Raw genomic sequence first — 139,638 nt, 5'->3', positions numbered from 1 at the left:
CAGTCCCAGCCCAGCCCCAGCCCAGCCCCAGTCCCAGTCCCAGTCCCAGTCCCAGCCCAGCCCCAGCCCAGCCCCAGCCCAGCCCCAGTCCCAGTCCCAGCCCCAGCCCCAGCCCAGCCCCAGCCCAGCCCCAGTCCCAGTCCCAGCCCAGCCCCAGCCCAGCCCCAGTCCCAGTCCCAGTCCCAGTCCCAGCCCAGCCCCAGCCCAGCCCCAGCCCAGCCCCAGTCCCAGTCCCAGCCCCAGCCCCAGCCCAGCCCCAGCCCAGCCCCAGCCCAGCCCCAGTCCCAGTCCCAGTCCCAGTCCCAGCCCAGCCCCAGCCCAGCCCCAGTCCCAGTCCCAGCCCCAGCCCCAGCCCAGCCCCAGCCCAGCCCCAGTCCCAGTCCCAGTCCCAGTCCCAGCCCAGCCCAGCCCCAGCCCCAGTCCCAGTCCCAGTCCCAGCCCCAGCCCAGCCCCAGCCCCAGCCCAGCCCCAGCCCAGCCCCAGCCCCAGCCCAGCCCCAGCCCAGCCCCAGCCCAGCCCCAGTCCCAGTCCCAGCCCCAGCCCAGCCCCAGTCCCAGTCCCAGCCCAGCCCAGCCCCAGCCCCAGTCCCAGTCCCAGTCCCAGCCCAGCCCCAGCCCCAGTCCCAGTCCCAGTCCCAGCCCAGCCCAGCCCAGCCCAGCCCAGCCCAGCCCAGCCCAGCCCAGCCGAGCCCAGCCCAGCCGCGGCTCTCGGCGCTGGCCGCACGGAGCTCGGAGGAGGCTCCTGCTCAATTATTGATGGCCAGGTCTGGCTGATGGAGCTGGGGCTCTCTGAGCCGCTCCCTAATGGAGCCTGCGGCCGTGCCTGCCCAGCGAGCACTCCTGGGCTGCGCAATTCCCACTCCTGCCATCCCCGTGCCACGAAAGTGCCACCTCCTGCCGCTGACGATGCATGACGCAGCCTTTGCCGGGGCTCGGAGCCTTCTGCCACCCTGCAGAGAGCAGAGCTGGGCTGGCGGAGGGCAGTGGCACACGCCAGGATGGTGATGGAGCAGCCACAGCCCAACTGAGATCAGCCCAGGAGGAGCAGGGCACAGCTGGGGCACAGCTGGGGCCCAGCTGTGGGCAGAGGGAGGGCAGGAGGTGGCAGGGCACGCGTGGGGATGTGCCAGCCCCAGCGCAGGGAGCGGGGTGCGCTCTCTGCCTGCAGGGAGGGTCCCTGGCCGCGCAGCCACGGCAGGGCCATTAGCTGAGATCTGTGCGCACAGCCCCGGCCTTCCCCAGCTGCAGGAGAGCCCTGGCTGCCTCCCCGCACTCGCATTAGGCAGTAATTGGCAATAATCGACAGGCAATAATTGCCCTAATGGGCTCTTGGGTCACCTGGCCCTGCAGCCACTGGTCGAGGCCCCGGGTGACCCCTGGCTGCTGCTGAGCAGAGCCTGGCCACTGGGCAGGGGACAGCGCTCCAGTGTCACCTGCGAGACGTGTGCCAGCCCCTTCCAGCCTGGGAAGGGGAGAGGGGAGCAGGGCTGGGCCGGGTCAGCACGGAGGGGACTCTGGTGGGAGCCGCAGGGTGGGCTGGGGGCCAAGGGGACGTTTGGGGTGCAGCACCAGGGACACAGAGGCACGGTGAGCCAGGGCCCCCAGGGCAGCCGGGATGTGGCCAGGAATCCCCAGCAGCTCCAGGGGAAAGCCCAAGCAGAGCTGGGTGCTGGGAGCCTGGGCCAGGTGCTGCACAGCAGCAGGGATCACTCAGATATCAGGATGAAATCCTTCCCTGGCAGGGTGGGCAGGCCCTGGTACAGGGTGCCCAGAGCAGCTGGGGCTGCCCATGGATCCCTGGCAGTGCCCCAGGCCAGGCTGGACAGGGCTGGGAGCACTGGGACAGTGGGAGGTGTCCCAGGGGTGGCACTGGGTGGGGTTCAAGGTCCCTCCCAACCCAACCCATTTTAGGATTATTCCATGAAATCCCAGTCTCAGAGCTGCAGGCCTGAGCTGTCCTTGTGATTTCAGGTCCCCATGGCAAGCCAGGCACTGAGACCCGCAGCACTGAGCTGGAAATGGCCCCAGAAGCCTCTGGAGGGCCCAGAGGAGGAGCTGGGCAGCACTGGGGGCCGTGGTTTGCTGCAGAGCCAAACATCTCCTCGGGGACATCAGCAGCACAGGGCTGAGAACGGCCCGGCTCGGCTCTGACAGCTCCAGCAGGGGCAGGGCAGCTCTGCCATCTGCACAGGAAGGATCTGGGGCAGCTTTGTCAGATCCAGATTCCAGCCTCAAACAGCAGGCACCTTCCCTGTGGAGCACTGACCGTGAGCCACGGGGCCTGGGCTGGGGACAGCAGGGACATGGGGACAGCAGGGACATGGGGACAGCAGGGACATGGGGACAGCGAGGACATGGGGACAGCAGGGACATGGGGACAGTGAGGACATGGGGACAGCAGGGACATGGGGACAGTGAGGACATGGGGACAGCGAGGACATGGGGACAGCAGGGACATGGGGACAGCGAGGACATGGGGACAGCAGGGACATGGGCACAGTGAGGACATGGGGACAGTGAGGACATGGAGACAGCAGGGACATGGGGACAGTGAGGACATGGGGACAGTGAGGACATGGAGACAGCAGGGACATGGGGACAGTGAGGACATGGGGACAGCAGGGACAGGGGGACAAAAGGGATGTGGGGACAGTGAGGACATGGGGACAGCGAGGACATGGGGACAGCGAGGACATGGGGACAGCAGGGACATGGGGACAGTGAGGACATGGGGACAGCAGGGACAGGGGGACAAAAGGGATGTGGGGACAGTGAGGACATGGGGACAGCAGGGACGTGGGGACAGCAGGGACATGGGGACAAAAGGGATGTGGGGACAGTGAGGACATGGGGACAGCAGGCACATGGGGACAGTGAGGACATGGGGACAGCAGGGATGTGAGGACAGTGAGGACATGGGGACAGTGAGGACATGGGGACAGTGAGGACATGGAGACAGCAGGGATGTGAGGACAGTGAGGACATGGGGACAGTGAGGACATGGGGACAGCAGGGACATGGGGACAGCAGGACAGCAGGGACATGGGGACAGCGAGGACATGGGGACAGCGAGGACGTGGGGACAGCAAGGACATGGGGACAGTGGCCCTGGGCACCAGGCACAACTGTGCAGCACAGGAGCTGCCACGGGCACAGGAGATGCCATCCCTGGATGCCCGGCACAGCATTTCCCGGGCTGTCCCCAGCTCTGTTCCCTCGCCCGCCCAGGGCAGGGGCTGGGGGCTCTGGGCTGCCCCTGCCAGCCCTGCCCGCCATCCCCATCCCTGGCCGAGCAGTGCCACCGTGTGGAAAACACCCTCGTGTCCTCCGTGGATGTCCCCCTGCCCTGTGCCCGGCCCTGGCACAGCACAAGGCACCCCCAGCCCCTCCCAGTGCTGCCACTGCAGCGCTCCCCTGTCCCCAGGGCCTTCCCAAATATCTCCAGGGCTGCAGCCGCCCTGTGCCCCCTCCCACATCGGGGCTGCTGCCCTGGCACCCTGCTCTGATTGCCCAGACAGGTAATAATAGGGTTTATTATTAAACAATGGGGCGGGGACGCGCCATGACCGGGTCACCATTTATTCCTTATGAAACAGAGTTTCCATTCCAGTGCGGTGTCTCAGGCACTTCTCACACGGGGTCGGGGTCATGGCACCCCAGGTTTGGGTGGGGACACTGGGACAGGGCTGGGGGAGTGCAGGAACATCACAGGGAGCAGCAGGCCAGCAGGGCAGTGTCCCCAGCTGTGACCCCAGGCATGGCAGGGGACACCACAGCTCCCCTGCCCCACACTGCTCCCGCTCCCCAGCCCCACGTTGTCCTGATTTGGTGCCATGAAAAGTCCTGTCCGGTCCCAAAGCCACGCTGGTGGCGCTGCTGGCCGTGTTTGTCCCTCCCTCAGGAGATGGGAACCCTGGGCCAGCCCTGTGCCCCACTGCCACCTCCGGTGGGGGACAGTGAGGGACGTCCTGCTCACCCTGGGGTGACAGTGAGGGACGTCCTGCTCACCCTGGGGTGACAGTGAGGGACATCCTGCTCACCCTGGGGTGACAGTGGGGGACGTCCTGCTCACCCTGGGGTGACAGTAGGGGACGTCCTGCTCACCCTGGGGTGCCCATGAAGTGACACATTCCCAGGTGGCAGAGTGAGAGCAGCACCTACGGGGCCAGGGACTGGGTCAGGAGGACAAAGGTGATGAAGGTGCAGACTGGCCTGGGGACAAGTGCCCTGAGTGGCCCCAGCACCAGCAGGGGTGTCCAGCAAGCCCTTTCCCCCTCCCCTGAGGGCAGGCTCGCAGCTTCCCAAACCCCAGCTGTGCCTCCCTGCTGCCCACTGCCCTCCCTGGGCTGGGGGCTGTCACTGGGGTCCCCTCAGGTGGCACCAGTCCCAAAGAGGGCAAAGCCAGGAGGTTTGGGGGGCTGAGCAGTGCCCAGCCTGTTTGGCACAGGTGAAATGAGCCCCTGGCTGTGAGACCTCAGCAGTGGGATACAGGGACAAGGAAATGTCACTCTGCCACAGGGCTCTAGCAAGGACAGCAGGGTGGGATCCCAAATCTGCCCCCCTGTGATGGCCAGAACTTGGGTTTAGCCCCAACCCCTGTCCCTGGGTACCCTGGCAGGAGGGACACTGTGACAACAGGAGGATGGCCACGACCCTGGGGAGCTCAGCGAGGGAGGGCACGGCTGGCACTGCCTGTGGGGTGAGCTGGGCTCCCCTCCCAGCCCATGGCACTGCAGGCAGGCTGGCAGAGGGGAAGGGGAGCTCAGCAGGGCCAGCATCGCCCTTTCCATCCTCTGGTCTCCTTGCCCTCGTGCCCGGCAGCTGCAGGCTCCGGTTTCCCCATCCCGGGATGGAAGCCGTGAGTTTCTGCTCCAGGCTGGCTGCATCGCCATGATCCCGATGCCCTGGGAGCTTGGGGACCTCCAGAGCCCCAGAGCCCGGCAGCCTGGCCCCCCAGAGCCCTTGGCTGTGCCCGGTGCCACCCAGAGCTGGCAGGAGCAGCCCGGCCCCCTCGGCCCTGCGGGTGCTGTCACAGGGTGCAGGAGGATCCTCTCCACAGCCACCCTGCAGGAAGCCACCAGCAGGCTCTGGCCTGCCATATCTTAACCAAAAGGGACAGAAAATGCCACCAGTGACCCTGCGAGCAGCTGGAGATCTGCAGGAACGTCTGAGAGTCCACTCAGTCCCGGGCCAGATGAGAGAGCTTCACCCGGAGCTGCTTCTGGGCTTTCTCCAGGAGCCCTCAGAGAGAAGCTCCAGCCCAGCTGTGTCCCAGCAGCAGCGACACCACCCCGGTGTTTTCAGAATCCAGAGAAATCCCAGTGGACTGGCAGTTGGATGATATTGCCCTGATTTTCAAGAAGGGCAAGAGGGAGGACCCTGGAAGTTACTGCCCTGTCAGTCTCATTTCAGTGCCCGGTAAAATCATGGAAAAAACCGTTCTGGAAGATACCGAAAAATACCTGGAGGACAATGCAGCCATCAGTCCCAGCCAGCAGAGCTTCATGACAGGGAAGTCCTGCTTGTCAAATCTGATTTCCTTTATTTCAGCTTCCTTCTGGGAATGAAGATGACACATTCAACAGATCCTGTGCGTGTGAAATGTCCGAGTACAATTCTCCGTTAGGATTAACTCCTTTTTTACTTTTGATGATTCGCCAGTTCTCTCTGCCACCCGGGCTACAAGTCCCTCCTGACCAGCAGTAGCCACGGGAGCACGGCCGCCAGCATGGCCACGGTCAGGACGAGCAGCACGGCCAGGGCCATGGGCGACTGGCAGCACTGCAGCCCCAGCGCCGCGCTGGACGACACCGAGCTGGCCGTGTCCGCGCCGCTCCGCCCGGCCAGCGAGCCGCAGTCCGCGGCCACCAGCGGCATGCCGCGCTCGCTGATGACAAAGATGTGGGCTTGCCGTGCCAGCACCCCCGGGAGCCCCTGCGGGCCCGCCGGGCACCGCTCCAGGCTCTGCACCGGCATCACGAAGTGGCTGGGCACCACCAGCGTGTTGCTGGCCTCGCTTTTGGCCAGCTGGGACAGGGAGGATGGCGACAGAGGCACCTCCAGCGCGCGGGGGTCGGTGCCCTTGGGCGGCCACAGAGCCTTCTTCTTGCTGAGGAAGGTGACGAAGCGGCACACGGGGCACACGATGCTGCTCTGGACGTGCCCGTCCAGCTTGGCCGACAGCAGGCACTTCACCAGGCAGTCGTGGCAGAAGCTGTGGCCGCAGCTGAGCCGCCGGTGCGTGGCCTCCAGGGGCTGGAACTTCTCGTAGCACACGGGGCACTCGGCCGCGGCAGCCTCCTTGCTGGGGGAGGTCTCGGACATCGCTGCTGTGCTGGCCGGGGAGAGGCACGAGGGGTTAATCAGGCTCTGGTGGCAGCGATTAGCACCGTCCCTCTCTTCGGCTCTGCTCCCTGCTCTCTCGGCACTGCCCTTCACCCCTCACAGCGTGCGATGGGTGCCTGGCACGGCCTGGCCGCTCTCGGCAGGGTTCGACCTCCCCGTGCTGCCCCTGGGCAGGGATGGTGCGAGGAGAGCCCTGCAGGGCAAAAATTCCCTGGCTGCCAAAGCACAGGGGCAGGGGGCTGAGCCCCTGGGCAGAGCCGTGCCTGCTGCATTCCTGGCACAGAAATTCCAGGCTCAGACTGTGCCATTCCTGGTACAAACTGTGCCATTCCTGGTACAGAAATTCCAGGCTCACTGTGCCATTCCAGGCTCAGACTGTGCCATTCCTGGTACAGAAATTCCAGGCTCAGACTGTGCCATTCCTGATACAAACTGTGCCATTCCTGGCACAGAAATTCCAGGCTCAGACTGTGCCATTCCTGGCACAGAAATTCCAGGCTCAGACTGTGCCATTCCTGGTACAAACTGTGCCATTCCTGGCACAGAAATTCCAGGCTCAGACTGTGCCATTCCTGATACAAACTGTGCCATTCCTGGCACAGAAATTCCAGGCTCAGACTGTGCCATTCCTGGCACAGAAATTCCAGGCTCAGACTGTGCCATTCCTGGTACAAACTGTGCCATTCCTGGTACAGAAATTCCAGGCTCAGACTGTGCCATTCCAGGCTCAGAGTGTGCCATTCCTGGTACAAACTGTGCCATTCCTGGTACAGAAATTCCAGGCTCACTGTGCCATTCCAAACTCAGACTGTGCCATTCCTGGCACAGAAATTCCAGGCTCAGACTGTGCCATTCCTGGTACAAACTGTGCCATTCCTGGTACAGAAATTCCAGGCTCAGACTGTGCCATTCCTGGTACAAACTGTGCCATTCCTGGCACAGAAATTCCAGGCTCAGAGTGTGCCATTCCTGGTACAAACTGTGCCATTCCTGGTACAGAAATTCCAGGCTCAGACTGTGCCATTCCTGGTACAAACTGTGCCATTCCTGGCACAGAAATTCCAGGCTCAGAGTGTGCCATTCCTGGTACAAACTGTGCCATTCCTGGCACAGAAATTCCAGGCTCAGAGTGTGCCATTCCTGGTACAAACTGTGCCATTCCTGGCACAGAAATTCCAGGCTCACTGTGCCATTCCAGGCTCAGACTGTGTCTCCAGTGCCTCTGAGCTCAGCTGCTGGGAGCTGGGCATTGCCATCCCACGATGGAACCTGCCAAGGACAGGGAGCTGCTCCCATCCCAGAGACCTCTCCCGGGGGAGCCTGGAGCAGCCAGGCTGGTGGAGCAGGGAGGTGACACGGCCAGGGAGGTGACACAGCCGGGGCAGGCAGCAGACACCCTCACTGGGCTCCTTCCAGGCTGCTGGGGGATGGCCCGGGCTGGTGGCCAGGCCGTGCTGGTGGCCAGGCCGTGGCACCTCCAGGCCGTGGGCACGCTCAGGCTGGAGCTGGGTGCAGCAAGCCCGTGCCGGGCTTAGCCAGAGAGGAGGGAAGGCAGAGCCAGCCCAGCCCAGCCCCGAGCAGTGTGGGGTGCCCCCAGCCCCAGACAGGGCTGAAGCTCTGCCCTGCATCTCCCCAGGCACGAAGGGAGAGGGCAGAGAAGAGAAGGGAGAGGGAGGATGTTCGGCTTCGCCCTCCCAGACCGGCTCAGGAGCCAGACCTGCATGAAGCTGCAGGTTTTTCCAGACCTGGTGGCGTTTCCAGACCCCGCCCAGCCTGCACCCCTTTTCTCACACAGCACTGTGCCACGGACACCCTCCCGTGTCTGAGGTCCTGCCCTCCCCCTGCAGGGCTGTCACCCTGCCCCGGACGCCAGGAGCCCCCTCCCCAGGCAGGGAACAGATCCAGGCTCCTGCCCTGCTTCAGGAGGGACCAGGGATGGCTTCTCCCTCCCTCACCCCGCGCTCCCCCGTGCCCCAAAGTCCCCTTACCTGCTGTGGCGCCCCGGGGCAGCGGCCCCTCCATGCACGGCTGTCCCCAGACACGGGGCTGGCCCGGGAGAGCTCCGGGACACCCTGGGGACGCCGCGACACCCCTGGGACACCAGGAGCCGGCTGCGTCTGAGGAGGGCGCGTTGCGCAAAGGCTGCAGCGGGGCCAGGGCAGGGCCAGGGCAGGGACAGAGCAGGGACAGCTCCGGCGGAGTGAATGCGGAGGAACCCGTTCGCCTTTAAAGGGCTCCCGCTGGCCCGCTTGGCCAGGGAGTGGGCGAGCAGCTGGCGTCAGGCGTGGAGGGCAGGGACACGGGGCACGGTCCTGCCTGCCGCGGTGTCCCCGCTGCGACGCTGCGGGGCCACTCCAAGGAATCCGGCACTGAAGGGGTGCCGGGAGCCTCTGGGGCGGCAGCGCGGGGTGAGCTGCACATCCTGCAGCGAGTCCTGCAGCGGGGCTGGGCTCCTCACCCCCGCTGCCCGTCCCTCACCCTGCCCTCATCTTCCTCACACCCGCTGCCCGTCCCTCACCCTGCCCTCATCTTCCTCACCCCATCACTGCCCGTCCCTCACCCTGCCCTCATCCTCCTCACCCCCATCACTGCCCGTCCCTCACCCTGCCCTCATCTTCCTCACCCCCATCACTGCCCGTCCCTCACCCTGCCCTCATCCTCCTCCCCTCCATCACTGCCTGTCCCTCACCCTGCCCTCATCCTCCTCCCCTCCTCACCCCTGCTGCCCGTCCCTCACCCTGCCCTCATCTTCCTCCCCTCCATCACTGCCCGTCCCTCACCCTGCCCTCATCTTCCTCCCCTCCATCACTGCCCGTCCCTCACCCTGCCCTCATCCTCCTCCCCTCCATCACTGCCCGTCCCTCACCCTGCCCTCATCTTCCTCACCCCCATCACTGCCCGTCCCTCACCCTGCCCTCATCTTCCTCCTCTCCTCATCCTGCCCTCATCCTCCTCACCCCCATCACTGCCCCCCGCCCTGCAGTCCCACCAGAGCCCCGGGTGACACTGAAGGGCCCAGCAAAGACCCCCGAGCAGCCACGGGGGGCTCTGCTCTTGTGTCCCTGCCCTGGGGGCTTCCAGCACCTCCCCAAGCCGTGCCCCAGGTGCAGCAGGAGCTCCACGGCCTCAGGGCGGGCAGGAGCCCCGTCCTTGGCCAGCTCAGCACCTTCAGGTGGCCCGTGAGCCACCACTGGCCACGTGCAGGTGAAAACCTCCCCAGAGAAGGTTCCCTGTCACCTCACCTGTCCCAGAGTGCCACCTGTGCCTCAGCTGGCCCTCGGGCCAGGAGCCAAGAGGGCTCTTCCCTGCACATCCTCGTGAAAGCTGCCAGCAGGCTGGACCACTCCTGCCCCAGCCCAGCTCTTTGAAGCCCCCCTGGCACCCCCAGCCTGAAGGGCCAGCCCACGTTGCACCTTGCAGGTGGCTCCACAGGGATCTGGGCGCTGTTTGCCACACCCGAGGAGGTCCTGGAGTGCACACAGTGGCCCCAGGGCGCTTCAGGAAGGTGCCCAGGGCTCTGTGGGACCCCTGGCACCCAAAGCCCAGCGAGAAAGGCCCTGCAGTGCCTGCGTGGGCCGGGCAGGCTCGGGCAGGGCTGGGCGTGGGCAGCAGTATCAGTCACTGTGGGCGCAGTGCTTACAGCACAGGGCTGCCACAGGACAGAGCAGTGTGGGTGCAGCCCCACCAGGGCACCCCGGTGCCCTCAGGGTGCCCTCTCCAGCCCTGAGCCCCTGTCCCTGCCTGCCGGGGCACCCTGGGCACGCCAGCACCTTCCTCAGCTCCCAGGCTCGGGGTCGGGCTGCTCCACTCCTTATCCCAGCTCTGCCGAGAGGATCAGAAAGTGAAGGTGAAACCTCTCCAGGGAGGCTGTGCCAGCGCTGGGCTCGCAGCTTCCCTCCTGGCACAGACAGACAGACAGACAGACAGAGGGAAAGACAGACATCCCCATCCCTGCTCCCTCCTGGCACAGACAGACATCCCCATCCTCTGCTCTCTCTTGGCACAGACAGACAGACAGACAGACAGACATCCCCATCCCTGCTCCCTCTGGCAGCTGCTCGCACACACACAGATTTGGGGTAGATTTGGGGCAGATTTGGGGCAGGTTTGGGGCAGGTTTGGGGCAGATTTGGGGCAGGTTTGGGGCAGATTTGGGGCAGGTTTGGGGCAGGTTTGGGGCAGGTTTGGGGCAGCTTTGGGGCAGGTTTGGGGCGGGTTTGGGGCAGATTTTGGGCAGGTTTGGGGCAGGTTTGGGGCAGGTTTGGGGCATGTTTGGGGCAGGTTTGGGTCAGATTTGGGGCAGATTTGGGTCAGATTTGGGGCAGATTTGGGGCAGATTTGGGTCAGATTTGGGGCAGTTTTCTGTCAGTTTTGGGGCAGGTTTGGGGCGGGTTTGGGGCAGATTTTGGGGCGGGTTTGGGGCAGGTTTGGGGCAGCGAGCATTCCCCAGCCCCAGTTTGCTCCCTGCTGGCCCGGGCATTCCCCAGCCCCAGTTTTCCCTGCCGGCCCGGGTGGGTGGCAATTCCCGTTTCCCACACTTGGGATGCTCCCTGCAGTTGGAAGGATGAGCTCATGGCTCTATACATAGGCACTGGAAAAACGAGTCTGCCTCCCTCGGCTGCCCGGACCAGGCCAAAATCCAAGGGCTTTGGGCACATCAGAGCCCTGCCAGCAGCCTCCCTCGTTCCCAGGCCTGGCTCTCCTCTCCGCCCCACTCCAGCAGCAGAACACTTCCTGAGGGACAGGGCTGAGCCTGGCGGTGCCTGAAGGACAAGAAACCGAGTGCAGAGAAGTCCCTGATCACTGTCTGTGCGTCCTTTGCCCGGGTTTTCACAAGCCCAGCTCATGGCCAGGGGTTCAGCCCCCCAGAGCAAGGCTCCAGGCTCAGCTCCTCTCCACACACCACAGATGAGACTTTCCCTGTGCTGAGGTCGTGGCTGCCAGGGACCAAAGGACATTTCTGACCCGGAGGAGGACACAGGCCTGGCTGAAGGGCGGCCAAGGTCCCTTCCCTGCAGCCCCAGCAGCATCTGGGAAGAGCTTTGCAGCCTTTGGCAAGGGCAGGAGGATGCAGAGGCAGCCCTGGAGCTCCACAGCAGCACCCAAACTTTCCCCTGGCCGGGTGTGGAGGAGGGACAGTGAGTTATGGAAAGTGTTTATTTTCAAAGCACATTTAAAGCCACAAGATTGCTCCAGGTCTGAGCCTGGAGACACGGCAGGGCTCAATATCTCCATGCCAAATCCACGCTGCAATTCCCTGGGTCCTGAGTGAGGAGCCAGGGCCACTTCAGTGTCCCACATCCCTGCACTCAGCTGGGGCTGGGGTCCTGGGGAGAAAACCCCAGGTGGAATTCTGCTGGCTGCAGGCACAACGCCCAGCGTGGCTGGGCTGGGCTGGGTGAAATCTCTGCCTTGGGAATCGTGTCAATGAGTGATCCCCAAAAGCTGCTGAGGGCTCCCCATGCCCCTGCCCGTGTCCTCCTGTCCCAGAGCCACAAATGCTCCATGGAAGGGTGGCGTGGTGTCCCTGCCCCAGCGTGTCCCAGTGCAGGGCAGGGCTGGCTGCAGCGGCAAGGGGAGGCTGCCCCTCCTCTCTCTCCTCCATCCTTCCCCCCCCTGGATCCATCACACCTTTCCCCATCCCTCTGGGGGTGCCTGCTGCCTGCCCCATCCCTCCCAGCTCACAGCCAGCCCTCCCAAACCCCCTCAGCTTTTCCCCTGGCCGTGTTCAACCTGCAGACCTGAGGTTTTACAGGAGTTTCTGCTCTACTCATTCTCCTCCCACCCGTCCCAGCCCCAGCTCAAACACAGCATTGCTGGGAATGAAGTGAAGGCAGGAAGGAGTAAATCCATGTTTGATCCCAGCCCAGGGGGAAATTCCCAGCTGAAGAAGAAGTTCTGTGAAGCAAAATTATTTTTCCAGGGCTGCACTGTGCTGGTGGAAGGTCCAAGAGTCCTGGGCCCTGGGTTCTCTCCACTTCCATGCTGTCAAAATAAACTCAAACCGCTGGAGAAGTTGGACAACTTCAAGGGAATCCAAGCTTTTAAAAAGGAGCACAAGCTTATCCATCTTCCCCCACTCTTGCTTTGCTTGAGTTAGAGTGGGAAAATCAGCGTTTTTTCCTTCTGGGGGTGTCCACTGTGCTCCTCAGGCACCTGGAAGGATTGACCCCACCACGAGGACACCGCTTCAGCCAAGGCAGCCCAAAATGTGTAATGCAAGCTCCTGGTTCAGCTTCTCCTCCGTGGTTTCCGTGGTGCCCAGGAGATGGTGCTCTCGGATGTGCTTTGGCACCAGGAAAACAGCGCAGGGAGCTCGGAAGGCAAGGCCAGGGTGCCGGGGTGAGGGGCGACAGTCCCCACCAGCTGGGCTGCTGCCCCTTCCCACCGGGATCGAGGGGATCTGCCCTTCCTCCACGGGGTGAACGCCTGTCCCACACAAGGAACAGCTGGATGTGACCCCAAACCCTGCTCTGAAGTCAGGGTCCCCCTGTCAGAGGCTGCAGGGGGACCTGTGTGGTGGCACAGCCCTGCCCTGGCCCTGCCTCCCTGCTGCTGCCACCAAATCCCCTCGGGAATGACCCCGAGCTTTATTCTGGCACCAAATGTGGGGGATTTGTCCCATCCCGCCCGTGCAGAGCCACCCAGCCCCTCTCTCCCATGCCTGGGAGGGCAGCTCCAGGCTCCAGGGGCTCCTTCACCAGTTACTCCCCACCAGAGGTGTTCCCTCACCAGAGGTGTTCCATCACCAGAGGTGTTCTCTCACCAAAGGTGTGTTCCATCACCAGAGGTGTTCCATCACCAGAGGTGTTCTCTCACCAAAGGTGTGTTCCATCACCAAAGGTGTGTTCCATCACCAGAGGTGTTCCATCACCAGAGGTGTTCCATCACCAGAGGTGTTCTCTCACCAAAGGTGTGTTCCATCACCAGAGGTGTTCTCTCACCAAAGGTGTGTTCCATCACCAAAGGTGTGTTCCATCACCAGAGGTGTGTTCCCTCACCAGAGGTGTTCCATCACCAGAGGTGCTTTCCATTACCAGAGGTGTTCTCTCACCAAAGGTGTTTTCTCTCACCAAAGCTGTGTTCCATCACCAGAGGTGTGTTATCTCACCACAGGTGTGTTCCCTCACCAGAGGTGTGTTCCCTCACCAGAGGTGTTCTCTCACCACAGGTGTGTTCCCTCACCAGAGGTGTTCTCTCACCAAAGGTGTTTTCTCTCACCAAAGCTGTGTTCCATCACCAGAGCTGTGTTCTCTCACCAGAGGTGTTCCATCACCAGACGTGTTCTCTCACCAAAGGTGTGTTCCATCACCACAGGTGTTTTCCCTCACCAGAGGTGTGTTCTCTCACCAGAGGTGTGTTCTCTCACCACAGGTGTGTTCTCTCACCAGAGGTGTTCTCTTACCAAAGCTGTGTTCCATCACCAAAGCTGTGTTCCATCACCAGACGTGTTCTCTCACCAAAGATGTGTTCTCTCACCAGAGGTGTGTTCCATCACCAGAGGTGTGTTCCATCACCAGAGGTGTTCTCTCACCAAAGCTGTGTTCCATCACCAAAGCTGTGTTCTCTCACCAGAGGTTTTCCATCACCAGAGCTGTGTTCTCTCACCACAGGTGTGTTCCCTCACCAGAGGTGTTCTCTCACCACAGGTGTGTTCTCTCACCACAGGTGTGTTCTCTCACCACAGGTGTGTTCCCTCACCAGAGGTGTTCTCTCACCACAGGTGTGTTCTCTCACCAGAAGTGTGTTCTCTCACCAGAGGTGTTCCATCACCAGAGGTTTTCTCTCACCAGAGGTGTTCTCTCACCAAAGTCACCCCGGCGCTGCCAGAGTGAGTCTGGGGGCAGCCCAGTCGCAGCCCCCTGAGGGGCTGAGGGGCTCCACGGCCCCCTGGATGTGGCAGTGCCAGGCTGTGGCCCGTGTCCCCCTGCCCTGGCCCCGGGCTGCCCCCCGGGCGCTGCCCCGGCTCTCCAGCTCCCATCCCCCGGGAATGCTGTGGCCGCAGTGGGAATCCCGCGTGCCTAATGGGGAAACAATGCGGCTTTGAGCGCCGCGGGCAGATGCTCGGGGACAAGAAGGGAGTGTTCAGCAGCGGCAGCTGGGCTGGCAACCCCCCCTCCCCGCACGGAGCCCTGCCCGGCCGGGCTGGGCTCCCGCGGGGCTCGGCCTGGGGGTCCTGCCCGGCCCCAAACCCTGCAGCCCCTTCCCAGGGCCGGGATGGGGGGCAGCAGATCTAATGTTTTGTCTATTCGAGCCAGTTCTTATAAGCTCTCAGAGACAAGTATTAGACCTTTGATTGCTCAGCTATCTTAGGTGGCATATAAGTAGCAGGATGGCTGCTGTGACAGTATTGGAAACAAAGAAGTTTTAATAAAAGGCAAAATAAAAAAGCTCTTTACAGAGAAAAACCGGGCCAGGGAAAGAGGTTCTTGCTCCTGCTAAAACACTTCACAAAAGCGATTTACTTCTTTTGTTCTCTTCTTTTTCTAGGGAATTGCTCAGGCGGGACTTTTTGGCTTCTGTGCCATTGGCTATCCTTAAGTTTGAGGTGAAGTCCCCAAGGCCCTATGAGGTGTCTTTTAACCAAATTGAGGAGAGAAACTTCTGGGCTTTTTTCCTTTTTAAGGAGACAAAGGGTAACTTGTTTACTCCGTAAACAGGGGGCACATCCCTACAGGGACCCAGCACCGAACACGGCCAGATTGTCCCCTTGCTTGTCACCGTGCCCGGTGCCCACCCAGCCCCTGTGGCAGTCTCACCAGCCCGAGGTGAACCTGGCACTGTGCCTGTGACCCTGCCATGCCAGAGCCCCGTCACCCCAGCCATGCTGTGTCCCCTGTGTCCCTGCACAGGGGCATTGCCTGACTCCCTTCCACCATCCCCTCTGGCTGCCCTCTCACCAGGCAGCTGCCTCCAGCCTTATTGCAGGAGGGAAGGTGTGGAAACCCCACCATTCCAATAGAAAAGCTAGTGGAATTGGGGTTTGGAGCCTTTTACCCAAATGGGATGCTCCCCGTGGCTTAGGCTGCCCAGTGGTGTCATGGTTTGGGTTTTTCCTTCCAGCCTGGCTCCTGCAGGGCTGGGATTGCAGAGGGGTTGCTGCCTCTAATGGGAACATGGCACCTTCTCACCCTACAGCAGCTCTGCAGCAGCACAGAAAGAACAGGCTCAGAAATACCAAACACTCAACTTGGGTTCATTTAATGACATTTCCAATCTAACCACACAGTGCTGTGAGTGGAGAGTGTGCAGGCAGAGCTGCTCCAGCCCCTCCAGGATCACTCAGCTGCCAGCCAGAGCCCCAGGTGGGCTCTGGAGAGGAGGATGCTCAGCACAAGGTGCAGCTGCCCAGCCCCGGGGGCAGAGGGCAGGAGGGGTCTGTCCCACAGGCTCTGCTCTGCATTTGGCTGCCTGCAGGCCAAATTAGGGGAGGATAACCCGCTGGACATCAGGAAGGATTTCTGCGCTGAAAGGGTGGTCAGGGGTTGGAACAGAAGGCTCAGGGAAGCGGTGGGACCACCACCCCTGCAGGTGTCCAAGGAACACCTGGAGGTGGCACGCAGTGCTCTGGGCTGGTGACCAGGTGGGGCTCGGGCACAGCTTGGATTCCACGGCCTTGGACAACCCTCCAAGACAGGGATTAGTGAGCAAATCCCCACTCTTCACAGAATCACAGGATAATGAGGTTGGAAGAGATCTCTAAGATCATCAAGTCCAACCCATGCCCCAACACCTCACCTAGACTATAGCACCGAGTGCCACGTCCAGTCTTTTTTTAAACACATCCAGAGATGGTGATTCCACCACCTCCCTGGGAAGACAATTCCAGTGCTTTATTATTCTTTCAGTGAAAATTTTTTTCCTAATATCTAACTCTTCTCCAAACGCCAGCCCCAGTGGTCATTTCTCCCTGCCGAACCTTCCCCGCTGCCTCTCCAAGGTCATTCCCGGGTGTACCCGCACCCTGAAGGGCCCCGGGTGTGGATCCACAATTCCCAGCCCATAACCGATCCCCCAGGGCCCCTCACCCGCCCTTGGGTGTCTCTGCACCAGGACAAAGCCCCCTGCCCGCAAGCCCCCCCTCGCACGCACGGACTGTGGGACGCCCCCAGCTCATTCTGCCGCAGTCCCGCGTCTCTCCGCGGCCGTTCCGGCAGGGTTCCGGTGGGGCAGCCGGCGGCGGGTGCAGCAGGAGCCGCATTGTGCGGCCGCTAATGCTGAGTGACTGCTCCTTTGTGCTGCCCGCAGCGCCCGGCCCGCGGCGGCCGCCTGGGAACAGCGCCGCGCACAATGGGCGCCCACCTCGGAGCAAACATCCCCTAAAGCCGCTGTTAACCAGGCACCCCTGGGAAACGCAGCCCCCGCCAGCGCCGCGCCTTTGTCACCGGCCGGCTCCGAAAGGTGGCTTTGGTGGCACAGCTGGCATCCGTGCCTGGTCCTGGGAAAAGAGGCACGAGCAGCACAGGTTGGGGTTTAAAGGATCCCGCTGGAGAGAAAAGAAACCAGGGGTGTGCTGCTCCCTGGGTCGGTGGTGGATTAATTCCTTGGGGAATTCATTTAGGATTGAATAGACACAGCCTTGGTTTCTCTATAAAGGAGAGCCCCTCGTTCACAGAGCTCGTTTCCAGCTGCCTCCCAGGTGAGGATCTGCGTTCTGAGTGCAGATCTGGCATGGGGCATTATCCAGCAGAGCGAGGCACCCCAAAGCTCCTGGTGTGGAGCAGCACTGACCCCTCGTTCCCACGGACAAATGGCCAGAGGTGCAGACAGATGTGCAGAGAGAGCCCTCTCACCCCCACACCTCAGCCTGGCTCATTCCCTCGCAGGGACACTCCTGTCCCCTCGGAGGGGCTGCTCTGCCATTGAAAAAGCTGCACCAGGACCGTGTGAGACACTCCAAGCAAACAGTGCACGACATTTCCTTCTGGCTTCTGAAGTGCGGTGGGAAAACCGGGCGGCCAGCCTGCCCCAGGCTGCAGTGTGGCCACCTCAGAGCACCAGGATGGGTGCCCAGCCTGCCCCAGAGCTCAGCACCTCCAGCTCTGGCTCTTCCCACCTCGGAGCAAGTCAGGATGCTGGGAAAGGTGATATTCTCCCCGACAGGCCTCCAGATTCTGCACAGCCACCTCGATGTCCCTCCGTGCCCTCCAGAGAGGGTGTCAGCGAGCCAAGGGGATGCTCGGTGGAAGGGATAAGGTGACTTCGGCTCCAGGCTGTGGCACCAGCACCAGCATCAGCCTCTGGGAGCAGAGAGCACAGGGAAGGTGCCCTGGGAACAAGGCTCAGCTCCCAGGAGGGACGAGGCGGCTCCAAGGGCAGTTTGTCACCAAGGGATGGCTGCTCCCAGGACACTGTGGCTTCCCCTCCTGCCACAGCCTCTGCTTCGGGTGTCTCGGGGCCGTGCTGTGCTGCACGTCCTGGCCCGCTGCTCTGACGCGGCTCAGCAGCATTTGTGGCCTTGTGCAACACCCAGGTCACACAGGGTGACCCAGAAAGGCCCGTGCGGGGCTCAGGGGACAGCCAGGCTGGCTGGACTCGTGGCTGGGGAGAGGTGTGTGCTCCTCATCCTCGGGCTGTCTGCAGCAATCCACGGGAAGGGCAGGAACGGCATGGATAACGCCATGTACGAATGGATGGGACGCGGCTGCGGGGACAGAGGTGGCCGTGGTGGCAGCGTGCCCACGGAGGGCTCCGGCTGTCCCAGATGCGGTTTGGGACCCGGCAGCAGCGGCCCGCGGCAAGGGAAGCACGCCCGCCGCTAATGACAGCCCGGGCAGCTAATTACAGGGCAGGAAATTAAACACGCAAAGCCAGCTGGAGTATCGGGGCAGTGCCAGGGAGCCCTGCAGAGGAACCCGAGCAGCCCGGGCACGGCGGGGACACGCCGGGCACCGGGACAGCCATGGGGCAGCGGGGCAGCCCCGCCGGAGGGGCACGCTGTGCCGAGAAAACGGGATGGGAAAGGCACGATGGACCGGGACGGCCGTGGAGGCTGTCAGCTCTGCTAAGCTCAGCTCGGAGGTCCCTGTGGGAGTTCCAAAAACCTCTGTTCAAAGAGTTCCCTGCTCCGGGGTGCGGGGAGCGAGGCAGCGGGCGCAGGATGCGGAGGAAGGAGGCGGAGCTGCCCCTGCCCGCTCCAGCGCTCGCCCGGAGGGATGGATGGATGTCCTGGGAGCCCGAGGGATGGATGTCCTGAACCCCGAGGGATAGATGTGGGGTGATGGATGTGCAGCACCCCGAGGGATGGATGTCCTGAACCCTGAGGGATGGATGTGCAGCACCCCGAGGGATGGATGTCCTGAACCCTGAGGGATGGATGTGCAGCACCCCGAGGGATGGATGTCCTGAGCCCCGAGGGATGGATGTCCTGGGCCCCCAGGGATGGATGTCCTGGGCCCCGAGGGATGGATGTGGGGTGATGGATGTGCAGCACCCCGAGGGATGGATGTGCAGTGGTCCCGAGGCAGGGACGGTGTCCATGCCCGTGCCTGGGTGTGCCCCTGCCGGGGTCACCGGGGACAGAGCGGCGGAGGACGGGCAGGGGGCAGTTCCCGAAGGCCGCAAAGGGAGGAGGGCGGGACCACCTCACCCCGGGGGCGGCCGGTGGGATGGGGGCGAGCAGGGGGGGATCCCCTCGCCGTGCGGAACGGGCACCGGGCACCAGGACCGGCACCGGTCACCGGCACTGGCACTGGCACTAGGCACCGGCGCCAAGCACTGGCACCGGCCCCAAGCACCGGGCACCGGGCACCAGGACCGGGCACCGGCACCAAGCACCGGCCCCAAGCACCGGGCACCGGCACCAAGCACCGACACCAGGACCGGGCACCGACACCAAGCACCGGCACCGGGTACCAAGCACTGGGCACCGGCACCGGGACCGGGCACCAAGCGCCGGGCACCGGCACCAAGCACCGACACCAGCACCGGGCACCAAGCACCGGGCACCGACACCAGGACCGGGCACCGACACCAGGACCGGGCACCGGCACCGGGCACCGACACCAGGACCGGGCACCGGCACCAAGCACCGACACCAGGACCGGGCACCGGCACCGGGCACCGACACCAGGACCGGGCACCGGCACCAAGCACCGACACCAGGACCGGGCACCGGCACCGGGCACCGACACCAGGACCGGGCACCGGCACCAAGCACCGACACCAGGACCGGGCACCAAGCACCGGGCACCGACACCAGGACCGGGCACCAAGCACCGGGCACCAAGCACCGGGCACCGACACCAGGACCGGGCACCGGCACCGGGACCGCCCAGGCCCCGCCCCTCGCCCCGCCCCTCGCGTGACGACAGCGCCCCGCCCCGCCGGGTCTTGCGTCACGCGCCGGCCTCGCCCCCCAGTCCCCGGATGAGGCGGCCCCGGCGGGCGCGCGCTGCGGCGGCTGTGGCAGGGGATGCGCTCCGGTGAGCGGCGGGGCCGGGGCCGGCGCGGGGGTCCCCGGGTGGCCCCAGCGAGCCGGGCCCGGCGCGGCGGGCGGGGGGCGCGGGGCGGGCGCGGACGGGGCCGGGGGCGCTGCGGGCCCCGCTCCGCGCCGCCATTGGCTGGAAATTGACAACGGGGCAGGGCCCGCCCCCGAGCCGCGCCATTGGCTGCGGGCGCGGCGCCGCCGCCTCCCATTGGCCGCGGGCGCTGTCGGTCACGGCGCGGCCCCGCTCGGCCGCCGCCCTGGCCGGTCCCCGCCGCCCTCAGCGGGGCCGCGCCGGGGCTCGGCGCTGCCCGGGCCCTGCCCGCCGCTCCGCCGGCCTCGGCCGCCAGCGCGGGCGTTTTCCCGTCACTGGCAGGGAGCTGGGCGCGTGGCCCGCGTGTGTTGTCGTAAAATCCCCGGTCGGTGCTCTGCCCGGGGCGCAGCGTCTTTTTTTTCAGGAGGAAATTCCTCCCGGAATTGGTGCTTGGGTGCTGGAGGGAGGAGGCGGTGGAGTCATCACCCCTGGGGGAGTTGAGGGACAGGCCGGTGGAGCTCGGTGCCCTGCTGGGTGACGAGGGCTGTTTGCTCCCAGCTTGGGCTCGCTGCTCTCAGGTCCTGTCCTGCGCTGTCCCTCTGCGGTCCCGCTGGGCTTTGTCAGTAATTCCCTCGGTAATTCCCTCGGTAATTCCGCCAGGGTTTCTCTCCGGGGCGGTTGCCCTCCCTGAGAGCCCTGTGCGCTGTGTCTGGACGTGCCCAGCCCGAGCAGCCCGTGCCCTCGCGGGTGATGAGCGTGACCCGAATTGCAGCAGACGTGCGGGAAGGATGCGCTGGGAGGAGAGCAGCGACACTGCCTAGCCAGCCCAGCGATCCCAGCGGCACATCCCTGTCCTTCCCGGGAGGAGCAGGGCTGTGGAGCTGTGCTCTCCCTCCCACATCCCTGTCCTTTCCAGGAGGAGCAGGGCTGTGGAGCTGTGCTTTCCCAGCAGCACATCCCTGTCCTTTCCAGGAGGAGCAGGGCTGTGGAGCTGTGCTCTCCCACCAGTACATCCCTGTCCTTCCCGGGAGGAGCAGGGCTGTGGAGCTGTGCTCTCCTTCCCACATCCCTGTCCTTCCTGGAGGAGCAGGGCTGTGGAGCTGTGCTTTCCCAGCGGCACACCCCTCTCCTTCCCGGCTGTGCTCTCCCTCCCACAGCCTGCTCTGCGCTGGGAGTGACTCAGGGCTTCTCTCTCCCCCCTGCCTTGACTTGCTCACAAGTGCAGGGGAGGAGGGCATGTTTGGATGCCTGTGGCATTTCTTGCCTGAGAGGTGGTTCAATACCCGAAACTGCTGTAGAAGAGTTCCTTGGATACTTCAGAAATTTTTTTTTCTTCCTTTACATTTTTTTTTCCAACTCCCACCCAAGAAACAATTCCTTGTTGAGGAAGGAACTGTTCCTGCTGAGACCTGGTGGCCTTTCCAAGGTCAGTGTTTTGTTAGAGATGTCAGTAACTGTAAGAGGAAGAAGCTGTCCCAAGGCAGAAAAGAGACTGGGAAGCTTTTAGGTATTTTGGAAGGGGCTGCCCAGGAAGGTGGTGGAGTCCCCTTCCATCCCTGGAGGTGTTCAAGGAGCTCCTGGATGTGGCACTCAGTGCCCTGGTCTGCTTGACAAGGTGGTGATTAGTCAGAGGTTGACTTGATGATCTCAGAGGTCTTTTCCAACCTGAATGATTCTGTGCTTCTATATTTATTTATTTAAATGCCAGTTTGATGTGTTTGCAGTGTGACTGCACAGACAGGCTGGTTGATGGTGCCAGTTCACTGTGGCTGCACAGGCTGTGGCAGAGGTGGGTAAAGAGTGTGGATCTGGGATTAGTAGTGTTAGGTCTGCCCTAGAAGAGATCCCCTGTCCTGTTTCCTGGCTGGGCTCTGCATTTCTGTATTGTTGTATATGTGGAGGCAGAGCCCTGGTGGGAAGGTTTAATAATTTAATTAAAGTTGTCACTGGGAGTGCCAGAAGTGAAGGAAGTGTTCAGGGGCAGTGTTTGAGTCGCTTTCCTTCCTCTTCAGGGGAAAACCCTCCCTTTTTTCCCCCTGATTCTTCAGAGTTTGCAGATACGCAAGATAATTCCGTGTTTGCTGGAGAAGGACAGAGAAGAGAAAGGAAAATAGGAAAGTGGAGAGAAAGCACGAGACTGATGATGTCTGTGACCTTGGTGTCACAAGGAATCTTGTCTCTGGAGATGCTGCTGGCAGCAGACTGCCAAGAAGCACAGCAACAAAGCACAGTTTATGCCCTCAGTCCATTAAAGTTGTTTTTTTCAGGTGCCAGGAAAGTCTGACTGCAGAAGGGAAATGGTATTTTTGCAGCCCTTGATGTTTGTGACACCACAAACAGAATCAAGATAAAGTGGGGAGTGTGTTCACAAAGTGCCTGCTCTGCTGTGCTGCCCTGACCCCCAGGGCAAAGCCAGACCCATCAGAGCAGATTTTTCATGATGTGCTTGTGCCCCTCAAGGGCTCTTCTGTGCCCAGAGCTCAGTGGAAGGTTGTGCTGGTTCCTTCTCCTGATCAACACAGAGATTGGGGGGTTTCTGTTAATATTCTGTTAATATTCTGTTAATATTCTGTTAATATTCTGTTAATATTCTGTTAATATTCTGTTAATATTCTGTTAATATTCTGTTAATATTCTGTTCAGAGCCCCTCTCTGCTGGGAGCTGCTCTGTGATCCATTTTGGGGGATATTTTTCAAATCCATTTAACCCCCCCCCCCCCCCCAGCACTGGTAGAACTTCAGAGCTGTAGAAGCAACAGAATTCAGTCCTTTTGGCAGAAATCCGTGCTGAGTGCTTTCCCCTTGGAATTCCTTGGACACTGGGTGGTGTCCAGAAGCATGTCACCCTCTGGCCACTGCCCTCCCAGGAGATGTTGCCATCGGGATGGTTTGGGCTGCTGGGGTGTCCCAGGGGACCTGGAGCTGTCCCTGGTGCAGGCTGTGTGCCACAGCCTCCCGGGTGAACCACTGCTGCTGCCTGGGATGCCCTGGCATTCCTCACGGTTTAAAGGGAAAGCAGCAGAGCTGGAGCAGGTGGAGGTGGCTGGGTGAGCCCCAGAGGGGTTCAGGTCCTGGCAGCCTGCTGTGGGTGAGGATCAGAGCTCCTGCTGCCCGCCACGCCTCGCCAGCCTGCCGAGGAGGGAGCAGAGACTGAGGCAGGGACAAGCCTCCTTTCCACAGGCTGAATTGCCTTCTCAGTTTGCTGTTTGCTCCTGCCTGTGTGGATTCATCCCTCTGCAGTTCCTGGGTATGGAGCTGGGAGTAAATTGCTGTTTGCTCCTGCCTGTGTGGATTCATCCCTCTGCAGTTCCTGGGTATGGAGCTGGGAGTAAATTGTCCCCGTGCCCAGGCCAGGGTGTTCTGGGACATGCACACCCCCAGGAGCCTTTCCTTCACCTCTGCAGGTACTGAACCTGCAGCAGGAGCTCTGCTTTTTTACTCCCTTCAGTGAGGTTACTTGGGAAGGAACAGCAGTCAAATAAATGCCTGAAGCTTCCCGTGTTTGTGAAAGCAATAAATGTTTTTTATTACAAAATTCTGATATTTTTTGTAGTCACAGGTTGATTTCTGAGAAGAAGCTTTTTTTGCATCAGTGCATTTCTTCTGGTTTCAAGGCTTCTAACCCAGTGCTGGCTCACTCTTCAAGGGTTTTCCTGTGACTGGATATCAAATATTCACCAGACAGATGAGTCTTGGCCATGTGGTGTAGAGCAGACATGTTATATTTGATTAATGAGGCTGTTGAGATAACAAGGCTTTGCTGCGTGGTGCTTGGTTTATCTTAAAGGCTTTTCTGAATTTGGCACCAAGTTCCTGCAGGTAGGGTTGGTTATCTCCTGCCTCCTGTGCTGCCCAAATTGGAAATGCAGGATTTATTATTGCAGCAGAGCAAGGAGCGTTGTGCTGACGCTGTGCTCGGTGACTTTCTCCTCTTCCTGAAAGCTCCCGTGCTGCTGTTGTAAGAGAGAAGGAGGCATTTGTTGTGGTTCACTCGAGAACATTCAGTTCAAAAATAGAACTGCAGGAGAGGGTTCACTTCCCAGAGGTTCAGTTTCATCGCAGCGATGGATGCAGGCACGCGTCCAGGCGCGTATGGAAATCCGGCAGCTCCCATTCCAGCACGGGCAAAACAAGCCCAGATTGATTGGTGACATCTGATCTGTGCCTCCTGCTTGTTTGTTTTCCATCTTCCAATAAGGCAGTGCACGTTTGCTCTGAGTTTTGGCTGAAGTGCTCCAGTCACCTTGCTTTGGTTGGGTTTGCGGGGAGAAATTAAAGAGCTTCAGGAGCTGGAGGTTACCCGTTGGTCCTCGTGGTTTGAGAAGGTGAAGAATGACAAAACCAGGATTTCTTCTGCTTTTCTGCCCGTGAATCAGCAAAAAGGGGGAAGAGGAAGAAGAAGAGCTGGTTGTGGACAGTCCTTGCTGCTGTGCGTGGCAGCTCTGGATGGTGCCAGCACTCTGTGACGGCGTCATTGCCTCCGAGAAGGGGGGGCTGGCAGCCAACAGGCACTGGGACATTCTGTGATAGCCAGAGTGGGTTGTTATCTCGAGACCTGAAGGCCACATGTGAGCTTGGCAGAACTTCTTGATCAAGTCCTACGTGAGCTGGTTGCTTGTTTAATTCCAAAGGTCAGTGGACATTTGTGGTGCCTTGAAGGGAGGGGGGACCAGCCAAGCGTGGCTGGGGGAGTTCAGCCCTGTGGTTGGTCCTGTTTGAGTGGCCTTGCTTTGCTTCTGCTCAATTTTTCATCTTTAGTGTCTGAAAATATTGGGCAAAGGGGGTTGTGAGGAAGAAAGCAGAAAAATGTGCAGAAAAATGTTCATGAAGATCAAATAATATTAATTCTCTTCATATGGCAGGATTTATGAGCTGTTTTTAAATGGGAGAGTGTGAGGCAATTAAAATCAGGAGGAATTCTTTCTGCAGCCACTTGAGATGCTGCAGGTACATCTGGGGTGAATTGCAGTGCTCAAAGCCATCCCTGCCGTGACGTGTGAGGGGCTGAGTGACTTGGAGAGCAGGGAGGAGTGGATTCCCCGCTGTGGGAAGGGGTGGGTCCCAGCTGAGAGTCGTGTTGGATTTCAGGCTGAGTGTTTTGGTCTTAGATTTCATCCCAAGCTTCGCTGCAGTCTCCTGTCACATGGAGAGCCTGGGAAGCTTGTTTAAGGTACTGTGTTACACTTCAAGCTGTGTTTGTGCTTTCGTGGCTTAGCTGGAAGGTGGCTCCAGAGAGGTTTGGGGTTGGCCTTGTGTGCAAGATTCCTTAAATCACTTGAAAAGTCCTGTCTGCATGTTAGCTTGGTTACTTCTGGTGCATTCTTGAGCCTCTGGCTCTCGTGCTATCCGGAGGATGCTGCTCCTCTCGTTTTAAAGATGCTTTCGAGGTGGGAAAACAGATTGTCCTGTACAAACCCCTCTGGATTTAGACAAGTTCTTAACCTCCACACTGTGGTTTTTTTAGAGTCATTGCAGCGTGGAGAAGTTCTTTCCTTTTCACAGTGGAGAGTTGCTGGGTCCTGCTAACTTTGTCGGGGGGGCTTGAAAGGAGCCCCGGTGTTTTGAAGGTAGTTCTTGTCTGGGAGCAGCTTTGGAGCTGGAGCTGTGCCCACCGAGCTGTGTTTTCCCAGGGCACTGTGTGAATGCTAAGCTGTGTTGGAATGAATTTGAGTGGGCAGCAGCATAAGCCTGCTCTCATTTTCCCTGGAAGACGCCGCTGCATTGTCTTGTCTGCTCCCTGAAAGCCTCAGTGTTGTTTGTCAAAGGCTGGATTCTGCAAGTGCCACGTAAGCAAAGAAGCCCTGAATAGGAAGGACTGGCCGTGCTGGTTCTCAGCTCCTGACAGAATTCCCAGGGCCAGGACAACAGGCAGCAGGCTGAGGCAAAGCAGTTTTTGTTAAACTCTTGGTATTCCGTGGGCATCCGCTCTCCCACACATGAGATGTGTGGAGCTGTCTGGTTGTGTTCTGATAACTCCTGGGATTTGCTCTCTGCTTGCACAATCCATGTTTTTGTGCCGTCATTCTGAGGGAATGGGCAGAGGCTGGCGGAGTGAAGGATTTTCTCATGGCCACGTGCGTGCTGGGAGCAGGTTGGAAGTGTCAGCATCTCCCAGCTCCCAGGTTGATATTTTGGCTGTGAAGCAGTGTGTTTGCAGGGTCTCTGTGTGCCCTAATCCCTTTGTCCTGCCCCTCATGGGAATACAAGTGACAAAAAGAGGGATGTGGGTGCTGGAGCTCAGCAGTGCACGCTGGCGTTGGCATCTGCAGCAGGGCTTTATGCAGAGCAGTCAGCAGATCCCAAACCCCTGCTGATGGCATTAGGGATGGTGGGACACGTGGAGCAGGGGCAATCATCACCTACCACCCCCTTCACCAAGCAGGATGAGAGAGTTGGAGAAGATCTGGGTGGGTTGGGAAGGAAGAATCCCTGCCCAGGGCCTGCGGCAGCGCTGGGCTGAATCTCCTCCCTCCAGTGTGTGGAAGGAAAAGGTGCTGGACAAGGAGCGGGGGGCAAACACACACCTCCTGTCCTTGGGAGCCCCAGGCAGCCCTTCCTGGACTTGCTCAGGCTGCTGTGCTTGCAGGGATCCCTCAGATGTTGATTTCCAAGGGTGTGCCCCGTGTGAGCAGACAGGAAGGAGTCTTGTGCCTTATCTCAGCTCCTTCTAGGAAATGATGTAAGACGCTTCCTCCTACGAGGTTTTTTCTAGCCACATCCTGAGTTTTACTGACAGCCCGCTTGGCTGCTCACCTTTTGAGCCCAGCTCCTCTGGGGCTGTGGGAGCTGAGCCTCTGTTGTGCTTTATCTGCTTTATTCTGGGATGAATTGCTCCCTGCTGGTCTGAGCCTCTCCGGTGTGCCGGTTTAGAGCCGGTCAGGGAAAGGTTGGAGGATTTGTGGAAGGGGTGGATCAGTGCTTGACAGGTGCTATGGATGGCACCCAGCAGTGCCTGGTCCTGGCAGTGGGAATCACTGTCCAGGAGCTGCTGGACACACCTGAGCTGTGTCAGGTGTCTGCTCCCATCATGGAACTGCAGCAGTTGGGGCAGGAATGCAGAGCTCCACATCCACAGGTTCTGCACAGGACTTGGGATTTGTCCCTGTGGAGTGGCTGAGCTGCCTTGGTAACAGCTGATGCAAGTACTCCCAAAGACAATCCAGTCTGAAATTTGTGATGGGAATGGCTCCACAGGTACTTCTCATTTTCTCAGTGCAGGAAAGGAAACACCATCCGTTCTCCTGAGCCATGACACGTTTGCTCCTGCAGTAAAGCTGTGCAGTTAAATAAACACAGTGTGAGATCTGAGGTGGTTTTGAGGTGCTTGGCCCTCTCTGGATCAATTTGCTCTTGGCTTGTGGCAGCTGCAGGCTCAGCTGGAGAGCCAATGTGCCAGCTCTGCCTCGCTGTGTTTGGCCTGGCTGCCCTCTGATGAAAGCATGGGATTGTTCTGGCCCACTTTTAGGTGACAAAAATGTGGGTCACTGAGATACAGAACACATTAGTGTGACAATTTTAGCCTGAAGGGACACAGTTGGCTGGGAAGTGATGGCTGTTAGAGTCAGGACTTGTAGGTCAGCTCTTCTGATCAATGGGCTCGGTGCAGGCGTTGTTCACAGCCTCTGCTTGGAGCACAGGGGAGCTTGGCTTCACCCCGTTCTTTTTCAGGGTGCTAAGGACACAATTTGAGGCTTTATGAGGGAAAAAAAAAAAAAGCCTTAAAGAGCTGTGGGATTGCTGGGGGAGGGCTCAGCAGTGGTGCATCTCCTCACTGGGGTCTGAGCATTCTCCTGGTCCTGCTCTGTATTTTATCTCCTTCATCACCCCTGAGACCTGGTGTGTGCTGATGTCTTGTGTCCCCTAGACCATATAAAACCATACCAAAGGTATGTTGGGTTCTGTTTCTTGTGCTGGGGATTTTTCCTCCAAGAAAGCAGGATCCTCACAGAGAGGGGATCTGCAGTGCCTTGGTGTGGGAAACTGCTGTGAGCACCTCCAGGCTGGGAACACTCCTCTGTGACGTGAGCATGTCATTTATGGGACAGGCTCATCTTCCTTGTGGCTGTCTAGGGCAGCAGAACTACGTGGGTAATTCCTGTCCCCTGCATGTGACACAAGTAGGAATTAGCCAGGACTTGCTGCAGGAAGAATAAGTTGAGTTTTGATCTCCACACGGAGCTGTTTGTGCTTACCTCGCTTGGAGTGTTCATCCCCTTCACTGCTCTCCTTTGCAGCTCTAAAAGCAGCTGTAGTGCAGTCACTGTGTGGTGGCAGGAGGCAAAATCTCTTCAAAGCATTTAATGAAGTAAAGTGGGAAGTGGGAGCTGTAAATTTGAGTGTATTACCAGCTGTGGGCCTGAGTGGGCTTGTGGCACCCCTGGAGTTTTGGTGGCAGCTACAAAACACAACCAGAACGTCTGCTCTCGTTTCAGGCTGCTCCACAAGCCCTTGCAGAGGCTGGGTAAGATCCTGGGGCTCCTTGGGGCAGGTCTGGGTGCTGGGTGAGCCCTGCGAGGGACTCTTGACATCCTGGCTGTGGGTGCCAAGTCCTGGTGCCGTGGCACACCCAGGATTGAGCAGAGGTTTTGGGGTGCTGTGCCCAGGTTTATCCTGAGGGAATCCCTGTGTTTGTGTCCTGCAGGTCGTGTTGATCATGGACAGTGAAGAAATCCCTACTTTTTCGAGTCCAAAGGAGGAAACTGCATATTGGAAAGAGCTTTCCTTGAAGTACAAGCAAAGGTATTGTGGATTTGCAAGCTGAATTTGGTTCTTAATGATCAGAATTTGGATCTTAATGATGGCTGTTTAATTTATTCCTCTGCAAGGCCACACCAAGATGCTTATTAGACACTTAGAGAAAACCTGTGAGAAGAGAATTCTCTGGAAAGGATTTCCAGCTTTAAAATTTCCATCTCTGTGGGAGCTGAGTGTTTCTTGCCCAGTGTCACCATGCCAAGAACTGCAGGCTATGTTTTGAGCATGTTTGAGCAAGAGCAGAGCCTTTTTATGATCGTGTGCACCTTTGTGTAATTAAAGTGCTGCCTTGAGTGGTATCTTGATGTTTTATCATAAGAAGGCGCCTTTGGGCTTGCCTTGTATCTTTCCTGTTCCCTCAAGCTTCTTGTAGTGGAATTACTGGTATGAAAAGTGCCTGATTTGGTGTCTGCTGCATTTTATTCCAGTGTTTCATAGCTCCTGGTCCTGCCTGTACCTGTGGTTTGCATCTCCAAGGGGACACAGGGCTTTGTTACCAAAAGTGCCAGGAGAAGCTGCTCTCTGCAGCAGTGCTCTGCAGCTGGAGGGACTGGGGGCTGGGCTGAGGTTTTTTTGGGAATTAAATCCCTGTCAAGGCCAAAGAGCCCAAGGTCCAAGTGGTTGTTTTTGTTTGGTGTGGGGTTTTTTGGGAGGGACGTGTTGGGAATGTGGAGGGGCCTGTCCCTGTGGAGAGCCCTAAGCTGCTCTTGTGTGTCAGAAATTCCATCTGAGGCACCACGGGATGTGTTGTTGCCCAAAGCCTCGGTGGTTTTCTCTGCTGCTTGCTCAGGGCTGAGCTATTACGTGTGGTAAAGATGCAAATTTAATAAGCAAAGTATGTGGGGTGGCTACTTCTGGTATTGAATAACTCGCAGTGGTATGAGGTAGGGATGTCCTGCCCTCCTGACTCTGCATGATTTTTACAAACTTTAATTTTCCAGCTAGTGCAGAGATGCAGAAACTGTTGTTCTCTCTTCAATTGCTGACCAAAATCTGGTTAAATGTTTGCTTAATTCATTGTCTGTTCCATAAAGTCTGCCAGCACTGAAAGCTAATGGAGCACAAAGTGCTTCTCAGGCTCCCTTGAATCCTGTAAATAGCTTTGATTCCACACAGGCATTCAAGGTGGCTGCTGGGTTTGTTGTAAGGGAATTAATTTCCTTCAATAGCTTCGTTTAATGTAATTTCTCTATTTTCCCATTCTCCTTTTCCCCCTTAGAGGTCTATGGATGACACTTAAGTGCTTTAAAACTCCTGGTTTTCAGCTTTTTATTTTCGAAGAGCTGCAGGTTTTGTTTTAACGTGGGAGATGCTGGCTTTCCCACTGATGCAATCCTCTCCTTGCAGCTTCCAGGAGGCCCGTGAAGAGCTGGCTGAGTTCCAGGAGGGAAGCAGGGAGTTAGAGGCTGAGTTGGAGGCACAGCTAGTGCAAGCTGAGCAGAGGAACAGAGATTTGCAAGCAGATAACCAAAGACTGAAATATGAAGTGGAAACATTAAAGGTAGGTTTTCTCTGTGGTGGTGTTGCTTTTCCTTTCAGCCACGTCTTGGATCTCTTTTTGGGTCTTCAGGGCTGATCTTGGGCACTGAATATCCAAATAAAAAAGGAGTTGTCTGGTTAAGATCCACACTGAAGCATCCAAATAAAGCCAGGGACATTTCTGGCAGAATTTTTCTTGTTGACATCATGAAACTTCATCCTGGAGTTTGTGCTGCTTTGAATTCCCCAGGCTGTGCCAAGGAGGAGCTTTATTTGTTCCACAGGGAACGTCAGCATAGCAACAGGGCACAACACAAGGGGTTTTGTCAGGCCACTGCCTTGTCACCTTTCTTTGCAAACCAGTCTTGTTGCCCTCAGGGTCTCCTTGGTTTTATGAGACCCCAAAGAAAGCAGAAAATGGGTGATTTGTGCACATCTTTCAGGGAGCCTCCACGTCCATTCACAGCCGTATCTGCGGAGCCAGGAATTGCTGGAGGTAGCTCTCACTTGATGCCTCTGCATTAACAAGTTCTTGCCTCTCTTGGAATCTTGCAAAAGCATATTTTTGGGTAGTCTTGGCTTAGTTAGTGAAGACAGAGGTTAGAAATTCACTCAGTGGAAGGAGGGTTTGTGGGATTGCTTTGTGTCTCCAGTCCCAGCTGTACTTGCAGGGTCGGGATGTGTTTTATGAGCTCAGTAGTTTCTCCGTAGGACCTCAGAGGATTTTTGGCAGTGAATTCTTCAGTCTGTTGAGGATGAGTCTGTGGGCCTGGAGGTTTTGTGACAGATTTCAGTGGCCCATTTTTGCCAATGGACACATCAGAGAATTTTTGCTGTCGGGGTGGGTGCTGCCAGGGCAGAAGCACGGAGGGGTGTGGCAAGCACATTTCTCTCTCAGGATTTTTCATAGAGGTGCACAGAGAGAAGAAAGAAAATTTCTATTTCTGCTCCTTGTTTTTCCCATGTGGAATGTGCTTGGAGAATTGTTTACCTGGGGTGATTGCTTGGTTGGATTCTGGTGAGGATTGTTTGAGCCTGGTGGCCAATCCAATCCAATCCAATCCAATCCAATCCAACCCACCTGTGGCTGGACTCAAGAGAGGGGCACGAGTTGTGAGTTAGAGATGGGAGTTAGAAAAATAGGTTTGTAGTGTTAGTATCTCCTTTAAATAGTATATTAATGTATTCTAGCATAGTTATAATAAAGAAATCATTCAGCCTTCTGAGCTGGAGTCACACATCAGCATTCCTTCCCACCGGGTTCACCTGCATTTACAATAGAGGGGGAGGCACTGCAGTTGGATTTCTCCCTGCCTTCCTGGAGCAGCTGTCAGTGCAGGCTGAGGGGAGCAGATGCAGGGATGGATCCCTGAGAGGCAGCTGTGCCACGGGGAGCTGGCTGCCATTCTGAACTGCAGCCAGCTCTGATGCTCACTGCGTGTTCCTTCTCTCCAGTTTCTGCTGTGAATTGCCAGCAGTCCCAAACCAGCATTCTGCACACAGAGTGACACTTTTTGTCCCCTTTTCGTGCTGATGGCTTGGCCAGTGCCAGGAGCTGATGTTTATCTGCCTGTTCTTTGTTTCAGGAGAAACTGGAGCACCAGTACGCCCAGAGTTACAAGCAGGTGTCGTTGTTGGAGGATGACCTGAGCCAGACAAGGGCCATCAAAGATCAGCTGCACAAATATGTGAGGGAGCTGGAGCAGGCCAACGATGACCTGGAACGTGCCAAGAGGTGAAGGCTGCAACCCTCCTCTTCCCTCCAAGTTTGCACCACAAAGAGCTTTTCTTTGCTACTCAGCTCGAGCATTTCGTTGTTCCTTAAAGGGAAAGCAACAATCAGAAAAACCCCAAACACCCCCAAGACTTTGGGCTCTTTGGGCAGTGCAGTTGCCCCTCATCATCAGCTGGTTCCTGTTGCAGCAGGAAGGGCAGTGGGGCAGTGTGGCTGGTGCTCCTGTGAGGAGCAAGGCCAGAGCCAGCCAGGCCACTGCCCTGCCCTTGGTGCCCCCAGCTAAGTGACTGATAGCTGTGGTCCTGCTGCCTCAGAGCCCCTTTGAAGTCAGAGTCTCCTGCTTTCCATAGTCCCTGTTAGATCAGCCAGGCCAGAGGAGTCTCCTGGTGCCTTGCAGAGCAGCTGGAGGGAGCAGTCCTGCCCTTTCCAAGGGCTGGAATGAGCAGGCTGCTGCTGGGAACACCCAGACTGGGAGGAGGTCCTGCTTCCCTTCTGCTGGGTGGGAATTCTGCCATTGATTCAGGGAGAGCAGAATGAGCCTCTGGCCATCTGGAAAAAAGATCTGAGAGCTGAGCCCTGTTTGCACAAGGCTCTTAAGCTCATGGCTAACATTTGACACTGGTCTGGGGAGGAATTGGGTCTTAGGTAATGGCTCTGCTGCCCACCTTGCTGGGCTGTGCCTGTGCAGAGCCCTGAGAGCACAGCCCCACCTGAGCTGGGGCACTGATTACTGCATGGCCTGGGGGAAAAGGAGCTCTGGGCTGGCTCTTTTCCCACATCCTTGGTACATCTCTGAGAGCCAGATGCTATCGTGTTCTTCTCATCTTTTTCTCCTGTTTCTTTGATTACTCCTTTCTAAGAAGCATTTCCGTGGCTTTCAAATGCTTACCTTGAACATAGCCCTGCTAACATTTTCCTTCTGTTATGCTTTTGAATAAGCTTTTATGCTGGCTGAGCTGAAGAACCTAATATTCTGGATTTTGTTTCTAGGGCAACAATAGTTTCATTGGAAGACTTTGAGCAAAGGCTGAACCAAGCTATTGAGAGAAATGCATTTTTAGAAAGTGAACTGGATGACAAAGAGTCATTGCTGGTCTCTGTACAGAGATTAAAGGATGAAGCAAGAGGTATGGCTGGTCTGGTTGGTTCTGGCTCTTGCTGCAGGGTTGGTTTGCTAAAAGAGATGTGCAGCCAGCAAAGCTCATGTTTCTAGAAAGCCTCACATGATGAGACTTGAACTGGTTTTGGTTTTACTAACAGTGTGTTCTTTGTATGTCCAGCGTAGCCAAAAAGAAAAATATCCTCATTTAGGGCAGAATTAATAATTGATGAATTCAGGATTTTTAACACAAAAATACTCTGTGCCACAGATATAAGAGAATTGAGGAAGTTGCTTCAGAAGTTCCTCTTGCTGTGTGTTTATAGGAAGGGAAAGCAGAGGAAATGACAGGGAAATACAAGATAAATGATCAAGTAACTCTTAAAAAAAAAATCTCTCCTGTGTTCCTTCTAAGCCCCTTGGAAATTGCCTTAAATATATAATTGAAGATGTTCTGGTAAAGGCTGTGTTTAGACCTGTGGGAGATGTTTGGGATGGTGTTCTGGGATGAGATCAGGAGTTGGGGATTCCCCAGTGGGTTTCACACTGAGGATGCTGGGGAAGCATTTTTAATGGTGCTATTAAGTGATTTCTCTAACAGTGGAGGTGATCTGCTCCTAAGCCTGTTCCAGCCAGTAATGGCTTTAGAGGTTGGTGGTTTGCAACTTTGTTCCCTAAATGAAGCTTTCTAAAATATTTCCTCATTTAAGGCCTGGAGCTGAGTGCAAGATCACACCTGACAGCAGGCTGGGATTTTTTTGTTGCTGTTTTCCTTTGTGAACCTTTTTGAAGCAAGTTTGTGCCCCAGAAATTAAGAGCTTTATTGGAAGCACTGGGATTCTGAAATAAATATGAAGAAAGAAATTTTCTGAGGAAGTATATGTATTGTAATTTGAGATTAGGGCAAGAAAACTGGAAAAACCAGCAAAACCCAGGGGACTGTTTTCTAGAACACTGGAACAATCAGCAAAACAGACATCTTGTTTCTTAGATGAGTCATTTGGACATTTTTAGCATTTGTGAGTTATTCCCCCTGGCAGCAAGCAGGAACAGTAGCCTCTAAAAGAACTGGTACTGTCAAACTCAAATATGACATTTCTGATTGAACAGCCTCAGATCCTCTTCTGGGAGGCCAGACAGATTTTCACTTGAGCTCTGCTGTTTTACCTAAAATCAGCTCTGAATATTTGTTACAGCTTAAAAGCTGTGATGTGCAGTTAATTTTGCTTTTGTACCAGATTGAAGCAAGGAATAAGAGGTCTGTGAAAATGAACTTGCTCTGCCCAAAAAGGAACAACTCACTTGTAATGTCCGTGTGCATCTTTCTGAGGATTTGGGAGATCCATTGCTGGGCTGTGCTGGGAGTTCTTTGTAGCAAAAAGCTGTGGAAAGGGAAGGGATAAGCTCCAGTCTGGGGAGGAGGTGAGAGTAAAGCCAGGCTTTTCTAAGGCCCAGTCTTTTCCCCGTCCTTTGGACTGCCCTGCAATCTGCTCTTTTACTTGTCAGGGCATCAAGAAACTGGATGCAACCCTTGGACTGCCTTTGGCTTGTGTGGATTATTAACTGGGAGGAGAATGTGGGGAATGGGAAACACAGGAACAGGTCACTGCTCTGTTTTTCCAAGCTGTGTTTGAGCAGGAGCTGGGCTCAGCAGCAGCAGCTCTTTGTGTCCAGCTGCAGTTTTGGTGACACTGCAAATGGGGAGAAATCCTGAGGCAAATCAGCTGCCCCCATCCCAGGGACAGGGAGCTGTGTGGGGCAGGCAGGGCTGTTTGCTCTGGGATGGGATGATGGGATACTGGGATGGGATGATGGGATGGGATGATGGGATACTGGGATGGGGCTGCTCTGAGGGCTGTCCCCACTGCTGCAGGAAGCAGCAGCAGGCACTAACCCAGGATTGTTGGCAAGTGTCTGCTGCTGCCCCTCCCAAATGAGCAGAGTGTTTATGAGAGACTCAATCACTAATATGGGATTTTGTGGGTTTTTTTTCCCTTCTCTCAACCCTCAGACCTACGGCAGGAGCTGGCTGTGAGGGAAAGGCAGCAGGAGGTGACCCGGAAATCAGCGCCCAGCTCCCCCACTCTGGACTGTGAGAAGATGGATTCAGCTGTCCAGGCCTCTCTCTCCTTGCCAGCTACACCCGTTGGAAAAGGATCAGAAAATAGTTTTCCTTCCCCAAAAGGTACCATCCATAGGAATGGGGTCTGGTTATGCTCCTTAAGGAGCCCGAGGTGGACGTGGGGCTGTGGATCTCACACTCCTCCATGAGGTGTGTTTGAACCCCAGGGCAGCAGTAGGTGCATTTCAGGAGTGAATAGCATGGCAGAGCACAGGGAAGCTTAGGCACTGCCTAGGGGTTTGCACTCTGCTGTGGAGCCCTGAAGATATTTGGGAATGCAGGGAAGTGCAGGGACTGATAATTCTGCTGAAATATGCAGCAGCAGTGGTGGGTGAGCACGGTCAGGAATTTGGGGTCCATCACCACGCTGACTTCTCGGGGGTCCTGTTTCCTCTGTGGGGCAGTGGGATCTTAGTCCAGCCCCTTTTCCCATCTGGAGGGCTCTGGGCAATGACAGGGATTAATCCTGGATGTTTCAGCTGAGGAAGGGAGCTCTGGCTGATCAGATGGATTGCAGTCAGTAGCCTTGCAGATGGAGAGTGCATGAACTCTGCCTGGGGGGGGAATGGCAACCAGGGCAGGGGGCAGGAATTAAGCTTTATCATTCTCCCTGGCTAGTGATCCTGCAGTTACTGTGGGTAATTGTATGAAATGTCTGCAGCAAGATTGTAGATACGTTTGGGTTTTTTTGTTTTTTTTTTTTTTTTTTTTATGTAGAAGCTGATTTATTTAAATTTTTGGAAAACCTGAACTGTGGAGGAGTGAAGTAATAAGATGTGTCTGTGTTTGCAGCTATACCAAATGGGTTTGGTACCAGCCCACTCACTCCTTCAGCTCGAATATCTGCACTCAACATTGTGGGAGATCTGCTACGCAAAGTGGGGGTGAGTGCTCTGGGCTCTCCCTGGGGCTCCTGTCCTTGTGCTCAGTCACAGCACAGCCTTGGCCCCTGCTGGGTACATTCTGGAGCTGCCAGACCATCCATTCACTGCTTAGTATTTGATAATGTTTTATTTTTTAAAATTATTTTTATTTTTAAAGTCTCATCCTATGGTTCTGAATCCCATTTGGGGTGATGAAATTCATATTTGGAATAAAAATTTTTCAAGTGCTAGGCTAGACACTGCCAGCGTGTTCTTACCTTAACTGGGCCTGCAGCTTCCTCTGTCCAGGCTGCAGAGCTGGAGCTCAGGCTGGGAGAGGAGGAGCTGGGATCACCCTGCCAGGGTGGGACAGCTCCTCACCCACTGAGACCTGCCACAGATACTGAAAGAAAAACCAGCCTGGAAACCTTTGGTAAGAAAGTGAGAAAATAAATGAGGAGAAAGCCAAATGCTCCCGTGTGTGGTTGATGGGGAAGTGAAATGCATGAGCCTTTAAAGGGATTACACTGCCAGCAGAGAAGAACTGCTCTGAACATCTGCTGCAGTGCTCCTCAGGACCCAGGCTCTCCCCTTGGAAGAAGAAATGACTTTTGAGCTGCCAGGAGCTTCTCCCTGAGCCGTGGTTTGTGTGTGAGGGAGCTCAGGGCAGCTGTGGCTGCCTGTGCCTGTGCAAGCACGCTGAGCCTGCCAGGAGCTGCAGGACAGACAGTTGTTGTAGCAGAGCTGGACGTGAAAAATCGCCTGGCTGCTCCCCTCTGAGCTCAGCCCTGCTTGGAAAGGGCAGCAGGACAGCTCGGGGTTAGCAGCCACACGTTTCAAAGGGGATCATTGTGAGTAAGAGTCTGCAGGGGATTTGGGGAGCTTAGTGACAATCCCATGTGATTACTGGCCAGGACAGGAAATGCCAAATAAGCTGCTCTGCCAGCCTGCCCTGAGCCACGCTGGCCCTGAGACAGGGCTCCAGCTCATGCACTGCTCTGGGAGCAATTAGAGGGTGCTCAGGTTCTTCGGGGTTTGGCTGTGCCTCACCCCAAGCTTTACACTGCCTGCCTGCAGGAAGTTTCCCCTCTGCTTTCCTGCCTGCAGCTGAGACAGGGCTCAGGTCACACTGCCTGTGGCCAGGGGACAGTCTGTGACACACCTACAGCTGCCTGTGTAGTCCATAACCCCTAAATAAACTTCCAGGGACTCCCAGGAGCTCACTTACCTGTGGCAGCACGTCAGTGCCCTCGTGATGGAATATTCTGTGCAGAGCAGCACCAAGCCCCACATTTGGGGAGGTGAATTTCAGTCTCCAGTGCAGGCATTTGCCATGTGCTGAAGGCCCCCCCGTGCACAGGGGGCTGTAATGAGTGAGGATTTGCTGCTGCAGCACGTGGATATTCAGGATAAGGTGGGTATTCAGCCTCTGATGGTGGCAGAAGGGGCAGGTGATGTTCTGGACTAAAGGAGAGAATCAGGATGTTGCTCCTCCTTCCAGGAGTCACTGTCATTTTACATGGGGGGGAAAAAAAACCTCACCAGGCCTGGTTGGAAGGGTGGCAATGAAGCTTTAGAAATTGACTTTATTTTGCAAGCCAAGATTAAGGAAGAAATTCGAGGAGGCATTGTCCTGGTGAAAAAAACAACTTTCCATGTGCACAGCCCCTCTCAAAGCTTGAGGATTCTGCTTTAGGCTCTCAGTGTTCTGATTAGCTCAAGGCGGCTGCTGAAGCAAGAAGTTTGGGTAACTTCTGCTAGGATTTGGCTTCCTTATCTTGGGTAATTATTTCAGAGTTCATCTGCTCTAGAGTCTGAGCCCTCGTGGAGCTGAGTAATGTCTGGCAGTCTGCATCAGCATCTGTGTGTTTCCTTTGTGGCTGGGTGACGAGGAAATGACAGCTTTGTTCCCATTTTTTTGCCAAGGGTGATCACACTGAAGTCCTATCATGGCAATCTCGGGCTCATGAGCAGCAAAATAATTCCTCTTAATGGTATCACTTCTTTAATGCTGTTTTTCCCTCCCCTTTCGCAGGCCTTAGAATCCAAATTAGCTGCTTGCAGGAATTTTGCAAAGGACCAGGCATCACGGAAATCCTACATTTCAGGGAACGTCAGCAGCGCCGTGATGAGCAGCAACGGCACAAAGTACCCACACCCGGGGCACACGTCCTTCTTCGACAAGGGGTGAGTCAGGGCACAGCTGTGCCCTCGGGGAGGGGCCTCTGGGGCTCATCCTTAGCCCAGCACAGCTCTCCTCCTGCAGGAGGAACAGCTGTGGAGCAAGGGCTGCAGGGGATTTTTGTGAAGCACGGACAAGAGCAGGTGTGGGGGTGGCAGTGCCAGCCCTGCCCGATCTCCTGGTGGCTGTAAGCAGCCCCAGGCAGTGAGGAACGAGCCCTCTGAGAGCATCTCAGGAGCAGAGCAGTGTCAGGTGTGCTCTGGGGAAGTGCAGAACCACAGCTGGAGATTGCCTTGTGGAGCAGGCAGGGGTGTTCCCTGCGAGGGAGGCAGCCCTGGTGCTCACACCCCCTCCGGGACAGGAGGGATGAACCACTGCTGCTGGAGTTGTGGCTCCTCCCTGCTCTGAGCCAGCCTCGGAGGCAGGGATTGCTGTCCTGGGAGCCAGGACCCGCGTGTCTGGTGTGGCCACAGCTCCCTCTGGGATGCTGGCAGTGCTCCTGCAGGAGGGTTCCCCCAGTTCCTCCCAGCACAGGGCCCTGTGGCTGTGCAGGGGTGGAAAGCACAGAGTCCTCCAGTGCTGCTGAGGGCAAAGAGCCTCCACGCTCCCTGCCTGTCTTCGTGTTAATCCTCAGTGCAAGTTAATGCTGATATTCAGCTCTTCCTCAAGCCTACGTTTATTTTAGAGAATGAAACGAGTTGTTTCCAACCTGAAAGTGCCAGAGCAGCCAGCTGAGCTCCCCACATTCATCCTCAGTGGGGCTGTGTGGGGAGCAGGGCAGGCTGCACCTTAAAAGCTGGCACCGAGGGCTTCTGGAGCCACTGGTGTTTGCTGCTGTTGGAAAGGAAGAATTCCGAGCCTTGAAGTCATGTGCAAATCAGCCTTTTGGGCTGTGTGTGCTGCAGTGCTCCTGCAGTTCCAGAAGTGCTGGGGGGGATGATGGCAGCTCTTAGCAGGCAGCACGGCTCTGTTGAGGTGTGGTGTGACAAATAAGCTGATTGCTCTCCGGGGTGGGGGTCACTTTTAATTATGCAGATTGCTGTCACACTCCTTATCCGGGCTGGAGCCTGGAGGGAGGAGCAGCCTGGGGCTGAGGAAGGCTTAGCAAGCCCGGAAGGAAGTGCTGCAGCAGAGCTGAGGGTGGCAGTGGGCAGGAGCAGGGCTGGAAGTGGTTCACGTGCTTGTGTGCAAGTTGCCAGAGATGCTGCACGGCCCCCCTGTCCTGTCCTTGTCCCCTGTCGGCCGTGTGCTGCTGCCAGGCTGTCCCTTCAGGCACTCTGTGCCCAGGAGGGGCTGGCAGTGCCCGTGCTGTGCTCCAGGGCTGCTGTGGAAAGCCTGGCTTGGCCCTGGCAGGGGGGCCAGCCCAGGGCAGCCCGTGCTGCCTGTGCTGGGGCAGGGGCAGCTGGGAGGGTACCCTGACCCAGGTGTGAGTGTAACCCTAACCCAGGTGTGAGTGTAACCCTGCTCCAGGTGTGACTCTGCTCCAGGTGTGAGTGTAACCCTGCTCCAGGTGTGACTCTGCTCCAGGTGTGAGTGTAACCCTGCTCCAGGTGTGACTCTGCTCCAGGTGTGAGTGTAACCCTAACCCAGGTGTGACTCTGCTCCAGGTGTGAGTGTAACCCTGCTCCAGGTGTGAGTGTAACCCTAACCCAGGTGTGAGTGTAACCCTGCTCCAGGTGTGACTCTGCTCCAGGTGTGAGTGTAACCCTGCTCCAGGTGTGACTCTGCTCCAGGTGTGACTCTGCTCCAGGTGTGACTCTGCTCCAGGTGTGAGTGTAACCCTGCTCCAGGTGTGACTCTGCTCCAGGTGTGAGTGTAACCCTAACCCAGGTGTGACTCTGCTCCAGGTGTGAGTGTAACCCTGCTCCAGGTGTGACTCTGCTCCAGGTGTGAGTGTGACTCTGCTCCAGGTGTGAGTGTAACCCTGCTCCAGGTGTGACTCTGCTCCAGGTGTGAGTGTAACCCTGCTCCAGGTGTGACTCTGCTCCAGGTGTGAGTGTAACCCTAACCCAGGTGTGACCCTGCTCCAGGTGTGAGTGTAACCCTGCTCCAGGTGTGACTCTGCTCCAGGTGTGAGTGTAACCCTGCTCCAGGTGTGAGTGTAACCCTGCTCCAGGTGTGACTCTACTCCAGGTGTGAGTGTAACCCTGCTCCAGGTGTGACTCTGCTCCAGGTGTGACTCTGCTCCAGGTGTGAGTGCAGCCCTGCTCCAGTCTGCAGCCACTGCCCCAGTAGCAGCTGGTGGCTGAGTGCTGGGTTGGGCAGAGGGAACTCAGCCACGCCATTACAGCTCCTTCTGCCATTTCATTGGAATATTTGAGGTGTCCAGCTGTTGTCAAGGCCCTGCTCTCAGAGGGCAGCAGGGCAGCACTGCTTTAGGGGAGGCCTGGAGCACAGCAGGGCTTGCACCAAAGCTTGGCTGCAGAACTGGGGCAGTCAGGGTTTACCTGCTTGTTAAAAACCCAGCAGTGTCTGGTGTAAGATCAGTTTCCTGCAGATCTGTCCCTTCAGGAACATGCAGGTTCTGTCCACATGCCAAGGAACGGCAGAACAGCACCTGAGGATGGTCCTCAGGATGGGTACTCATATTTTGCTGTTGTAATTATTGTTAATTGGTTGTTAATGTCAGTTAAACAAAATTGGTTGTAATGCCAGTTTTGTCCAGGAAACAAAACTGCTCTGGGCTCTGCAGGGCCCTGGCACTGGGACAGCCAGCCTGAGGTGCTTGTTCCCCTTCCTGCAGTCTTGACTGCCAGTGCCCTCCTAGCTGATGCTTATTCTTGGCTGGTTTTATGAACCCCTTGGGCTTTGTTTTAATGAAACGAGGTGCAGTTTGATGTGGGAAGTGCCTGAGCTCACACACAGCAGTCAGAGCTGCCCACAGCCCTGACCAGAATACACCAGGCTGGGAGATCTGGGTGTTTTTTCAGTCCCTGGCCCACGTTACTGAGGGGTTTTCCTGGCAGAGGGGGAGCTGTGGTGGCTCAGGTGTGTGCTGGACTGCCCGTGCAGAGCAGTGTCACTGCAGAGCTCAGGCAGGAGGGCTTTGCTGAGCTCTGGTTGAGCACCTTTGCTTGGCCCAGCTGCTGCCTCAAGGGCTGTGCTCAGGAATGTCGTTTTTGTGTGCATAAACTTTCCCTTTCTCTCCACTAGGCGTGAGAAGGTCATATTCCCCACCTTGGTCATGGGTAAATGAATTCATTTGCACTGATTGGCTGCATGTGGTGTAACCTGGGGCTCGGGGCAGCTCTGGGGCTCTGCTAACTGCACGAGGTAGTTGGGAGTGCCACACTAATGGGCCCTGATCAAAGCCTGAGGCTGCAATTGCTCCTTCTCCTGACTTGAGGTAAACCTCTCTGCTGCTGTGACCTGTTGCCAGCATAAGCCTGAGTGCTGCTTGCTTTCTTCATCTGTTTAACACTTCCCATAAGTGCATGTTTCTGATGGAACTGGTCACAGCAGGGATGCAGGGGAAGCGTGGCTTCATGGGTGGAGTTCATGTGGAGGGTTTGCCCTCTGGTTGTGATTTTTCCCTCAGCATTTTGTGGTTCTTGACCTGCTGATGTGGCGTGGTTGTGGCTGACAGGAAAGCAAACAAGGGCACGGGTGCCTGGGAGGTGGCCAGGGCTAGAGCAGGGAGGGGACAGTGTGGGTAGGGACAGCAGTGTCCCTGCTCCATGTCACTGTCCCTGCCCAGCTGGGGCAGCTCCAGAGCTCCTGTGCAGTTCCAGGTCTCCAGCTGTGCTTTACCAGCTCCTTTTCCCCTTCAGGCCAGGCTGGGCAGCTCCAGAAAAATCTTCCACCGAGGATTTGCTGGATACTTAGAGCTGAGAGAGTCTTGGGCATGAGGTGCTAAGTACAAAGTACAGCTTGAAATGCAGATTAATGAGTCCAAATTAGTAATCAGGGCAGAGAGTGCTTGGACATGGACACAAAGCCTGTGGCACTGCAGGGACCGGCAGTCAGAACCATCCCTGAGGAACCACGGCAGGGACATTTCCAGCAGGGAATGCTGCTCCTGGCTGGCTGGGGCCTGCAGCTCCTCGCAGGAGACGTGTCAGAGCACGGAAAAGCTGCAGGAGCCACAGGCTCCTGTCCCACCCCTCTGGGAAGGCAGGTGCTGCACAGCTCCAGCAGGACACTGGGGATGGAGAGCCTCTGCAGCCTGGGGTTCAGGCACCAGGAACATCCCCTGCAGCCCAGTGGGGACTGGGGGGGCACAGAGCCAGCTCTGCTGGGCTGTGACACTGCTGAGAGTGTGAGAGTGTGTGTGAGTGTGTGTGTGAGTGTGTGAGTGTGTGTGTGTCCCCTCCCGGGCACAGGGACACGGGGCTGTGCCTTGGCTCCGGGCACAGGGCACTGAGTGCCAGGGAAGGCACAGCTGGGGCCAGCCCCCAGGGCTGCCCTGACCCCGCACAGCCCCACGGAGAGCCCCGGAGGGCTCAGGCTCTGTGGCCACTCCTCCTGCTGGGACAGTCACCTCGGCCAGGCCGTGCCAGCTCCGGCCCCGGGGCGGGCACCGCGCTGGCAGCAGAGCTGGGGCCCCTCTGCCCTGCTGCCGGCCGTGGAGGAGAGAGGGAGGAGCAGGGTCAGGGTTCCAGTGCTGTCCTGGCTGCTGCTCCCCTAACGGGCTCTCTCTTGTCCCCAGGGCAGTGAATGGCTTTGACCAGGGGCCCCCCGGCCTGGGGGGCTCCCGACCGTCCTCGGCGCCGGGAATGCTCCCCCTGAGCGTATGAGCCCCCAGGGGCTTGGACTTGGATGCTTTTCTCAGCCCGCCTCGAGAAGAACTGCTCCTGATTCCTCCCCATTCCCACCCCGCTGGAACATGACCCTGAGAGGAGACCCCGAGCCCACGGCCCTCCATGTCCTGTCAATACAGTTTGTTTTCTGCTGTCGCTGTAGTGGACGTTCTCTGCCCCGGCCCCACGAGCTGCCACCCTCTGCTGTGCTTGGGGACAGAGTCCTGCTGTGCTTGGGGACAGAGTCCTGCTGTGCTTGGGGACACCGAGTCCTGCTCTGCCTGGGGGACAGGCCCAGCCTCGCCCCCTTGGCTTTCCCTCTCCTCTCACTTAGGTCTGGCAGAGCCCTGGCCGCTCCTCTCACAGGCTCCCCTGTCCCTGTCCCCTGCCAGGCCCTGCAGCTGCTGCTCTCAGACCTCGTGGAAGTGCCCTGGGCAGGCCAGTGGTGGCCCTGGGGCCATTTGCCCTTGGCAGCCGGCCCCAGGTCCTGTCTCAGGGGCAGTCAGAGCAGCTCCAGCCTGGCCAGGCCATGCCATCCCCACTGGACAGCTGGGCACACCCAGAGCCAGGCTCTGTGACCATCCCTGCCCCCCAGAGGGGCCTGGCATGGCTGAGCTGTTCTGCCTGCCCTGGTGCAGGGGGTGGGCAGGGCTGTGTCCCGGGGCTGTGCCCTCAGCTGTCCCCAGGGCTGCCCCACAGCTCCCTGGCCCTGCTGGACTCGGCCTCCGTCCCTCACCCCACACACAGCGACCCCATGGGAGCTTTAGGAAGCTGCTGCTCCCCCTGGCCCCAAGAGCCCCCACCCCTGTGCTGTAGGACTGGACTGTGCAGCCTCACCTGAGGGCTGCTGTGACAGTTCGGGGCCACTGAACCTTGTGGGTCTTTTGAGCAACACATCTGTGTGGTTTCTCTGTCCATGTGCCTCAGAGTCAGTGGATTTTTAGACTGAACCAGCAAATGGAGCCAGGGCTGGAGTTGAGGGTTCAGCAGTCGTCGTTCAGGGGCTCTGCAGCTCCCAGGTGGTTGAGTTACAAATGCTGAGAAAAAAAACCCCACTGGCCCAGCAGTGGAGGTGGGATTGTCCCTTTGCCATTAGGGTTTGTATGGTCCTTCCTTCCTGTGCATCCTCTGCTGCATTTGACTGTTTACATTTGTTTTATTGTACATAGATTTGTAAACATAATACCTTTGCCTGAGGTCTTTGTACATAACTTGGGCTTTGTAGCTTTATTTATTCAGCCTCTCTCTGGCATGTTTCCATAGGATGTACCGTTCCACCCTGGTGCAACTGACATGATGTGGTTTCAAAAGAATGAAAACAAATGAGAGTAATCTTCCAAAAATAAAGTTCTTTTAATGTGGAATCTGTGGATTTTGCAGAACCAGTGGCCGTGGCTCTTACTTTGTCCCACAGGGGTTTCTGCCGGTGTTCAGGCAGTGCCCCATTATCCCACAGCCCTTCCCTTGGGAATGTTGCTCAGTCTGGGCACAGGGGAACGGGCACTGCTGGGGCCATCCCAGCCTCTGCTGCTGGCCCTGATGGGCAGGGACACGACATTTCAGCTGGGGACGTGTTGGAAGCGTCCAGCTGAGCCTTCCAGGGGATTTTTGCTTCCTTAGAGCAGCTGGAAGGAGTTTCCTGTGCACAGGAGCCGGGCTGGGGCCCTTCCAGGGCTGCTCCATCCCCTCCTGGGCTGCTCCATCCCTTCCCTTCCTGGGGCTGTGCCCGTGTCCTGCCCCTGTCCAGCCCCGGGGCTGTGCCCCTGTCCTGCCCCTGTCCTGGGGGCCCTGGCCCCACACTGACACCCCGGGCAGCCCACCCCGTTCCTCTGGAGCTCCTGCTGGAGCCTCACACCCCCCAGCCCAGCGGGGTCACCCTCCCCATGGCTGTCCCCCCTCCTGCCCCATTCCTGCCCTCCCTTCTTCCCTCCCACCTGTCCGGGGCTCCCCCTGGTCCCAGACCCAGCCAAAAGCTCCCACCCTGGACTCCAGCTCCTGCAGCTCCCTGGCCTTTCCTGCCCAGCTCCAGGGCAGGTTCTGCACGCCAAGACCCCGAAATAGGGGATGTAACTGCTCAGTCAGGGCCCAGCCCCTGTGCCACAGCAGCAGAGCTCAGAGTTTCTTTGTGCTCCAGCTGGATCCTGCCAGTGGCATTGAGAGGCAAAGGCTCAGCTCAGACCAAGCCATTGATGCTGTATTTAGGTCAAAGTAAAAGGAAAAAAAAAATTAAAAAGCAAGCAAACAGAACAGGAAGAAGGGAAAAGGCAGCTTCCAGTCATATCTCGTTTATTAAGGTCTATGCCAGCCTCGGGAGAGCTCTTCCAGTAAGTAAACAGAGCAGGCGGCCGCATCTATAATGAATAAATTTATTGTCTTACAAAAATCATTGTCTAGAAATATGGGTATACAAGAAAACAAGATATTTGCAGTCAGACGCCTGGTGGTCAACAGCCAGTTTGATTAAAAATATCCAAACACACACAACAAAACCTTTGCGACAGATGTTAAAGCTTTTAACCAAAAAGGGAAATCCATGGGTTTTGAGCATGTGGCAGAGGAAGTTTCCTAGTTAACACTGATTCATTGTCACTAATATCAATAATACCACTTGGACTAGAGAGGTACATGATATGAAGCACAGTCAAAATTAATACATTAAATCATTGTTATATAGGCAAATTATATATGTAACGTTGTCTTAGTACTGTAGTGTCTAAGGCACTTTCTGTAATGTCAGTTTTCAGCTATTTAAACAAAAAGAACGCTAACTACTCACTGTAATACTGCTCAAAATAAAAAAAAACCAACAACAAAACAACAACAACAACAACAAAAAAAAAAGGATTCACATCCACTGGCATGTTAACTGTAGGCAGGCAACATCCATCCATCCAGGGCGGGAGCCCCGGCCCCACAGGACCCCGGGGGTCCCGGAGCCTCCCACGGCCTCACGTTAATAAATTAGTTTTGCCTGTGCTGTGTGTTTATTTCCCACTGGTGCTCACATTATCCCAGCCCGGAGCCTGCAGGGCTCTGAGCACTCCGGGCTGCGCAGGGGACGGGGACCCACCTCGGTGTGCCTGGACTGCATGGACACGAACGGATGGAGCGGGCGCTGAGAACACTTCAAATGGGACTGCAGGATAAAAACGGACACTACTCACTCATCCCTACACTTCCCTCTAACACTTCCCAAGGCCGTTTTTCACAGTTCACTCAGGGGTTGTGTGCGGATCACAACAATTGGGAGAAAAGAAAGAAACGGGAGCGGTTTGGTCTTCACTGAGCCGAGAGGCTGCGCCCAGCCCGGAGCCTGAAGGATGCTGCTGGACACAAGGCATGCACAGCCACGGCAAGGGGTCTGTCCTGGCCCCCCACCCGCTGGGAATGACGCTTCTGGATTGATAAAAAAAAGTTTCATCCTTCACATGATGCTTTATAAAATGGCTTTACAATGAGTATCTGGAAAAGAGATGCACTGAACAGAGACGATCCCGGTTGTTTACTATATATAAAAAAGCAGTTGTACCTATATCTGAAGCAGGGTACAGTGTGGTGAGGCTGGAGAGCCTTAAGACATGGTTGACCTATGATAAGGAACCTTGTAGCACATGCCGAGGGTCGTAAGGCAGCTTTCCGGCCACAAGGCAGTTCCGAGGGCAGGGCAGGGCGCTCGCAGCGCTCCCGCCGGGGCTGGAAAGGTCTCTGCATGCAGGCGGGGCCGGGCGCTACTCGGCGGGGGCGGCCGGAGCCTCGTTCACGTCGCTGCCTTTGCTCTCGGCGTCGTCGTCCGAGAGCTCCAGCGAGGCGCCCTCGATGTGCAGCTGCCGCCGCCCCGAGCGGCTCGAGGAGAAGGTGATGGGTCCCCCCCTCCTGCGAACGGAGAGCAGCGCTGGGGGAAGCTCCCGCACCGCCCGGGACCACGGCAGGGGCTGGGCGGATCTTAAAGCTCAGCCCACTCCACCCCAGCCATGGCAGGGACACCTCCCACTGCCCCAGGCTGCTCCCAGCCCTGTCCAGCCTGGCCTTGGGCACTGCCAGGGATCCAGGGGCAGCCCCAGCTGCTCTGGGCACCCTGTGCCAGGGCCTGCCTACCCTGCCAGGGAAGGACTCCTTCCCAATATGCCATCCATCCCTGCAGCTGTCAGGAATATCCCTGTGGAACATCTGGCAGCTTCCGTGTTCTCATCACCAGGCTCCATTTTGAGCCAGCCCCTGATCCCAGCAGCTCCCCAGCTGGATGTTCCCCAGGGATGGTGCCCCACGTGGGCTCGGAAGGGCTCGGGTCAATCCCAGTCCCAGTGTTCCAGGGGCACTGACCTTAGCCTGTTTTTGAGGGTGCTGACCTCCCTGCTCAGCCCCTCGTTGGCCTCCGTGGCGTCGTCCAGCTCGCGCTGCAGCTTGCGCCGCGACGCGTTGGCGCGCGTGGCCTCCTCCTCCGCCTCCTCCAGCTGCCGCTTCAGCTGCTTCATCCTGGCGTTGGCCTTCTCCATCTGCAACCAAGCCAGCACTCGGGGTCACCCCACAGCTGCAGCCCTGACTGGGGATGAGCACAGCCTCGTGCCGGCTCCAGCCTGGAGCCCGGAACGCCGCGGAGCCTGGGAGAGCAGGGTGGGAACAGCCCATCCCAGCAGAGCTCACACACACACACACACAGGGAGAATCCCTGCTGCTTCAATCACCACTCTAGATTCCCTTTCCATTACAGTTCCTCTCCACAAGCCCTTCCCAGCCAAGGAGGTTCCACTGGGCCCCCACCCACCTGCTCCTTGTACTGGTCCGCGTGGCGCCGCTCGTCCTCCACCTGCATGAAGACCTCCTTCAGCTTCTTCTCCGTGCGGCGCACCAGCTTGTTGGCAGCTGCTCTTTCCCTGCAACAGCCCAAAGCCCTCGTTGGTCCCGCTGCCTGAGGGCTGGGAACACGAGATCTGCCCCCCCTGAAGTGTAACTGGAACAGAGCTCTGAACGTGCCAGACACAGCAATGCAACTGATGCATGTGCCAGGGGCTGCCTGGGATGCAGGGATGCAGCTCTCAGAGCACAAAGCCTTAGCCCTGGGGCAATGTGAGCATGAGACAAAGAGGACTCAGAAGGTGCCTTCACAATCTCAGAAGGAGATTGGACAGAGCAGCTTTAAAGCTGCTGCTGAACCAGTAACACAATCCTGCTGCAGAGCCCAGAGCACAGAAAGGACAGAGGTGGTGGTAGGACAAGCGCCACCTGCAAACAGGGGGAGGAACCAGCTAAAAAAGTGATAGGATTGCAAGGACAGATGGATAATTCACTGCAGAAAGACTTCTGGAGAGCACAGGATTCATCTCAAGCTGTCCCACATAAGCTGTTCCTCTAACCAAGCAACCAGGGGACATTTCACCTTGTCCTAGGAAATCCCTGCAGCACCTTGTGGCTCTGGGACACGGACACCTTGCAGAATTCATGCAGCTGGTAGGAAGCAAATCCATTCTGGAATTCCCAGCCCCAGTTACTCTACAGCTGCCTTGTTAAAGTTTATCCCTTGAACAGGAGTCTCCAGACAGTAAACCCAAGGCCCTTCGGAAACGTCCAGCATGGAACTTTCAGCCGTTCAACCCCCACAGGCAATCAGGTCTTTTCCCCTTACTTGGCTTCCTGCTCGAGCTGTTCTTCAAGCTGTGCAATCTTGGCTTCTAGAGTAGAAATGGTTGCCTTGAATTTGGACTTGACAGAGCCCTCCAGTTCCTGCAGCTTGGCCTTGAGCTCCTTGTTCTGCCTCTCCAGCTGCTGCCGCGCGTTCTCGCTCTTCTGGGCCGCGCTGCGCTCGCCGGCCAGCTCCGAGTTGAGCGTGTCCACCTGGAGGGAGGGGACAGGGTCACTCAGTGCCACCAGAGCCTCCGTGCACGTCACACCCAGCAGCAGCTGCCCCGGGGCTCACCCACCTGCAGCGTGGTCTTTCGGAAGCGCTCGTTGAGCAGCTCCATGTTGCTCTGCTCCTCCTCCAGCTCCTCCTCCAGCTGGGCGATCCGAGCCTCCAGCCGGCGCTTCTCGTCCAGCAGCGCTGACCTGCACGGGGAAGGGAAGGGGTCAGGGCGTGTCCAGAGCCAACAGAGCTCCTGGGGAGGCCACTCAGCTCAGGGCATCTCCTGAGCTGGAGGGGACCACAGGGATCCAGCTCCTGTCCCTGCACAGACACCCCAACACTCCCACCCTGGCAGCGCTGTCCAAACGCTCCTGGAGCTCTGGCAGTGCCCATTCCCTGGGGAGCCTGGGCGGTGCCCAGCACCCTCTGGGGAAGGACCTTTCCCTGACCTCCATCCTGCCCCTCCCTGGCCCAGCTCAGGCCGTTCCCTGCCCAGGCACAGCCTGACTCACTTCCCAGAGGCGCTGTTGGCGATCTCGTCTGCCAGCTCGTCGCGCTCCTGCTCCGCGTGCCGCCGGGCGCGCTCCGACGCCGCGAACTCCTGCCAGGGTGGGAAACAGTCAGGGCAGCCCCAGGAGCCCCTGGGAGATGCTGTGAACTGGGATATCCCAGGGGTTTTACGGGTAAGGCAGCAGGACACATCAGCTGGATGTTCCCTCCCTGCCCTGGGACTGCAGTGGAGTTACTTCTCTCTCTCCCTGAAGCCTTCCCCACCCAAAGCAAAGGGGAAAAACCTGTGAAGATCAGTAACCCCCAAGCCCTCAGCAGCAGGAGAAACCACTGTGCCCCATGCTCTGATAGACACAGTCAGTGAAATGTAGGTGCTAAATTAAGCAAATGTTTTAGGTTCTCACAGGGCTCTCAGCATGAAGACAAGAAGAGAATAAAAATTAAAAAGCTTCAGCACAAGAGCACACGCAGCACTGAACCTCAGATTATACATCTGCATTAAGTGGCAGAAACACTCAAGCATCTCCTAAGGACAATGAAATGCTCTACGAGTGCCACACTGAGGTCTGAAGGCCACCCAAGTCCACCTGGAGAAGCCCCAGGCAGTGCCAGGTTATCTGTGAAGGCTCCAAGGGAAGTGTGGTGAGTCTGGCAAGCCTTGCCCTGCAGCTGAAGCAGACAGGAGAGGCACAGGGACACGGCAGTGTCTGACCCTGTGGCAGATGAGAGATGCTGCAAGACTTGGGGCTCTCACACAAATTGCCAACAGTGAGGGCAAACAGGCCCGTTAGAGAAAGGGCTGAGAGGGCAGAGGGGTAAACCTCCACACACACAAAGGGGCCACTGGAGCACCAGAGAGGGAATGGTAAATACATAAACCCTAACAACCCATTTCAGTGCTGCACCTCTCAGAGACCCCAGAACCCCCCAGCACACCCAGCAAAAATGTGTTTCAGCAGCAGTAAAGCTTCCCTGCTATCCAGGAAGTCCAGACTCCTACAAAGCTGTAAGGACTCACTGACGGCCTGGAGCAGGGGATCCAGAGTTCTCCTGGCTCCCATTTCTCTGTTCAACTCACTACATTGCTTTTTACTTTTTTTACCCTCTCATCTTTGCTTTACTCTAAACAAGAGAAACAAATCTCTTGGATTTCCATCTCACCTCTTGCAGCTGGAGTATTTCTGCTTCGAGACTTTTGAGCTTCTTCTCACTCTCTTTGGACTGGGCAAAGATCTCATCCCTGGATGCTCGGGCCTCTTCCAGCTCCCGCTGGTAATCCTTCATCTGAGCCTGCAGGTGGAGAGCAGGGTGAGGAGCAGCCAGGCTGCATCAGGACAATCACAAGACCCATTCCAGCTCTGAAGCATTTCAGCCCCTTTGTTCTCCCAAAGTGGCTTCATTCCACTTAAAGGCATTTCCAGTTCTTTTGTATTGTAAAATTTCATTTCTTCATCTTTCCACCCCTCAATGCCTGGTCAGAAATATCACAATCCCAGACTTGAAGCATTCCACAGAACTATAGAGTGCAATCTTAGAATGACCTGAGCTGGAAGGGCCCTTAATTATCATCAGTGCCACCCCTGCCATGGGCAGGGACACCTTCCACTATCCCAGGTTGCTCCAAGTCCTGTCCAAAGTGGCCTTGGACACTGCCAGCGATGTGGAAAGTGGTTCTGTGGGAGAGGAGTTTGGAACAAGACTAGCTTCAGGGTCCCTTCCAACCCAAACCATTCTGTGATTCTATAAAGTGAGGAGTTTTGCCTAGAGGATAAATCCAGGTTGGACTCTCAGGCCCAGCCTTAAGTCTGACTCTCCTCCTGCCTTCAGCTGCAGCTGCGCTGGATGGAAGCAGCCCCTGGGCAGCTCCCAGCTCCCAGATCAGCTGTGCCTACCTGGAGCTTCCTGAGCTGTTTGATGGCTTCATCCCGAGCCTTGTTTGCAGCCTCTATCTGCCCCTCCAGGTCCTTCAGGTCCATCTCCAGCTTCTTCTTGGCGGCCACGGCCAGCGCGCGCTGCTTGCGCTCGTCCTCCAGCTCGGCCTCCAGCTCCCGCACCTGGGCCAGCAGGGCAGCATCAGGGCCAGGCCTGGCAGGGCAGGGCCAGCCTGGCACCCCAGGGGCCTGCCCGGGCCACGGGCACCTCCCCGTGGCAATGGCAGCTAAGGGGAAGGCACGGGGCAAGGCGGGATCCCAAAGGGAAGCAGAGATCTCTGCACTGAGCACAAGGGAAGCCCCAGGAAAGAGCTCAGCTCCTGGAGCATTTCCATTTCAGCCTCCTGCCCACCACTGCCATCCCCCACAGGGGATGGCTCCAGGGCAGGTGGAGCTAACTCTGATGGAAAATAAGAAGCAGAATCACCTCGTTGTCTCAAGAAAACAATGAAACCATTCCCTTTGAACAGCCCGTTACTGGCACTTACACACCAACAACTTCTTTTTCCAAAATAAAACAACACAAGAGTGTGTGAACAGCCAGGCAACATGCAAAATCAAACTGAGCCAGAAATGCCACAGGTTACCAACATGAAAGGAGATTTTGTTTTGAAGCAAATCTCCCTCCCAGTGCAAGGTCAGCAGCTCTTGTCCAGTTCAGATAACAGCAACTTTGTCCTGCAGTGACCTTCCAAACCCTGCAGGCCAGGTTTACTCCTAAGATATCTCTACACTGGTGATTCTCAGCTTTTGTTTTCTTGGGATAAATCTTGAAATATTGGCTGGTTTGTTCCTGAACACTTAATGTTAATTTAGAACCAAACATGATCCTCTAAAGGCATTTCTTGAGGCTCTTCTGATCTCTGTGCTCCCAGAATTCTCAGGTCTGGCAAACCTGGAAGCTCTGCCATGATTTGCGTTTAGGAAACTGTTCACTTAATTTAGAAGTCTTATCTCAGCACCCATGGATCTGTTCCTGGACATCAAATAGGATGGGTTTGAAAATGCAAGTGAGATATCCCTGTCCTGGGAATGCACCCAGGCAGCAAGAGCCAAACCTCGTGGAGTGGCTTTGGAGGCCACCAGCACCACCTGACACTGCCTGGGGACAGTGGCCAGCCCTCAGCCAGAACGATTTTGTAAAAATGCTATGGTTTGGGGTTTCCATTGGATGGAATCTTTAAGCAAAGGGGTTTATCTTTCTGGTAGCACAGGGGCCCAGAATTCTGGCCAAAGCCCTTCCTCCCCTCCTGACTACACCACAAAGTAAAACACACGTACTTGTTTCACCAGCATCCTCTTCTTCTCCTCGTTCTGTTCATCTCTGGCTTGCAGATCTCTGTCAAACTGGGCCTTCATGGCCTGCATGTTCACCTCCAGACGGAGTTTGGCATCTTCTGTGGCCTGCAGTTCATCTTCCAGCTCCTCCAGCTGAGTCCTCATCTCCTCCACCTGCTGCTCCAGGGTTCTCTTGGACTTCTCCAGCTCGTGGACCTACGGCACAAACTCTGATCAGAGCCTGTCCTCGAGCAGCAGCTCTGAGAGCAGGGCAGGTCAGTGACTGCCCAGAGGCCCCACGGTGCCAGGGCAGACCCACTCCCCTACCCAGGCTGGCAGAAGGGGAGCTCTGGTTCTTGGGTAAAGATGAGGGGCTGGTGACACAGCAAAGACCATCAGGGAAGGGCAGGGGGGCCTTTGCTGCTGCCTCAGCTGGGTGCAGGAGGGAGGACACTGAAGGGTCACACTTCTGCTCTGCCTTTGGTTCAACCATGTCCTGCAGGCCAGCTTGACCAGAGGTAACAGAAATGCTCATTATCCCTCATTTGCACACAATAAATATACCCAGCAACACAGAAATGGGGAAGTGGCTGCCCTGATCTGTCACAGCTGCAGCACATAACCAGCTCTCTCTGACTCCAATCCCACCTCCATTGACCCAAAAGTATAAAAGTGGTATCTGGGATCTCCACGAGGGTGTGAACACAGCTTCTGAAGATGCTAACAATTATTCTGAGCATGAATTCCTCCAGTATTCTGGGTGAACTTCAGAGAGTCCTGTTCTGGTGCACAGACCCTTCTCCAGCCAAGGAGAAGGGAATAACCCTGTCATTCCCAGTCTGTAACAAACAGCCTGTGGAACCATACTCACATTTTTGCCCACATCATCTTTGGAGCTCATCAAGTCCTCCATATCTGCACGCAGCTGCTTGTTCTGCCTCTCAAATTCCTCCTTGGCTTCCAGGGCCTCCTCCAGGGCCCGGGCCAGGGACAGGGCTTTGGTTTCCTTCTCCCTCGCCTCTGCCTCAGCACGGTCTCGCTCCTCTGCATACCTGGCAGAAATGTTCTTTTCTTCTGCCAGCATCTGGACATAAGAAACAATTAATCCATCTCCTAAGCTCCACAAGCAGGTCCTTCCTGCCTCAGGTGTTTTACTCAGGAAGTGGCTCATGCTCTAAGTTTAACTGGCCTTCAGGAGCTGTCTGGTCCCTCAGTTGTGATCAAAGTGCCAGAAGAGAACAGCTACAGCTGCTCTGGGATGAGAGGGGGAAAGCAAGCTACTCAGCAAGACTCAAGCTTCACATGATTCCCATCTTTCACTCTTCAGATCCTTTTTTAGTCTACCTTGAGGGACCACAATAAAACTCTAAGGTTTTTGTTCCAGCATAATTCTCTTTTTCTACGTGAAGAGCTGATCACCTGATCTAACAAGCCTCAGGGGTGGCAGGTGGCTCAGAGAACTGGGAGTGGCAAGTTGCTCCTGACAAAGGCCAGCTACTCACAGATTTATCAATAACCACAGCACACCAGTCAGACCCTTCTCTATCCCAGGCTCAGTAACAATAACAAGATGCCATTTAAAAGTCCTGAAAACCCAGGAAGGTGACAGGAGACTGGAGTACCTGATCAAACTTCTTCTGCTTTTTCTCCAGGTTGGAGACGATCTGGCGCTGGTGATCCAGATCCACCATCAGGTCATCCAGCTCCTGCTGCAAGCGGTTCTTGGTCTTCTCCAGCTTGTCATAGGCCAGAGCCTTCTCCTCCAGGCGCTGGCTTAGGGACTCCATGTCCTTCAACAACTTCTTCTTAGTCTCCTCCAGGCCTTCAATGGTTCCCAAGTCATCGTCCACCTTCTTCTTGGCCTCAGCCAACTGAAATTCAGCAAGAGGGAGTGAAGTCCCTGAGAGCATCAGTGGAGGGAGGAAAGGCACGGGGGCACAGGGGCACGGGGGCACAGGGGCACGGGGGCACAGGGGCACAGGGCAGAAGCAGTTACTGCAGGCTAAGGGAACACACAAGCTGGCAGTTCTCAGGCTCTCTGCCCACCACAGTTCAGGGAACACAGCATTACTGTGTGGAAACTCGATTCCAAAACCTGCTCCAGCACCCGCGGAAGTTCCACCGTGTGTTCCCCCAAGCTCTGGGACCCCACTTTGGGACAGCTCCTCACACCAAGTGCTGCCACTCACAGCACCCTACCTGGGCCTGCAAGGCCAGCATCTGCTTCTCCAGGTTCTTCCTGGCCTCCTCCTCCTCCTCCTGCTGCTCTTGCAGGTTGTTCTTCTCCTCTTCCAGCTGCCTTATCCTGCTGCTGAGGTTGAGCTTCTGGCGGGTTTCCTCCTGGAGCAGCTCCTGGGACACAGGCATGGGCAGGGCTGAGTGTGCTCTGAAACCCCCACAGCTCCACATGGGGACTTCCAGGTTTACTTTTCCCTCAGGTTTTGGGACAAGGACATGCTTGATGAAGACATCTGTTATTTGGGTTTTCAAAAAGCCCCTGACCATTCATTTTGGGCATGCTTAAACCTTCATAAAGCAGATTTCTGGTCAGAATCTGTTCTAGAAATTAAGGGATGACACTTTCCCATCTTTCAAGGGACTAGCACAGAACTCACCTTCAAAATGTATTTTTTTCTTTTTTCAGACAAGCACAGTGCACCTATTTAAAACCACCTGGGAAGAACATGGAGCAGCAAATCCTGCAATGGCTGCATGCTTCCAGGTTTTCTGCTTTGTTTAAATATAAAGGTCACTTTAAAGGTGGAAACTTCTGTCATAACAAAGTAATGGAAGGTGTAACCCCCATCCTGCTCCCTACAAACCCCTCCAGATGTTGTTAACGTTATTCAGAGTTAAGTGGTCACCATTAGAACTTTAATACAGGCAAGATAAAATATATTGAAGTGATGAATATCTGCAGAAAGCTGCATTTTCTTAATTAAGAACCAAGACCTGACAGTTTGAACTTCAGCTGTAAGAATTTGAAGCTGTCAGTAGAAGACTGTTGTTCCTCATATATCCCAAGGATGTTGACATTAAACTCTGCCTGGAAAGGGTTTTTTTTTTTTTTTTTGATTTTTACCTCCCTCAGAGACAAAGACATAAAACAGAACTACCAACTATCAGGTAGTGAAGCTCAGATAATGAAAATCTTGGGTCCCCATGTAGCTGAGCCATCCCAATCCATCCCATTTCACTGGGCTGAACAGGAAATCCAGCTTCTACCCAGGGGCTTTCCCCAGGCATGAATGAAAATGTGTTTTCTGTTAGCAGTCAGCATTTCCCTGAGGAGCAGAGCTCAGCTCTGCTGCACACACACCTGTGTATCCTGAAGCTGGGATTCCAAACTGGCTGCATCCTTGGCAAACTTGATGCCTTTCTTCTCTGCCTCCTCCAGCAGACTGGAGACATTGTCCAGCTCATTCTGCAAAGCAAGCAGCCCAAAGGTGAGAGCACAGCCCAAATCCCACTGGGGCTGGAACTGCACAGCCCAGAACCTCAGCAAATTCCAGGTACAGAGCCCAACAGAGACAGACAGCAAGCTAAAACCACTGAGGTTTGGCTACAAAATGGAAGCTGAATGTCAGTCCTGAAGTGCATAACAAAACCAGAGCTAGGCTATTGAGCTCTGATATTTAGCACTTTGCTCTGATCCCTGCATTCACACTTCAATGCTGTTTTTAATTCTAGGACCATATATTTCATGCAAGCATTAATTCAGGGATCACCAGGGTGGCAGCTAAAGCATCACTGCAAGAGAAAAGGTTACTGCTAGGTGCCAGCTTATTATTTTGGGCTACAGTACTTTTCCATCCAGTGAGAGACAGCCTGAGAGCCTCCCCACAGAGAGCTGGGCCATTCCCTTTTGGAAGTGCTGGGTTTGCCATGCTGTGGTTCACAAGTCAGCCACGGCTGTGTTTTGCCTGTTTGCTGCATTTCCCTGTGCTTGCAACCCCTCCCTGCCAGGCTCCCAGCTTGGAGCACCAAAGCAAACCTGTGGCCACCATCAATTTTTGCTCATCCCTATGGAAAAGCTCAGCCCGGTGTACTCAATTCCACAGCCAAGCCAAAACCTGCATCCAGCTGGCCTGTGCAGAGCTCCCTGCAGGATCTGCTCTCCAGGATGGAAGGCACATGCTCCAAAGCCACTGGAACTCTCACACAGCCCAGGACGTTCAGGATTGATGCCACAGCACCACTCTGAGGCCTCCCAGGTCCATGAGAGCCCTTGCTGAGGTCACCTCCCACATCAGCCACAGGCCATTTCTGCACATGGTTACAACTTGGAGTTCCTTGCCCGTTTTCCAGGATTTTAGGACTTCCAGAGCCTTACCTGCAGCTTGTTTGCCTTCTCAGCCAGCTCCACCCTCAGCCTCTCCCCTTCTGACACCTTTGCAGTCAGCTCCTGCACCTGAGCATCGAGTTTCTTCCTCTTGTGCTCAGACTCTGCCTTGACCTGCTGCAGCACCTTCACCTCACAGGCCAGCTCCTTGTTGTCAGACTCCAAGCCTTGCTTGTTCTTTTCAAGGTTGGCTTTGAACTAGGGAAGACAAAGGGCAAGAAGTTCAAGTCTCTGTTGCAGGTGGATGTTTTCTGCAGGTTTCCATGCTCAGAGAGAAGCCGCGTGCTGAGCAGGATGTGAGCAGGCAGAGTTTGGGATGCTGCTGTGGAACATCCTGTGTGTGTGTCAGGTAAGGACTGGGGGAATCACGGGGTTCTCTCCCCCAGGCAGGAGTGGGGAGCAGCAGGGGCAGGATCTGGGATGGCAGCACTGGAAATGACTGCTTTGGTGGCACGGCAAGGAGGAAGGAATGTGCCCATTAAGAGGTCAGCATGGCTCATCTCACAGAAATAAAAGGGAAGATATGAACCAAAGCTGCCCTGATTTGAGCAGGCAGAGCAGCCTGAAGTGCAGAACAAAGCAATTCTCAGCACTGACATTTGTCAGAAACCTTTCACAAAGCAATCACTGGCATCAGGGATGTTTAAGTGTCATTTTTGCTTTACCACCAGAGCTGACGGCATCTTGTCACAGGAGCTTTGTTTCAGATTGCAGGGTATTTTTCCATCTTTTCATGCTCTTATTGAGAGTATTTATTGAATAAAGAGCAGAAGACATGCAGAAGATTTCCAGGTGAATAAAGCTGGTGAAAAGCATAGCTTAACTACCACATCTCTCACTTAATTTATAATACTGAGGAAGCTTGTGCAGTGTTCACAACACATAAAAACATCACCAGAGGAGAGGTGAATTCCCACACATTTGTGAATGACCCCAGCTGTAATTTCAAAACCTAGACACTTCTTTTTTTTGGAATAATTCTCCTGAACAAGACCAGGAGCCATGTGATCCACCTGTGCCTCCTGCTGCTGGTGACCAGAGGACAGATGTGCTGCTGAAAAGCTGCAGCACTGTCAAACCACCATGATAAATCTCAACAACTGGGATGGATTTTTAGGAACCACGCTGCCTATGGTACTTAGAAAAAGGCCTGAAGCAGAAAGTTCATTTTCTTCTCACCCTTTTGGCCTGTTCAAGCTGTTCAGAGAGCTCCTCCAGGGCAGTAGCATGCCTCTGCCTGATCTCCTGGATCTGGGCTTCATGGTTTTTGGTTTCCTCCTCAATTGCTTTCTTCAGTTCAGCCACCTCCTGCTCTCGCTTTGTCCTGGAGGAAGCATGAAGGGTCATCAAAAAAAAATCAACACTTCATTTTTTTAAAATCACAGCTGAATTTCAGTGGTGCTTTCTTACACAGACCACGATCCTACCTCAGCTCTTGCTGTGCTGCAGTGGTATCCAAAGTATCTTCCAGTTCGGTTTTCAAAGCCTCCAGCTCCTCACTCAGATCCCTTTTCTGCTTTTCTGCCTTGTTCCTTGATGCCTTCTCAGACTCCAGATCCTCCTGGAGCTCTGCAATCTGAGCCTGCAGCTCCCTGATCACCTTCAGTGCGTTGTTCTTCTGAACTGCTTCCTCATCCCCTCTGCCAAACAGGCACCACAGTTACTGGCACTGCCCCTCCCCTCAAAACCCTCTGCTTCAACTAGCTGCAAACACAGCTTAACTTTCCACAGAATAAATAGAAACATTTACAGAATGCTTGGGTTGGAAGGGACTTTCAACATGATCAAATTCCCACCCCTTCCATGGGCAGGGACACCTTCCACTAGCCCAGGTTGCTCCAAGCCCTGTCCAACTTGGACACCTCCAGGGAGGGATGAAAGATACCACAGATAAAACCAAGGTGCACTGTCAGAATTATCAAGCTTTAGTTCACAGTCAAGTATTCCAATTTTGCAGATCTCAGCACTGCCCCAGAAATGTTCCATCTGTAGAATTTTCTCTTCCTGCAAAATTATACTTTAAAATTGCAGGTGGTGTTCAGCATAACATGGGACTGCAGGAGCATCACACAAACCCAGATAAAAGTCTGTCCTGCCCAGCACTTTGTTAAGACCCGCTGAGAAATACACATTTTTCCCTCCTGAGGCCGAATTTTGGGAGATTAAAAAAGCCTCCAGAGCCCAAACACTGTTATACCACGTGAAACTTCTTCTTTTTGCAGGTTTGTAGAGCCAGGATGCCGAGGGATCCCTGAATTCCTGCAGATTTGCCTTGTCTGTGCACAGAGCTGGCTGCAGCTGCAGCATCCCAGCTCTGACTGCAGCCAGGTGGAATCAGCTTGGGGGAGTTTGTGCCACACTGACCTGGCCACAGCAGCCTGCAGCTCCTCCTCCTTCTTGGCCAGCTGGATCTTCAGCTCCTCAATCTGGGCTTGCAGCTCAGCTATTTGGTCCTGCAGGTCTGTTGTTTCCCCATCCAGTTTTCTTTTAGCTTTTTCTAACTCTTGACGGGTCTTCTCCTCCTTTTTCAGGCGTTCTAAAGGAAGCAAAGAATTAAATTCCTATGGAATTGTTCCTCTTGTCACCCTCAGGGACTCTGGGGTGGCAGGAAGGGTGGGAAGTTTAATTTATGCTGCCCCAATTCTTTCTCCAGCCTGCAGAAAAAATGAAATAGCAAAGGAGAACTGCATGACTTAGCTAGAAAGTCAGGGGAAAGTCTCTGACAACTGGGAATGGTTTGAGCTGAGGCAGCAGAAACATCCTGGTAGAAAATAAGGAGTGGGATCTGACAGAGCAGCTTGAGCTGTTAGGCCAGATAATCAGAGACATCAACACCCAAAAAAGAAGATAAACTGTGGACTGGAACAATTGCATGGCTTTGGAAGGCCAGACTCCAAAAAGTCTACAAAGGCATAGCTTAAAGTAAACTTGAATAAACCATTTTACAAGGATCTGTGCTGTTTAATCCCATCCCACCAATATTTAGCAAAACTCTGCAAGGCTGAGAGCTCCCTCCAGTCACTTCCCTGTGCAGCTGGGCTAGCCAGCCCCCATGAGCAGGGCCAAGCAATCACAGCCACTGCTCTGAGCTGCCTGGGGCACAAGCAAGGCAGAGCCTCAGCCCAGTTCTAGGGGCACTGGCACAAATGGAGAATTCTAAGTGTCAGCAGGAGTTATTGTTCAATGCTCTGTGGCTCCTCAGTGCAGAGATTTCCCTCACTCCCTTTCCAAACCTCCTTGTGGACTAGACAGAAAGGGAGCCATGGTCAGGAACCAGCTCAGAGCCACCCTGGGCTATTTGGGATTTTCCAGACAACCCAAGGTAACACTGCTTTTCTCCAAGCAGTTTCACATTCCAAAAGAATTGTACTTTTCCCTCTGTTTTTACGTGAAGTTCCTGGTGAGTGACAGTTACAGCAGTGACACAAGGCCCAATTTTGTAATTGAGAGAGTTCACAGCAAACTGAATTAATTTTTTTCCCCAAATATCAGTGCCAAGCAGTGCCAAGACTCTAGCAGAGAGACCTGAATGGCTTCTTGATTCATCTCCAAGAGTAAATATCATTTTACTCTGCTTTCCTAGCCAAGAAATTGCATGCCTTAAATATAAGCTTTAATTTCCACTTCTAAGAACATCAGTCTTGGAATGGCTCTGTAACCAAACACATCTGTCAAGTTCCTAGTCCTGATTTAAGCACAGAGCTACTCCAGCCTTATTTTCCAGTGAGTAAAGCTTACTTAGACCCATCTTAAAGTCTCTGAATGCAACTGCTGAAGACAAGGTTCATCAATCACTGCTACCCCTGTTAGTTCAACACCTGCCTACACAGATAAGGTAAAACTCTGATATCCTTCCAGAAGCACACATCAGCATTAAAATATGTACCAAGACAGGCCCCAACACACCAAGTGCAAGAACCATTCCCAAATTAGGGCACAGAGAACAACTTTCTCTATTATTTTGCAACTTTGATTTGGCAGCTCATTAATGTTGCACAGTATCTATAGTAATTAAAAAAAAAAAAACTCAACACAAAATCAAGAAGAGCTGCATATGGGGCAGCTTTAACTTGTGACAACACTGGCAAAACAATCAGAAATAAATGGCTAAAGGAGTGGAACCATTTTAGATGGAATCATGGAATGGTTTGGGTTGGAAGAGACCTTAAAGCTCAGCTCATTCCAGCCCCTGCCTTGGGCAGGACACCTTCCACTAGAGCAGGCTGCTCAATAAAAACAGCACTGTAAAATAAAATGCATCTATAATGAAGATAAATATTAAGAAAAGAAAAAAAAAAAAAAAAAAGGAGATATTTGCTTATTGAACAACAATCCTGGAAGCCTAAAGAGTGCCTGCTGCCATTTCTGCAGGAACACAGTGCTCTGGTGTCAGGCAAAAGTGGGAGAAGCTTCCCAGGAGCCAGGATGCTTTCCCTTGGTGCTAACGGAGGCAGGCAAGAGCAGGGATTTCTGAGTGTGTCTATACAGGACATGGATTCTCACAAATGAAAACCTGACAAGTTCAACAGGAGACAGACTGAGCAGCCAGATGCAACAAGCCTTGCAAGAGACAGAGATTTCCTGCAGGAACTGGCTGGAGCAGCAGCTCTGGGTCTGCACAGCTCAGGTTACTCTGCCAGGCTGAGCAGACCCTGCAGCCCTGCCCCAAGGGATCCATCCCCCCTGGAGCAGGACCAGGCTGCTCCCAGGCCACTCCAGGCACTACAAACCTTCCAAATCAGTGATCATCATTTCCTGCTTGTTCTTCAGTTTGGCCAAGTTCTTGGCTTTTTCTTCTTCTTCAGCCAGCTGAGAAGAGCATTCAGCAATCCGATCCTCCATCAGCTTCTTCTCCTGGGGAGGAGAAAGGGGAGGAAAAACAACTTCAGCACAAGTTCAAATACAGGAATGCACAAAAGCCACAGAGGGCTGTCAGAGAGCACAAGACTCTGTTACAGATTTTGTTTCTAACACAGATTTCACTTCAAGTGATTGTCAGTATCAGGGATCAACTGGAATCGTTTGGAACCATGAACACTTATTTTCCAAGAGAGGCCTGGAATTCAGTACACAGCAGGCCTGGCTTTAGGGCAGCACTGGAAATCTGTTTGCAGAGAACAATGGCAGCTATAAACCATATTTCCAGCTCTAAGGTTTGGGAGGGTCATGAAACTGGGAAGAGTGCATGATAAACTCCCTCTGGAATGTCAGCCCAAACTCATCTCCAGTGTCTCAGCTTTGCCCTGGTCACAGCCCAAAGTGCTCAGGTGTCCCTGATCCTGTGACAGCAGCTTTGGGAGCTGTCCCTTGGCACCTGCACCCTGCACACTGCTCCCACCTTCAGAAATTTGGAATTTTGGTCCTCCAACAGCAGGATCTCCTCCTCCATCTTCTTGATCTTTGCTTCAGCTGTCACTTTTTCAAGCTGCAGCTTCTGCCGAGCTCCCTCCTCCTCATCAAGCTGTTCCTCCAGGTCCTGGGAAGAGAGACAAGAGCATCTGTGCATTTCCCAGGTTATGCAGGTGGTGACATTTAGGCTTTTTTAACTTAGTGACAAAGATGTGCTCTTTTGGAAAGCCTCTTGCCCCAACACACACTGACCCCACGTTTGCTTTGTTAGATTCATTTACAGGATCAATGATCTGGTAAGGAATTAAGGGCCATGGGACACACGTGGGATTTTTGATGCTCTCAATTCCAGCTTTGGCTGAAATGTGCTCTCTAGGAAACACACACTCACTGCCACAATTCCAACTGCAAGATAAAAAAATCTGTAATTAATGACAACCAACCAGATCAGGCTTTATGTCAGAGACTTCCCAGCACAGTGCACCTGAATGGGGCACGGGGTGGAGAAAAGCCAGGATCTGGGAAGAGATTACAGAGGAGACAGCTCTCCTTATTTCAATATCACAGCTGAGCCAGTTCAGTTACTGACACAAAGAGTTAAAAAGCAATAATGCCCTGCACTTCTGGGGCTTTAAATATAATTCTTTTAAATATGATTAACAGACATTTTTAAATTGCATCAAAAGCTGTGAGAAGTGGAGTTTATTTCCTCTCCAACTACTTTTAATATTTTTAAAGACAGGCAAGTTCTCAGCTACTCCCTTTTTCATTATTTAAAAGGAAGCATCTAAATAACCTGATTGTCAAAGAAACCTCAGTCAAGTAACTTGGAGGAAATGACATTGCTTAGTGAAGTCCAATGAGTAAAATCCTTCATGATGCTCCCTGGATTTCAGTCCAGAAGGAACATTTCTCTCCCAAGTGACACCATGCCATCAGTCTGTCCCTCAGCCCTGTGCAGCCCTGCCTGGCTGCTGCCCTCTCAGAGCCCTTTGCTGCCTTTAGTGATCCCTCAGCACACACTGACAGGGCATCCTGGCTTTCCTTTCTCTCCTCACCTGCCTGAGACCACACAGAGCTCATCACACTCAACACAGGCAGAGGAGAGAAAAAAAAATATCATCTTATTCCACTCAGGAGCCAAATTCCTCTGTCCTGTAGAGATGCTGAGGGAGCTTCCCCATCCTACTTCTCCAGCCCCAGTCACTGAGCACCATACCTGGATATGGCCCTGCATTTTCTTCTTCTCATTCTGCAATATTTGGTTTCTTTCCTCCTCCTCCTCAACCCTGGACTCCAGATCATGGAGAATTTCTTCCAACTCTTGCTTTTTGGCAGCCAAGCGAGCCCTCATCTCCTCAGCCTCTGCAAAGAGCTCTGTCTCAGCCTGGAGCTGCTCTGCAAGGATGTTCTTCTCCTCCAGAACCTGAAATACAAAAGGCAGTAAAGCTTTAAAAATGACACTTCAGAGACTCTCATGAGAGAGTGACAGCCACAAAGGCACTTAAAGGCCACGTTCTGCTGCACTTCCTGCCTCCCATGCCCACATCCCAAACCAGGGACTTCCAGAAGAGGCTTCAGCAGCAGTCCAGAGGACACCAGAGGACATGTGCTCCCTGCAGAGTGGCAGAGCAGTGCCATGGGCTGATCCTGGCACTTCTGGCCAGTCCCAGTGCCCATCCCTGAGGATGCCACTTGTCACTGGACGTGGAGGCTCTGACTGCCACCCCTGGAGTGCCCCACCCATGAAGTCCACGTCTCTCCAGGATGCCCACGGGACACAGCCAAAGGCACAAGTGCAGGGAGGTGACACTGAAACTGCTCTTCCTTCATTCACCACATTTCTGCCATCACAGAAAGCCACCAGATCTGCAGAGCTGTCCCAGGTGCTTGCCCAGCCCAGGCACAGAATGAAGCTGCCACTGAATTTCTCCTGTAAACCAGGAGAGGCCACACAATCAGGTTGTGTTTTGTTAACGTGCTTCTGCCTCCCTGCAGGAGCAGCTCTTGCTGTGTCTTCCTATTCCACATTCCAGCAGAGGGGGAATCAGCTCACCTGATCCTCTTTTGCTCCCTCACACGGGACAGAGCACAATCCATGTCCTGCATACCAAAAGCTGATCTTGGACACAAACCTGTTGATGTTTCCTTTCCATTTCCTCAAGTTCTGCCTCCACTTTTGTCTGTTTTTCTTTCACCTTCATCAGCTCCTCGTCCTTGGCTTGAAGCTCTTCTTCCTGACGAGTGACCTGGAGAAGAGGTTTCACCTGCAAAGGTTCCAAATGAAAATGTGAGACCCTGCACTCACCTATTTACAGGTGAATGAAACTGAAAAGAACAGAACAGAAGGAACCTTGGTGAAGACTCTCCACCACTGCCAGTGCCTCAGCTTCAAATATGCAGCACAATTCCTCTGCAGGATTTTCAGTGCACTCAGCTGCTGCTGCTTCTTTGCAAAGGCCCTGAAGACAGCAAGAAAAAGTTAAATAAATAAATGTGTTAAATACAGCTGAGCACCATTTAATTTTTAGGTTACCCAACCCCACAACACTTACAGACCATAAATAGCCTTATTGATAAGTTTCAGTAACTACATTGAATTTGTGAGTTCTTGCTCCTGTAGAGTCAGAGCAAGAGCTGCATTCACCATTTCCAATAAATAAAAATGCTGTTTGCTCTGACTCTCAACAAGCTTTTTTTCTTAAAAAGACAGAATCAGGATGCATTAGCTACTTTAATTTTTAAAAAGCAGCTTTCCAAAGTACTTCCAGGAACCTCCAGTGGGACAGGAGGAGAGATAAAGGAATTTGCAGCCACTGAGAAGGGCTATGTGTGCCACAAAGCCAAGAGCAGGGAAAGGAGATATTGTTAAGGAATGAAGGTGCAAATTCTCCCCAGGCAAAAATCCACTTAATACCCAGGACACAATTACGGTTCCTCAGGCAACACCCTCAGAAAATCTCTCCTGAAATTCAAGTTTTAAAGCACAGCTCCCTGTCAGAGGGGCTTGAGAGACCCAAAGGAAGATGCAGTCCCAAGAGCACGCTCACTTCCTGGCCAGGTATCCCCTGCACACTGCCTGGAAGAAGATGATGATGTCTGTGATCTTCAGATCCCGCTCTTCCTCCAGGTGTGCCAGGACTCCAGCTCGGAAGAAGATCTTGCTCTGTCCAATTCTGTACAAGTTGGGGTCCAGCTCCAAGGCTCTGATCTGAACAGACAGGCAAGGGCGTTGTAGTTACACCAAGAGAAGGACAATTCAATGTTTTGACAATATTTAGCTATGAACACTTACCATACGCTCACAGGCCTGCTTACCATCCATGAAACCTTTGGGAATTGCATTGGGAGTGAGGATCTCGTACCTCAAAGGCAAATGAAAAAACACCTTTACATTCAGCAGTAAGCAATGTGATTTACAGGATAAACTTGTAGCACAAACTACAGTGACCAAGTCACAGTGAGGGAATTTCCCCAGGAAGCTTTTCCAGCAGCCAATTTTGGATTGTTTCCCCTTGCCTACTGCCTTTAGAATGAACTGCAGTAGTTAAACACATGAAGGTCAAGGCCTCACAATCAGGTTTTGATTTTCTCTGAGCTGGGCTGGGGAAGGAGGGAGGAGTGTGGGGTCTTAAATGATTTAACAAGGAACTTTAGCTCCTAAGAACTCAGAAGGCTGCTGCTGGTGTTACCTCTGCCTGAATTCCTGGAACACGATCCTGTTGGGGAATCCCTGCCGACAAATCCTTATTCCTTCCAAAACCCCGTTGCACCGGAGCTGGTCTAGAACCAGATGTGGGTCCAGTTTTCCAGCCTGGACGAAACAAAATGAAACAAAACAAAACAAAAAAAACAAAACAAGGATGATTTTAACCGGTGTTAGTGGCAAACTGTGCTGTCAGTGTCTCAGGCCAGAAGCCAGCTGGGCGGGTCAGGGGACGTGCAGGGGATTCTGAGCTCCGTGTGACAACCGTGCCAGCCAAACGCGGCTGGAGGAGGAGGAAAGCCCAGGCAGGCTGCAGCACTGAGCGCAGGTGAAGAGCAATGAGAAGGAGCAGGAGGAGTGGCTGGCAGCCCCTACCCTCTTCTCGTGGTTGGGGATGATGCAGCGCACGAAGTTGGGGTTGGTGTTGCGGAGCGTGGCCATCAGCTTGGTGAGGGACTCCTTGTAGAGCTGGCCCACGGTGCGGAACATGCCCTTCTTGGTCTTGTAGGCAGAGCCAAAGGCTGTCTCGGTGATGCCGGTCACCTGGTCCAGCCCCACGATGCGATCCACTGCGGGGGACAAGAGGCAAGGGCTGAGTGGCCCCCGGGGCTGGCAGGGTGGCCGGTGGCACGGCAGCGGCAGCGGAAGCTCGGGGACAGCGCCGGCGGGGCCAGGCAGCGCAGCGGGACCGCGACACTGTGCACAAGCTCGGGGGCCAAAAGCCACAAACTCATCCAGTGCAAGAGTGTGTAGCTTCAGGAGGTACAGGCTGAAACATCCAGCTCTTTACTTGCAGTTCTACATGACCAGGAAAGCCGTTTTCTGCGTTTAAATCAACTTCACGGAGGTGTAAATCCCAGCGTGCAGGCAGCTCTCTGAGTTCTTACAGTGCACAGCGTTTCTGGAATTACACATCTGTGCATGGAAAGTCACTTATGACAATGAGACAGATTAAACCTGACTTTAGTTCATGTTTTAATAGAAATTTGCAGAAGGGTTGCAAATAGTGTTATTTCTGTGACAAGAGGGGGAAAAGTATAAAGTATCTGCCAGACTTGTGCTCAGCTGCTATTTGGAAGACTTCTTCCCATTTTAAAATACACCTGCAAAGATCTCCCTACCCGAAAGACAAGTTTCAGCCCAGGAAAACTCCACACCAAAGCACTTCCAAGCTGCCATAAAGCATCACAAGAGAGATTTGCCTTTGGTTTTTTTGAACATTTTGGGTAAGGATCTCAAGGGTTTGTTTTTCAGAAGCACAATCAGAAATGTGAGTGCCATTATGAAAACCTTGAAGGTGATTCCATGTGCATGTCAAGAATTGTGTTACCAGGTCACTCAAAGATGCTCAGGTGGTTTAACACCTCGATAATTACAGCTGGTGCTTCTTAGGACTGAGCAAATCCCAACATTGGTGGGTTCTCCATGAAATGCAAGCTGGGCAGCCAAAAACAAGGAACTATTTGTAGGCTGCAGCTTCCATTTTGTCACGTTATCTTCAAATTCATTTAAACCAAAGCAGAGGGGATTATGCTTTGCTACCAGAATTATCTGACAAATAAGGGACACTATTTAACTTCTTCATAATATTCAACTGGTCAAAGGTCTATTAAAAAAAAAAAAAAAAAAAAGGGAAATTAAAAGCAGAGAAAATCAGGGCAGCAAATTTGAATATTAAGTTGTAACTCTTGTGTGTAGAGCAGAGCCTAGATCCTCCACAGGGTTTTGAACACAAGAATCAAACTCCTTAAAGTTGGAGAAATAAGTAGGTGGTAAGGTGTTTATAAGGTCACATCCCAAATATTTGTTTTGAAGCAGAATTCAGTCCCAAATCAGACACGGGATAGAGACTACAGGGAGTCAGTTTTGTAGAGAATTAAATGTTTGTCAGTATTGGAAACTTGCACCCACAGGCCCCACTAAGGACTGCAACCACTCAGCTTTTTTTCACCGTGTACTTCCTAAATTTAGCAAACAGATCTGGTCCTGCAGAGTTTTGTGTTGCTCCCCTCTGTGCTCCAGCTCTAGGAGGGTGATTTATATTTCAAACAGGGTGACTGGAGTTAAATGTAAGCTCTGCCTATAGGTTTAAAGCATGAACTGCATGAGTGGACCATCACCCCTGGCTGGAGCCCCTGGATCAAAGCTCTGCAGGAATTCCTTTAGGAACACCCCTGCTTTCCTCAGGGATGGGATGTATCAGGAGTGGTGAAAGATAAACCCAAAATCTGAGGGCACAACCTTCCCATCCATGTGCTTCTAAACTTGGGGAGAGGAATCCAAGAAGGATGAGGAAGATGACCTAAATATCTCAAGTGTCTTCAAAGACATTCCAAGTGCATTTCTTGATTTCTCAATACCCCCAAAAACATCTGCAGCTTATACAAATATTAAAATGAATAGGCTTTTAAATAAAAGAACAATTCCAACAAGGCTGGAAGAAGTTTATTTCACCTTCTAGCCCCAATAAAACTGCAGCACTCATCCTGATACTTCAAAACATTCTTGAGCTCTCCTCCCAAAAGGACACAGCCACGTCCTAAAACATCCCAGAGCTTTGTCAATGTTGGACTGCAGAAAGAAGCTTGATAGTGTTTCCAAAGCTTTTGCATTCTCTCAAATGCTTGCAGCTACCAGAATTGTCACTTAGAGGCAATTCTACATCTCCTCATGGAACCAGGAAGCAACAAACCTTTTCATCTGCAACGCAAAACTGGAGATGCTTTGTGTGTGTGCAGCAGCAGCTGGACAGGAATGCACTGGGGGCCCCGGGGGGGCTGGAGGGGGGGGGGGTTTCACCTAAATTCAGCATGAAATGAGAAGTTCATGCAAGCCTACGAGCAAAAATGGTTCTCCTGGAGGTACAACAGCCCTGCCTTTAGTAGGCCTACTGTTTTATATCCATTCACCTGGTGGCTCATGAAGACCAGAAATATTGTCATAGAAACAGGCTCTCTGAATATTCTGAATCTCTAAGGCAGAGAAACAGCAGAAACACAAAGACAGAAGAGCAGATACACAAGACACTTGAGTTAGTAAAAACAACAGGTTCATCAATTGCAAACACACTTCACTGTGCTACAAACGCAGTTAGGCCACAACATATCCCATGCACATTTCAATGGTCTGTGGGAACAGGGTTTGAGGATTTGGACCAAAACACAATTGCTCTGTGTGTGTCCTCCAAGGGAAAGGGACAGATCCCCAACCAAAAAGTTCTTTACAGATTCATTAAAGCTGCTCTCTGTGGCTGCCCAAAGAGGGAAACTCAGCATCAACCTCCAGCACCACCTCAATCACAAGCTTTATTTCCTCCTCAAGTAACAAACTACAGGGTTTGCATCCTCTCACATGGAAATATACTCTAATCAGTACACTGTGATGTTAAAAAGCAGAATAGACAAGTCCCTGCTAAGTATTTATGTGGCTATTTCTGCTTTTTGGAGTCCTTTGGTGCAAGTACTGATAAATACTTTCAGGTGACGGGCAGGTAACCTGGCAGAGCAGCACTTCAAAGAGGATTTGATTTGTCTGTGCAATATCTCAGCACTGCTACAGCTGTTACTGCAATTCATTTTAGGAGATGTGCATTTCCAGAGTAGCACCCACCACTGCACAGGGAGTAACTGTGCTGGTGCTCACAGAGACAATGTTTACAGCGTTTTACCAACAGCAAGAACCACCCCAGCTGCTCACACTCAGGACTCCACTGCAGCAAGTCCCAACCAAGAGTTTTGGACAAGATTCCACATGAAACTGGACACAGAGAAACAAGTAATAAGTGAATATCTGTTCAGTAATGAACATGAGAAGCAGCTACTCAGAAATGGTACATGTGCAAGGGACCAGAGGTGCAACTCAGCCTCCTTGGTGTACTTTGGGCACTAAGTAAGAGAGAAAATGCTGTAGGTATTTACAATGGAGAAGTGGAGGGTGAGGAAGGAACAGGCATTAAAAAAAAAAAAAAAAACCCAAGCAACTCATCCAGCAAGGTGAAATGACCAGCAATCTGTGCTCAGAGCTCTCTTACCATCCTTCCAAAGCTCAGCCACGAATTTGTCTGAGGACTGGTGCAGGAGCGTGGCCACGTTGTCGTTCAGGGGGTCCATGTTCTTCATCAGCCACTCATCTGCCTTGTAGTCCACCTGCAGGGCAGCCAAGAGCAAAACCAGCTGCAGGTTTCTGTTTCTCAGCATCAGACATCAGAGGTGCTTTCCCCTCACTGTCAATGCTCAGAATCACAAAGGCTGGAAAAGGCCTCCAAGCTCAGACCCAGCCCTGCCAGCCCTGGGTGCTCACTTTTGCTTGCTGAGCCTCCTTAGGACAGCTCAAAGTGCCACAAGTTTGTTATGCTTTTGAAAGAGTAAACGGGAGCTTTCTTCAAAATTCAGCAATCTGACTTCTTTCTTACTGACAGCTGGCTGTTTATTTGCTGCCCAGTTTCTTTTCAAAATAAGGTTTCACTGTGAAGATGTAAAACCAGCTCTAGGATAGACACCAACTACTTTATCTAAATTACTGGAGAGCAAATTAAGGATGTGCTGCAGCATGATTTTTGAAAATTTCTCTACAGTATTTACATTTAAACACTTGGTTCTACACAGAAAACAAAGTTCTTATCTTTAAAGGGCCAAACCTGTGGTTTCCAAATAAACCCCAGCTCAGCAGCAAAAAATCATTGAGACCAACCTGGGCTTCATCCCAACATAGGGAGCCCTAAAATTCCCTAAGTCCAACAAAATCTCTGTAGACCAGCATGGCTCTGCTTCAACCAAGGCAAAAATTGTCTAATTTTGCATCCAGGCTTTGGAAGAAAAGCAGAGTACTCTCCCCAAACCAGAATTGAATGTGGAGCCCTTACCTTCCCTGCATAGTGAATAATGCAGAAGTCTGCTTTGTCCTTTAGTTGTCTTGGCTTTTGGAACTTGGAATGAGTTCCTTGCTCTTGGACCAATTTCTCCACAAATGTCTTGTCAGTAGCTTTAGGGAACCAGCATTCTTCATCCAGCAATGCCAACACACCAGGGGGATTTGCCTGAAAAGCAGTTTGAGAATGTGTTCATGTTTATATATATATATATATATATATATATATGTGTGTGTGTGTGTGTGTATTTCAAAGTTTAATATTTCCAGTGCATCACTGAACACCACAATTAGTCCAAAATGCTTCAAGCCTAATTTCAGCTAAAACAAGCTGTGGGGGAGTCCAGGTCAAGATTAAGGCAGATTCAAACAACGTCATTCCCATGTCCATGGGGACACCACTGAGCTGGTCCAGTGCTGACCAGAGCCTTGCTTTGTAAGGGTTTATACTTAAAAGGTTCTGAGGGGATGCAAAGTTCACCCATTTGGTGAGGGATGTCTCAGTGTACCTGGCATCACACTTACAGAACAGCTGAGAGGGTACTGAGGTTTGCTTTTCAATTAATAAATAACTTGAGGTGTTTTAGGTTGTTCACCTAAACATGTGCACACTGAGGGCAGCCACACTTGTCCCCTGAGGCTTTTTGGAGGAGATTTGACCTTCCAAGGAGGCAGAACTTTCTCAGTTCCACACACACAGTGCAGACTTTTGATAACTGAAACAAGATTTCCCTTCTCTCACAGGAAAACAGGAATGCAGCTTTTCTGCTGGTCAGGATGCACAGCAGCACTGGGAGCTCACCTGCACCCCAGCATACACAGAGACAGGGAGGGAGGAGTACCTGCAGTGGCCCAGGTTTCATGTAAAAGGTTCTGAGATGGAAAGAACAAACTTTCAGGAGTCTCTGCTCTCCCCAGCTGCTCCTCCTGCTCTTCAGCTCCCATAAATCGAGCAGCCAGAGGGGGAGGTTAAAAACCACAGTGACTAAAACCACTTTTAAGATCCTGTTTTCCTATTTGCAAGGCAATTTTCTGAGGGGAAACTCGACTCTACACGAAGTTTCAGGAATTTTGCTATTTTGCTTCCTTCCAATGAAGGAAGTCTACCACAAGTCTTGGAAAAAACTTTCTACCTGAGTCCCAAAGCTCCTACACCACAATGGCACAGTTTAATGACACTGACAGGATTAATGTCTTCATTAGTACCAGGGAAAAAGGCATAAAAATAGCAGCTTCATATCTTGAGCTCAGTGTTTTACACTGACATAAGGGCAGAATCCCCTCTGGATAAATCCTTTTATTAACAATACACGGTATTTTAGAGTTGAACTTCAGCATTCCAGTTAATTCCCTTTTAATGACAGCTCCACAAGAAATGTCTCATTTGCAGGCAGCAAAAGCCACAGTCAGCACTCCAAGCTCTCCTCCTCAGAGCATTATTCATGTGCAAACTTACAGGTCTTTCAATTAAGTCAATGCAAGGCTGCAGATCCAGGCCAAAATCAATGAAGTTCCACTCGATCCCCTCTCGCTGATATTCCTCTTGCTCCAGGATAAACATGGTGTGGTTGAATAACTGCTGCAGCTTCTCGTTGGTGTAGTTAATGCAGAGCTGCTCAAAGGAGTTCAGCTACGAGAATAACATCAGTGTTCAAGAATGAGTCAGTGACAAGACACCACAGATCTGGGAGTCAAAAATTTGACTTTATAAGGAAATTCTCCAAAACTTTGCAAAGTTCGAGTAGAACGTAAAGAAAACTGGAAAGTGATCCTGCAAATCTCCATTACATAAATTATAGTGGGAGCAACTATCACACATAAAAGAAGGATTAAAGATTAAATTATGACTTTTTGGCACTGTCAAAAGCCTTTGTACACCCCAAACCAAGCCCTCGTGTAACCTGGGGCCACGCTGCCTTCAGTGCCTCTGCAGCGTGTCCTGAGCCCACCGAAACAGGGAAAAGGAAAACCCGAGCAGGGATATTTCCAGGTACCTCGAAGATCTCAAAGCCAGCAATATCCAGGATGCCAATGAAAGAGGCTCCCTGGCGTTTGGTCCTGTCCAAGGCTTTGTTGATGCGGTGCACGAGCCAGCGGAAGAGGCGCTCGTAGGTGGCCTTTGCCAAAGCCTCCACTGCAAAGTCCGCCTGAAAACCCAAACAGGAACATTTATTTACCCTGGAAAAGCCATCAAAAGGACACAGACATGCATGTTATCACAAATAACAGTAAAGGAAGAAGCTGGATGGAGTTAATACCAGCGAGGAATGAAAACAAGCAGTAGGAACAGTTTGGAGTTCGATCAATGTTAAGAAAAATTTCTTTCTAAACTGTTCCACAAAAACAAAAGGTTTCCAAGTATTTGATAGTGTCACAACATGAAAGGATGAAACCAAGAGAAAGTCAAGGAAAGGGAAAGGTTTCTTCTATTCTACAAATGATTTTTACCATATAAGAACATTTCATAAAGACAGTAAAGCTTTAACAGAGCAGCAAACACTCAAAGGCAATTTTCTTTGTTAGGAGCTAATGAGGATGAGGCAGCTTCCCTCGGTCTTTAAAGCACCTTTTAAAGCTCACCTGCTCTTTGGTCTGGGCTTTCTGGACGTAGTCCCTGCCCACTTTGATGCGGGGGGTGAGGATGGCGCGGGTGAACTCCATGACGTTCATTCCCAGCAGGTGGCAGAGCTTCTGTGCGACTGCGAGGGACAGAGGGACACGGGGACAGAGGGACACGGGGAGGGAGCACTGAGACCCTGCCCCGACACCTGGGAGCAGCTCCTCACCAGCAGCTGGCATCTCAAGAGCTGCACCAGTGCCCGGGACAGTGCTGTGTGTGTCCCCAGGGCTGGCAGAGCTCTCCAGAGGGACACAGCTGGATGTCCCCGGGGAGCTGGAATTCATCAGGGGGCAGCTCATTAACAGCTCAGGTATGAGGGCTCATTTAGCTGCTTTAAAAGGGGATACATCCCTTTTCTCACCCCCGGGGCAGCATGGGGACATCACACATCAAATCCATCATCCCAAAGGTGCCTTAAAATCTCAGGGCAGGCAGCAGTGCCAGCACAAAGCAGGGATGTGCCACCCTGTCCAGGGAGCTGAGCACTCCCCAGCCCTGGCAGTGCCCAAGCCAGGCTGGACAGGGCTTGGAGCAGCCTGGGACAGTGGGAGGTGTCCCTGCCACGGCAGGGGGCTGGAATGGGATAATCTTGAACCCAAACCAGTCTGGGGCTCCAAGGATTTTACACAGAACAACAGCACAGGCAGCACAGTGCACTTCAGCAGCAGAACCCTCCTGATGTCATTTCATCTTTTAAATAGTGCATTACCCACTCCTGCTGCAGCAGTCCCTTCCCCTGAACACGAGGCCCAGGAGCTTGGGTGGTTGTGATTCCACACTTCTAAAAATGACACTGACACTGAAGGTATTTTTAGGTGCAGGGAAGTGTTGCCCTTTAGCAGGAAGCTCTCCACACCACCCAGTAAGTACTTGGCCCCTTATCTTTATCATCTGATAGTTTCTTTTGCTGTCAAAATGAAAATAAAAAGGTGTTTTTTCAAATCAGCATTGGAAAACAGATGTTCATACCAATACATGAGAGTTTCTTCTGCTTTATTTCTTTCTTTACTATTAAAAAAAAAACTATTATTGCTCTTTAATGCTGAGATTCTGGCCATATGTTCACTAGAAGGGTTCATGACCTGACACACAACCAGTGAAATCAGGGCAGTGTCCCAAACTGAGCACTCCTTCACTGGAGCTGCCAACAGGAGCATTTCTGGGCTCTGAGTATACAAATATGCACCAGCACATCAGATAAAACTCACAACCTCAGGGGCCAAGTAGGAAGTGCTCTCAGGACCTTTAAAACAAACAAACAAATAAAACAAGAACTTGACAATATTAAGTTACTGTAAAGGATTTTGCAGTGCAAGGAAGGAAGGTCCCAGAGTACCCCAAACACCACACTCAGCTCCTTGCATAAACCAGGGACGTGGAATTTATTGTCCCAGCCTTTCCAGTCAGTAACAAACTGTGCTTCAGGTGAGAATAATATCAAAAAAGCACAGCAGGTGTGATCCTAACCACCACATGAGGCTGCAGCCAGCCCTTCTGAGCTGCCCCTGAGGAAAATTATCCCACTCCCAAGTGCAAACTGTCACATCTAAGGGCAGGACTGGGTCACCCTACCTCAGCTGGATCCATCCTGCACTTTAAAATAAGCATCCTTCATCTGAGGATCACAGGATGGTTTGTGGTGGAAGGGCCCTTAAATATCACCCAGTTCCACACCCAGCCACGGGCAGGGGCACCTCCTTGTTTGTTTGTAATGAGAAAGGACCATCTAAAAGCTGTGACTGGAGAAAACCCTGCCTGTCCTGACCCGTGTTTGATTACTGCTGGGGTTTGGAGAGGAAATGCTGAATTAATTATAAAGCCAAGATAGCGAGGAGCTCCTGTCAGAGGTGAACATGAACTTTATGAGATTGCTTTGAACTTCTGCCCTCTCAGCTGAAAGGGCCCTTCCCAGTCTGGTGAGCATGAAATGATTCTCCAGGTACAGCTTCTGCATTCTCCTAAGGCACAAAGGCTCTGTGGCTGCTCTCATATCTCTACTTGAACCCAGGATTTGTTTATCTGCATTTCCCATCTCTAGGGGAGGATTTGCTTCCCATGTTCTTTGAATGGGTTCCCATCTCCAGTGCCCACACAAACTCCTTCCCATGGCCAGAGCCAGCACCTGGCCTGCTCACACCCAGCTCAGCCTCTGAACAAGGGGAGAACACTGATTTCCCCAGAGGATGCAGGGAAACCCCTCACAATGAGATGTGACAAGAAAGAGAGATCACTTACACTCAATTTCTTCAGAAATGAAATTATACCAAATTCTTAAATACAAGAGGATAAAAAATATGCTTCAATTGTGATCTGAGCTTTTCATCCTTTTGGCTTTGGAAGTCAGAATTTTGTATCTAGCACTATAAACATCAAAAGCATCAATACATTTACAGCCAGTGTTGTAATTCAGAATTGATGTCTAAAAACCAATGGTAATGCAACTAAAGTCAAGACAGCCAGGAAGCAGCTCTATCTTTCCACGTGGACAATGACCCAGCTGGGTTCTCTAAACCAGCAGGAAAAGCCAAAAAAAGTTAACCCCTCACCCATCTCAGTGCAACACAGAAAGGGCCAAAAGCCAGGTCAGTAACTACTGACCTTTAACCCCCACCTGGGCAGCAGCCACTGCCCTCAGAAAGGACAATTTTGGGCACTGCAAGTGACCCAGGTGCTCAGGAATTTGGGACAGCTGCAGAATAAGGCCAGACAAGAACCTGAGCTGTCCATGAGCAGCAGCTCCTGGGAATGGTGGTTCCCACTGCCCTTCCACTGAGGCCAGCTCTCAAACTGTCTTTCATGAGAACATTTCAAAGGCTGCCACTGCATCCTTCAATAAAAACCTCAAATGTGCCTCTCAGCAGCTTTTTTTTTTTTTTTTTTTTTTTGGGTGGGGGAAGAGATACATCCTTCAAAATGCTGATTGCATTGCTGGCACTGATAAATTCAGTGTCAGCCCCACTGCCAGGACACTCCAGAAATCAGCCTGCTCTAAATGCAGCATTCCTGTCTTCAGCCACTGCACCATGGAAGTTGTGCTTGGCTCCAGGGCTCTTATCATTGGCAACAAAACTGCTCTCAGCAACCAAAGAAAACAAACTGATTTAAGCATGAACTTCTTCCTAAGGCTTAAGTCTTTGGAGAGAGCAATAAACAAGATTACAACCAAAATACTTGTTCAAAGCTTAGCAGCAATGCAAACAGCATAAATTCCCTGATGGACACTTGCATTTGTCTGCAGCAGGAGATGGAATTTAGGAATTGCCTGTTGGTGCCATCAGCCCAGCCTGGCCTCATTTTGGCCCAGAGCACTCCCAAGGATGCTCAGCACTGCTCTGAGCTTGGCAAGATGTGCACTGCACAAAGGCCAAGGACACACTCCAGACATGGGAACTCACCAGTGTTCTCTGGCATGGAGGCCTGATCTGTGTTCCTCTCCTTCTTGAAGGAAATGTTTCCAAACTGCAGCACTGAGGACACCACTTTCAGCATTGCTGTGATAACAAGAGACATGTGCATCAGTTTCATGGCACAGGGCTCAGCTGAACAAATTCTTCTCCTGTTTCTTGTGTCACTTTCCTTCCAGATTCCGAGGAGAAGTTCAGGGAGGAAATACAGTTTGTACTGTGCTTTTTGGACAAATGGCTTGAATTCAACTCCAGTTGGAGTTAAGCAAACATTTTCTTCAGGCTGTCAAAGACACTGAGGCAACATTAAATTTGGTGACATTCAACTAGCAGAGTGTGTGTGTGTAAGAGGGAAAAGGACACTCTGAAAATTCCAGAGGCTCCGTAACTTACACAAGATCTCATCGTGTGAAAAGCCCATGATATGCATGGCTTCCATTGTCTCCTGGAAGTTGTCCTTGTCTTGTTGCCCAGGGATGGGGATGTAGCCATTAGATAAAAACCTGTAATTGTTAAATCCTTCGAGCAGCAGGTCAGCTGTGATGGGGGGAAGGGGAAGAGACAGAAAAATAAGCTCAGAGATGCTGTTCACACCCACCCGTGCTCTGTTCTCACTCAATTCCCCAGCTCTGCTTTAGGAAATCAGTTCCTGAGAAATGGCTACAAGCCAGGACAGCAGCTTCTGAAACCCTAAAAATACAAGTGCACCTCCCAAGCTGAGGCCAGACTCAGACTCTCTCCCTGCAGCAACCTCCATGAGCTCTTCAATGTATTAAACCCGCCCACAGAACACTACCCAGGTCCAGCACCATCTCAAATCCTCATCTGGAATATCCTAAAAGGAAATCTCTGCTGAAAGGTAACAGAAATGGAGGTGGGGATTGATGATCCATCGAGGATGCTGAGCACCAGCTTATCTCCTACAGGAGGAGTGCACCAATTCTCTGCAGTCTGTATCTTTATGAGCTTCACTTATCACAACCCACCAGGAATTCCCAAGGAGGGAAAAAAAAACCCCAGACAGAGTTGAGACAACCACCCCAGCACTGCAATGGCTTGAAGAAAGCCCCGGGGATTCATTAGGTGGGGGTTAAATTTCTCTGTAGGCTGGAGGAGATGGGGCTGCCTGTTTTCAGATGGGAACTCTGCAGCTCCAATCCAGGGATTCCCAGCCAGAGCCTGCCCAAACTGGGCTTTGGCAGGGAGGAGACAAGGGCTTGGAATGCCCATTGGAGTGGCTGCCCAGCACATCTGATAAAACACAGCAGTGATTTCAGGGCAGAGCTACCCGGCCTCTCCTTTTAAAACTCATCATCCACGACCAAAGAACAACTCAAACCCACCCTGCACCCCTGAAACAACAAATGCAGCCCCCAGCAGGTTTCAAATGGACATTGCCAGCTTACACTTGAGGTGCTCTCCTGCTCCAGCCAGGAGCTGGTAGAAGATGTGGAACGTGCGCTCGTCCTTGGCCTGGCGGACGGCTCGAGACTTCTCCAGCAAGTCTGGGATCACCTGGAGTCAAGGCTCACCTGCAATGCTTGCTTCAAAACACACAGAGAGCTCCAAAGCAGGCTGTGCAATCGCTCTGAGACCAGAGAGAATTTTAGGAGCAATGCCCAGAGCAGCTGGGGCTGCCCCTGGCTCCCTGGCAGTGCCCAAGGCCAGGCTGGATGAGGTTTGGAGCAGCCTGGGACAGTGGGAAGTGGCCCTGCCATGCCAGGGGGGACACTGAGGTCCCTTCCACCCCAAACCAGCCTGGGATTCTGTGGCTGGACTAGCTCCAACATGGACTTTTTGTGACTAAGTAAGAGATTTCCAGCTGAGACAGGTAGAAGCCCACTGTTCATCGCAGCAAACTCTTGACATTTCTCCACTCCCATCCCAGGCTGTTTTCCCTGCATTCCCCTGCATTCCCTGCAGCCACCACTGTCTGCCATGGATCAGCTGCACTTCTGGTGAGGGGCAGCTCCCATCCTTCTCCATCACTTCTACTGAGGTCAGAGCTGAACTCTTAATCCCAAAAAAGCAGCAGCTGCTGAACTCAGAAGTCCTTTATCATCCAAAGTGCACTTGCCATTCCTTCCAAGCATTGCACTTTTCCATAACAATCCACACTGCCTTTAAACAGCTCCCAAATTCAATTTCTGCAGCAGGTAGTGCCTGATTAGCTGCCATGAGCTGTAATCTTATTTAATTTTTTTTACTTCTTGATATCCCATATTGTAAAGCAAATGTAGGACAGGGATTTGTAATGACAGTGGCAAGGATGAGTTCCTGTGATGAAGAAGAAATTCTCCAAGAGTTAAATCCTCCTGTTTTCACAAAGCTCTGGGCAAAACAATTCATCTGGACTTTCCTAAAGGCTGCCTTCATTCCTGTGCTATGGTGAATGAAAAAAAAACCACTTATCATTGCAGCATATTTTGAATAACTATAGATCTTTCCCAGCCTTATTGGGAAATCACATTTTCTGACAATTCCAAACATTTAATGTTCAAATCAAGCGGTTTCAAAACACAGGAACCAAATGGAAACTTAACTACAGCATTGTTTATGATCAATGTTCACTTAATGTTGTTTACCAAGACTCTCAACTTCATCCTTTCATGACCACTCCACTGCCGTTCTCCCAGAAAACTCAAAATTGCACAATACATTTTTAGCACAGAGAAAACAACTTCAGGGAAGGGCTTTCAGTGCCAGTATTTTTACTTGGTTTTACACTCATAAATAAGAACAACTCTTGGAGCTAAAAGGGAATTCTCTTTGGTATTAATTATAATTAATTAAGTATAACAGAAGGCCTTCTGTTAGTGAACCCAGAAGAGCTGAGCTCTGTCCTGGATCAGGAGCATCCCTCTCCAGGCAGGGGCTGCTCCTGGCACGACACAGAGGCTCAGGAAGGGATTTTCAGAAATGTTCCCAGAGCAAGCACATTTTACATGGTTTCCCTTTCCTGGGTTTAGGGCCAGTCTGAAAACCCTGCAGGTTTCAGAGAGTGGAATTTGGGAGTTTAGGAATTCTGAGCAAATGGAAGCTGCTGAATCTGTGATATTTGAGCAGTTATTTTGAAACAAAGGGAGAGATGGATGCTGGCAAAGGAATGTCCAAGTGTGGCAACCTTTCACTGCATTCCAGTGAATTCTAGGGTTAAAAAGCAAAACAAAGCAGGGAAGCTGCATTTTGCAAGGATGTGGCAGGAAAAAGGATACAGGTCTCAATGTTGGCCCCAACAATGTAACCAGTGACATCAAAGTTAATCCTGATGAATTTGCCCTGCAAAGAAAAGAAGAGTTTTAGTTTTTCATAATTACTTCCTTTTTTTTTTTTTTTTAATTAAGTCAATGTTGGCCACACCAAACACAATCCAAATGCATTCATGGATCCAGGATTTCCCAAGCTCAGAGGAAACCTTTCCCCTTCCACGGGCTCAGCCATCACTCCAATGGAGCACACTCCAAAGACTGGGGAACTCCCAGTGCAGACTGATTTGGAATCCAAACTCCTCTGAACGTGACACTCAGTTTTCCCTGGGCAAACCCTCTGGGGCTGAGGTGGGAAGCAATGCTGACATTCCAGGTGTGCACATTCCTGTAGCATTTTCTGCTGCCTGAAGGGGCTTCTGCTCCTGACTCTCAGGTGCTGCCTGGTCCAAAAGATTTCTCCTTCCTTTTCCAAAAGGTCTCCGTGGCCTCTCTCCAGCTCAGCTAAGGGCTGAATTCTGTTGACACCATCACAGCACTGAGCTTTGGGAAAGCCATATCAGAGGGAAGCATTCAGTGCTGCCACATAAATCCAGCAAGCCCCCTCTCCTGTCCAATACAAACCAGAGATTGATCCCCTGGAACACCAGAGAACTGCCTTTGGTAGAAGAAAAAAAGGGGGGAAAAATAAAAATTAGCCACTGGGCTTCTCTGAGTCTTCCCTGGGTTATCAGGAGCAGGGAAGGCTGTCAAACCTGCATGGCTGAACACCAGCACCTCTCACTTCGTGGGAGGACAGGGATTTTTAAAGTCAGGTTTTAAAATGGCTGTTAAAGATGATTTTTTTTTTTTTTCTGCATGAGATGAGACCATCTGGAATGAATTATATTGCTCCTTTATGAAAACAGAGCTGGAGCCATCAGAGTGATTATGTTCATGATGGCAATGCAGAGCTCAAAATAACACAAACCAGATGCTAACATCTTTTAGGGAAAGAAGTATTCTCATTAAATTAGTACAGTCTCTGATGGATCCAAGACAGGTAACAAAGTAGAGCCATTGTGCACTGAAACCTGTTGATGTTATAAATCCTGCACCCAGCTTCTATAAGCATCAGGAAACATTATAAATAACAGGGCTGTAAAATTTAAAAAGCTGAATTTCCACAAAACTCTGCTCTCCCTTCTGGGCTGAAAGGGCTGATGGATTTAGTCATACAGTTTTCCAGAGTTCTTATCGTGGAGTTGAGTTCATGCATTATAAATCCAAGCAACTGTTGAAATGTCAAAGACAGACAAGAAATCTTTCATTTGTTCTGTAAATTTTAGTGCTGAGCAAAAAGATTTAATACCTCCTGTACACTTTTGAAGTTGCACTAAAAACATCTTCCCCCTGAAATAAGAGATGGCTTTTTTTTTTTTTTTTTTCCCTTCAAAGGAAAGGAAGTTCTAAGAAGTGGTAAAAAGCTATTTATTCACCCTGAGTCCAGCACAATTTTTAAAACAATGGAAGCCATCAGAAGTGGTTATCAGCCACCAAAACACTGTGAACAGCAGGCAGGGACCCAACAAAAACATGGAGCAGCTACAGCAGTGCCTGACACCTGGGCTAAGTCACACAGTGGCTTTTTGACTCCCCTAAAGCACACCAGTACATTTGCATGGGGTTTTATATGCAAGCTGAGTGTTTTTGCAGAAATTTAGGATGTTCTCTCCAATCCAACCACGGGATGAAGTCACAGCTATGCCCAAGAAGGCTGCAAGCTCCTTGGGGACGCCAGTCCTTCCCACCTGAGAGCAAGCCAGCAGCATGTGTGCACACAAGCCCCAACTCAGCTCCCCAGCACAGACTCTGGGGAGTCTGTTAGCTTATGAACTGCTCAGGGATGGCTGGAGTGAGAATAAAATCCTCTTTTGCCAAGAGCCAGCGAGGAGGTGTCTTCAGTGAGCCCAGAAACGCAGAAGGCATTGTAAGGGAACCTGGATCCATGGAGGAAGAGAGCAGAGGAATCTCCTGCTAGCAATTAGAGAAACACTTGGCAAGGGTGATTTCTGCAGCAGCAGCACAGGCTGCTGAGTAGAGCTTTCTGTAGGGACAGGCTCTGCAGGGACAGGGCACTCACAAAGCGGGAGGAGTTGTCGTTCTTCACCGTCTTTGCGTTCCCGAAGGATTCCAGGATGGGGTTGGCCTGAAGAAGCTGCCTCTCCAGCTCCCCCTGCAAACCACAGAGACAGAAAACAAGCAGATTTAGCACACAGCACCGTGCAGGGGTCAGGCATTCTGCCTCTCCCGACAGCCACCTCCAGAAGGGGATTCTCATCCTTCCCCTCACTCCCAGACCTGCAGAGTTTCCTCCATCCAGGGCTGAACGTGGCTGGATTTTGGGTGGTGTTTTTCTGGGCAGGGTTTGTTTATCAAAACACACACAGAGACACACACAAACAGAGCAGGGACCAGACAGGACTCAATGGATGTTGAAAATCACTGAATATGGGGGGAAAAAAAAAATCACATTTAGGGCTAATGAAATCAGGCACAGACCTTTGAGTGCATAAGGAAAGAAACCAATTGAACTGATTTTCAGGTTTTAGATTTAAACTTTGTGCTGACAATACAGCTATCGCAGAACACCTGGTTTCAAACTCAGACATACCTATTTTCAAACTTGCTTTCAGGTGAGTGAAACTCCCCTTCAGTCAGCCAGACTGAAACTCAGCTCATTGCATCACCTGTGACCTGGCCACACCAGCACAGCACAACTGAGCAACACCAGCTACAAACACAATTTTCAAATTGCTCAACCCAGCCAGCATTGCTCAGGGTGCTTAATGCATTTGTTAAATGTTTCTGTCAGCTCTGGCCAATGAGTTTAGAGTTTGAAGTACTTATCTCAAGGAAATTGCACAACAGCTTTTACAAGTTTGGTCCATGAGGAGGTCTGGTAACAAAAAAAAGTCTGTGCTGCTTCCAAGAGCCCAGGAGGCACAAATGTACACAGGAAAATATATTGTCTTCTTGCTCTGAAGGATGGTGTGGGGGAAAAAAAATAAGTGAAGCTGTCTGGAATGTAGTCTCCAATCTGACGTTTGTGTTCATGAACCTGCTTTTTCCAATTATTTATAGTCTTGGTGAATAAAGGCCCCAGACCAAGCATCAAAGAACAGGAAGCATTAAGTCTCTTAAGGCTTCCTCACGGGGTCAATTCTTAGACAGGAATTTTTTAAATTCGCTATACTTAACACCTAAAAGAGTTTTATTTATATATTGAAATATATTTCAAGCTCTCCTGGAAATAAATGGCTGCTCCTTCTTTTATGTGACCTCAAGTTATCTGCTCAGAAGTTGCTTACTTCCAAATGTGCTCCCTTTGGGACTACACATTCCCTAAATTCTGGGGTAAGTCAAGAAGGAATAAATGCAGAAGGAATAAATGTGAGTCTTGGTCCAGAGCAGACCCAGCAGTGCCATGACAGGGCTGCCAAGGTGACAGCTTGAAGGCACTTCTAAACTGACAAAAAACTGCAATTGCAGAGAAACTGGATGCCTGTTACAGGCACTCTGTGCTGTCTGCAGTTGATATTCTCCAAATTTCCCAGGAAAAAGCCTCGGACCCTGGGAATGCTCCCACCTCCCCTCCCAGCTCGCTGCCTGCTCCTGTGGGCACAGCAAGCCCCAGGGAAGCATTCCCTCATCACTGCTCCTGGGACAAACCCCAGCGTGCCCAGCTAGGGCAGGGAGTCTGGCACGGCTGGCACGTCCAGCTCTGGAACATTTTGGGGAAGAAATGCCCCGACTGCACAGCTGGCACATCCAACTCTGGAACATTTTGGGGAAGAAATGCCCCGACTGCACAGCTGGCACATCCAGCTCTGGAACATTTTGGGGAAGAAATGCCTCAACTGCACAGCTGGCACATCCAACTCTGGAACATTTTGGGGAAGAAATGGCTCGACTGCACAGCTGGCACATCCAACTCTGGAACATTTTGGGGAAGAAATGCCCTGACTGCACAGCTGGCACATCCAGCTCTGGAACATTTTGGGGAAGAAATGCCCCGACTGCACAGCTGGCACATCCAACTCTGGAACATTTTGGGGAAGAAATGCCCTGACTGCACAGCTGGCACATCCAACTCTGGAACATTTTGGGGAAGAAATGCCCCGACTGCACAGCTGGCACATCCAACTCTGGAACATTTTGGGGAAGAAATGCCTCAACTGCACAGCTGGCACGTCCAGCTCTGGAACATTTTGGGGAAGAAATGCCCTGACTGCACAGCTGGCACATCCAACTCTGGAACATTTTGGGGAAGAAATGCCCCGACTGCACAGCGAGTGCTCCGTGGCATGGCTGTGTCCCAGCAGCACTGCCTGGGCTGGGCATGCACAGCAGGGCTGGAACCAACCTGGAAAAGCCAGCAGAGAACGTGGATGAACACATCTAGCCCATTGCTCTGGCTGGAAGCAGGAAGGGCTCAGCAGCTCCTTTTGCCCTCAGCCCTGAGCAGCTGAAGGGAGCAGTTGGATGCTCAGCTGTGGGTGAAAACCATGGGAACGAGCAGAGCTGCACACACAGACTCGTCACAGCTGTCACCAAGGAAAGCACAGCCCTCACTGTGGAAGAAGGCTCCTGATTTGGGAGTTTTCCTCTCTCCATGGGCTGCTTTCAGCCAAAAAGCAACCCTCTTTGTGAAGAGCTCAGTGTTTTGCAGACACACTGAACTGCAGAGAGCCAGCTTGGCCTCTGGGCACAGCTCCTGCACAGGCACCTCCCCAGAACTTGGAAAAAGCAGTGTGGCAACTGTGGGAGAAGTGAGCTCATGCAACAGTTCATGCAGGCACCACGAAGACACGGCCAGGTTGCTGTCTCAGCTTCAGAACAAGCAGCAGCCCAGTGTGGGGATTTGGGGGAGGCCTGGGCAGGCAGGGGAGGCTCCATGCTACTCACATACAACAGGGATCCACTCCGGAGTTCCAAATGACATTGAAACACAGATGTTAATGGTTCCATGCCTTATGCAGTGTCAACTGCTTGGGATTAGCGTTTTCCAGGGCCACACTTAAAATGTTCACCAACAAATGCTTTATGTCAACCCTGGCACGGCAGCTCACAGCAAAAGGAGGGTTAAACCAAACACCACTCTGTCTGTTTTTGGACCTGACAAATATTTTAGTAAAAACCCCTTACAACTGACTGGTGTGTGCGAGGAGGGAGGGTTGAGCTGAACACCAGGAATGTCTGCAGCTTCTGAGAGTGAGAGCAGGGGCTCAGACACACAGCACGCTCCCAGAGGCACCACAGCTCTCCAGGGATTCCTTTTTGCTCCCAACAGATCACACTTGAAGGTCCCTTTACTATTTCCCTTTGCACTGCAGTTAACACTGCACTCATCAGCTCCAGAGAAATGCAAGGGGGGAGCTCAGCCAGCCGGACTAAGCCAGGGAGCTGCCTCAGTGTCCGTGCTTGGCCACAGCTGGGGAGCTGGGCAGAGCTCCTGCTTTGCTGCAAAGCTGTGCCCAGCACGAGGGCATCGCCTGCCAGCCCGGGTTAGAGGCCTTCACACTGCTTCACACTCATCTTGTGGCAGCAGTTGTTTGTCCCTTCCCACAGCCCTGCCCTCAGCTTCCACCTCAGCCTCCTTCAGGTGAGCTCACCTGGAGCACTGCAGCTCCTTCTGTCAGCCAGAAAAGGGGGACAAGGCAGAGCAGGGATCAGCAGTGGGATGGGCAGTGTGATCTGCCCAGCAGCTCAGCAGCCTGAGCACCTGGAGCAGCTGGAGCTCCCAGCAGCAACTCGGGCAGCAGATCCCACTCTGCTCACACCGCCTGTCCTAGAAAGTCTGGGGGAATTCTTGTCTTTGAAAGGCTTTTGGTTATGCCAGGCCTTTCTCACTTGAGATCAAAGTCCTCGTTGGTGATTTGCTAAGCTATAAAAATATTCAGACCAAACACTTAATCAAAAGAATTTTGTAGCTTCCATTAATCAAATCTTTTATTCAGCGCTTTGTTTAATATTTAAAAAGGGTTCTGCACTCTCTCAGCAGCACATTACCCAATATACACAAAGTATTTTGGAGGAGGGTGGCTGGAGAGAGTGGAGAGAGGACAAACCTTTCATTTCAGGGCTCAAAATCCTTTGCAATGCTGAGAAACTCATGAGCTGCTCACTCTTCCCTCTCTCAAAGCCAGTTAAATACTTCCAAAACTCTCTATTAGCTGTGTGTTCCTCCAAGGTTTCCCACATTATCAGCACAAATTGAAGACTATACATCAGTTCTCCTACATAACTTGAAAAGCATTAAAGAAAACCACTTGCCTGGTGTTTCACGGGTTTGGGTGATTCGGGCTGTTCATTGCAAACAAACAAATGATAAGTTAGCAAGCAGGCATTCCAGCTGCATGTCACATCCCACATTAGCACTGTCAGCACGTTTAACCGCACGCTCGCTGCACAGAAAGCCTCACAGAAACTGCCCAGATTCATTTGAGAACACAAGTTACTGGCATGTGCCAAACACAGGCTGCACCCTGTGTTTATGCAAGGACTAATTAAACCCAGGATGACAGATGGCCCTTGAGCAGCGAGGGAAGGGCAGGAGCTGCATTATTTGGGCACTGCCTCCAAAATTAACCCCAGCACCCAGTCCCCCTGTGCCCAGCCCCGGGCACTGTGGGGTGCTTGGGATGGAGGGGGTGAGCTCTGTCCTTCAACACTCACAGAGGGGATGGCAGCGACACCAAGGAGGCAGGGGGGCTGGTTTTGCACTCTACTACAAATATTTCAGAAATGCAAACCCACGTTGGAGACAAGACCTTTGCTGCTTCCCTTCAAGCACCACCACGAGCAGCAGCACAGCCTTGCACTGGACATTGTGCCAGCAAGAAGGACAAAGGGAAGGTGAAGGTAATCAAGTAAAACAAAAACCCTTCAAAATCCAAATCTGCACAGCTTCGGCAGAAATTTTCAATTTCATTCTCTCTTCCTTGGCTCAGTCTGTGAGTTTAATAATCTTAAGCTTCGTATCTGAGAGCCCAAGGCAAAGTATTGTGGAGAAACACACACAAGCAGAGATTTTTATAGCAAGCCAAATGTACTCCCTCTTCCTGTGACTCTTATTTCATCAGTGCAGAAGGGCAGATTTGGACAGAGGTCTGTAAGGCAGCTGGCAGAGGTTTGGCTTGCTCAGGTAAGTAATGTGAATTTTCCAAGCTGCACTCCACTTGCCAAGGAAAGAACCAGCCCTCCTGGAATCATGGGCAGGACAGGAACACCTCGGAATTCAGAGGAGTCTCATTTGTTTATATTTGGAAAAGATGAATTGCACGCTTGGGTGTCCATTCTTGGCCCACTAGAAACAGAACTGAGCACCATCAGGCACAGATTTAACTCCTCTGTCTTTAAATGAGGGCAGTTAAAGCCCACGTGGGAAACCCAGGGAGCTTCAGCCTGAGTGAGCCTACCCGAGATCCTGTCCTTCAAAAACTAATTCTGTTTCCTTAGAAATTAATAAAACAAATTAAGCAATTTAGCATTTCAGCTACCAAGGCAAATGCAGCCACTGAAAGCAATCATTAACCTGAAAGTACCAGTAATGAGTTCTAAAATCTAAAATAGCACCAACACGAAAGCTGGGTTTAGTGAAAATAGAGGCAGTTTGGGGTGAGAACACTTTGGGGAAAGAGCCTGAAGGGGCTCCAGGAGAGCTGGAGAGGGACTGGGGACAAGGGATGGAGGGACAGGACACAGGGAATGGCCTGAAGCTGAAGAAGGGCACGGATGGATGGGATATTGGGAATGAGGAATTGTTCCCTGGCAGGGTGGGCAGGCCCTGGCACAGGATGCCCAGAGCAGCTGGGGCTGCCCCTGGATCCCTGGCAGTGCCCAAGGCCAGGCTGGAGCAGCCTGGGACAGTGAGAGGTGTCCCTGCCATGGCAGGGGAGCAGAACTGGATCACCTTTAGCATCCCCTCCAACCCGACCCATTCTGGGATTCTGTGATTTTGATTTAAAGGCTTCACCTGATGGACACTGGACACCATGCAGGGCTTGCTTTCACCCCACCTCCAGCCCGAGAGCAGCTCTTGCTCCCAGCCCTGCCAAGCAGCTCTCCCTGCCCTCAGGGGGACAGCCCAGGCTCCACTCCCCCTTTTAGGGACTGCTGCAGCCCCACCTGGCTCTGCCAAACCCCACAGTCACCGCAGCTCTCTGGTACCTTCCTGCCACCACTCCTCCTCCCCACACTTTGTGCCAGGACAACATCTGGGGATGACCCAGGAAAGGAGGCACTGGGGGCAGGGATTCCCAGGCTCAGGGTGGAATCCTGACTGTCCAGGCTGGAGCTGCAGCCCCTGCCTTACTGACTCCCCTGCCAAGGACCACGTGCTGAGGGCTGAGCAGGGCTTTGTCAGCTCCAAGGAAAGAGGGACTTTGGGACAGAAAAGCAGCAGGATGCCAAGCATGCCAGGCTGTGCAGGGCATGGGCAGAGCTCCTCACAGAGGCTGAACATTTCCCTTCCATCCCAGCTGGAGGAGGCACCTGCTGAGCCCCTGTGGCATCAGTGCTGCTCTGAGGTGTCACACTGGGGCTCCTCTGCTTTGCTCTGGTTTTACAGCACTAGGTCAGGCAAATCAAAGTTAACCCCAGGCTTAGCATACAAATTGCTTTGTTCAAAAAAATCATCAATGAGGCATTCAAAGAGGCTCAGAAATAAACATGTCACTGATAATTATCTGTAGCAGGATGGGTACAGACAGACTGCAAGCCATGGATTAATTGAACAAGCCTATTTAGCATCTTCTGGTGCACAGGGTAATGCACAGGTTGCACAGACTGTGGATCACCACCAGCCCTCTACAGCTGTCTAATGAATATGCAAACAGGGTAAATTAGGGCTGCTTCTATAACCCCCATTCTGACCCTTCCTACCTTTCCAGTGGCACCTGTGAGGGTTAGACATTCTTTGTTCCCAGTATATAAACAAAAACTAATTGTTGCACAACAAGGGAGACTCATTTCTATTTTCAAAGTGCGTTTGGTGACAAACAGTCTGCATTTTTCAAGGACACATGGCAAATCCAGTGCCCACTGTGGTGCTGCACTGAATGAAGGGCACGATCCAAGACTTTTATTCAGGACACTCCCTGTTCTTTTTGTTCATATCCCAGCCTTCCCCTTCCTTTGCTGTGCTCCCTGAGAAGTTGCATCATCTCCAACCCTCAAGATTTTCAAAACTCAGCTTTTGTGGGGATTGGGCAATGCAATCTCTCTTTGAAGGGAGGCACATTTTGAAAGGTGTCTGGACAAGAGGCTTCCAGAAGTGTCTTTCAGCCTGAGGCATTCCAAGTTGTCAACAGTACCTTTAGAAATACTGGGTGCAAACCCTGCACAATTCCCTTCTCTCCAAAAACCCATTGGCAATTTTGCTTCTGTAGAAATTGAGAGAACACTGGGTTTTTCCAGGGCTGCACAGTGGTAAAACCAAGAACATGCTTAACTCCAAACCTCCAGAGGAAATCACTTGTGCTGGATGATGTCCCAGTGTCCCCAGAGTCACAACCTGCCAACACCTGTGGCACAGCCACGAACACAGCCCTGACACTCCAGTGCCAGAAAATGGACAGAAACCTCCTCCTGAGGCCTGCAGCCCTCTCAGCCTGCTCAGCAAACACTTACAAAGGCTGATCTTCATCTTTTCTGTGTGAAAAACCAGCACTAGAGTTTGAGTAAGTACCAATGCACAGGCTCAGGTTATTTCCTCTTGATTAAAGCAGAGCCAAGTTTCCCCCCACACTTCAGTGGATTTCTCCAGCTCTGCCTGCAACCTTTCCTTCTCTCCCACTTCAGTCCTCACTTTTTTTCCCTTCCCAGGCTGGTCCAAAGTCAGCTGGTGCTCCTGCAGGAGCCTGAGCCTCGGCACACCCAGCACTGTCCCAGTGTGAAGCCCTGCACGGGGCTGACAAAGCTGGAGCTGCTGCAGGGGGATGGCCTCGAGCTGGGAATCAGGAGAGATTTCCTCACTGCCACAGAGGGCAAACATTGGAACAGGCTGCCACCACATCCCTGGAGGGCTCGGAAAATGAGTGCAAGTGGCACTTCACGGGATGGTTCAGTGGGAACGGGGTGTTGGCAAAGGCTGGGCTTGATCTGGGAGCTCTTTGCTAGAATTCTCTAAGTCTCTAATTCTAGAATTCCACAGGATAATGCAGTTTGAAGGTTCCAGCCACCACAGACACCAGGATTACTACTGGAGAACCATTTGTGATTACAGCAAGGCACTGTTTGGAGCAAAGCTGAATTCAAACTTCACTGCAAACACATCCAAGTGCTCCTAACAACAAATATTCAAACCCATTCCTGGTTTTTAAAAGCAAAGAATCACTAAAAATTCAGTGCAAATGTTGAAGCCTGGCAGGAAATCCGAAGAAAGTTCTATATAAATCAGAGTTGGTTTCAAGCTACCAAAAAAACCCAGTATTCTCTGATATAAAAGTATACACTCACTTGTTTATAGTGTAATAAAATCTGAGCTTTTAATTGCATGCTGGCTTCTAGATATAGCAAGTCTACAGCAGTTTTTAAGCTGGATGATTTTTCCCATGTACAAGTTAATTTTTGAAAGCACAGAAAGCTTGTTCACAAATACACTGAAAACTGCATCCAGTGGGAACTAAATTCAGTTACAATTGCCTGGCTTTACTGAATCTTTTTGAAAAATGGGGTTTATTGCACCAGAAAGCTTTGCTTTTATTTGTATAAAGCCTTTAATTTCACAACAGAAATTAGGCAGCTGACATGGACTAGAAATTTTGATGTAACTGCTCGTTTCAGCCACTGCTAAAGAGAAAATAATGGCTGAGACAAAATTGCACAGATTATATTACAGTTTAATTTTAAAAAGTCATCTTTTCAAATGCAAAGACGGCAATTTGCAGAAAGAGCAATGAAGAAATGAGAAAATACCCCAACTTACAGGAATATTATGGTCCTTTCTTCCTTTATGGGAAGAAGCAACGTGAGCAAGGTACTGAATAACCTTCTTGGTGTTCTCAGTCTTCCCAGCTCCAGATTCACCTCTGCAAAACAGAGCAGACATTTCCTTCAAAATTCACCCTCAGCAACTCAGCAATCCTTTGTTTACACACCTCACTTCATCCCATTGATGGCTCTGGCTATGCACAGACCAAAAGCAGGGATGCTGCAGGGAACTAAAGGTATTTGTTTAAAATCCCTCCTTCATCCCAAACATCTCCTGAGCTTTGAGATGTTGATACAAGGTGTGACACCAGTTTGATTAAGAGCTTTTGGCTTTATGCCTGAACTCCTTTGCTACCCAAGGTGACACGAAACACTTGTCCCCTGCCTGGATCACTGCTGACAGAATGTTTTGGGGTGCAGATCCATTTTTATTTTTAAATCATGATATATACACACACACACTTTTACACTTGGGCACGATTTTAATACACCAGGGCTTGGTTAGGGGAATTACCAAGTTAAGTACCTTTAGGAGCCAGAAACAGAGTGCAGTAAAACACACCTCAAACAAGAGATTCTTTTCTTTCCATCTCAGAATCTTTGCTAGGTTAAAAATATATTTAAGGGCACAGGGCTACATGAAACCATGAAGAAATTAACTTATCAGTGCAGAGTGGCAGAGTTCACAGATCAATAAAGATAGCAAATGCACATTTCATTTTTGAGCCAGAGGTGGATTTAAAGCAGACCATGTTTAGACAGAATTTATGGAGAGGTTTGCAGGAGATATTAAAAGCAGGAAATGTGACCAAGTTCATGTCCCTGCAATCACAAATGAGGTTACTACAGCTCTAAAAATGACAGTTTGGGGCTTTTTTTCCTAACCTAGGTCTGATCTTCAGACAAATCCACCCAGAGGGATTCAGGGGTGCCTTAGGCAGGACTCAAGCAGTTCAAGGCACTGAAGGAGGATTTCCAGGGAGACAGATTTCCAGGGAGCAGCTCTGAAGTGTGGGAAGCTAAAAAGGGTTTTATTATGGGGATTTGCATGGAAAGAGTGGAAGCACTCCTGTCATTCAACAGTTGTTCAAAAATTAACAGTTTGGAAGCCAGCTCCTTTGTAAGAATGACAAGCGCACATTTCCCCTGCCCGCTTATTTCTCCTCTAAGCTACTTTAAATGGAAATGTTCATTTAGCAGGGGAATGTAAGCCCATTCTTGTGCAGCCTTTTTCATCATACACCCCAGTTTTGTAGCTAATCTGCATCTGCTTAGGGATTCAGCACCTCCAGACCTGCACTTCTTGATCAGATAAGAGCTGAGGAGCGTCCCCGTCCTCACCCTGCACTCAGCAGCTGCAGAGAGGAGCCCAGAGAGCACTTGCAATTTTAATTCTGCAGGTACAGGAAGGATATTGACACTAGCCCAGGTTTTCAAGACTCAAACACTCTAAAAACACAGAAACCCCACGGGGAACGGCCCTAAGAGAGGGGAACCTCTGCTGAAGGGTGGCGGCGTGGGCATTTCTGCAGCCAGGAGCAAGAACCTTCATTCCCAGCAGCTCGTGGGACTCCTCACAGGAGATCTGGGTGAAACAGCTTCTGTTTGACCTGAGAGAACAGCAGCTGGAAAAGCCCAGGCAAATGGGCCTGCAGATGAGCTGTGGGACAGTGCACAGCCTCAGTGACCCTGCAGCTCCGGAGGGCTGACCAAGGCTCCCTGGTTTACTGGTGGCATCTGCCCCTGTCTAAAACCACTTGGGTTCCATTCTTCCTCACCATCACTGGAAAATAACACAGGACACGAAGACAAGAAAGCACTGCTCCCATCACTCAGAGCTCCCCAGGGACAGGCAGGGGAGGTCCCTGCAGAGCTGCTGACTGGGCTGGCTTTGCTCAGTGCCTGGAAAAACCTGGAAGGTCCTACCTGAAAAGCTGGTTGCAAAGGAGATTGCTCTGAGAATTGGCTAATGGATAACTGGGTTTCCTTTTTGCCAAGATAGCATCACTATGGAACCCAGAAACTGGGTGCACTTTGGGACAAGTGGACAAGTGGAACAACACCCTCTGGCTTAATGAAAAATCCCATTTCCAGCCAGCCCAGAGCCCCCACAAACAAGGCAAATGTGAATGCTGATAAGCAGGAAAAAAAAAAAAAAAACCCAAACCATCAGGTGCCAATTCTTGCTTCTCAAGTCTTTATTTCTCATTTCCCTTTCACTGCAGTGTTTACATTAACATAATTCATGACCATGAGCAATAACAAAAGCAGCTTTGCCTGTTTCTGGATGTGTATTAAAAATGCTAATGCAAAAACTATTCCAGCAGGTAAGAGAAGTAAGAAGCACAGCAAAATATACATTTACATTTTAAAACAATACAATTTGTTCTTATTGTCAGCAGAGCTTGGGAGTGCACCTTTAGCTGTGCCTGTAAAGCTAGAGAAATAATCTTTTCGGTCAAATCACAAGAAGAAGGTTTATTACATTTTAAAGGAGGAAAATCTCCTGTAACACATGCAGTGCAGAGAAGCTGGTGCAATAAATACAGCTCAGATGTCAGCTCTGGAAAAGGGCTGGAAGAGTCAGCTGCAGACACACCAGCAAAGCTGCACAAGCACAGGGAAGGCAGCAGCTTGAAACACATTCCTGGTGTTAAAAACCCTCTAAATCTAACAGAAGGGTGTTTCAGAGAGAGTCTTTATGCAAGACCTCATTCAAAAGCAGCACCAGCGGATGTTATCATCCCAGTCCTGCTCTCCCTGGAGCTTACAAGAATGCCAAATATTTCCTGCAGCATCGTGGCAAATAGCTCTGCTGCCACATACTATGAAAGAATTAGAAGATTTAGGATAAAGTCCTTTGCATTTACAGGAATAATGACATCTGCATACTTTGGTTCTTTCCCAGGAGTGCAAACACATGGATTACAAAAGTAAATTAAAATCTTCTACCTCCATCAACCTGCCCAAAAAAGGTAAACTGTGACTAACACCATGTACAGAATTTATGGAATGGGGATGGAATCACAAAGCTAAAGCTTAACTTTTTTCCAAGCCTTGTTTTAATACAACTCCATCTGTTACCATGAATTAAACAACTAAAGCCCTGGGCTGAGAAGCAGCCTCACCTCTGCTAAATGATTCCACCTCCTTCATCTCAGGCTCAGCTCCTGGCAGAATCAAAACCTTCTGGGACTGAATGGGAACACTCAGCTCCAGCCATGGCTATGCCAAAGAGTGCTCCCAAAGAAGCAAGCCCTCCTCAGCTCCAGTTGGAAATACAAGGTTATTCCATCCATCAACTGGGGCATCTCTCCCTTGGAAGCCACCTTCCAGGGACAGGTCACACAAAGTCTGCCAGGACTGGTGAATTCATGCAGGATCTCGTGTCCAAGTGCTCTTCCCCTGCAGCAGCAAAGCTCCTGCTTTGAAGCAGCTTCATGCACATTTAAAACAGGAAAAGTTCAGCCAGCATGAGCACTTTAAAGTTTAACATGGTTTTGAATTCATTGCATGTAAAGCTGGAGTGTCATTTTCAGCAAAGCCCAGAACTCTCCAGGCAAATTCATCCCAGCTCCAATTTGGTTAGGAAAATCCAGGCACTGACTCAACCAGCTGCAGCTCTTCCCCTGAGCAGCTTGAGCCCAAATCTTGCACAAGAAGCATTTCCACCACCGAAAGGGTTCTCAGCTGCAGGACAGGCAGGTCAGAGAGGGAGAGGACTCGCAGGTGACAAAGCAAAGAGCAGGGATGGGAGCTGCCCTGCCCAGGGAACAGCTCCTCTCCCCACAGCACCACTCCCAGCAGCAGGAATTGTCCCAGGAACAGGTGAGTGCCCCTTCCAAGGGGTCTATTCCGAGAGGAAACACCGTTTCTGAAGGACAATAGTACAGTGAAGGAAAAAGGAACGGTGGCTTTCCACCTGCCAGGCAGGTTTGAAACACTCACCCATCTTGTGACAGTGACAGCACCTGGCATGGCAGGGCCACCACCCCTCCCTGACCTGGGAAATGCCTTGTGGACTACAGGGAAATCAGATGAGGTTAAAGTTGTTTACTGAAGGCCCAGAGCACAGACTGGCCCCTTTCCAGCTCCCTTCCCCAGGGAGCCATGAATTCCACCCCACAAGGGACAAAGTGCCACGAGCAGCACAGGACACAGGCACACAGACCCACACATCCCAAACATCCAAAAAAAAGCCTTGCAATTCCGAGGCAGCCTGCTCTCTCTCTGGCTGCCTAGGCACAGTCTGCAGACCAACAATATTCCTGAAGATGTGCAATGTGTTAGGATGGCCAGCTGCAGCTGTAGATCATCCCTGTGATTTAAATTCCTGAAAAACTAACCCAAACAAAGTCAGGATTTTACATTTTGCGTGGCTGGGTCGCTCAAACCCTTCCTCTGCCCCAGGAATTTCAGTCGTGCAATGATCAGGAGCAAGCCCTGGGATGAGAAGTTCGTGTGGCAGCAGAGGGTCCTCCTGTGAAGAAGTGGCACCTGGGCAAGGTCCCAGCACCCAGAACCCACCCAGCTCCCCTGGCCAGCAACCTCCTCCCATGGAAGCAGCCACTTACAGAAGGCCCCAAACCATGGAAATATGGAAATATGCACTCAAATTGTTTGGAGGAGAAAGTAACTGCCTATGTAAGAGCCCCAACAATGGCCTTTTGTCCTGGGCACAACAGCAGTGGCAAAGAACAGAGGAGACACTTATTCTCAGGCACAACTGAGCAGATCATCTGCCAGTTACAAATTAACAGATATTTACAGACAAGACCTGTAATTAAAGGGTGTCTTAATCACCTGGCTCATTTTCTGCAAGAGGTATAACTGATAGTTTGGAAAAGAGTCATTAATTGGCTTTACTATTGACGTGGCTGCTTTAGAGCTGCTTCCTTTCCCTCCTGATGCTTCCCATCATCTCCACACCACTTGCCATGGGAATGTTACCAGCTGGACTCCAGCCAGGGGTTGTACACAAAAATGTTTGGTATTTGCTGCTGTTGGCCTTTAATAAGCAGCCTCCATTCCCTCCACACCCCATCACTCCTACGGAAGCCAGCTGAGATTAGATATCCTTGTAGGGCTGCAAGCATCTGCTAAACACCTATTTATCAGGCCCAGGCCCAGCTTTGGGAATACCAGAAGCCTGTGGTAAGAGTCTCCACTTCAGAACACACTGGCTTTAAAAGTGCAGTGCAGCCCATTTTCAGAGTTGACTTTTTTCAGTATTTCCCAAATTCCTCATTACCACAACACAAATTTCTCCATCTTGGTCATCGGCCCGGCATGCTCAGTGAGCAGAGAAACACCAAAACTTAACAGAACAGCAGCTGCAGCTTCTCCAAAGGAAAAAATAAAATTTAAAAAAACCCCAATACCCTGAAAAGGTCTTCAGCCCAGCTTCACATCCCACAGGAATGGGAAAATGTGCAGGAAGGTCTGGGAATGCTGCAGTGTTGGCATCACATCTCTGTAACAAACCAGTGATGGATGCTGAGTCAACACAGGCTGAAAGCTCCTGCTTTTACATATATATATTACTTATATATATATTACTTATATTTTATATATATTACTTATATATATATGTATTATATACTTTTTTATATATATATTACTTATATTATATATATGTTACCTATAAGCCAGAAGGAACACTAAGTTTCTGGAACTACACATATTTTCCTTTCTTTTCAGCAATCTAAGAATTTACAGGGAAAAAGTCCAAGATAAACTTTCATTTGCAGTCCAGTCAAGGGGGAATGATGAGGTGGAAGTTGGTTGAGTCCAGCTTCCCAGAAAAGTGCTGGTTCTGAGGGCTGCTCGTTTGCTTTTGGTTGCAAAGCTGGATGAACTAAACTCCAACGCAGAGGAGGGCTCCAGCAGCCTTTCTCACCATCTGTTAGTGGTTAGCAGCCCAAGATTAAACCATCCAGCTTCAAAGCTAAGAAGAAATTCTCACCATTACTGTTTGCTCAGCCCCTCCCATCTCATCTTCAGCCAGGCAATAATCTGGCTTTCACCCATGGATTGTCCAGTGGATTTGGGAGCTGTAGATGTTCCTGTCTCTGGGTATATTTGGGTTTTTCAGTTGGTGAAAGGCCAAAGGGCACAGAGGAAATCAGGGGGATGCCATGGAGCAGCAGAGGCTGCTGGATATGGGAAAAGCACTTTTGGTTCACTCTGAGAAAAGCCCATCCATAATGAGTAATTCCACCAAGAAGTTCCTTCTGCAAATTTCATCCCTGGCCTCAATACTCCCCAAATTTCATCCCTGGCCTCAATACTCCCCAAATTTCATCCCTGGCCTCAATACTCCCCAAATTTCATCCCTGGCCTCAATACTTCTCAATACTCCCCAGATTTCATCCCTGGCCTCAACACTCCCCAACACTCCCCAAATTTTATCCCTGGCCTCAATACTCCCCAAATTTCACCCCTGGCCTCAACACTCCCCAACACTCCCCAAATTTCATCCCTGGCCTCAACGCTCCCCAGCACTCCCCAGATTTCACCCCTGGCCTCAATACTCCTCAATACTCCCCAAATTTCATCCCTGGCCTCAATACTCCCCAGATTTCATCCCTGGCCTCAATACTCCCCAAATTTCATCCCTGGCCTCAATACTCCCCAGATTTCATCCCTGGCCTCAATACTCCCCAAATTTCATCCCTAGCCTCAATACTCCTCAATAGTCCCCAAATTTCATCCCTGGCCTCAATACTCCTCAATACTCCCCAGATTTCATCCCTGGCCTCAACACTCCCCAGATTTCATCCCTGGCCTCAGTACTCCTCAATACTCCCCAAATTTCATCCCTGGCCTCAATACTCCCCAATACTCCCCAAATTTCATCCCTGGCCTCAATACTCCCCAGCTCACACAGGCAGATGGGGCAGGGGAGGCACCACCATGAACCATGACAAAAGCCAGGAGCAAGGGACTCCGAGCTTGTTGCACAGCACCAACTCCAGCCAGGCCCTCCAACACCACCACTGTCCACATCTGGGACCTAAAAGGTGGGGAGGGGAAAGGGAAGAGCAAAGAAACAACAAAGAGGGCAGGACAGCACAGCACCTCCTGCTCAGAGACACCTCCTGTCAGAGCAGGAGCAGGAAGGATCCGTCAGGAGAAGGACAGCACAGCACCTCCTGCTCAGAGACACCTCCTGTCAGAGCAGGAGCAGGAAGGATCTGTCAGGAGAAGGACAGCACAGCAGGTGCCAGGGCCAGCAGTGCCCTCCTAGGAGCCAGATTCCGTGTCAGCACAAGGTGCTCTGCAGCCAGACAGTGCAGCAGCATGCTTTAGTGGAGTTTGGTTTTACCTCCTTTGGGAAAACACTACTGACTTTAAACACAGCAGTTTATGCAGGACTCCTGATGGAACATCAGCAGGTGATGAAGCTGAGGAATCCTCCAGGTAACCCCACTGCCTTCAAAACAATGAGATGTTATGAGACATGCTTGGAGAAGCATCCATGCAGGCTATCCCACCCCAAGCATGCATTGAGATAAATGCCTGTTCCTGCAGCAGCTCGGTGAAATTAAAAGGTTTTTCCTTCAGCACAGCTCTCAAAAAAATAAAAAAAAAATTAAGAGAACTTTCAGCAAAGTGAATTCCTCAAGAAGATCCACCTGCACTCACCTTCTTCACAGAGCTTGTTATTTACCAGAATAGTGAGTGCAGGAGTGCAGGCCTTTCTGGGGAAACAGACTGGTGTTTCCTAAAGATCTGCACAGGGGAAGACAGGGAAACTGCCTCTACCCCTGATTTAATTACAGACTCTCCTGCCAAGGATAAAAATGCCATGTGTGCCACATTCAAATCAGCATCCAGCTGTCTGCTGAGCTCAGAAGATCAAAAGCTTATGGTCACCTTGCAGGTGAGGTGACAACAAAATTGAAGACCAGAGTGTTTAAAGTTTCCCAAGGTAATCCCAACGAATGGATCAGACACTCACTAGGTCAGAACCCAAGGAAGGAATCAGGAAAACTGCAGAGACAATCTTTGAAGACCAAGAACCCAAGGGCTTGTCACAGCACCAGCCCTAAACCTAGGAATTCCCCCAAAAGCAGCACTCCTGGCTGTCAAGAAGAAAAGAGGGATGGATCCAGAGACCTGGTAAAGTGTCCCTCAACCACCATTGCTGGAGAAGTGACTAGAGAAAGGCCATGGAAGGTAAAAAACCAGGAGACTTCACCAGTAGAGGCAGGGGGAGAGAGGTGAGGATGCAAAGCAGGCAGAACCTCAGCAAGCAGTGGGACAGCTTTGTCCCAGACAATTCCTGCCCAGGCAGCTGGAGACAGGGAAATGACAGGCACACCACAACTGTCCACACAGCTCAGGGCACTGCTCAGGAGGTGGCTTTTTCCCCTGAAAAAGGGGAAAAAGGCAGCTTTTTCCAGCTGCCCTGAACCACTCCTACTGGAGAAATGAGAAAGTATTCTGAGGGCTTCCAGCCTTAGCAAACATCAGGGTCAATCTGGTGATGCAGGTCCTGAGACAGCAAGTTTGGGATGAGAAGATGAGCCTTCTGAACTGCCACAGGAGCTTCTGAAAGCACCTCTGGTGTGGTTAGCACTGTCCTTGCACTTTATTTATTCCTGCCTTAGTCTAGACCTGCAAATCCAGTGGCAGGAAGGGGAACACACAATTTACCTCCTCACCAGGGCCAGCAATGCAAGGGGAGTCCTGGACACTTTCCCACTCCTGATCAAAACATGGGATCTCTTCCCAGCCTGCTACCCAAGGGAGCTCCCCATGGCCCTGTCCACTCACAAAGAGGATTTCACAGCCCAAAATCCCAGTTTATAACGCAGCCCTAGAGAAGAATAAGGCTTTCCCAAGAAGTATGGTGACATTCTGCCAAGGTCTGGCTGGAAGGATGTGTGTCCCTTCCCACCCTCATCACCTGAGCTCCAGCTCCTCTGCAAGAGCCAAGCCCTGCCAAGGTGGAAGCCAGCACGAGATGCACCAACTCCATGCTCTGTACCAGGCACAAACAGGGATCAACTGTCCACTCAGTGCAGGTGGATCAAAAGCTCACGGGAGCCTTAGAGGTGAGGTCATGACAAAGCTGAAGGCAGGAGAGCTTAGAGGCTTTCCAATTTGTAAATGATCAGATTGGACATTCACCAAATCCTGCAGCACTGCCATTCCAACCTTGTGGGCTTGGCTGACCATGCAAAGGAGAGCAAAGTTCATGGGCAGACACAAAACGTGAAGCTACTTCAAAACATTCACCTGGGGCAAGCACACGCTGCCAAGGCATCCACAAGCACACGAGAACAAAGCCTTTCTTCTCACTCTGGGATCCCATCCCTGCTTTGAGGGCTGCTTTGTGCATTGCACATGAAATAGGCATCACATGAAAACAGAAGTCCTGCTAGGAGCAGGAACCACAGACCTAGACAGGCCTGAGTTAACCAGATCAACTTTTATCTTAAGCACAGAACTCTTTTTGCTTCTGTGTCCTTAGGCCCCGAGAATCTTGTACTCATGGTACCCATAGCTGGAAAAGGCATGGCTTGAAAGGATCCAGCCTCAGTCATGTACAGCCTCTGAGAGTCCAGGCACTTCTGCAGGGAGCACAAGATGGAGATTTGAACCCCTTCATGTCAGGAGGGAAACTGAACCCAGGCCTCCTTCCAGCAGCCAGGCTCCGCACCGAGCTGCTGCAGGCAGCAGGATCCTCCCAAAGCACGTCCCCACCACGCTGGCACCCAGGACTGCCCCTCAGACACCTGAACTTGCTGTGCTCTCCCCTTCAGGACAGAGCCACGGGGTGGTTTCCAACCCACATGAGCCATCCTGACCCGAGGCTGCTCCCAGCAGGGAGAACTTCCCTCCTGCACCTCGTTCCTTCAGGCTGGCACAGGGAGCTGAGCAGGAACAGCAGTGCCCTGTGCAGGCTGGGGCTGGGCCAGCCTGGCTCCCTGAGCTCCCTGAGCTCCAGGGAATCCTTATCTCTCTGCTGACACTCCCAGCAGCAGCACGGGAAGCTGCAGGAACACTCAGTGCACGGGGGAGAGGGAAGGAAGCTGGCTCACCCCTGCCAGCTGCACTCCAAGCACAGAGCAGGAGGCTCACGAGCCTCAAATCCCGCTCGTGCTTCCCAGGCAGATCCCAGGAAAACCTCAGCTACAGCAACAGGTGAAAAGGGAACCTTGGTGTCACCCTCCTCAGAGATCCCTGGGAGGCAGATCCAGAGCTGAGCTGCTGCTCAGGGTCTCCAGAGCCACTTTTGGGTCTTGTCTTCCCCAGGCTTTCCCACTGAGCAGTTATAGCACAGCAGAGATGGGAACTCCTTAAAGCTTTTGGCTTGGATGCAGAGCTCTTCACTGACATTTTAAAATCACATTTCTCAAGTAGAACGTGCCTAGAAAACTCAGTAATGAGAATTACAGTATTAAAAGACTACATCCCCATATTAAATATCACTTCATGCTACATCTTTTCCCACTGCCTGTCAAGACTGAAGACCAAGCTTTGCCTCCCACAGCTGTATCAAAGCCCCCTCTCACAATACAGATTCCCAAAATGCCAAATGAAAAATGATCACTCACGTGCAGAGAATTGATTGGTCCTCACGGTCTGCAAAACAAGAACAAAAAGGGTTAAAGGGGTTTGTTTACACTGCTCTGTAATCTGCAAAACAGCTCCTTTTAATTGAGTATTTCTAACATCCATCTTTTCAGTTTAACAGTTCTAAGGACGCTCTGAAGCAGTTTTAATAATGTCCCCATTTCACATGCACACACCCCTCAAACAACAGCTTGGAAGTTCCTAAAAGTCCTGACATTTCAGATAACAAAGTCAAAATTCTGGTTAAATTTAATAATCATCCACAGTAAGGCTTTTAACTTCATTTTCAGATGAAGTGGACCTAGCACTGCTTATTCTGAATGCATAAAGAATATAAAACCTTACATGAGGAGAAAAGCAGTTTCAAGCACACAACGCTGACAACCACACACTTGGAAAGAGCACTGCCATCTCCAGCAAACAACTGCTTTCCTCCCCAGCATTTTGTTTTCTTTTTGAAATGAACATGCAGGCCTGAAGAGCTCCCACAATTCAGCTTATTCATGAAAGCCTTGTCTAAAGGACATCCAGGGAAACCAAAACGCTGCAGCACTTGCTCAGCACTTTGTGCCACGCTCACGACCTTTGAGAAGAACTCCTCAAGGTCAGGTGCAGCCTGCAAGGGCTATTTCATCATGACAAGAGCTTCACAGAATGCATTTCAGCACCATATTAAAAATTGTATCATCAAAACATCTGAATAGACCTGCAGCAAGTACAGCATCTCAGTTAAAGCCTTTCAGAGCAGGCAGATGCTCCTGCACGCTGCCAGCACAGGCTGGGCCACAGATGCCACCCCTGGCAAGTTCTAGACTGCATTAACACCTAGGATGACAAAAAACAGAGCTGCTTTCTGATGGAAAAATGCTAAAAACATGCAGTCAGTTGTACTTTGAGTCTGCTGTTCAAGAATACCAAGCACTAGGAGTGACGGGCTGTGCCTCACCAGGGCCACCAGGTGAGCCCTGCAGCAGATGAGGGCTCCAAAAATCCCTCCTAAGGGTAACAAACAGCAGAACGAGTGCAGGAGAACTGAAGAATATTAATTCAGGTTATTAAAAGTGGGAGAGAAAAATTCCACGTGTTGGTGACCCTCCTGACAAGGCTGCAGGGATGCTCCTGGATCACTCCCTACAGCTGCATGAGGTGCAGCAGCTCCTGCAGACCAAAAAAAAGGAATGGGAAGCCTGGGACTGCAAGAAATGAAAGATGAGAGGGGGCAAAAGCAGTGGGAATAGGACAAGAGAAACATTGGGAAAACATTTATGGTCTTCTGGGTTTGGTATCAGGCAGCAGGCCCTGCAACATCTATCAAAAAGAAGTTTTTGGTGGCAGGAGCAGGGCCAGGGCAGGGCTCAGGTGCAGCTGGGTGTCCTGCAGAGCCAGGAGGGCAGCCAGGAGTGACTCCTGCACTGAGGCAGCTCCAGCCAGCAGGAGCTCAAGGGGACAGCACAGATCATCTGTAAATAAATTATTTATTTATTATTTAGTATATTCAGTCTTCTGTTCTTGCAGAAGAAGCAGCTGACTGAAAGCCAGGCTGGTACTGTGAGCAGAGCTGGAAGTTAGTACTTCTTAGCTTTAGTATTTACTGGCATTTCTTTAAAGTGACAAGTTGATTTTTCCCTTTCTTACTTCCCAGGAATAACTTTACTCTCATTTTGGCAGTGTAGCTGGGCCATTACCTCAAAAAACACAGCCTCCTCTAAACTAGACCTCTTCAGTTTAGCACTTCAAAAAAGTTAACAGAGCTAGCATTTGCCTTGAAGTTTAATTTATTTAAAGACAGGGTGAGTTTGTCAATGCTTTGTGTCATGACATTTGTTACCTGTGCATTTACCACGCAGTGCTACTGTGCCACAACACACAAGGCACACTATAAATGAATTTTCTTACCCAATTAAATTTAGAGAAAATCTACAAGTCCAGCAAGTTGTATTTATTTGTCACTGCCAGAAGCTCCGGCAAGCGCAGCCAAGCTTTTTAACTTTTTCTGTCCAGGAGCCTGAATTGACACAGCCCTTATAAAGTCAATTATCTGCACTCAAATATGCCACCCCAAACCCATTTCTCTGCGTCCATCTGGACCTCACAGACCAGGAAAGTGCAAGGGAGACAACAGCAAGCTTCAAGTTTTGCCTGGTGATGCCTTCCTCCTGCTGATGGTCAGTTCCAGCATGCAGCACTGAAGTGACAACAGCCAAACCCACCTGGAGGCTGGGGGTGATGCCTCAGGCAGTGCCAAATGCCAGCTGCCCTCTGGCCCAAGCAGGAGCTGATCTGCCCAGAGGCACTCTCTGACTGGTGGGAGGCTCATTTAGGGCTGGTTTCTTTAGCTCCCTCTCCCCCAGATGCCTGCAGCCCTGATTTCAGAGCCGGTGCTTCCCCTGCTCAGGATGCACCTGCCTGTCCTCAGCCTGCCTGCAAGGACAGCACAGGAGCTCTCTGCCAGAGCAGGGTTCACAAGCACGCAGATACCCAACCTCTGCACCTGGCTGTGCTCCAGTGACCCTGCACTGTACTGCTATTTGAAGTATTGCAGGTGTCCAGATCCCCCTCACCACTCGGGAATGAATGGGAGAAGGCATTTGGAGCTTCCCTGAGTGAAGTGCCCAGCCAGAAAGGCATTTTTGGAATTAGCACTCAGATCTAGGAAAACAATTCCACGGGTGCCTTACCTGCTTTGGGCTTTAACCTCTCTCTGATTGCAATTCTTGTCAAACAGTGACTTTTATACAGACACTGACTGTCTCACAATCCCCTTGTTTAAGGTGAGAACATGAAACAAGTGTGCCAAGGTGAAAAAAGTTAAATCTGCTTTCCCAGCTCGGGCTGGAGAGAAAGCAATGGGCTACCACACATCCAGCCAGCAGAACAGCATGCAGAGGAAAAAGGTTCTTCTTTGCAGGTGATTATTGGTCCTTCCTCAAACCCAAGCACAAAATTCTTGTGGATCATTCACTCTGGCACAGCCTTTCCTTCTCCCTGTCCAGAGCAGGGATCCAATGACAGCCCCATCTCTGCAGCAGACATAAAAAAAAAATTCCTGCTTCTTTGGGAGGTGGAGGAGGCAAGTTCTTTGGTATTTCTCAACCAGGAGAAATCATTTGCTTTCTAAAAAGAGCCCTGTGTGGGGAACGGAGGGCTCTTGTTTATTTGTAGGTGGTGTTTCATGCTCAGGAGCCACGGAGCACATCCCTGTTTGTTGTGGATGCAGGCTCCAAGGAGCTGCTGTGTGTGTGCCCTGTGCCACAGGTGAACAGGCTCAGATATCCATCTACCCAAGGTCATTGAAAAATTGCATTCTGGCAAGTTCTGTGAAAGCAGGTCAGTGCCTGGGGGAGAGGGAGCTCCCCACCAGCACAGGCTGTGCTGCTGCCAGAGCACTCCCAGGACTGCTCCACGAATGCCACGTGACAAGGACAGCACACAGGTGCCCCACAACCTGCCACTCCTCAAGTCCAAGCTTCCAATTATTTTCTTTTTCCTATTTTCCTGCTGGGCTGATAAACACGGGAAGAGATCTGGTTACAGAGATGAAGCGTGCCTTTTCAATTTGTGTTTGTCTTTAAAATGTTGCCTGGTTACTCCCTAAGCTATCATCAAACACTTAGCACTGCGAGAGTGACTTGCAACAAACACCTCTGCCCAGAGCCAGCGGAAGAGTGACAGGCACAAGTTTGCTTGCTGGGCACCCAGCAGGCCAAATGTGCCCTGACACACTTCTGGGCACCAGGAGAGTTCTGGTTATCCCACATTTCACCTCCATGGGCAGCTCACTCCTTCCTCAGTGCAGTTCCCAAAGCCAGGGCAGCCTGCAGGAATAAAGCAGCATTGTGCCCCCAGTGACCCATCCAATGCTCCAGGGACCCTTCCAGGAAGCAGGACACTCGCTAATAACATACAAAGTTGATATTTCAAGTTTTAACACCTACATTTCACCACCTTAAAAGTGTTCAAAGCTTTAAAGGAGCTGAACCTGCACATGCCCAAAGCATCTGATGTGGCACGTCCAGCAGTGTGGATATTCTCAGCTCAGTCAGAGAGAAAAAGAGAAATATTTTTCCCAGGCTTAGCCTGGCAGAAATCTTTCTCTTCTTCTCTCTGCCTGAACTGAGAATATCCACACAGCAGTGCTCTGGGAGCTGGGCAGTGTCACTGTCAGGTTACCCTCCTCAGCAGGGTTCAGGTGACTGAAGCATGGAAACACCACAGCTATCTCCAAGAAAGGTGAGCAGGATCATTGCACTATCCTTCCAAAAGCTGAAAGGAACCTCTGGAAGTGAGAAACTCTCAAGGACACTTCAGGAGAAGCCATCTCTCTTGGTGCACTTTCAGAATGCATTTATTTTTTTCTTCTTGCCTTGTCATCATCAGCTCATTCATATATTGGTTGGGTTTTACATCCAGTTCTTATTTCTTTGAAATAGTCAAGCAATGAACACGCAGAAATGCTCATTCTTTCTCCTAAAAGGTGTAACATTAATTAATACCAGAGGGAAAGATCAAGTTCAGATGCAGCCTACTCCTCATGGGTATCCAGAAGTTTTAAGTCCTAGAATAATAAGATTTATCAGCCTTGCTCCATCAGTGCTCAGACACTTTTCTCTCAGTGAAACTGCTCAGACATCACTCCGTGGAGAATTACATCAGCCCTCTCCCTGCAGCCCAGCTTCAAAGGCCGACCCAGCAGGGCTGCTTTAAATCACTCAGCAGTTGCCAGCCCTGGGTGTTCACCTGGTATTTCCCACACAGCCTGATGCAGGACAGACACGGGCAGTGTCTGCTGCACCTCCTCTGCTGCCCGAGAACTGCCAGCTCCAGCTGCCACCGACCCTCCTGACCAACCTGCCTCTCACTGCAGGGACCTCCAGGGCTGCAGCAAAAACAGGAAAACACCTCTTCACTCCGGGCTGGAGCACTGATGTAAACACTCTAGGTGTCCCTGCTATCTGTGAAGTTAAAGTAACAACAGCTTTTATTAAATAGATTTAAAAAAAAAAGTGGTTCTATCCCTTCCTCTGGAAGGTCTGAGATAAATCACAAGAGCCACGCTCCGGGTTTGCTGCTGGCTGAGCACATTAAGTTAAAAATTAGCAGTGATACATGGCAGAGGTCACCCAAAGCCCAGTCCAGGCTTACCCTGCCACTCGTTACAGTGACCCACAGCACTGAGACAGGGATTGATTTCTGCATGTCTGCAGCACACGAGGTGACCACGCTCGTTATTCCCTCACCCAGCCCAGCCTGGGAGGACTCGGCCAAGCTGTGAATTGGGACTATTTTAGAAATCACGAGTGAGGCATTTGCAACATTAGCTTGAAATTCCCCAAATTCCTGAGGAGCAAAGTGTGACGTGCTCAGCCTGCCAGCCAGGGCTGAGTCAGCAGCAGAGCACAGAACAAACAGGACTCTGTCCCCACCACACACCAGCACTGAGAACTGGCACTCTGTTTTACTTTTTAGCCCTGATTAAGTTAGAAGAACCTCAAATACGGTTTCGTTTTCACTATCAGTTCACTCCCTTCATTAATGATCACTAAGAGAAGCTTTAGTAGAATTAGTTCAGAAATTACAGCAGAGCTGCTGTGTTTGTGAACAGCAGCTCATAGGTAAGGTGCTGCTCACCTAATTCAATCACAAATCACAAATCCAAGCAGCTCTGGGGTGACTGAGCCAGCCTTTTCAAGCAGGGGCTGCTGTAATTCAGGAGAGCAGCAGAGCACACGAGGCAGCTTCAGGCTGGAGAACATCAGGGGAAGCTCCCTGGGCTGGGCGAGTGCTCCTGATGCCCACAGTGCCAAGCTTGGGGCCAGGCACAGCTTGTGAGCCCAGCTCAGTGCCCAGGCCAAGGGCTGCGGCTGCCAGGAGGGTTTCAGCAGCTCAGCTGAAGGGCAGTGGCAATCCAGAGGGAAAAGCTGCCCTGGCCAGAGCTGCCAGGCCTTGCTCCCTGATGGCCACAGAGCCACGGGCACGCAGGGGAGCAGAACTCTGCCCCCCTACAGCCCTTCATTCACCAAGCTCCCAAGGAGCTCTCCCAGGAGGAATGAAAATGCACACAGGCCACCCCTACACTTACATTTCAGTCCTTATTTGCATTCTGCTTAGCAGTAACCTAAGATTAGCAGGAGCTGGCCAGCCACAGGCTGGACGAGGTTTATCTGGACTGCAGAGCACTCAGCACAGCAGTGGTTTCCATCCTCCATCAATCCTGCTCAAGTTGTTCTACTTCCCACGTAGAATGATGTTGTTTAGACAAAGATTACGCTGTCCACTGAGACAATGATCCAAGGAGGCCCTTTAGGTTTAAGATCTGCAGTGTAAGCTCACTCATTTAACTTTTGCTCTTCTCCCTTCCAAACAAACAATCAAGCACAAACCACTTAACAGGGGCTGGCAGCTTTCACTCCAGACTCCTTCCCAAGCTGTCTGGTCATGCCTGAGCTGCACGAGTTTGGAGAGATGGCAAGTGTGCCAGCAGTGCCACAGCAGTGTCCAGGCACACACAGGGCACAGAGCAAGGCCAGCCACGGGCATTCGTGGCAGCCACCAAATCCTCCTGCAGTTTCCTGCTCCAGGTATTCCTGTTCATGTATTCCTCACCCAGGCTTTAAGCCCCCACTAGATCCTGAGGCACAGACTTATCACAGTTTAGCTCTGCTGTTAAAAAATTTGTTTCTTTTTGCTGTTTTGGATATGTTATCTGCAAATTTCACATAATGACTCTGTTCCTGCATAGGAAGAGATGGGTGGAGGAGGCTCCCTATTCCCTCTGCCACTTCAGATTCAGACTTCTGTTACATCTGACCTGAATTGTCATTTCCTTACTGAGCAATTTTGCTCATTCTGGTTGTTCTTCCAATGTCTCCTGTTCCATTTCCTCTTTGCCCAAAGCAGGGCAGCCCAGGGCTGTGCAGAGTGCAGATTAAATCACAGAATGGCTTGGGCTGGAAGGAACTTTAGAGATCATCCAGTCCCACCCTTGCCATGGCAGGGACACCTCCCACTGTCCCAGGCTGCTCCCAGCCCTGTCCAGCCTGGCCTTGGGCACTGCCAGGGATCCAGGGGCAGCCACGGCTGCTCTGGGCACCTGTGCCAGGGGCTCCCACCCTCCCAGGGGACAATTCCTTCCTAATCTCTAACTTACCTTCTGCTTTGTCAGTTTAAATCCATTCCCCCATGTCCTGCCACTCCATCCCTTGTCCCTTTCTTGGAGCCCCTTGAGGCACTGGAAGGGGCTCTGAGGTCTCCCCAGAGCCTTCTCTTCTCCAGGCTGAGTGACTCCAGTTCTCAGAGCATCATCCTGGTGCCTCCCCTGGCCTGGCTCCAGCAGCTCCATGTCCTTCCCGGGCTCACCTGTGTTTGTGCTTGGGATGTACTCTCAGCCTATATATCCTACAACTATTCTATTATAGATTGATTAGATGTATTATGAAGATAGAAAATGTGTCGAGTCTATGGTAAAAATGTTTCTTAGATTGTTCCCTTTTCCACTTCCTCCTCACATTCTCTCTGATTTACAACCACAGCTGCATTTGGGTGTCCCAGACTCTTCCTCCCTTCAGCTCCTGCTTAAGCATCAGCAGCTCCAGCATTACCAGGGGAATTCATCTTTCCCAAGAGAATTCATCTTTCCCAAGATGTTTATGCACAAAAAGCACAAACAGAGGAATGCAGGTTCCAGGGTTTGCAGCAGCAGCTCCCAAACCATAAAAAGCACAAAACAATGGGCAAGACTGACCAATCTTTAACCAGTTCTTTGCCCACATGAAGGCCTTTCCTCACACTGCTTACAACCCCCCTTGGCTTAGGATTGCTATCAAATTCCTTTTGGAAAGCTGATCATGAGTGCAGTGGTGCCCAGATTCTGAGCAGGACCCTCAGAGATGGCAGCAGCAGCTCACACCTGGTTGCTCTGCTGCCAAATGGTTTTGTGCAGCACAGTCCATCAGCCATTCCATCTCTGAGAGTAAGGATTTGGCTCTTGCACATTTTCTATCTTCAGCATTTTCTATTTACTAACCCTTCAGAGAATGATTTCCTGCTCTTTTCCTCAAATTTCCACAAGAGCTTCCCTGAGCAACTTCACAGCAGATATACATAAAGAGGGAGACACTTATTTTTTCCTGCTTTTCCTTCTCCACACCATCTGATGGCTTTACCACCACTTTGAAAAAGCCCTAGAAGAGGATGAATTTGAACGCCCCAGGGAGATCAGAAAGCCATGAGCTTTTATTCACCTTCTTCTCTGAAACAGCTGCACAACAACTTTTAACTCTGAGTCCTTGAGGAAGGCTCCCAAAGTCTGCCAGGAATTCCTGAGCAAGTACCTGAGAGCATCAACCTGGACAGGTGAAAGGAGGCTGGAGATACACCAAATTTTGGTGGATACACCAAGAAATTGGCAATTGTGCTGCTAAGGTGAGCCTGGGGTCCAAACAAGGAGCAGGACCAGCAGCCCTCACCTCTCCCCACTGGCTGAGGGATAAACCCTGCTCTGCTGCTCCCTTGCCAAAGGATAACACATTTAAGAGGGAGGGGGAGGGAAAAGAAGCTGCAGCAAGTGCTGGCAGTTATGGCATAGCTGCACCCTGAGCTCAGCAGCCCAGAGGAATGCAGGCAGGACTGACAAAACCCAGCTTTGTGCACAGCACGGCCCGGCCGGGCTCTCACGCTGCTCCCGAGATTAGAGCACATTGGAGGTTTTGTTCCATCAAGGCATCACTGCTTGTGCCTGTCATCTCCAGGCTTGGGCCAAGCAGGAGCAAATTATCCATTTCACAACTGCCTAGAAATAAAAGGAGTTTAATTTAAACTAAAGCTTCAGTGCAGGAGCAGGTGCTGACTGAGTAATCGCACAAAATGATTCATCTCATGAATGATTTCCCAAGTTGGATGTACTCAGTCTTGAATTCCTGTCTGTAGGCACAGGCACAGTTCAATTATAAGGCCAGCTTGCATAGCAAGTTTTAAAATTAAAGTCATCTCTGGCTGCTCAGAATATCAACCAAAAAAGCCCATGGAAGTGGCTCATCTATTGCAGCAGTGCACTTCAGAAGGGCACTGAGGAAACTAAAAATTCCTCATGTAACAATTGTCACCCCTGTCTCACTTGTAAATACAACAAAGTTACTGAAATTATGTAAAAAAAAGATGCCAACTTCTAAGCAATGAAGCCTTAAGAAAGAGCTGTTCACTGTAAAGATCATCATTCCTAATTAAGTGCCCAACCTTGAGCTAAGCAATAAACAGGGATCCAGCCACATTTTGACACAGAGAAGGACAAAGGTCAGTAAAGAACTAAAACTTTTCCAACCCTAACAAAAAAAAAGTTGAAAATGCAGTTTCTAGAAGTAGATTGTGTAAGCTCAGCTGAGCTTGTTACTGATGCCACTCACAGCTGGCCAAGCAAGGTGCAATAACTTCAACCCTGACAACTCCCAGCCCCTGAATCACACAGGTTTAATACCAAGAGACAGAACACAAAAGTGAGGGGAAGGAGATGAAATATTGAAAAACAAGTTCAGCTGACAGAAGTATTTATCATTTTACTTCAAATTCAAAAAGAATGAGGCAGGAGGCTGTTTGAGCATGATGGATTTCAGTTTTTTTCTACCTCATTTCTTGCTTCAAGAATGTGCCTGCACTCAGCCATGAAGACACTGCATGTGACACTCCTGGAGGTGTACAAGCAATCTGGATGTTAATGGTGTTGTCACCTGAGTATTTATATTCCACACCTGCCTGAGTGGACCAAGTGAAAGCCCAGAATTCTCAATGTAACAATAAAGGGACCTGTAAATCCCTCACATGGCATTTACCAAGTTCTGCTGGGATCATCATCCTGCACTTTGAAACTCGTTAAAAGCCCTTGGGGACCCTTTTGGGAAGTCAAGATGTAATGAAAATACCAAGAACATTAATGGCACATTTATCAGGTTCCATCTGCTCCTCACAACAGAGAACACCAACCATCACTCCCAACTCTTTCAGTCTCAGAGCAATTCTTCCCTCTCCCATTTGAAGATTTAATAGACCTTTAAAAGGAAAAAAAAAATGGTCTTATTTTAGTTTCAATTCTTTTCTTCCATATCTGGGGGTGGATATGCCCCCAAGGGAGGAGTTAAATCAAGATTAACTACAAATATAGATCAATAAGATGTTTTTAAGAGAGAAGCACTGCACCTGTAGGCAGTTCTGGCTTCTCCAACACCAAGTGTTCCCTTCCCCTCTTAGGCTGTTTCCGATAAACCTTCTCTGCAACAGGATTAAAGGCAGGCCTAAAATATCAGTGCTAATTTGGTGCTCATCAAGATGTCCTCAGGGAAACAGGATAAAAAGGAGAGACTAAGCATAATTATACAAGAGTAATATTAATAGGCAAGCTGGGCTTTAGCAACAAAAAGTCAACAAGTTTTCCTTAATATTTCTTCCGAAACACTCGTGTGTCACTGAATAAAGAGGCACAATAAAACAAAGCCATACTTCCTCTAGAAATCCAGTGGGGAAATTGGAAGGGAAGAGGGAAAAGAGAAAGCCAACTGTGGAAAAAGCACTGGAGAAAAATTTGTGAGCGCTGCTTTTGCACTATCAAATCTCCCTTGCTGGTAAAGTATTGTCACAGCCCTATCGCCCTAGAAAATTCATTTTCTTAAAGAAAATCCTGCTCTGTGGCAAATTTTCATGGCCCATAACTTTGAGCAGGACTGAAGAACACCAGCAAGGCTTGCAAATCATATAACCAAGCAGAATTAAGGTCAACATTGTCCCAGGGATTAGGACAGCAGTTCCTTATGATCATGTCAGCAATGCTCTGTGGGGCCAGCACCAGCCCTACCCCACTGCTGGGCTTTATTCCAGTCCATCACCCCTGGATATGGGTACTCCCTGCTTCACCTTCTCCTCAGGGAAATGAAGGGAAAGTGCAGGAGAAATCCACTAAACCACCTGTGAAGTAACACCCTACTACCACAGCACTTTGAAAAATAATTACTGGGGGAAAGAGAGGGGAAATCCAGTCTGGAAAGCTGAATTGCAGGTTATTATCTTCTGCGGTCAGGCACTGGGTAATGAGTCTTTTCCTGAAGAGAAATCCTGACTGGCATAACTAGAATGCAGCCCAGGACTTGCTTGTCCCAAACAAGAGCACCTTCAGCTCAGTCTTTAACACAACTGCTGCAGCAAAGGCAGCACCCAGCACTGCCTGAGCTTTGCTTTTCCCTGCAGAACCAGCCCCAAACCCCTGCTCCCTCACCACTCACCGGCTCATCTGCAGTGCTCAGCCACGGAGAACAATTCTGCAGGACTCAAGAACTCTACCAAGTGCTTGCTAGAACAATTCTGCACCTCCCAGAACCCGTGCTGTCTGCCTGGGGAATCCATTCCCCCCCCAAGCAGGGTCTCAGACCTGTGCTGTGTGCCAGAGCTCTTCCCCCACCCTCTGCCCCGTGTCTTTGGCAAGCACTGAGCCACATTTCCAAGCCCATTCTTCCCTCCTCACAGGGCACAGGGAGGGCTGACCTGGGCAGCCAGGGGGGCAGGAGATCCCCCCAAACAGGAAATTCTTCAGGGGTTTGATGGCTGCAGTCAGCAGTGCTTCCACACAGACTCTTCCCACCACAGCACTCATGGAGAACTGCAGGGATTCGTTTGTATCCCCAGTTTAGGAAAATTCAGAGTGTTCCAGGAATGTTTAAGACAAGGAATAACTATGGAGATGCACATGCACCAGTTCTGCTGACCAGAAAATCCTTTGCTTTCATAATCTAAAAAAAAAATCTCCATTTTCTTATTTAAGCACAAATATTAAGCATACAAAACCTCAGCAAAGCAGAAACTGGAAGCTGAGCTGTGACTCTCCATGCTCTGAATTAGAGGCATGAAAGCACTAAGAAACTGAGTAACACTTTACTCACTGTGCCCAATTCTCAGCACAGTGAAATTGTGGTTTCAGAAATCAGGTTGCTCAGAGTCACAGCTCAGGTCCAGGTATCCTGTTCATCACAGTAAACAGCTCGCAAACACCTGGAAATGAGTAGTTTGTGATTAGCTGCAAGGAAAACAAACATGATTATACTGCATAAAATACCACTGAACAGGCCAGGAAAATCCAGCCAACCACTTTCATTAATCTAGATTAGTGGCCAGGATACTTCTATTAGGGGAAGCTCATATTCTCCAAAGGAATGGCATTCCTATGGTTTCAATTTCAGGTTTGAATCCTAATAATTAAACTTCAGACGTCAAATACTGGAAACACAGCAGCCACTCATATCAAAAGAAACCTATGGATGTGCTGCACCAGCAGAAGCAGGACTTGCAATAATACTGGAAAAACTCCTCTCCCCAGCCCTCTCTGCCACCCCAGCTGTATCTCCCACAGCAGCTACGTGCACAGACACAGACAGGAACTGCACAACAACACTTTTACAAGCATGTGTCACTAACTTATCAGCAAAAGCATCCTGGCCAAGGATTCTGCTGCAAATAAATGCTTGCAGACACCTCTGATGATTAATCTGAAGCGTTTTGATTAACCCAGCTAGTTCTTGGTTGGAGACATATTTCTACCAGCCAAAACTTCCTGACATATTTTCTGTTTCATTGAAGACTGAGTGCTGACTAAAACACAAGGCAGAGCTAGAAGATGAAAGACATTTTGCACATTGTGTTAAATACTTGATAGGGAAAACCCATCCTCACCAAACCCCGGGCACACTCAGTAGCTGACCTTGTGTTGCCACTGATAACCAGAAAACAAACGGAATAATGTAATCATCTGCTGCTGTTAAGACAAATATTATTTGGTGCTCTAATGACTACAAAACCTTGGTTGTTGTAACTGCAAGTTTTATTTTCGTGGAGACAAAGTCAGTTCCCTGAAGTGTCTCTGCAGCACAGGAGCAGCAGGGTCAGTGCCAGAGCCCCCCACTCCACCCGACACAAACACTCCCTGCTCACCCTCCCCAGCACTCATGCCTGTGCTGGAGTTTTTATTTACCCCTGCAATGCAGTTGTGCAGACAAATCATCAATGGGGAATTCACTAACTCCTCCAAATGCCTCCTAAAATAAACAGTGGGTGGCTCCATACAGGTGAAGGGCACCAGAAACACAGATTTGGTTACCCTTAAACAAGTTATTCCCCAAATAATGGATCCCATTGCATGGGTTCCATCTACTCTCATTCCAAGCTATGCCTTCATTAGTTCAGATGAGAACTCAGACGATCTAAACCAAAAAGAAAGCAAGCACAGAGAGATTCGGTACAAAATAAAAACCTCCACCATCAGAAGGAAAGAAAAGGGGACTGTAACCAAACCTACACCAACATGTGCATTTTTTTTTTTTTTATTCCAGCTTCCAAAAATAGTATCATTTGTCCATGTAGCAGGATCTCCAGAGAGACAAACGAGTACCAGCAGGGTATGTGAGCAAATATATGGAGCACCCAGAGTGTGGTAACTGCTGACATTGACTTACTTTATTAGAGGACATTTGTCTGAAGGACATTTCAGTGTATTCTTGAGACCATTTCAAGAGGTGCTTTCAGATTGGGAAGCACTTAATCACAATCCACTTGAGACTGCTACAACAAACTCCTTAAAATAAATCTTAAGGTTTGCTCTGCTATTATTCCACATGCACTTATTAGGGCTCCTCTGATCTGAGCTGTTAGAAGCTGCTGTTCTGGTCAAGAAGTCAGAGTTCCTTTCACAAAAACAGAGTCCCAGGCATCCACTGGGAAGCAGAACAACTCTTGGTGGCCCCAATTTGCTGCTCTCCCCCTGCCTGTCCCTGCATCACCCCACTCTGCTGGCACAGCTCTCCTGAGGTGAAAGGACACTCACTAACCTGTAGTTGATTATTAAGCAGCCCTAAAGACAAAGTCACAATTCGAGAAACAAAGACTTGTGTGATGTATTTAAAGACATCAAGTGTCTAAAATAAACCAAAAGTTAACATTTAAATGGCTGGTTAAGCTGGCAGCAGAAACAGCTTTCCCTCAGTTTGTGTGAAGTGGGTCAAACAGCTCTTCCCCTCCTTCCAGCCCAGCCTCAGCTAGCAGAACACACAGCAAGGTGTGCAGAGCTGGCTCCTGGTTATACACACCTGGCTGCTGTCCCCACATCTTTAACAGCCCCCCAAACACGATTCAGTACTGGAATGAGCTGTGCTTCCAAAATACTGTGTCAGAAATGCAACTGTGCCAGTTCAACAGCACGTGCTCCTTTCTGTCACGTCAGATTCAGTTTTTGTGTTTGTCCAGCACAGCCTCAAAGCCAAAATTCAAACCATGAGCCCTCCATGAACTCACTCTATTCTAGTACAGACACACATCAGTTAGGAGAAAAAGAAAGAAATTCCTCCAGGTTAAGTATTTCCCTGACCTCTTTTTGAACTCAAACCCACCATCGTTCCATTGTCACCTCGGATTATTTGCCAGCTGCCAAAACACCAACATTTTTATAGCTCTGCCTTTCCAATCCCACTCTTTTACTCTTCCTTCATCCACAGCCAGTGAACAACATCTTTGGACATGCAGCTTAGCTCTTTTATTTGAGGAACAAAGTATTTGTGACTCAACTCCCAGGGCAGCAATGGCCCAGCACAGCTGTGTTGGTGTCACCTTGCTGCTGCACCTCAGCCAGTCACACAAATCCCCCTTTTTAAAACTCTGATGGCACGGGGCTGGGTAAGGAAACCCCGAGCTGCAGGTACACTGAGGAGTTGCCAGGTAGCTGTGACAGCCCAGAGACTGCTCCTTACCTTGCAGCATGCACCTGTAGGCAGACTCGGATATCGCGTAAATGTGCGGTGGCATCTCGTGGCGCTTCTTCCCTCTGTACATCTCAATGATGTTCTCTGAATAAATTGGGAGGTTCTTGTAAGGATTTATGACTACACAGAACAGCCCTGAATAGGTCTGGAAAAAGAAAAAAAGAGCAAACATTTCTGTTAGTAAACAGTATTGAAATAAAGTTGTAAAGAACAGAAAGCCTTTTCACAGGTTCTAGAATATTTATCTTAAAACAAAATTGAGGTGCTTTTTGCAGAGCAACTCGAAGTACATGCTATATTCAAATTATTGGTTTCTAGTTCTCTTAAAAGGCTCTTTAATTACCTGCATAAAAAGTAATTTAAAGATAATAAGCGTAGGTAAATTTGAAGAGGAGTATCTGATCTCTTTCCCACAGACATTTAAATCTATCTTCCGTTTGCCAAGTTCCAGCTTTATGGACACCTTTTGATGTTCAACTCCTTCAGTAAAATGTGCACTCCAAGTTATCTTCATTTTGAAGGAACTGATAATACCCACTGCTCTGGTAAATAAATTATCTAGATGAGGGAAGAGCCTATGTCAAACCACCATCATTTCTGGTGTCCTGCCACTGTCATGTGTCCGTCCCTCCTGCCCATCAGCCCTTCTCAGCCCACAGAGGGGTCATTCCCTCCCCTGCCCCAGCCCAGCTGAGGGACAGCCTGGCAGCCAGCCCTGCAGATGTTTCACACCCTCCTCGCAGAGCTGACACTCCACAGAAGTGGTCTAGCAGAGTACCAAGGAACCAGCACCAACTGGACACGGCTGATTTCACCGAGACGTTTCCATTCAGCCAAAATGCCTCCAGGGGCACAGGACTGAGCCCACACTGAAGCAATGCCCAGGGGCTGCACTTCCCCTGTGCAAGCAGCACAGCCTCCTGCAGCGAGCTCCATCCCTGCTCCCCTGCAGTTATCCCTGAGCAAGTTATGGCAGAACATCCCTGGCAGGAGAAGGAGCACAGGCAGCCACGGACGCCGGGCTGGGAGGGAGGACAGATGAGCTGGCCTGGCTGGGGATCAGAGGCTGAGCTCTGACAGACACTGCTCCCTGCACACCCACAGCCCTCCCTCCCGGGTGCTCCCTGTCCAAGGAATCTGCCTGGCCCCAGCCCTTTCAGCAGCACAACTGACTGCTGTAAGAAAGCAGAATCTCTCCCTTCACCCTTATCTCCTCACACGCTTGGACAGGGTGTTCCTTTTGGTCACCACTGAAACTCCCATCTTTACCAGCTCAGGAAGGCAGCAACACAGGCCAGGTTTGGCAGAAATAGGAAGGATCTTTCTGAATGTCAGGAAAAACCACGTTTCTTACCTTCGCAGGTTGAGAGGAGAAAAAGAATGGGGAGAATAAGCAGAAAGCATTAACAGCTTTTAAGGGTTCAGAGAACTGAGAAGGTCACTCAGGATATAACATTTGTCCATTTTAAAAAGTATTTCTGCTACAGTGGTATGAACACAGTTGCTGATGGTCCCAATCTGCCTTTTTTTTAAGTATAAAAGATTTTATTTGGAGGAAAAGGTGCCCCCCCTGTCCTTTCTACACCTCCACCAGCTTCTGGAAAGACAGGCAGAAGGTGTTCTCTGAACTGAGTCCAGGAGCACCATCAGCAAAGAAAAAGAACTTGGGTTGAAGCCAGGTATCCTGACATAGGGACATCTCATGTCCTTGCAGGAAAATGCTCCCTCTGCTTTGGTCAGATCTGCTGGATGATAACTGCAGGGCCCTACCATCTGAACAAGGTGTTTATTTCTCAAGAGAAAGGAAACACATCTTATCAGGGCAACTGAGCCAAGCATAAAGAACAACTTATCAGCCATTAACTGAACGTAACATGGGGCTGTTGGCAAGTGGGCAGTTCCTCCCCAGCCTCCTTTCCTACCACTGTCCCTCCTGCCAGCATCAGTGCTCTTGTCCTTCCTCACTGAGCTGGACACTGCTGCAGACAAATGTCAGACAGAACTGGCTGGGGACAGAAGCACTTCCCTGCCCCAACTCCCTCACTGTCCCTGGTGAGACCGGGAGGGAGGGAAGGCAGGACAGTTATTTTAACACCTTGGTGCAAGCACACAAGGAGCCAATTAACTGCTGAACAGTGGGCAGCCCTTCCCAGCACCCTCCCTGCGCTCAGCTGAGGTCACCCACATCCCTCTGCCACCACCAGCAGTGACATGCTGGATGTGAGACCTGCCACAAGCCTGCCTCCCAGTCGAGGCTTCAGGTGAGGGTAACCAGAAGAGAGAACACGTTTGCCAAGCCTGCCACAGAATCACAGCTCAGAAGCATGGAGCAGCACCTCCCCGGGAATTGTAAATGCAGGTGAACCCGGTGGGAAGGAATGCTGATGTGTGACTCCAGTCCAGAAGGATGAATGATTTCTTTATTATAACTATGCTAGAATACATTAATATACTATTTAAAGGAGATACTAACACTACAAACCTACTTTTCTAACTCCCATCTCTAACTCGTGCCCCTCTCTGAGAGTCCAGCCACAGGTGGGTTGGATTGGCCACAGGTTCAAACAATCCTCACCAGAATCCAACCAAGCAATCAGCCCAGGTAAACAATTCTCCAGACACATTCCACATGGGAAAAACAAGGAGCAGAAATAGAAATTGTTTTCTCTGTCTTTCTCTCTGTGCACCTCTATGAAAAATCCTGAGAGAGAGAAGAATGTGCCTGCCACCCCTGTGCTCCTCCAGTGCAGGCACAGCTCAGGAGGGAGCTGGGGACAGGAATTCCCAGGGCCAGAGCCCAGCCAGACCTGTCCCAGCCCAGCTCCAGCAGTGCCAGGGCACCAGCCCTGGGGCCAGCAGGGCTCTGCCCCCGGGAGGGCTCTGGGTGCCCACCCAGCAGCACTCAGAGCCCTGCTCTGCTTCTCACCCACCCAGAGATTGGCAACTTCCCTCCTGCCCCTCACCTGAGCAAGGACACAGCTCCCAGAGCAGAGCTGGCTGAGCTGTGAGGGAATTACTGCAAAACCCACCTGCACTGGTGACCCTCCTGCAACACAACACCTGCACGTCTCTGCAAGCTCACCCAGAACTTGGACTTTGTTTTGGCATTTTGTGCTCCCAAAGGAAAGCTGTTGTCTTCTCCCCCAGAATCACTGTCCTTGCCCAGACATAAATAAATCGATCTGGTAAATAATTTTAAAAATATATATTAAATGCTGGGATAAAACAGTTCTTTGAAGATTATCCTTCTCTCCTTCCTCCAATTGCTTTGGCATCTTTAGTTTATTTCCCCAGCACAGACATGGAGTAAATGTTACTATTTGAGCTACATAAAGAATTAATAACCTAGAAAAACCCACTTAACAAACCTCTATCAAGAATACCTAACCTGGAAGCCTGTCCAGGCTATCTCCTAAAGCAGTAGCTGATGAACCTGTGAACCTGGAAGGAATGGAATAAGCAAAGCCCAACAAAACCAAACCAGAGAAGGCCAACAAATATCCTGGGCAACTGAAAAGGGTTAATTGAAGAACCTTTATATCGAACAGGGCTGAAATAGAAGTTATGAAGCACAAAATTCTACATTTTGCCAGTGCTGGGGTTCATTTGTTTGAAACTAAATCTAAAGGAAAGGTTTTAATCCCAAACCATTGCCTCTGTGCCATGGCAGCTCTTTGCATGCAGCACCCTGAACTCCAACACCTTGATTTCCTGAATTTGTTACCCACTTCACTCTCCTGCTGTTCCCCTGCAGAATTTCAAAATGAGACCTTTTTCAAACCAGCACCACTCTGCACAGCCTCAATTTATTCACAGGAAGATGGAACTGAATTTTCCCAATTTCCTGACGGCCATCTCTTGCAGAAAGCAATATATGAACATATTGGTGGGCTGGCTTCGTGGCTTGGCAGGCAGAGAAACACAGAAAGGATGCTTTTAATGAGCCAAATTTAATTGGGAGGGACCAAATGGTAGCAAAATCCTTCGCAGCTGTTTTATAACTGCAAGTCTCCCAGTTCATCACTGTGCCTAAAAAAGCAGGAAAGGGCTTTGTGCATGGAAACCAAACACATGAAAAGTAGAGACTGTTTAAAACCCCTCCAAAAAGCTTCTTGGTGAGCAGCCCCAGGAGGAATTATCAGGAATACATACACATCTGCTTAACAAATGGACAGCCTTTTAATGAACCCTATCCTGCAGTAGGTGGACTGGGATGGAATTGTCAGGTGGGAATAAGAGCTGGGATCAGCACTGCTGAGCTCCAGTAACAGCCCAGGCTGGATGGAGAACCAGCCTTCATTCATTTTTCAGCTGACAGAGGTGGAGGAGCACATTAAGAATTGAAAGGCAAGCAAAGATGCTGATTCACCTTGAGCTGATGGATCAGCTGCTTGAACACATTCCTGCTTTACCCAGGAACAGACAGCACCAACCCACAGGCACAGGACACCCTGGAATGCACTCTCCAGGCAGGGCTCCAGACACAACCAGTAAAGGAGAGCTCTGACAGAGAGGTTGGTTATACAAGCTCCCCTTCAGGACACTACATGTGCACTTTGAAGGGTTCCAGATGCTTCCAGCCTGTATCCAGTACTTTATCATGTAGGAATTTGGGTTCTGGTAAGCTGTCCTGACCTGCAGAGTTCAGGATCCTGGCACTGACCTGTTTCCACCTCCATTCCATCCCCACATCCTGGGAGGGAGGTGGCTGTGAGTGAGCTGGCAAACAACCCGAGTTATTCCCAGGTGAAAACACTTGGGAGTTCAGGCTCCATCTGGAGCCAGGCCTCATGGCCTGTCCTCCCTTACACCCACATCAGCCCTTCCCTGCACACACATTGTGAGGAGGAGCTCGGGGTAAATGAAAGTCCTGGTGCTGTGCCCTGCACAAACAGCTCCTGGAGCTGTTGTGGCTGCTGGGCTGGTCTCTTCTGCTGTGCCATGCCATGCCATGCCATGCCAAGGCCTCCTCAAAGCACCACCTGAGAGCTCCTCAGCACCATGAGGTGCAGGCTGGGCAGCTGTAAGAACCACTCTGCATCACCAAAACACAGGCTCAACGTTCGTCTGCAGCTCTTCAAACAGAAAAAGTGACAGATCCACTCTATTGCTACATAAATAATTAAGCTGAAGGAAGCATCTAGACAGCTCTCCTTATTGCCTGAAACAGAAACCAGCCATTCCCAGCCCAGCACTATCCCATAACTGATGGAGTGGAGCACACTCTCCAGTTGCTAAATTGCCTCAACAGAGCATTTTCTTTGCCTGGTTTTCACTTCCTGGGGTTACAGACTCACCTTTCACACCCCAAGCTGAGTTCCCTGAGCAAGACATGGTTTTCTCACAGAGCACTTTTCCTCCCTGAAATTATCCAAGTCAAGCCTTTAAAGAAGGGCAGGCAGCTCTCAGGCCAGAGGGGATGAAGGTGAGGCTGTGCCCTGGGGTGGGGACAACACTGGAACCAAAGGGTGTTCAACAAGGGCAAGGAGCAGCCTGGGGAGCTCAGGTCAGAGAGGCTGGGATCACAGCCACAGATTTACTCAGAGCAGGAGGAGAATGAGAAAGGGAAGGAGCCCCACACATACACCAGGCAGCAGTGGAAAAGCTCAGCCCACACCACAGCTGATGTGTTCTCCAGAGGTGGGGCTGAGCAGAGGCTCAGCAGTGCTGAGTTTCCACGCTCACAGCCTTCAGGTGATGTGCTCAGAGAGAACCCCCAGCCCAGGCCATGCCCTGCCAGCTCCTTCTCTCACACAGACACACTCGGGGTCACAGCCTGGCCTCAGAACTGCCTCAGCCACAGCAACTGCTCGGAGCTAAAACATGAGCTGAGCTTGCACCAGGGCCACGGGAGCATTAATATCCTTCCACAAGGCTCCTGGAGAGCTGCATGTCAGAGCCTGACTGCTCCACAGACAGCCCCACAGCAGCTCTGACACAGGCACGGGCTGGAGGGGTGTCCTGCAGCACACTGCACCCACCTGAGCACTTGCACAGGAGAGAACAATGCCAACTGCTGCTCCTTTCTACGCTCTTAACCCACCCTTTTTTACAGAAACACAGAGTTTGACAAGAACAAGCCCTTCTTCATACCTCTGCTTACCTGACTCACTTCCTTGAAGTCCCTCAGACATTTCTAACCTTGCACAGAGCTCCCTCAACTTGATCACATTTATGAGTCTTCCAAAAATCAGAGTCAACATAAAAAAAAAAGTTATTGTGTCAAAGCAGTTCCAATGTGAAGCCCAGCATTTCTTGTGCCACGTGCTGGGTATTAGATCCAGTGATTGGCTTGTGGTAGGAAAGGGAATGAAGTAACAAACTCCATTTCTTGCAGGTTTCTTTTAATACCAATCTTTGACACTCAGTAACGTGAAACATTCCCAACTGGACCAGCAGGAAAATTAAAGCAATTAGAACACAGATGCTTATATAATACCAGAGATTGTTCTAGGTTACACTCAGGCCTCAGAGGAGGCAGCAGCTTAACAGAAGGAACAGCTTAAAGGCAGCTCCTCCAGTGCAGGGCTGTAAGAGCTGCCACCCACAGCAGGCTCTGGAACTGGGCACTGTGGCACAGCTCTCATTCTTTCCCTTTTCTATTCCAGTAAAATGGAAAGTACATTCAAAAGTGAAATAACAAGGCTGCAGACCCATTACAGAGGTAACACTTGCAATTATCAACAAATACCTGCTGCAGTGTTTTACTCGCACAATAGTGAGCATGTTTTCTACTTCCCTGGTGCAAAGAAAAGCCAGCAGCCCTGTGCCAGGAGAGCAGAACCAGCAGGAGGCTTCCAGGAACTCAAAGCCTCACATAAACAGCTTCCAACGCTTTTTCAAAAGTCTTGGCTTAAAAAAAAAACCCATGGGGGAGTGGGCAGGGAAGATAATGCACAGCTCACTGGAGTCTGGGGACTCTGAAGCTGAATCTAAACCTCTCCTCAAGCTTCACCAGCTTGCTGTCCTTCCTCTAGGAGCAGCAAAACTCATCACTCTAACCTGACTCTCCCCACAGAACACACACCTGGGTGCCTGTCCCCACCTGAGCCCCCAAACAGCCCAGGGCTCCCCAACATCCCCCACCAGTCACAAGAGACCATCTGGACACTGGCACGGAGTCACACGTTTGAGAAATTCTGTTCCTTTTAATCCTGCTGGCTGAATGGGGTCAGGAAGCAGTTCAGGAGAAGCTGCAATGATTTATGGGGTACCAGAAGGCCACACAACCACCTGTGGGCAAGGCCTTCCTGCAACAGATGTGGCAACAGCAAGGGTTTTTAAAATAAATCACTATAAAGCACACTGAAATTGGAATACTTTGGTTTTACTGCAGCTTAGTTACACCCTGTGTTTGAGTGAGCAGTTCCCTCATCCCATCCTGCTGCAGGGGAACTTCTGACTGCACAAGCCAGACCCGTGGTCCTGCCAGAAAAGGCACTCAGCCTCCAGAGATTACAGACCCCCTGAGTGGGAGCTGTGCCATTTATCCCAGAACTGTTCAGCGCTCACCTGCACTCACCAGTCAGACCATTACAACCCAGCCACCTGCAGCTCAGCTGCTGGAGTCCCTGGAAAAGCAGGACTTTGTGGCAAACCAGTACAGCCATGAGAGACCCACTGGTTTTGACAGGATATTTCTGTCCACAAGAGGTACATAAGGTGATGCTTCTAAATTTAAAATTTAAATTTAAAATTTTTAAAGTGGGATTAAAGAGTCTTTCTTGCCATCAAAAGAGCTTTAAATTGCTGGGTAAAGTGTCACCTAATGTCTATCACAGCTTGTGATAAAGAATTAAGTGTGGTCTTGAAAGAGCAGCATGCAGGGCTGAGGGACCCTCACCATCCACACTTCCCAGTGGATTTCATTTCTCCATCCCATTGTCTGATTCAAAAACTTCTTCCCCCCATGAAATCACATTCTGCAGACACAACTTGAGCACAAACCAAACTCTAGGGCTGATATCTAGAAGCCTCCACAGTGGCATTTTACATGCAGGTCTTGTAAGAATAAAGATGTTTATGCAGGGTACAGAGCTCAGTGAGCCAAAACCACTGACTAGAACTACTCCTTTCTTAAACCAACACCTCCAGAAAGTCACCTGGAACTCAGTTCATGGGATAAGGATATTCAGGAAGCACCATAAAACCAGTCTGAGCAAAATGATGTTTATTCCAAATCTTCAAAGGACCTCCTAAGCCTGTGGGCATTCCTCCTGGGTGCCCTCCCAGTGAACCACCTCCAGCTCCTGATCTGCAGCTGAAGGATGTCGCTAATGCAGCCCGAAGCCAGGATTAAAGCTGGCCACTCCAGAGCAGGGCAGCCACAGCAGCCCAGATTTGAACTGGAGAATCAACGTTCACAAGCATTTGCAGGAAGTAAAACCCACTCCAGCAGCACGTGAAGATCCATTTAGAGCATTAGTGACTCAAATGATAGGTAAGGAACATTGATACCTCTGGAAAAGCACAGGACTTGGGGAAGTTCAGCCATGAAACACAAGGGAGAGTGAAAACTCCAAGCAAAGGCAAAAGCAATGAAAAAACAACTGAACTACCTGCTGCAGGTGGCTGCACCTTCACAGAACCAGCACTAACACTCCAAATAAACCTTGTGGCAACCAATGGAATAGATCATGTTAAAAGTAGAGCAAGAAATTAAAGTTATGTCATCTCCAGAGCAAAACTGGGATGGCCATGACTGACACTCCAACCACCTTTCCCAGCATTCTTGTACAAGCCCTGCTCCTTCTCACGCCCTGTGCTGCCATGAGCAGAGCCCAGAAGGACAGGACTGTCGGAGTCTCCCCCAGATTGGGGTGACCCCGGGAGGTGGTAAAGTCTCTTCTCCAACCCGTGCCTTCAAAGAAAGACTCAGTAGTCTTCAGTTGTCTGGTCTCAAGGCAGTTTATTGCAATAATCTCAAGGCACACAGACTCCCTGGCATTCTCCCTGACTCCTTCTCCCTCTGCGTCTCTCCCACCCAAGGGCTGGTGCCATCTTTTATATCACACATTACCTATTAAATGTTTATAGTTTTTCCCCAATGCCTATTACCTATATTGAACAGTGATTTTCTACTCTAAACCAATCTGTGAGTGCCAACACCACCAAGAACATGGGGGATAGGAAGGAGAAAGGAGGAGGACAGGGCACGCCCAAATCCCTCTATCTTAGAACTTCTGACCCCCATGTACAAAACTCAGACCCCTCTGTACAAGGCCTAAAACCCCCTGTACAGCACTCAAAAATCCTACCTTTCACTTTGTGATTACTTCTATTATAATATCTAAACTTTTGTGATTTCTTGTTCTTCCTGCAAAGTTGGTAAATTGTTCCATGGGTCAAACTCAAAGCCACAGGGGTTTCCAGCTGCCTGCCCGGGTCTCAGAGGCTTCTGCCCTGGGCCCAGGACATCCAAGAGTGTCTGAGGGACACCTTGGCTTCCGACACAGGACCAAGCCCTGACACCATGCCTTTACAAGCCCTGATCTTCCACGCTCTCCACAGCTCAGCAGTGGTGCTCAGAGCCTGAGATCATGTCTCTTGGCAGGCATCAGAGATGCTGCAAGTTCCAGAAACTGCTGGCCATCCCTTCTTGGATGTTACATGAAACCCTTGGAGTGAGCACCACTGCCCAGGTCACTGTGGGCCTGAGTCAGCCTCCTGTTCCTGCAGCAGCGTCATGTGGAGATCACAGCCAGATGACTGCACCCACCAAAGCCTCAGCTCTGTCCTTTCTAGGGATTGAAAGGAAACCTGTGGCTGCTCCAGCTGACATTCTTGCATCTTTCACTTCCTAGAAAGGCAACACCCCATGCTGTCTGTTGGGAAGCTCCAGGACACCTGATCAGATTCACCACCTGCACCTCAACTGCTTGAGACCAACACCACAACACACCATGTTCATTTGGTTTTTATGGCAGTACTGTCTGGAAAGCCAAACCAGCTCCTGTCAGCATGACCAAACCACCAGAACTCACTTCAGCTCAGCTCACTTGGGCTCTTTTCCTTACACCAGGCAAACAGGAACCGTGGGCTGTGCCAGCAGCAGCAGTGCCACACTCATGGAGTTCAGGGATGCCCCACAGAGCCCCTGACACTCAAACCCCACCAGCTCGAGTTCCTGCAGTGTCCCTCTGGCCTGTGAATCTCTGCAGCATTCAGTCCTCCACACAGCCCAGCACTGCCCTTCTGCACACCTTCACCACCTAAGCCAGGCTTAATTTCAGCCCAGCAGCCAATCCTTGCAGCTGCACTGAACCAGTGCTCTTGGGAAGAGCAGCATCCTCCAGCAGCCCCTGGAACCCAGGCCTCCAGTAAAGCCCAACAAATCCTGGAGTTCCTCAACCCACCCAAGCTCTCCCAGCTGGGGCAGGGAGGTCTGTCACAAAATCACATGCACTGACCCCCCTGCGAGGCAGCAGCATCACACAGGCGAGGAACAAGCTCCAGCCTGCCCCAGCAGAGCAGCAATGAATGCTCTCAAAGGTCAGGCACCTGCAGGACCTCAAACCCCACATCCATGAGCAGCCAGTGTCTCCCAGAGGGGGGACTGTCAGACCCAGATGACAATCCTGTACCCTGTGTGCACACGAGTGACAGGTTCTGACACCACCCCACAAGCACCTGGGCCTGTGTTTGCACTCCCTGCACTACAGCTTGCTGTGACATTTAAGGCCTGCAGGTTTTTAACCTTCATAATGACATAATAGTTGTAATGAATTTCCTAACAGCCATAATTAGGATTGATACACAGACTGAAAACTTTTGACCTATCAACTTGTTTACTTTTAGTTTTCAATCTAGTCTCCATTAATTATGCAATTAGTTTCCCTATGCAGGAATCATTCCAGAAGTATTTTTCACCCAGCTCTGCTGTGAGCACCTTGATGTAAAGCCTTGGAAGAGGAAGCTGACAAGGACACACAAATACAAAAAAAAAAAACACTTTGTAGCTGTACATAATTTTTAATAAGTCCAAATCTTATCAAGGGTCAAGCTAAAAATGTACCCCCTAATCCCCAAATGGAGGGGAACATGAGCCAACTACAGGACTAAATAAAGTGGATTTAAGTGTTTATAAAGTGAACCAAGCATTTAAGCAGATGTTCCAGTGTCTTTTGAGACAGAAAGTCTCCTTGTAGCTGTTCCTGATTCCCCGACCCAACAAGTCACTGTGCAACCAGTCTGCCAAGAGAGCAGGAGCTGCTCCTGACTGCAGGCACAGAGCTGGGACAGAGCCCAAGGGAGGAGCAGGGTCAGACAGCACCAAGGGCACTGTGATTCCCAGCTCCAGAGCAAGATGGTGATAAGGCAGATGTTCAATCAGTGCTTCAAAACCACTGGAAAAAAACAAGCTTTATCTTATTGGTTTATTTTAAGCACTTGAACACATCCCTTCCTGGCCACTAGGCTGATATTCAGTTCCAAAAAGACATTTTGCACTCCCAGTACTCCCAAACTTCATATTTTAAATACCAGCAGAGCCTCTTATTGCCATTTTTAACACGCAGCAAGTTAAAACAAGAGATGTGCTCATTCACATGAACAGTTAAACACAGCAACCCAGCAAAGCGAGGGTTTGTCACCTCCCTCAGCTCAAGGAAGCCACTTGCCACTGCTCACTGGATCAGTTCAGCAGGAGGCAAGTGCTCCAAGGAGCAGCACCAGCAGAGCCCCCCCAGGCTGCCACTTCACATTCTGTGGCTGAAAGATGCTCACAGAATTGTATTATTTGTTTTATGACAGCGGTCTAGACCTGTACACAGCACAGAAAAAGACTTTGGACTCGTGCAAACACTGGGGATACAAAGTATTTAGGCTGCCAAAATCAAAGCCAAGACCTAACTCTAACAGCAGGGACAGCAATCAGGTAAGGTCAGCTCAATTAGCACCCAGAATGGACCCCATAATTACTACTTACATAGATGAGCCCAGAGTAATAGCGATCCTTTAAATTATGCAGTACAGAGGCTTCGTTTAAACAGGTTAATTCTGCCATGTCTTCCACTTTAGAGAACTTGGGAGGATTCATCTTCTGAACATCGTCTTTATTGACGAGCGCCTTCTTCCCGTTCTCCGCCAGTTCAACCAACACCTCGTCCCCTTTCTCCTCCTTGATGCTGGCTGCCTCGAAGCCATGGCGCTCCGAGGGGATCCACACCAGCTTCTTGGCAGTCCAGTCGGCCTGGGTGGCAGGGTTGTAGATGACAGCCCTGTCCACGAAGAGGTACCGCTCCGGATCCTCCTGCCCCGAGCGCTGCGCCATCCCGGGAAGAGCAGGCTCCGCTCCCAGTCACCCTGCAGGCAGAGAGGGAAAAGCAGGGAGCACGTTACATACCCTGCTCCGTGATCCACCAGCAACACCTTCTCTGGGAGAAGCAGCAGCAGCAGGCATCGCTCCCAGCCTGGGGAAGCTGCTGCACGGCTGAGGCCCTGCTCACACACACCTGTGCCACACTAAAGCTCAGTTACCTGTCCAGTGTCACCCAAAGGCAGTGCAGGACAGCCAGCGGGGACTGGCTCCAGCTGTGCAGCAGCAAGGGAGAGACATCACAGCAAGAGCTGCTGCGGGCAGGAAAAACACGCACCTGTGCTCTGGGCTCAGATAAGGAGCAAGAGCAAACAGAGCAGAAGCTTGGCAGTAAACTCAGCTGTGATGGAACAGTGAAAAACACAAATACAGAGACAGATACAAACCCATAAATCTGCTCACTGGATTCTGCTGCAAAAACCAGAAGGCGGCAAGGAGGGGTTTTAAAAAGGTGGATTTGCAACTACAGACAAGAACTTGGGACACTTGGGGCAGCTAAACCTTGCTCATATTCTTCCTGAAAACCTTTGCATTTCTACAGCCTGCTCCCGTTCTCAGTCCTGAGTGCTGACATCACCATATTCCAAAAAATGTCTCCAGATCTCAAGTTTACCTCCAGGCTCGAAACACTGCAAGGAATGATGCTGGATTTTCCAACAGCTCCACGGGTAATTTGAAGCAGAGAGAAAAACCACTGACTGACAAGAGCCCCTGTACACTCATTTTACCTGGCTGTCTCTACCCAAGAGAGGCAGGCCCTTGTCCCTTCTGTAGGCACTGCCACCACAGCCAGGATTCCTGGAGCTGGCAGATCCATCTGGAGCTGCCCACGGAGCGCCAAGGTAAAGCCTGACCCCTGGTACTGAGGACTTTAAACGCCTTGGTTTGTAACACACAACATTTTCCCTGCTGAAGAACCTCACATTGGCTACGGAACCCTTTCCCAGCAGGTAACCCAAAGGCCAGCTTGGGAACAAAGCCAGGGAGGCTCCCAGACTGCATTTGTCACCTTTCCTACTGTGGCACGTGCCCTGATGGAAGGTCTACAACCCAACCCTCCTGAGAAGAAGGTATAATTAAACAGGATAATTGCGTCTCCATCTAAGGCAGAGAGATTCGTTACATCGTCCAACTTCAGGGTATAGCAAGCCTGAAGTCACCGAACCCTTCAGAGGTGCCAGGAGCAGAACTCTTAGCACAGATGGCTTAATTCAAATCAAGATATGATGACTCAACACTTAAAGTATTTTAGGAGAGCCTCTCCGAGAAAATTTCCATGAATGAAGATGGAATCGTCGAGGGGACACCTCTAAGTGACAGCTGGACTCTTCCGCCAGGAAATTGAAGGTTTAGTCAATGAACGGCACATTTGGCAGGAGAAGCCCACAGATGAAATAAGCGAGCTTTGAAACCCACGTGAGAAAGGTGACTGTCCCCACGGTGCCAGGCTCCAACAAAGCCCTGGAACGCCAGTGCCACCCTGGCGTGCCAGTGCCCCTCGGTGTCAGGTCCTGAGCTCCCCGGGCAGGTGAGACACGGCCCAAGGCGGCCAGGACTGCGTTTTCACACACCGAGGGGCACGGAAACCTGAAGGTCAAACAAACCTCATGGGAGAAAATTAACCATTATTGCAGCCCGACGGAATGAAAGGGTGAAGACTGAGACGAATGCGTTCGTGCACGCGTGCGTGCACCGGGCACACACGAATGGTGCAAGCGGCGTGAGAGCAGTTCCCGAGATAAACCCGAACATCGGGGGAGCACAAGCACTCTCAGGGTCATCCTTCCAACCCCACAGAGCCCATCACAAAAGCCCCTCTGCAGAGGCAAAGCAAGCTGCAGCTCACCCTACCCAGGGCTCCTCCGCTAACAATGGCATTCAAATGAAACACACAAATGAGCGCATTTATCATGCAGGAATCCCAACGGACGACGTGCGAATAAAGGCAAAAAAAAAAAAAAAAAAACCCAAAAAAAAAAAAAAAAAAAAAAAAAACCCTCACGCACGTTCTGAACAAAAGGGGGGCGGGGGGCGCGGCGGGGCAGGGCCGGCGGGGCACCCCCCGGGCCCGAGCGGCGCCCCGGGGCCGCGCCGCGCTGCCCCTCGCCGGGCCCGAAGGACAAAGAGGCGGCCGCGGCTCGGCCCGGCGGCGCCCGCAGCCCCCCGCCCGCGGCCCGCGGGGAAGGCAGGAAATGGCCGAGGACGGCCGAGAACGGCCCCCTCCTCTCGCGGCCGCGGCCGGCACCGGTGAGGGGGGAGCGCGGCGCGGGCGGGCGGCCCAACAAGGGGGTCTTTGTGCGCCGGGCCCGCCGCCCCCGCCACACCCCCGCCGCGGGCGGGACCCGCCGAGCGGCCGGCCGCCATCCGCCCCCCCCCCCTCCGGTGCCCCCGGCCCCGCCGGCTCACCTGTGCAGCGCCGGCCGCCGCCCGCCCGCCGCCCGCCGGCTCCGCCGCGCCCGCTCCGCCCCGCGCCCGCCGCGCTCCTTTAGCGCCGCGCCGGGCCCGCCGCCCCCCGCCGCACCGCCCGCCCCCGCCGCCGCGCGCCGCGCGCCCATTGGCCCGCGGCCGCGTCCGTCAGCGGCTCCGCGCGCTCCCATTGGCCCCCGCCGCGGCCGCTCTCCGGCCACAGCCATAGCAACCTCCGCACGCCGTGGGCCGGCCCGCCCCCGCGCCCCGCCCCGCCCCCTCGGCGCCCATTGGCCGCCGTCACCCCGCAGCGCCGCTTTGATTGGGCGGCCGCCGCGCCCGTCACGGCGGGCCCCGCCCCGCGCTGCAGCACGGCCGGCGGGGGCGCGGCCCCGGTGCTGCGGCGAGCGGCGGGCGCGCGCCTCCCCCGCGCCCGCGCGCCCCCGCGGCCCGTCCCTGTCCCCGCCACCGCCACCGGGATCGGAGCCGGGCTCTGCAGAGCCCGGGCCCGCTGCCCACGCGGCCCGTCCCGCGGACCCGGCCGCAGCCCCCGGTGGCCGCCCCCCGGGTCACTCCCCGGACGGTCGCGGGCACGCGGTGTCCCGGGCCGCGTGTCCCCGTGCCGCCGCTGCCGCCCCTCGGCCGGCCCGGCTCCTGTTTGCCGCTCCGGAGCCATCTCCCCGGGGTCCCGGAGCCCTCGCGTTGCGGCTCCGCCGGGGCTGCGGGAGCCGCGGCGGGGCAAAGGCGGCGCTTGCGGAGCCTCCGAGCGCCGCCGGCGGCTTTGGGCTGGATGCCTCGGGGCCGCTCCGACAGCTGCCCCGCTCCGCGGCCTCGCCCGCCTCTGCTCCCTGCCCCGAGCCCCTGCGGCGGCGCCTCCAGCCCGGCACGGCACGGCCTCTGCCCGCCCCGGCCGCAGCGAGCGAGGGGCTCGGCGTTAAAGCCGTTTTTGTGAAAGGAATTTCACAATTTGTGTTGGATGCTCGCGGCTGCCAGCGCGGCCAGGAGCGGGGACGTGCGGCAGGAGGGAGCGCCAGAGCTGCCCGGGGGCACGGCTGGAACCTGCGGCATCCTGGGCAGGGCTGGGGACAGGAGCAGGGACGTGCCCCCTCCGCCCGGTGCTTGGGAAGCAGGACTTGCTGTGATCTGGAACGGGAGCGTCTCAGATCACACCTGCCTTTACAGTCCAGCTTAGCGTTTTGGATGGGTTGTAGGGTTCAAAAGGAGGCAGTCAGACAAACATGGGGTGCCGGGCTCCTGGCACGGAGCTGGGGATCACGGGTTCACCCCAAAGGGGGCAGACAGATGAACAGGGGGTGCCAGGCTCCTGACACACAGCTGGGGATCACTGGTTCACCCCAAAGGAGGCAGACAGACAAACATGGGGTGCCAGGCTCCTGACACACAGCTGGGGATCACGGGCTCACCCCAAAGGAGGCAGACAGATGAACAGTCCTGGCACAGAGCTGGGGATCACGGGCTCACCCCAAAGGAGGCAGACAGATGAACAGCCCTGGCACACAGCTGGGGATCATGGGCTCACCCCAAAGGAGGCAATCAGACAAACATGGGGTGCCAGGCTCCTGGCACGGAGCTGGGGATCACGGGTTCACCCCAAAGGGGGCAGACAGATGAACAGGGGGTGCCAGGCTCCTGACACACAGCTGGGGATCACGGGCTCACCCCAAAGGAGGCAGACAGACAAATGTGGGGTGCCAGGCTCCTGACACAGAGCTGGGGATCACTGGCTCACCCCAAAGGAGGCAGACAGATGAACAGCCCTGGCACAGAGCTGGGGATCACTGGCTCACCCCAAAAGAGGCAGACAGACAAATGTGGGGTGCCAGGCTCCTGGCACGGAGCTGGGCATCGCTGGCTCACCCCAAAGGAGGCAGACAGATGAACATGGGGTGCCAGGCTCCTGGCACACAGCTGGGGATCACTGGTTCACCCCAAAGGAGGCAGACAGACAAATGTGGGGTGCCAGGCTCCTGGCACACAGCTGGGGATCACTGTCTCACCCCAAAGGAGGCAGACAGACAAATGTGGGGTGCCAGGCTCCTGGCACACAGCTGGGGATCACTGGCTCACCCCAAAGGAGGCTGACAGACAAATGTGGGGTGCCAGGCTCCTGGCACACAGCTGGGGATCACTGGCTCACCCCAAAGGAGGCAGACAGACAAATGTGGGGTGCCAGGCTCCTGGCACACAGCTGGGGATCACTGGCTCACCCCAAAGGAGGCAGACAGACAAACATGGGGTGCCAGGCTCCTGGCACGGAGCTGGGGATCATGGGCTCACCCCAAAGGAGGCAGACAGACAAATGTGGGGTGCCAGGCTCCTGGCACACAGCTGGGGATCACTGGCTCACCCCAAAGGAGGCAGACAGACAAATGTGGGGTGCCAGGCTCCTGGCACAGAGCTGGGGATCACTGGCTCACCCCAAAGGAGGCAGACAGACAAATGTGGGGTGCCAGGCTCCTGGCACACAGCTGGGGATCACTGGCTCACCCCAAAGGAGGCAGACAGACAAATGTGGGGTGCCAGGCTCCTGGCACAGAGCTGGGGATCACTGGCTCACCCCAAAGGAGGCAGACAGACAAATGTGGGGTGCCAGGCTCCTGGCACAGAGCTGGGGATCACGGGCTCACCCCAAAGGAGGCAGACAGATGAACATGGGGTGCCAGGCTCCTGGCACACAGCTGGGGATCACTGGCTCACCCCAAAAGAGGCAGACAGACAAATGTGGGGTGCCAGGCTCCTGGCACGGAGCTGGGCATCACGGGCTCAGCCCAGCCCCTCGCTGCACACAGATCAGCTCCCGCACAGCTCCTGGCGCCCGGGTTCCTCTGAAAGTCTCCCTCGTAATTACCATTGCAGTGGGAGGCCTTGCACGTCCTGTTTCTCCGAAAAATCAGGGTGTTGACTCGCAGGCAGATGAAAGCCAAAAGGCTCAACTGGTTCCTCCCCTGCGTTTCGCTGTGCAAGGGCCGTGCCCCAGCTCGGTGGCCACTGCCCCGAGCAGCCCCAGGCAGCTGAGTGAGGCAACCCCACGTGCATCTTGGGCTGCCTAAACACAGGCACGTCCCAAGAGCCACACTCCTGCCTTGCTCAGCCATCAGGTCTCCATGAGATGAGACGCTCAGGCAGTGCTCACGGAGCAGCACCAGCTCCCTGGCAGTGCCAGAACTTCCCAGCGGAGAAGCCTGGTGAGTTCTTGGCTCCCTTTGGAAAGATCACGGGCACCAGGAGCAGCACCAGGAGCAGCATCATCACCAGCTGTGGTCACCCCTCAAGGCAGCCAAGGCCTGGGGATGGTGCAGCATCCAAACCTCGACGCCCTCACACCCCAGGGCAGCACCTCCACGTCTCCCTGCTTCCAGAAAACTTCTGGTTTTCATTCAGCACCATTTAAAAGAGAAATAGAAACACCACCCAGAAAACATTAATCTAGGCACACGCTGTTTGAGGAGTTTAGTTTCTTCTGGGAAATTATTTCCATGGAAAATCTTTGAGGATCCTGTAGATGCCATGTGGAGTGTGGCAGGTTATTATTTTTATCACACAAATTATTTTTATCCAAGCTCCTGTTAGGAAGGAATTCTCCAAATCCACTCAATGCCTTTAACCCATGGAGGGAAAGATAATATTTCTGTCCAGCCCAGGAGACTGGAAAGAGCAGAGGCTGGAGAAAGCAGAGAGAAACATCTTCCATACAGGATTTTTATTTCAATAGAAACTCAGCTGGTCACTAATCCTGAAATTGCCCCTTTACACAGAAATCTCTTGATGCTGTGGCTACCAGGGCGTGCTTGAGGCAAAGCCTGTCCCAGGGGTGTTCCAGAGCTGGGACCAGGCAGGTCAATAATGAGAACCACTCGAGCCTGAAGCAGCACTTGATATGTTTGAAACACCACAGAGAATTCAAGCAAAAAAGGCTCCATCTGTTTCTAAAGCAGAGGTCTTGCTGCTGGTGGCATGGCCTGTGAAGCTCCTCTCCACGCTGGGTGACGTTCCCCTCGCTCCCCAGGCTGCCTGGGACAGCACCAGGCAGGACAAACTCCTCTACCTACAGAGCATCCTGTAGATGCCATGTGGAGTGTGACAGGTTATTATTTATAATATTTATATAAATATTTATATAAATTATATATATATAAATAAAAATATATATCAATATTTATATAAAAATGTATAAAACAGCCCTGACATCCCAACGCTGCTTGTCCTGTCCCATGTCCCTGCAGCATCCACAAACAAGCCAAATCCCCCTCGTTCCTTGGCTGTTTGGCACTTTTGCCTCCTGCAGAGGTTGGTGCCTCCCTTTCTGTCTGTGGGAGATTTTGGGTGCATCTCCAAGAGTTACAGACCCGGGTCCGGCCCCCCAGGAGCCCCTGCAGAGCAGAACACCTCTGGGTCAGATTTGTCCCCCATAACCCCACGTCCTGAGCCATTCGGAGCCAGGGTTTAGATTCAATATTTAAATGCAGGAGACTCATATGCACAGAAGGAGGTTTGAGCCTAGTGGTGACAAGGGGACACCCAAATAAACGTGAATTAATTTCCCAGTTCAAATCCTGACCTGCTGTGACTTTGGGTGGCCACAAGGAAGAGAAGTCATGGTGCCCATGGCAGAGGTGAGGTCACGTTTGAGGCACAAGGTGCTGTGACTCCTTTGAAGGAAAGTGGAGGAAAAGGCAGAATTGCTCCTGTACAAACTGCTTTGTTGTGTGGGATCAAAACAGAGAGGTGTAGGGATAAAAGATAAATTATTCCGCGAGAAAATGACTTTACAATAAACATTTCTATGTGAGAAGCATGAAAGGAATGGGAAATTCAAGCCTCATGCCTGATGCTTGAGTTTCAAAGCTTTCTGAGCTGTACTAAATGGCAGTAAGATGAGGTTACATTTATTTCTTGCAGCAGACTGTCCTCCAGGGCCACACCGGTCATTTCATCTCGTGTGTCAATAGGAAACGTTCCCAAACAGGAGGGATCAGCACCAAACACCAGCTCCATTGTCTCACCCAGCATATATTTCAGTCCTGGAGAGTTTTAAAAGTTCACTAAATCAGGAATGGAAAGTCTGCTCCTTCCTATGCAGAGGGGATTGCACAAGGGCTGGCTGGCCAGGCTGCAGGGCCCCTGATGTCACAGCAGCAGAAATAGCCCCTCTGCAGGGAGTGAGCACCCTGCCAGGCTGCAGAGGGACACCTTTGGGGGTTTGCAGTGCTCCCAGCACACCTGGCAGCCAAGGCATTCCATGGAGCATCCCGAGCCTCCTGGAGCTGGAAGGGCTGGAGCTGGGGACAGGGCTGAGATCCATCCCTTATACACACAGTCACAGAACCCCAGAACCCCAGAATCCCAGAATCACTGGGTTGGGAGAGACCTTCAAGATCATCGAGTCCAACCCAGCCCCAACATCTCAACTGAACCCTGGCAGCCAGTGCCACATCCAGTCTGTGTTAAACACACCCAGGGATGGTGACTCCACCACCTCCCCGGGCAGCCATTCCAGAACTTTATCACCTTTCTGTAAAAAACTTTTTCCTAATATCCAACCTCTATTCCCCTTGGTGCAGCTCGAGGCTGTGTGCTCTGGTTCTGTCAGATCCTGGAGAAAGAGCCCAACCCCAGCTGAGCACAGCCACCTCTCAGGAGCTGTGAGAGTGCTGAGGTCACCCCTGAGCCTCCTCTTCTCCAGGCTGAGCACCCCCAGCTCCCTCAGTGGTTCCTCACAGGGTTTGTGCTCCCAGCCCCTCTCCAGCCTCGTTGCCCCCTCTGGACACGCTCCAGCCCCTCCAGGTCCTTCCCAAACTGAGAGCCCAGACTGGACACAGCCCTCGAGGCGCTGCCCGAGCAGTGCCGGGCACAGGGGAATTGCTGGGAGTTCCACTCCTGATCCAGGCCAGCAGCACCAGGATCCTGGATCTTGCTGGATCAAGACCTGGGTGTGCAGGGGGACCTGTGCTCAGCTGCTCCTTGCCTCCTGCCTTCCTCCTCTCCACCCATCACGCTGGGAAGGAGTGGAAGCTGGGAAGGCAGAGCAGGATTTTCACAGCTGTGCCTTCCACTCTCAGCACGAGGGTTTGGTGTGCAGGGCTCTTCCCCTCAAGGAAAAGGAGGGATCATTGTCAAATCTCAGATGAAACCATTCCAGCAATCTGAACCTCCCTTCTCTCCTCGAAGCAGGAATTTGTCGGCCAGATCTGCCCTCCCCTGCCCTGCTCACCACGCCCTGGGATCGGAAATGTCCCGGGAAAACCACGTGTGGCCGGTTTGGGAAGCTGCCCTGGTACTTGTGTCTGACTGAGGGCTTTCACTTCTCATCCCAAGGACAACAGCTTGCACTGCTGAAGCACTCACCCCTTGCAATGTTGTTTTTAAGGGAAATTATTTACTTATTACACAGTGGAAAGGCCAGAAGGAAGTTTCATTGGGCATCTTAGAATCAGAGGGTAAATCAGGCTGGAAGGAGCATCACAAGATCCCCTAGTTCAACCTAGCCAGGATTTTGCAGACTTAGATAAAGAAAATGGTGGAAGTCTCCCATGGATCCACTTGGAAAGGGCACATTTCCCCAGGAATCTCTGCCTTGCCCAGGACTGGCCATTACTCAGCACAACTGCAGGATTAGGTGTGTGGATGCCAGCAGCATGAGCCTGTCATGCAGAGCTCTCCCGATGGGAAAGATTCCCCTGCTCACATTTTGGCTGTGGCTTTGTTTGTGGCCTGGTTTCCCCATCCTCATTTCCCACAGGCAGGGCTCAGTCCTGCTCCAGCACCCACCGCCCTGCCTGGGAACCCCATTTATCCCCTGCCCTCTGCCCACACTGCTGGGGGAACTAACTGCCCCATAAAATGGGGAAATAAAACCCCATAAAATGGGGAAATAAATGCCCTGTCTGTACCCAAGCAATCCCAGCAGGATTATCTGGTATCTGTTACATAAAAATACCCAAGGGGTGCCAAGGCACACGAGCCCCCTGCACGGCCCTCGGGCTGCACTGGTGGAACAGGATGGGACCTCAGTGCCAAGCAAGCCTCTCCTGCACATCCCAGCTCCACCTCCCACCTGCTCTTCCAGTGCCCACATGTGCCAAAAAGGAGGAAAACCTTTCAGAGCCTCCTCTGAGGAGCAAGCAGCACCCAAGAATTGATGAGGACAGCATCCAGCAGAGCCCAGAGGAGAACCTTCCAGCAGGAGGGGAGATCTGATGGCTGCTGGGGTGCCCTGGGAGCCTGGGCCCCCTTTTTAAAGACAAAGAATGCATTTGGGATGTCTCCCTGCCTTGTGAGAAGGTGTGAGCTCCTCGGGCCCCACCTGAGGAAGGCACCAGCAGCTCCCACCACAGCAGCAGCCTCCAGGGCCAGCAGCAACCTCAGCTCCTTGAGACCTGACCACAAGAGCTTGTGTCTGCCTAAAAAGCCCCAGGGGAGCATTCCCAAGCCCTGCCTCGTGTTTGGACAGGGGCACGGGTACTGCCAGCTCCCCTGACCCTGTACAACCCTCTCACACTTCAAAGTGTGTGCTCACCCAGCCAGGCTCCAGCCCTGCACCTCTGGCCAGCTCCAGTGCCCTGCAAGTGGCAAGTGATGGCGTGCAGGGTTTGCCCAGGCAATTCCAGTGTGCTGGGGGTTTTCCCAGCTCCACTTGGAGCCTCCCGTTAGGCTCTACAGTCTTTAATTGGAGCTGATTTACGGCATTTTTATTGCTGCAGACAGCCAGCAGTTGGCACAGCAGGCAGCTTTAATATTACTTTTGCATTTTGTTATTGAATCACCAGCTTGGAAGGCAATAGTGGCGCTTTTTATAGCTGCAGCCTGGCAGCACAGCTCCTGCCCGGGCTTTGGAGAGCTCGGGGTGCCCCTGGGGGCCCGCTGACCACAGCACACCCGGCCCCGGTTTGTGTGAGCAGCTCAGGGACACAGCCCTGCTCCCTGCTCCCGGCTCCTCCCTGGGCCCATCGTGCCTTTACTGGCCTGCAGGGCTGGCCCTGGGGCTCTCACCTGGAGATTTTCACCCTCGCAGAGTGCAAAACGCAGCCTCTGCTGCGGAGCAGGAGATCCAGTCCGGGCTGCACCCCCAGCTCAGGACAGCTCAGAGGCGGCAGAGCAGCATGTGCCAGCTGCTGCCACCCTCCTGTGTCCAGCAGAGACCGTGACAGGCACCGTGGCTTTGGGATGTGTCTGCTCACACTCTCCATCCATGGTGTCGCTGCCTTTCTCACAGGCTGCGGGATCTCCAGGATCCCTGTCCCGGTCCAGCTCCCCCCTGCGCAGGGCTGTGAGGAAGCGTGCCTGGGAGGGAGCAGGGTGGTCTCTTTATCAACCCCTTACACACAGTTTGTATTACCGTGCTCTGAAGGAGCCCATTCGCCTTCCCACGTCTCCTCCGTGGTCATTCACCGCTGGCTGGACAGCGGGAGGCTCCAGCCTGGGGGGCAGCAGCTCCACACGCTGCTTCGTGCCGGCTGGAGGAAGGCTCTGCCCTGGAAAGCCAGCAGCTGAGCGCAGAGCCTGCGGGCTGCCAGGTCACTTCTGGCTGGGGAATGTCCCTGCAGCCCTGTCCCTGCTCCCCTGTCCCTGCTCCCACCCTGCGGCAGCCCAGCTCTGCCGGGGGAGCGGGGAGTTCCCTCGGCAGCCCGCGGGCACCGTCTCATTCAATCTATTCAATCCCATTTAATGACTGACTGAGCCCTGCTGGTTAATTAAGCAGCCAATACTCAGCTATCAGCTGCTCGGTGAGT

General features: G+C 52.1%; 3 protein-coding genes across 10 annotated transcripts; 1 reads left to right on the top strand and 2 right to left on the bottom strand.

Moving 5' to 3' along the window:
* Positions 1-5,142: 5,142 nt before the first annotated feature.
* RNF222 (ring finger protein 222) lies at positions 5,143-8,405 on the bottom strand. Its single transcript, XM_053960585.1, has 2 exons — positions 8,333-8,405; positions 5,143-6,333 (listed from the first exon to the last, which is right to left on the bottom strand). The coding sequence occupies exon 2, from the start codon at positions 6,321-6,323 to the stop codon at positions 5,679-5,681; it is 645 nt and encodes a 214-aa protein (XP_053816560.1). The 5' UTR covers positions 6,324-6,333; positions 8,333-8,405; the 3' UTR covers positions 5,143-5,678.
* Positions 8,406-19,674: 11,269 nt separating this feature from the next.
* Positions 19,675-44,159, top strand: NDEL1 (nudE neurodevelopment protein 1 like 1). 6 transcript variants are annotated; one of them, XM_053960074.1, is made up of 10 exons: positions 28,245-28,265; positions 28,446-28,543; positions 29,906-30,059; positions 31,624-31,772; positions 32,763-32,899; positions 34,883-35,056; positions 35,786-35,877; positions 37,892-38,043; positions 41,192-41,226; positions 42,687-42,772. In XM_053960074.1, the coding sequence occupies exons 2-10, from the start codon at positions 28,458-28,460 to the stop codon at positions 42,692-42,694; spliced, it is 987 nt and encodes a 328-aa protein (XP_053816049.1). In that variant the 5' UTR covers positions 28,245-28,265; positions 28,446-28,457; the 3' UTR covers positions 42,695-42,772. The 6 variants fall into 6 exon arrangements, with proteins under 6 accessions (XP_053816052.1, XP_053816050.1, XP_053816053.1 ...); XM_053960077.1 differs by lacking the exons at positions 28,245-28,265; positions 41,192-41,226 and adding an exon at positions 19,675-19,768 and having other exon boundaries at positions 42,687-44,159; XM_053960075.1 differs by lacking the exons at positions 28,245-28,265; positions 41,192-41,226 and adding an exon at positions 20,593-21,230 and having other exon boundaries at positions 42,687-44,159.
* Positions 44,160-45,046: 887 nt separating this feature from the next.
* On the bottom strand, positions 45,047-130,930 carry MYH10 (myosin heavy chain 10). Of its 3 annotated transcripts, XM_053960138.1 has the most exons (42): positions 130,889-130,930; positions 128,093-128,469; positions 116,155-116,311; positions 101,368-101,395; positions 90,795-90,897; positions 81,948-82,040; positions 79,835-79,898; positions 78,026-78,124; positions 77,013-77,156; positions 76,611-76,706; positions 73,176-73,294; positions 72,590-72,742; positions 72,052-72,225; positions 70,591-70,764; positions 69,760-69,874; positions 68,639-68,701; positions 66,105-66,298; positions 65,716-65,837; positions 65,319-65,388; positions 65,074-65,234; positions 64,377-64,485; positions 64,159-64,290; positions 63,243-63,449; positions 62,013-62,150; positions 61,405-61,528; positions 59,039-59,210; positions 58,102-58,314; positions 57,854-57,998; positions 56,666-56,872; positions 55,652-55,756; positions 54,532-54,684; positions 53,955-54,203; positions 53,204-53,416; positions 52,336-52,548; positions 51,016-51,177; positions 50,285-50,413; positions 49,126-49,214; positions 48,693-48,816; positions 48,398-48,606; positions 47,540-47,648; positions 47,098-47,270; positions 45,047-46,650 (listed from the first exon to the last, which is right to left on the bottom strand). In XM_053960138.1, exons 2-42 carry the CDS (start codon positions 128,435-128,437, stop codon positions 46,506-46,508), a joined length of 5,994 nt encoding a protein of 1,997 aa, XP_053816113.1. In that variant the 5' UTR covers positions 128,438-128,469; positions 130,889-130,930; the 3' UTR covers positions 45,047-46,505. The 3 variants fall into 3 exon arrangements, with proteins under 3 accessions (XP_053816113.1, XP_053816111.1, XP_053816112.1); XM_053960136.1 differs by lacking the exon at positions 68,639-68,701; XM_053960137.1 differs by lacking the exons at positions 68,639-68,701; positions 130,889-130,930 and adding an exon at positions 130,329-130,368.
* Positions 130,931-139,638: the final 8,708 nt, after the last annotated feature.

This window comes from Vidua chalybeata, chromosome 19 (genome assembly GCF_026979565.1).
Source record: "Vidua chalybeata isolate OUT-0048 chromosome 19, bVidCha1 merged haplotype, whole genome shotgun sequence".
Taxonomy (NCBI): domain Eukaryota; kingdom Metazoa; phylum Chordata; class Aves; order Passeriformes; family Viduidae; genus Vidua; species Vidua chalybeata.
Note: the sequence above shows the minus strand (reverse complement) of the source record. Positions and strands in the feature narration are given on the sequence as shown.

What these genes read in the sequence shown, in the direction of transcription:
- RNF222 (XM_053960585.1), bottom strand. Translation starts at nt 6,323, where the DNA reads ATGTCCGAGACCTCCCCCAGCAAGGAGGCTGCCGCGGCCGAGTGCCCC.
- NDEL1 (XM_053960076.1), top strand. Translation starts at nt 24,948, where the DNA reads ATGGAGAGCCTGGGAAGCTTGTTTAAG. An exon ending in GACCTGGAACGTGCCAAGAG is followed by an intron (nt 31,773 to 32,762) that starts GTGAAGGCTGCA and finishes TTTTGTTTCTAG; the next exon opens with GGCAACAATAGTTTCATTGG. An exon ending in TAGTTTTCCTTCCCCAAAAG is followed by an intron (nt 35,057 to 35,785) that starts GTACCATCCATA and finishes CTGTGTTTGCAG; the next exon opens with CTATACCAAATGGGTTTGGT.
- MYH10 (XM_053960138.1), bottom strand. Translation starts at nt 128,437, where the DNA reads ATGGCGCAGCGCTCGGGGCAGGAGGATCCGGAGCGGTACCTCTTCGTG. An exon ending in CTCCATGCCAGAGAACACTG is followed by an intron (nt 73,295 to 76,610) that starts GTGAGTTCCCAT and finishes TGTCCCTCGCAG; the next exon opens with TCGCACAGAAGCTCTGCCAC. An exon ending in AGCTTGAACAGGCCAAAAGG is followed by an intron (nt 56,873 to 57,853) that starts GTGAGAAGAAAA and finishes TGTCTTCCCTAG; the next exon opens with TTCAAAGCCAACCTTGAAAA.